This window comes from Rosa chinensis, chromosome 1, assembly GCF_002994745.2.
Source record: "Rosa chinensis cultivar Old Blush chromosome 1, RchiOBHm-V2, whole genome shotgun sequence".
NCBI classification, from domain to species: Eukaryota; Viridiplantae; Streptophyta; class Magnoliopsida; order Rosales; family Rosaceae; genus Rosa; species Rosa chinensis.
Window position 1 is genome coordinate 9,529,960 of NC_037088.1, and position 143,416 is coordinate 9,673,375.

The following is a 143,416-nucleotide window of genomic DNA, read 5'->3' on the forward strand; positions in this document are numbered from 1 at the left end:
CACTTCATGTCACTGGCCTTCATAACTGTTGTAAACATGTCATTGCTCATGTCACATAGCAGGTCACTGACATATTGAATATGTTTCTTTAAGAAAATCTTTGAAAACCTGAAGGAGGATAGAGAGGAATCAGAATCCGAGGAAGAGGAGAATAGATCAGATGAAGCAAAGACAGTTCTGGAAGGAGAGGAAAAAGGAGCTGATGATCAGAATTGTGAAAATGAAGAAGATAACCTAGAAGTTGAGGTGGCTGAACAGGAAACTGCTTCAGAAAAAAACAAGTGAGAGAAAGAGCTTCAGAAAAAGGAAGAGGAGATAAGATACATGACTTTGGAGAAAGATAATTTGAAGAAAAAACTGAACGAAAAGGAACAGGAACTAAGGAAAATCACGGAGGACATGGTGAATCTGGAGGAACGAAATGCTACACTTGTGACCGAGAATTTCTGCCTTGCATCATCGGTGAAGGAGTTAGAGATAAAATTGAAGAAATTGGAGCAAATGTTGAGCCCAAAGACTCGCACCTCAACAGCAGCTCAGCAGCATAGCTCCCCACCTCCTAACTCAACATAAGAAAAAAATGAATCAAATGGAGCTGCATCTAAGGCTGCTGAAAACACAAAAACGAAAGATCAATCGACTGTTGAGGAAGGTCAGTCCCATGGGATCTACACAGTCGAAGAATCTGCAGAAGCAGCATCTCAATCTCCACCTCACTGCACAGTGGCAGAAGAAACTAAATCGACACCTCCATCACACAAGGAGTCACAGTTCCAGAGCCCCACAGTCCACATGCTCACAGTGGCGGAAATGGAACAACAAGCTGACAAGTGTCAGATAGTGAAAAGTCCTATAGTTGAAGAAGCATTTCAACTTCGTACGTTGAGCATAGAGAAAGAGAAGAAGACACCAGAGCAGAGCAAAAAAGGAGAGTTAACAATGCACCTCACAGAGCAACATTCCGGTGAAACGGTATCATTAATGGGTCTCTACTCTTACATTGTGAGATTAAAGAATAGGAGAAGAACACAGAAAAAGGACAACATTTACTGGTGGGGAGATGTGAAAGCAAAGGAGATTGAAGAGAGATTGAAAGATGCTGAAAAGAAAGAAAAAGAAAAGGAGATGAAGGCCTCACTGCCAGATGCTGAACGTAAAAAGCTAGAACAGATGGTAGCACAACAAAAGTTGGACGATTTACCAGAGGATGTTCTGGAAGCAATAAGAGAGATGGACGCTGCAGAAAATGCACAAATCAATAAAGAGCCAAAAGAGAAACAGCTACTTGCTGAGGTCGTACACTGGGAGGAGAGCAAAGTATACAATTTTATGGACCAGGACACCAAGAGGAGAGTCCAGAAATACTGGCAAAATGCACCATCAGGGTAATACTTTAATTAAGTTAAAATTCTATTTTAAACTTATTGTCACTAGCCAAGCAACTGTTTATGTAACTATCAAAGTAACTGGCCAGGCCATCATTCATGTATATGGTGAAGTCACTGGCCATGTGAAGTCACTGGCCAAGTAACTGTCCATGTAACTGGCCAAGTAAAGTTGCTGGCCAAGTAAAGTCGCTGGCCAAGTCATTGTCCATATAAATGCAGAAGTCACTGGCTAAGTCACTGGCCAAGTAACTGTTTATGTAACTATCAAAGTAACTAGCCAGGCCATCGTTCATGTATATGGCGAAGTCACTGGCCATGTGAAGTCACTGGCCAAGTCACTGTCCATGTAACTGACAAAGTAACTGGCCAAGTAAAGTCGCTGGCCAAGTCACTGTCCATGTAAATGCGGAAGTCACTGGCCATGTGAAGTCACTGTCCATGTAACTAACAAAGTAACTGGCCAAGTCACTTTCCATGTAAATGCGGAAGTCACTGGCCAATGAGTTGGGAAAGTGAAGTCATTGGCCATGTGATTGTTAAATAACCAACATCACAAACTATGTTACTTACACTTCATTCTTTGCAGAGTATACTTCTGGGACGGAAGACAGTATGGAGCACAGGTTTCAAGACAGGATTTAAAAGACATAATCATGGATGAACCGATAGCAAGCAATTGCATCGAATGTTATGGAATTCTCTTGACTGATCAGTTGTTGGAGAAAGAATCACAAGGCTTGGATGTCCCAACTTTTATGAATCCCTTATGCTGGGTAAGTAGTGGAACGATTATCAATCTAAAATCAAAGCAAATAATTCTTAATTGATAATAACTTGTCTTCTTTTTTTCTTACAAACAACATTCTGCAGAAAATTTGACGGTGTATTATGTACATCTGTACCTCTGCGAACCACTGTTCGAAAATCTGGCAAGATCCAACTATATATTCTTCCCAATCTCACATGAATCAGGATTTCATCATACACTGCTCATTTTTGACAAGGAATTAAAGAAATGGTTCCACTCTGATTCAAAAAGACCAAAAAAATCATCAACTGGAAAATGCTTTCAAAATGTCCAAAAAATGGTATGAAACACTTTCGTCATACTAATTTCATATATTTAATTTAAGCAGAAAGCATATTATTGATTATGTTGCGATGTTGGAAATGCTGGTTGAAATGGTAGAGCTTTGGATGACTGCAGTAAAAGAACAAGCAGATGACATGGTAGAACAAAGTTACAGGATGAAATTTGATGAAAAGAACAGTTCAGAAGAACAACTGAAAATGATGGAAGTTCCATTGACTGAAACAGAGAGAGAAAGCATAAAGTGGATCAAGGATAACTACAAACGAAAAATGGCAGTGACAGAACTCAAAGACAACCCTCAGCAAGGAGAAGATTCGTAAGCACTTAGCTCTTTAAAATGTCAATATAATCATTATAAAGTTCAAAATCATTTAGTTCAATTTTTATATGATGAACAGATTGGATTGCGGACTTTTTGTAATGTACACAATGAGAAAATTTCGAAAAAAGGGACAGTTCCAAAGAAGCTCACAAAGGATGATATTTTGAAATTTAGAGCTCATATGGTAAAGTCATTTGCAGAAAGTAGGCACAGCTGGAACTCACAACATAATGAAGTGTAGAAATTTGTTTAGGGAATAGGATAGGTTATATAGTTTTTTCGAATTGATTCATCATATATATCCATTCATTTGTTCAATCAGAATTTTCATTTTTTAATATTTTCTTGCAGATATTGCTTCAGTATATAAAATTTTGTTTGATATGATCTTCTGAAATGAATTCATGTACTTAGGTACCTTTTAAAGTAAGTAAATGGCTAAGTTACAGAGAAACTGAATGTCACTGGAAATGGCGACCTAAATGTCACTGGCCAAGTCACTGTCCGTCTCAAGTAACTGGCAAAGTCACTGACAACGTAACTGCCCAAGTAACTAGCCAAGACAATAAACTAGTCAATCAATAAGTCTACAGATCTTATACCAAGACACTGAACAAGTCACCAGCCATGATTTGGCAAAATAATTGTAAAAGGTAATGTCATGAGCCAATACATAAAGCAAGTAACTGTAAAAAAATTCATGTCCTTATGTACCCTATAAAGTAACTAGCCAAGTCACTGGCAAAGTAACTGACAAAGTCACTCACTAGCAAAAGACAAGACATTACCAAACTGATCTTTTTATTTTTAATTGCAGCGTGCCACTGCACCGCGACCTGGCAAAGTAACTGACAAAGTCACTCACTAGCAAAAGACAAGACATTACCAAACTGATCTTTTTATTTTTAATTGCAGCGTGCCACTGCACCGCGACTGCAGCGTTCCGCTGCACAACAACAAACTGTAAAAAAATTCATATCCTTACATGCATTATAAAGTAACTGGCCAAGTAACTTAAAAAATAATGTCATGAGCCAATAAATAGAACAAGTAACTGTAAAAATTGAAGTCACTGCTTATGTCACTGTCTATGTTTGAAATTACCTATCCAACCCTTCAACTACAAGAAAACTGCCACTGGCAGTTATCTAACCCGAGGGCGACTATATCTCTTGGTTTATTTTACAATATCTTTTCACAATTTCAAAATTCAGAGAAACTGCTTAAAGATTTTCTCTCCGGCTAAAACAGCTGACAACGACTGATTTCCTCCACCGTCAACGGTGGGTAAGCAAGAGTGATTCACCGACTAAGCCCCAAATTCTACGGTTCTACAAATTTACCGAAAATATTTGAAAATCTGTGCTCGTCAGACAGCCGCCGGTAACTTCCTCCTATTTCTTTCATATAATTTCAATTTGAATAGCTTGCGTTTTGTTTGAATTAGAAAAAATATTTCAATTACATGTGGAGTCTCATCAGAAAATGAATTTGCATGCGAGATTTGTTTGACTTACATGTGGAATCTGATGAGAAAATGGTGAGAATTGTTTGACTTACATGTAGAATCTAATGAGAAAATGATGATTTCTGTTTCAATTACATGTGGGATTTGATGAGAAAATGAATTTCCATGTTAGTTTTGTTTGAATTACATGTGGGATGATGCCAGAAAATTTCAGCATTTTGTCATTGTTCAATGTCTTTGTCACTACCCATGTCGCTGCACTGGTCACTGGCTATGATCATGTAACTGTTCATGTCACTGTCATAAACATGTGCATAAATATGTCACTGGTTATGTAACTATCAAAATAACTATTGAATTCTAATTTTCTTAACTGTTTACAGGATTTTTTTAAAAAGTTCGAGGAATGGGCCAACTAAAAAGAAAACAAAGTGAGGAATCCGGAGAAGAACAATCTGAAGAACAAAGTCCAGAAGAAACAATTGCGGAAAAGTTAAAACTGATAAAATGGAAGAAAGTAAATGAGAGAAAAAAGCGAAAGCAAAAAACTGAAGATGAAGAAGAATCAAGTGAAGATGAGGAAGAAACAACTGAAGTTGAAGAAGAATCTAATGAAGAACATGTCCGGGGTAAGAAGACGAAGAAGGATAAAAAGAAGAAAACTGGAAACCAGAAAAGAAAAAAACTGGAAGGGACTGAAGGTGAAGAAGAATCTAATGAAGAACAAGTCCGCAGTACGAAGAAGAATAAGGATAAAAAGGAGAAAAGAAGAAACAGGGAAGAAACAGGGAAGAAACTGAAGATGAAGAATAAGAATCTGATAGAGAAGAAGTTCGTGCCAAGAAGAAGAAGAAAATGGATAAAAGGAAGACAAAAAAAGAGAGTACAAAGAAGAAGGAAGAAACTGACGAGGAAAAAGATACAAAGGATGATGAAGAGGAAAAAGTCCCAAGGAAAAGGAAAAGATATGTAAAAGAGGGTTATGTGCAGTATCGCTGCACAATGCTTGCTTTTCTGAAAACAATTGCAGAAAACAAAAATAACCTGACTGAAGGGACTTTAGAGCTGCAGCAGAAAACTCCCTTTGCAACGCTGATAGATGCATTCCATGGAGGTTCAATTAAAGAAAATGATGCAAAGAAATCAGATGATTTAATCACACTTCTGCTACAAGCATATGACAGCGACACATACCTTTTTGTGTTTGGAAACAGGAAATTCAGAATGTCAACAAGTGATATATCTATGATTTTAGAAGTGCCGGGATCCGGGTTATCAGTACCAAAGACCAAAGAAGGGGCATACAGATCTGAGTTCGTGACTAAATACTTTGACAAAAAGCAGAGGATCAACAAGGCGGCTGCAGAGGAAGCTTTGAAGAAGGCATTGGCAGAAACTCCAGAAACAGGGGAAGAAAAAACGAAACGGGACAGAAATGTTGCCGTATTAATACTCTTGAACCTTTTCATCAAACTCCTGTTCCCAAACTCTGGAGGAACAATATCTTGGGACTATATAAGAGTCTGTGAAGAGGTGGAAAGTCTGGGAAAATATAGCTGGGCAAAGGAAGTTGGCGACTTCCTTAAAAAATCAATTAAACGAAAGGGAAAAGAATCCCAAAACATGGCAGGTTGCGTGATATTGGTGATGGTAAATTCCGGTACCTTGTTAAAAATTTGTTTATGCATCATTTTGCTGTCCCATAATTAACTACGTATGCTGTTGTAAGTACAAAAACTAGATCAGTGTCATGTCATTGGTCAGGTCACTGGACAGGTAACTTGCCAGGTCACTGTTAATGTTACTGTCAAGTTTATGTCACTGACAATGTCACTGTTTATGTATTTGCATATGTCATTGGTTATGTTTGTGATATTCATATTGCTAAGCAACTGTTTGAAAAATAACTAACTAGTTTTCTATTTTTATTTTTTATTTTCCAAACAGTACTGGTTTTGCCACAAGACAGGAGTAGTGCTGCCAATCTCTGGAAGAGAAACCGAAAAACACGGAATAAGAAAGTGGCAATTAAAGACCCTAATAGAAAAAAAAGGGGATTTCAACACCATGGGGAAGTTGAAGGTATGTTAATTTGATGTAGATAAACTAGGTCACTGGTCTTGTCACTGGTCTTGTTAATGTTGTAGGGTTCCAACTGGTCAGGTCACTGAGCAAGTCATTGACTATGTCACTGCTCATGTTATTGTTATATTTTCATGTCACAGTGCATGTAACTTTCCATGTCTATGATTGTGTTGTTGTTTTATTTCTGTCACTGCCTATGTCACTGATAACTTTTGTAATTTTGTTTCAAAAAATCTTTGATAAAGTTAAAGAAGATGCAGAGGAAGAAGATTCTGAGTCTAATACAGACACAGAAAGTAAAGAAAAAAAGAATGATGGGCAAGAAGAAAATGTTGAAAATAGAACCAGTGGAAACATGGTGAAGGAGACTACATGGAATGATAAACAGAAGAAAGAACTAGAGACAAATCTTCAGAAAAAGGAAAAAGAGCTAAGAGATGTGGAAATAGAGAAAAAGGGCTTGGAAGAAAAAATAATGAAATTGAAGAAAGAACTGCAAACAAGAGAAAAGAAAGCTGACAACATTAACAATGAGAAGATGGAGACAGAGATAGGGAAGACCAATGAAGAGAAGAATGAATTACAGAGAAAGCTCGAGGGAAAGGAAGAAGAGCTAAGTGCTTTGAAAAAAGAAGTTGAGGAGAAAGAAAAGGAAATTGGCAGAATAAACGAAGAGAAGGAGGATATGTTATTGGAAAATGAGTTGTTGAAAATTGAGAAAGCCTCACTGATTAAAAGAGTGAAGCAATTGGAGGGCATAGTAATGGCACTAACTGAGAAGTATGAGTCGCCAATAGCACGTCCAGGTGATGACAACGACTCAACTCCTCCTCCCCCACCACCTAGTTTCCCTCCACCAAAATCAAAGGCCCCTCAGGACAAGCCAACTGACAACAAGCACTCCAAAAACACAAAATCTCAAGGTGGAATTCAGGGAACTCAATCACAACCTGCCGACTCTACGGCAAGCGCATCTGCGGAACCTCACTCTACCGACCGAGGACATCAGTCACCACTTGAATGCCTTGCCCAAGTAGCTGCACAAGTTCATTCACCAACCTCTCCTGATGTTAAATTGAGAATGACGGAAGATGCTTGCACACCGAATACTACTTGGGTTAATGCATTGTTTGTGTTTCCACCTCCGGGCGCGTTACAAACTCCACCTCCAAGAAAAGTCCATTTGGAAGATATGCAAGCAGAGCCACACAAGTATCAGATCATTGTATCACCAGAAGTTCAGCCTGTTTTTGACATTGAACCAATCAATTGCTTTCCTCATACGGAACAGATGACAAGAGTTGAGTTCACCATGCCAATTTTAGATGACATATCAGGGCAGGACTCAGAATCTATTGGCCTCTATTTTTATGTGGTTAGGACGAAGAGAAACGAGAGAGTACAGAAAAAACATCATATTTTCTGGTGGGACAAAGTGAAAGAGCAAAGGCAGAGGGCGAAAATGACCAGAATCAAAGCACTGAAAAAGAAAAAAGGACAGACAGTTGAACAACAGCCAGAGAAGGAAGTGATACATGATTTGACGATTCATGTGGATGACGAGGAACAAGCAGAAAAAAGCGAAATTGAAGTCATAGATTGGCAAAAGCTACAACTGTACAACCTACTTGACATCCCAAATAAAAGCAAATTAGAGAAGTACTGGAACAAGGCAGAACAAAGGTAATATTTCATGTTACAGCCCACCACCTAGTGACTTCAATTGCCATGTAGCCACTACTACACAAAAGGCTTCACACGACACCTCTCAGACGACGTAACACTGTTTTCCGTGGTGTGAATAATTTCTCATTATTGAGACGACGGTTGTAAAATTTCCGTCTTCTAATATGAATTCAACCAACGGGTGTTTTTCATGCTGGAATTATGTATTGCTTCAAAAGACGTTTATAAATGGAAGCGTGGTGTGAGGTTAAATTATTATAGAGGCGGCAAGTTTCTCACAATTTGGTATTCCTCAGCATGTAGTGGTGATACGACGGTTTGTTTAAAACCGTGGTATGAATTCATAGATTTGCAAGTGCAAAACATGTCCACCAACATTCCCTCCAACATTTCCCTCCATTCACCCCTCCAAATCCATTTCCCTCTTACCGGACAACAAGAGGCGGCAAAACTGAAAATTTTAAAGTGGCATTCAGACAACATATATGTGGAAAAACATGGTCTGATGCCTTGTACATATATGTGAATCAACATTAATGGCCGTGTCCTAGCTAGCTAGACAACTACACTAGCATATATCCATTCAGACCAAATTATTAATTAGAACACTAGAGAAAAAGTCTTACCAAAACTAATGCCTTAGCTTAGACCAGCCCACGCCTATACCCCGACACAGCATTCACTCCACAAAACCCCACAAATCGACTCACCCCGACTCTCTCTCCAACTCACTCCGACTCTCTCGCTGTCTGACTCACTCCACAGCCACCCCGACTCTCTAGTACCCAACTCTCGTGGTAGCATTCACTCTCTTTCCAAAACTCCACTGCTACTCTGACAATCTCTTTCCCAATCCCCGACTCTAAAGCCCTTGACCACGAATCCACCGCCTCCGAGATCTCTCTGGTACCCCTCCGATTCTCCCCTAGTCGAGCGAGCTGGGCGCTGGGAATAAAGTCGGCCGCCTAGGCGGCCTAGGCGGGGCTGGGCGGCTCTGGACGGTCGGAGCCTAGGCGCTTTCTCCCTTTCTGGGTTCGAAATCAAGAAGGAACGCCGCTCCTCGATCAGTCGATTCTCAGACTCTCAGTCTCTCACCGAGTCTCCGGCCAGCTCTCAAGCTCTCTAGCTCGCCGGTAAATCGAATTTCTCTGGGTTTTTGTCTTTCAATAGAATTTCTGGGTTTCAATCTCACAATTTTTTATTTTCTGGGTTCGATTTTCAGGGCTTTCTGGGTTCGATTTTAGGTTCGATTTCTGGGTTCAAGGCTTAAAGGTCGGTGATTCTTCAACCACGAAGCTTGGTGATTCACTGATTCTTCAAGCTCGATTTCTGGGAATTATGGGTTCGATTTCTGGGTTCAAGGCTTGAAGCTCGGTTCAACCTCGAAACTTGGTGATTCTTCATGCTTGATTTCTGGGTTCAAAATTCAAACTCGGTGATTGACTGATTGTTGAAGCTCGATTTCTGGGTTTTGGATTCTGCAAGCTCGGTGATTTCTGGGTTTTGTGGTGAGTCATTGTCTCAACTCTCAAAGTATCAAACTGTGATTCTGTGAATGTTATAAACTGTGAATGTTATCAAACTGTGAGTCTGAATGTTTAGTTGCTGGGTATTGTATTGAACTGTGATGAACTGATGACCGTGTTATTGATGAGTAGTCAGAGCAGATGACTCATGGTTTCTTTTTCTTTTTTAACTTTACCTTTTACTATTACACGAATGCACGATTTCCACTCAAAGGAAAATGGGGCTGAAGGTGTTGATTTCATTGCTGTATCTTTTGTCAAGTCTGCTGAAGTGATCAATCACCTTAAAAGCTATATTGCAGCACGGTCTCGGTAAAGAGTTAACTCTTAAATTCAACACTGGCACACAGCATCACTGTTCCTTTTATTTTGGCAGTTTTCATTATGTCCAAGATGGTAAATTTGTATCTCATGAGATTTCTTTCATCATGTTGGTGCAGCGATATTTCTGTTGTGGCAAAGATAGAAAGTATTGACTCTCTAAAGAACTTGGAAGAGATCATCCTTGCATCAGATGGAGCAATGGTAGCAAGAGGTGACCTAGGTGCTCAGATACCATTGGAACAGGTCCCATCAGCCCAACAAAAGATTGTTCAAGTATGTCGGCAGCTAAATAAGCCAGTCATTGTTGCTTCTCAACTACTCGAATCTATGATCGAGTATCCTACACCCACTAGAGCTGAAGTGGCTGATGTTTCTGAAGCCGTGAGGCAGCGAGCTGATGCTCTGATGCTTTCTGGTGAGTCAGCTATGGGCCAGTTCCCAGATAAGTCATTAGCTGTTCTCAGAAGTGTCAGTTTGAGGATCGAGAGGTGGTGGAGGGAAGAGAAACGTCATGAACCTATGTTACTCCCAGCTATTGGATCATCATTTTCAGACAGTATATCGGAGGAGCTTTGTATTTCTGCTGCCAAGATGGGTAAGCATTCTTTGATTGATATCTGTTATTAGCTTTGGTAAATATGTTTGTGATTCAGCTGAAGGACTTGTCCAGTTGGTTGGTACTCTTTGTTCTGTGGTATGAAGCTCGTTGAGTTGGTTGCATATATCACATAACATACATGCAGTAGATGTGCATTGAATGTCTCGATAAGAAGTCTTGTTTTCTGCTAGAATGAATTTTGCACCAGATTTTCTAATGAATTGATTTTACAACAACCTTTGTGTAGAAAGATTATGTAACAAATTCAACAAACTAACAAAACCCACACACACATGAAATAAACGTCCAACGCTCGTTTGATTATTCAGAATCATTCATATTTAGTTTATCCATTTGATAGCCCTGGTTTATTCCTGAAAATTTTCGTTTTATATAGAGGACGATGCACCAAGCCTGGTTGTCTAGAAGCTGGACTAACATTTACAAATGACATAAAGTTGGACTTTTTCCTCTTTATACATTGTGGCTCCATCTATATTGTACATTTCATTCTTTCATGTCCTCCTTTCCTCCTCTTTTAGTAATTTTATTTTGTTGTATATACTTGTTCTCTTGATGAGATTATGAGTCCACTACTGCATGTATTCACGAATTGTTTTTACTTGTGTAATTTTATAATGTATATACACTGATGTTCTCCTTTCAATCTTAGTATTACTAATCATGATATTGCATAAAGAAAATTAGTTTACTGTTATGAATAAATTCCTGTGCAATGTTGATTTGTGCCCTTCTTTTGTTTTGTTATTTTGGCTGGTATGAAGTCTTTTTGTGAAGAACACTACAAGTATGTCAATGAATACTCCAATTGGAACACTGCCAATTGTAACCTGATATGTGAAAGAGGTGCACTTTTCTTTCAGGTATCTCATCCCTAAATTTTGGTAGAGCTTTTGCAGATTTGCTCTCTTAAATTATTTTAGTTTCAGCTATTTACGTTATTCCGTAGCATCCCTTGACATGTTCTAATTTGACCATTCTTATGAAACCAACCATTTGTCTGATAAACACTGTTTTTCTTCTTACTCATCAGGAAGAGCTATAATTCACACCTTGTGTACAATGGTGAAATCTTGTTTAGAGGTAAACAAAACTCGAATTTCTTCTCATGCAAGTAATATGTGGTCTTAAAAATCTAGTTTAGACTTAGTTGGATGAGGACTACTTAGCAATACCATATATGTCCAGGATTTTTTTATCTATTTCATCTTGTTAAGTTTATTTAATTTAACTTTATTTCTACTTGAATATTGTCCAGGTTTACTTTCCTTCTCTTTTGATCTATGTTTGGTATAAATTGTACTTTGTTATTTGACAAACTATTTTCTCTCATTTGGTATAAATTGTACTTTGTTCTGCAGGGAGAAGTGGAAACCTATCTTTAAAAAGCACATTTCTGGCCAAGTTTGTCGTGGTGGTTTTGTTCTAAAAATAATGATCCAGGTTTGAAGGCTGCTTATAAATTGGACAATCATGTGGAAGATGGAGCAGTGACGAAAGCTTTTGAAGTGATAGAGAGAAATTTGTTTAGGTAGAAGTTGTACTGAGGCTAGAAGTTGGTCTTTTTTGGGTTGGCCTTAATTGCAGTTCGCCTTATTTTGTGATCCCTTATTTTGTGGATACATCGGATCCATTTAGAATGCTATGGGATTATAACAGCTTTCTATTATGATTAAATTACCATTCTTTTGGTCATTTTTGCTTCCAGAATCTGAATTTTGCCATTACAACAATAGTAGGAAAATATGTCATCTGATGAGGTTTTTAGGGTACAATCAAACAAAATTTCTACAATTCAGACGACGGTTTGTATTGATATCATGGTCTCAAATGTCATGGTACAACAGTTTGAGTTATATGTGTCGTGTGAAAGCACACATGCACTGAATTTTTAAGTCATCACACCACATTTTCCTAAAAAGCGTGGTCTGAGTAGAAGTCACACCACGCTGGAATCCTAAAACCATGGTATGAGTGGAAGTCACACCACGCTGGAATCCTAAAACAGTGGTATGAGTAGAAGTCACACCACGGCATATTTCTGTCGACAGCATGTCGGCAGATCTGCCGGTCCAGCAGACGACGAAGTCAGCTGCAAACCGTCGACCCAATGATCGGTATACGACGGTTGACGCCTCGATAGACCACGGAAATGCAAAACGTGAGACGACAGTTTTAAACCGTCGTGTGAAGCCTTTTGTGTAGTAGTGAGCTGGCCTAGTCACTGGCCAAGTCACTGTCCAGATCATTTTCAATTGCCATGTAGCTGGCCTAGTAACTGGTCAAGTCACTGGTCAAGTAACTGTCCAGATCATTTTCAATTGACATGTAGCTGGCCTAGTAACTGGTCAAGTAACTGTCCAGATCATTTTCAATTGACATGTAGCTAGCCTACTCACTGGCCAAGTCACTGGTCAAGTAACTGTCCAGATCACTTTCAATTGACATGTAGCTGGCCTAGTCACTAGCCAAGTCACTGTCCAGATCATGGCAATTGACATGTAGCTGGCCTAGTCACTGGACAAGTCACTGTCCAGATCATTTTCAATTTCCATGTAGCTGGCCAAGTCACTGTCTAGATATTTTCAATTTCCATGTAGCTGGGCAAGTCACTGTCCAGATTATTGGCAAGTGAAAAGTAACTGGCTAAGTCACTGGACTAACACCATTCTATGTTATGCAACGTATTATTCTGGGAGGGAAAAGAGGCTGGAAGCGAAATCACAAGGGCAGATGTCAAAATGTTCATAAGCGATCAATCAATAGCAAACAACTGGATTGATTGCTATGGGGAAATGTTGAAGGATGAAATGCAAAACGAAAGTTCACAAAGTTTGGGAAGATCTGCTTTTATGCATAGCATGTGTTGGGTAAGTATGACGAGCACTTTCTATAAAAATTGAATCCTTATCTCTCATTCTTTGTTTATTTATAACTCGTTCTATGTATTTCTTTCTTTCTTTTTTTAAATAGTATTCAACAATACATTTAACTGTGAGAAACCTCCATCAATACTTGTGTGAGCCGCTGTTCCAAAACATGGGAAAATGCAGCATGCTTTTCTTCCCAATTACCCATAATGAAGAATTTCACCACACGCTATTGGTCTTTGACAAGGACATACCGCAATGGCTGCATTTTGATTCAATGAAACCAAGAAGAGCAGGAACAGGGGAGTGCTTTAAAAGCATAAAAAAATTGGTAAGAAACTTCTTACTGACCATGTATCTGACCATGTAACTATCACTCACTAATCTGTTAAAAAATACAGGTTGAAATGGTCGAGCTGTGGATGAGAGTAGTAAAAGATCAAGCAGACAATATGCTGCAGCAAGGCTGCCGAATGAAATTTGACAAGAGTCAAAGCACTCACACAAAATTAAAGATGGTTGAAAGTATTTTGAGCGATAATGAGATAAGAACAATAAGGTGGATAAAGGAAAATTATGATGGTGGAAGGATCCCTTTGAACCATGCCAGAATCTGCCCCCAACAAGACGAAGGATCGTAAGTCTATATTCAAAAATTTAAAATGATAACTTTACTGTTACTAAGTTGGTCAAAATCATTAACATGAAATTTTTAATTGACAACAGATTAGATTGCGGAGCTCTTGTAATGTATTACATGGACAGAATGGCAAAAGAGGAGAAGATGCCAAACAAAGTCACCAAAGCTCAGATGATGAAATTCAAAGCTCAAATATTCAAAAAATTTGCTGAACATAAGTAGAGCTGGAACTCAGAAAATTAAGAATTTTAGATATTTGTTTGTTTACTTCAGAAATTCAGAAATTTGTTGTTTAGTTTAGACTATGACTTGTATGGATCTCAAATTTCATCACTTAGCTGTCAACCGTCCGATGTCAATCGAACGGTGACTGACCAAATAATATTTGGTCAGTAGGTGACCAGGTGATCATGACTGTATGTATGAGAGATTCCTAGAGCCAGGGTCTTTAAACTGTTAATATCAGCTCCTCTATCTTCATTACCTGCAGAATGGCTGTTTGGAGTTCCTAGGGTCAATTTCTTTAAGCAAGAAAATATGTGGCAGATACTGAGCACACATATGAGCTAGGCTTTTTGGTCCTTCGGTAGATTGAGAACAAGATTTAATAGTTTCTGTGCAAACATTAGTAGGATGAATGGTTAAGTCGTTGAGTATTTCACTATTTCCAATACTTTTTCTTCAAAGTATTGTTATTGTTGCTTTTCCTTTCCTTTCAGTTTACCATCCTATCAATTTATATTGGAAAGCTGCAAAACATATCAACTTTGAAAACCGGGCATACATCTACAAGCGTATGTGTATGCGCAAACAATCTTTACTTTTCTAATTGATTGCTATTCATACCTTCAGTTTTATGGTTTTACCTATCTCAAGGACAGAGAAGTAATTCTGGTTGAGGGGGGATTCAGACCCGAAAAAGAAGAGAACAGAGACATGATTCATACTAATGAACAAAATTTGGTGAACATGTTTGTACGGCTCTTGTTTGGAATAGGTACATATTGGTATGGCCTACCATTAATGCAAAACTACTTCAATAATATCGGCTATGCAAGTAAGATTATAGTGTCATATGGAAATAACTTGGGGAGTCCACTAATATTAGGCAAAATATCAGAACTAGAACACTCACCTTACTATAAAAGATGAAGGCAAGAGAGCTCCAGAAAGTAATCTCTGCAGAAATTCAAATGAGAGAAGAGGAGGCATTGTCCATTCATGATCTGCAACTCATTTCGAGCCATGGGATCAGAAAGTCCTTAATTGTGGTCTTTCAGAGTGGCCAGTGGTGGATCACTGGATCCCCTATATTTCTGCCAGTCCTACAATTCTTCAAGTGTGCAAGTTCTGCTACCAGTGCCACTGGTTTCCCCTCCAACTGGAATGTCAAAACCAATCAATATATCTGCATAAGGAGACATCCTACTGCTTGATTGAGTGGTTGTTTGGTTCAAGCCTTGCACTTCTTGCTCGTATATCAGACGGACTCCACACTCCTTCACCTTCAGACCCGGCCCTCTGGTTTCAAATAAGAACTCAAGCTGACTGCAACTGTTATGCCACCACTCTGTACCAAAGTATTTATCACGAGATACATAGAATAGCCACAGGTGATTTGATTCAACCTGGCAAAATTCTTCACTAAAGCGAAATGCAGGCTGTCTGCCATATACTTCCAGTTCTCTTCCATCGATCTTCAGGCAACATACAAGATGATGTGTTGCATTAAAAGTCTTGAATTCATCTATATAAAGCTCATCCACCCGATGGTGCTCACGGAGTACAAAATCAGCACACAAAGCAAATCCTAAAAACCGACTGTTATTCCAATCTGCAGGTAGACGGACACTTAATGAACACCCAACACTCTGATGGCCGAACCACTTGGGAATATTACTTCCAGGAATTACAATTTGAAAAGTTTCCCTGTTATTAGAGATTCCCTGTGCAAGAAGAGATAGATTGTTAGCTGATTAATGTCTATACGTATATGAGCAGAAACACACACACACACACACATGGAGTACCTGATACATGAATGTCTTCAGCATTTCAAATGCTATGTTATTGCATCCTTTCTTGCCATTTAGATTGAAGCAATTGATGAAATTGAAATATGATTTGTTTAGTCTATTCAAATTTGATGCATCAAACAAGTATTTCAGTGAAGTACAACCATCTGCCCTTAAATCTAGTCTACTATTTGATGGAAGGTCTGATAACTCTTGAAGTCTCTTGCAATTCTCCAAGTTAAAGTTCTCAAGCTTAGAAAGCAATCGAATGCCTGAAGGAACGCGAACAAAATGGTTTCCACTTAGATTCAAGGTCACCAAAGAGGGAAAGTAACCAAATTCTTTGGGAAATGCTCCTTCACCAAGATTGCAATTACTCAGGTTCAGATACGTTAAATTACACAAACCAGAAATAGGCAAGCGGAAACTCGATGGCCCTGCATTCACTTTTTGCACCAATCCAGAAGGCAAGAACTTATTTAAAGATCCCCAAACTACTTCATATACATGAAAGATTGAACCTCTCACAGATTTTATGAGATCATGGGAAGATGACATTTCTATTGCAGACCTACTATTCACATCATTTTCCTCAAAACAATATATCTCCCCCACATTTACCTGATGTTTGCCGAGTTTCAAGCATCCAGAAAGATCAAGATTTTTAATAGACTTCAATTTATTGATGGTGCTCGGAAGACGGACAAGATTTCTGCATTTGCTCAGATTCAATGACACAAGGCCACTCAGCCGTTCAATTGACACAGGCAGTTCCTCAATGGCAGTCTCATCAAGATAAAGCACCGACAAACATTCCATATTTCCAACAAACTCGGGAATCTTCTTAACTTTTGAGCAGTTAGAAAGAATTAATGTTTCAAGAGATTCCATTTCAATTCTACTTGGCAGACTCTTGAGATTTTTGCAGTCTTTAAGATTCAGGACAATAAGCTTTTTGAGAAATCCAAGGGATTGATGGATTCTAACCAAATTCTCACATCCTTCAAGATCTAAACTTTCAAGATTCTGAACGCCTGCGAGGTCTGGGGTCTCCACAATATTTTGAGAATGACAGAGTTTGATGAACTTCAACCTGTCAAAATTCTGCAAATAAAATCGAAACAGTGAGCCACCACACAGAGCAGACAATTTGCTTCATAGAGATAAACAAGTAGACATTTACAAATAGCCATACCTTTGTTCCCTTCCAAAGCTGTTTAATGTTGCTGTGGCACAAGTTAAGTTCAATAAGTTCATCTGCTTCAAAATTTTTTGGGAGAGATCTTAAGGGATACCCAGTCCATTCGAGGAGTCTCAAGGAATTAGAAAGACAAGTGAGGCCTTCGGGAAGGTCCACATTATGAATATGGAGAAGACTGAGTTGAGACAAATTTGAAAAGGCTTCTGGATTCCAATGAGCCACTTGTAATTTAGTCAACTCCATTACCATGCCTTGGATTGAATCTGTTCCCTGATAATGAAAAACAAGAATAATTGAAGTGCAGAACACAAAGAATACCAAGACCTAAGCAGATTATAAGTAAATTTGCCTTGTTTCTTTTCTTACACAATAATTGAAGTGCGGAACACAAATAATAATATGCTTAGCTTATTTTTTTCATCATCAAACTCTTACCATATTTTTTTTCAGCACATTGTTGATGTCTTCATGAGACCATAGTCTACTACGTTTGCCTGGCTCTTTGGGAGACTGTTCACGAACAATTTCCCAGCCCAATTCTTGTAGCAAATCATGCATCCACAGTTCATTGTTGGAGATAGTTATGAGAGATCTATCAGCAAGAACACTCAAACCAATGACAGGGTTTAGTTGGCAATAGTCTAGTATTTGTATCACACGATCATAATCCTTCCCCTTGTAAAAGCAAGCAATATGTAGGAATATTTCTTTGTCTTTTTCATCCAGTCCATCAAAACTAATCCGAAGCACCTCAATAATGCGTTTATCTGGTGTGTTCTTTAGCCTATCTATTGCACTTGCCCATTGATCAGTTCTTCTACCAAATAAAAACGAACCTAAAACCACGAGAGCCAACGGAAGCCCCTGAGCATACCCTAAAATACGGTAGCACAGATGCAAATAATCTTCTGGTGGGGGAAATTTCTTAAAAGCCTTCAAACTCAAAAGTTGAAGTGCTTCATCACAGTTTAACCCGTTAGCCTTGTATGTAGCATCAACATCATGCGCCTTTAACAACTGAATATCTGTGGTGGTTATGATAATTCTACTCCCCGGACCAAACCAGTTGCGATTTCCAGCCAATTTTTCTAATTGTATCAACTGATCCACATCATCAATAACAACAAGCACCTTCATTCTACACGACCGCCTTTCTATCATAGCAGCTCCTGTGTATTCATCCTCTATATTTTCAATTTTAGCCATCAGGATTCTGGAAAGAAGTTTTTCTTGTAGAGAAACTAGGCCATTGTTTTTGGACATTTCTCTAACATTGGAAAGAAAGCAGGTTCGGTCAAAATCCTGACACATTTGATCATGGATAGCTCGAGCAAGTGTTGTCTTACCTATGCCCCGCATGCCATGGATCCCTATAAAACGCACCCCATCAAGCTGCGGATATATGTATTTGCTTAATAAACTATCAATACGGGAACCCATTCCTATGAAGCCCTTGTCAACACTTGAAGATGTATACACGGACTTCTTTAGTATATGATTAACAATTTCCTCGATTAGTATTTGTTCATATCTGAGAAAATTTAGATGACATTAGAAACTTAGCAATGTAACATAAGCAGCAAAAACAATATTAGCAATTGGCAAGATTAAGTAAATGCAAAATGGTAATCCAGTGAGTCTCTCAAATTTACTGGATGCTCATTACTCTCCATTCGTATCCATCGCTCAATCAGAAAAAATACCAATTTAAATCATAAACAATAGTTCATTTTCAAAAGAAGAGATTATCCTGCTCTCAAAAGGATGGGATTGAATATTAAGGAGACTTACCCATAATTCTTGTTATCCCAGCCAGACAGATTGGCCACTTCAGTCAAAGCAGCTCTCCACGCATTTAGTCTATCATGATTCTTCCCATAAACTTCTTCATGTTCCCGTACTTCCACATCTACTTGGTGCTCCCATTTGATGAGCTCAAAACTTCGCCTTTGGTGCCGCACATCAGAAGGATCGACGCCCATGTAGAAAACGGGGAAGACTTGTTGGCCCCTCTCTTTCATGCATTGAATAATCTTGACGAGTTCATCCAAGCACCACATGACGAAGCAGCATACTTCTTTGAGAGAATGACAATGGCAGATCTAGACTCCTCAATTGCACCTAAAAGTTCAGGCCTAATGGATTTTCCTTTCTCAAGCTCTGCTCATAAAGGTCAGAATCCCTTTTCGAATTAGTGCAGAATACAAACGATTGGTAAAAGTATAGCGGGTATCTGCCCCGCTGAAACTTAGAAAGACATCGTATTTCCACTTTCTAGTCATCTCCTTCGGTATCGAATCAGAGGTCGCCTGTTGTTCACGGAGATACTCTCTCTTTCTAGTCAATGACCCGACTTGATCCCACTTTCCAGCTAAAAGCATACTCGGTGGAAACTGACATGGTACATTGTTGAATATAAAATTCAACTTCTATCGTGCAGATCTGTATTTGTACCGCGTTTCTCGCCTGTGGTATTGTAATGTTAATGGAGCCGTGGTTATTTATTTTTTTAGATATAAAATAATAGTTGTTTGGCTATTTTTTTAATTTATATATTTTTAAATTTATATTTTATTTAATTTAATAATTATGTTATTAAAGGGTATTATAGACACTTCATAATTTGGTGAAACCCTCTGACATCGAAAGAGGGCCTGCATTTATAGTAGTAAAGATAGATAGTATAATTTGAGATTTTCTATCATATAAAGTGACCCGCTAACCTTCTCTTGCTGTTATATATTTTTTTAATTACAAAATTCAAGTGTAGTGAGTTCATACCTCGAATTTGTTCATTTAATAAATTGCATTTATAAATCTATCATCTATACATGAAGGTAAGCAGTAAATTTTCTACTATTCTGCTATTCATAATTGAATTATCCTTATCAGATTAGATTTACTTGCTAACTGCAAAAAAAAAACTAATAAAGAATTACCAGAGGAACGAGAAAAGCTGGAAAAAAAAAAAAACTAAAACAAAAAAACAAAAGATTTTAGATCAAGACTCAGTAGAGAAACTCCAGATTACTGGAATATTATCTTCATTGTCCATAAAAGAATCTTTAAAGTTGAGAAAAATATTAGAACTATCAAAGAAACACTTGAAGAGGAAAAAAACCTCTTGATTATTTGTGCATCAGTCAGAACCATATAAGTTGGGATCAGAGCTTGCTTTAAAGCAATTGATGAAATTGAATTATGATTTCTCCAAACTGCTGAAATTACATACATCAAGTTTCAATTGAAGAACAACCATCCGGCCTTACACAGATAACTTTTCAAGTCTCCTGCAATTCTCCAACTTAATATTTTCAAGCTTCACAAGTGATCTAATGGTTGCAGGAAGACTGATAAAAAAATTTCCACTCAGATTTAATGCCACCAAAGAGAGTAAGAAGCTAATGTCATTGGGAAATGATCTTTCAACAAGATTGCAATTGCTTAGGTTCAGAGAGGTTAAATTACAGAGACCAGATGAAGGCAAGCAGCACTCTTGGCACTAATCCAGAAGGCAACCATGAGAAATTGAATCTTTCATATCTTTGTAAACGTCATTGGAGGATGGCAGTTCTGCTACAGCAGTTGTTACTTGCACCGTTTCCTCCAACCAATACTTTTGATGACATTTGTTTCATCCCTGAAAACCAGACTGGCAAAAATAAAATACTCATCGTTTCCCTCCCAACAATACTTTTGCATGTGTACACCAGCAGAACCACTGCATTTCATTTTAGTTTTACTCATTCACTCCACTCAATACTCTGTTTTGGTTTTAGTCAACAGTAAATAACAGCATACAAAGTAAACAATCTATGCTATGGATTTAAGTTTGTTAAAATATCGATTATTTGAATTTTTGAAAAGTGAGTGTCAACAGAAATGGGTTAATCTCCTTGGTCATAGTTTATGCCAGCAGGTAGGGATTTGAGGGAATATCCCTTTTGGTTGCGGCGTCGCTACCTAACCGTCGCTACCTAGAACAGTTTCCTTTTCACACCTGAATATTAATAGTGAGGGAGGGAGGGAGAGAGAGAGGGGTACCATTTCATCAAGGTGTTACATCCAATTAAGAGATTCTCTCAAACTTCTGCAAAGACAAGACCATGTTGCATGCAACTAATGACTAAATCAAAACTTGGCGCAGATTGATAAAAATAAGGAACTGGTTGCAAATCTTTAGGTAGTAGTTTCCACAAGTTGTGCCGTAATATGAACCAAGATAATACAAAAAATTTATTCTTTACTTTGAAAGAATTTGAAAATTGAGCTATGCTTATTAGATCCAAGTTTGACAACAGGCTTTTTCTTTTTCCTGTTACCTTCTTAATGGAGAGTCTAAACACTATCAATCCCATGAAAACAAAAAAGGCAGACCCTATTCTAACCAAATATGCATCCCGCGAATTTGAGTTTTTCCTCCAGCTCCATATGATCAAACATAAAACAGTACAAACTTCTAATCGCATGGCTCTGAAACAAATTTGGAACAAAATCCAAGAGTCATAACCTAGATATAAGGAAACAATCAATCTGAAATCAACAATGGAGCAGTTTAAGCTAACAGATTTCCAATGACGACCTAATATGATATGAGAGATAGAGATAAAGGAAACAAGTAACAGGCTTCCCTACATCACCTAACAGGAAAATTGCTCGTTGACGTCCAAAGCTTTACTATTGTAATACTATGACCAGTGATTGAACCATTGAAGTTAAAGGAAGTATCCTTCTACCATTTTATCCCTACTCCAATTGCATAGATTTACATAATAATATACATATAGCATCACTCAAACACTAGCTGTGATCAGATATATTTATATGCCATAAAATTCAGCCTATATGATCTCAAACCAAACAATAGAGCAGTTTAAGCTAACAGATTTCCATGACGACCTAATATGATATGAGATATATAGATGAAGAAAACGACTAACACGCTTCCCTATATCACTTAACAGGAAAATTGTTTATTGACGTCCAAAGCTTTACTATTGTAATAATAAGACCAGTGACTGAACCATTAAACTTTGAAGAAGTATCCTTCTACCGTTTCATCCCTACTCCAATTGCATAGATTTACATAATAATATACGTATAGCATAACTCAACAACTAGCTGTGATCAGATATACGTACATGCCATAAAATTCAGCCCATGTGATCTCAAACCTCCCATATGCCATAAAGTAAAAGATAGGAACAAAACTAGTTCACTTGCAAAAGAAATTGCACATAGTGGACAGTAAATAAGCACTAAATGTATATGTATATGTAAATAAGAATAGGACATCACTGAAATTTTATCCAATATCCAATTATAATTAAACCAATTACAAAACTAACCATATTTGTGTTGGAGTGTCACTCTTGTATTCTTTAATCCTCAAAGAGAACAGGTGCATAAAATGCTTGATGGTACTACTTTTGGATTCAACACGATCTTCTAAGATGGCAGAACAGTTGAGTCAGCTATGTACAAAGTAATACAAACCTAGAGAGTTCATCCAGCGTTCCCAATATGACCAAATTTTCAGGGCTTACATTATATATGACAATGAATGTAAACAGGTTTAATGTTTGCTTTTCTTTGCAAGAAGTACTTGTGTTCTATTCTAGCATTTTGTCAACAAAAGCTAGTTAGTTTTTGACAAAAACTAAAATCAGCAGAAATCAAGCAATGAACCCATACACAAAGTTAGACCTCTATATTTGATCATTTTTTTTTTTTACTAAAACAAATAAGTATATAGCTATAACCTAGTTTAGAAGTAGAGTAAACTAGACTAATTAACTTAAACAGAGTTCAAGTCTTCACAGAAATACCAATTTTGCCCTTGCGAAGAATTACGAAACTCTTCTAGTTAAATGCTTTCGGTTTTGGGCTCGTAACTTTTCTTTTATTCGTTTTTCATCGGAAACTTCTTGAGTTAATTCTCGACTTCGTCTTAGGCCCAAAACTCGATCTCGTAAAAACTCAAAATCCAAAACTTTGTTACAACTCAATTTATCGTCTTCGAAACTTCAACAAACGGTCGCCTCACTAAACTTCTGTAACCTTCTAGGCCCAAATGAGAGAACCTCGGCCCTAACTTAAATCATAAGGCCCAATGGGTGGTCTCGACACTAAAACAATCTCCAAAGTCATTTCCTCCACTTAAATCACCTTGCGGAAAAATCTTATTGGCGAGATATTACTTTCAGAAATTAAATAAAATTTTCAGGGGCTCACACCCTTTCTTTTCAAGGCGATTGACGGAGAGTGTTCTGTAATTTATCTTGGCTGTAAGAGAAGACGCAGCGAGATTTAGAGGTGAGTAAATCTCACGAGGTTCATTTATGAACAGAATTACTTTATTGTTTGGAATTATTTGTTTAATTGTCAAATCATTTTCGGAAATAAATATTTGTTTTAAATTATATGAACTTGATCGTCTACGGTTCACAAGTAAGTAAAATGAAGTTTTATTATAGAAATGATTTTTCACGGGTTTGGTATTTGTGAACTATAGTTGGTATTAGTGGCATCCCTTAATGGTATTTGTTTCATTTGATAGTTGTAAAGATTTATTGGATAGCTCTCTCTCGGTCCATTTAGAAACTACATTTCAAATCTTAAGTTACCAAATGAAGTAAAAACATAGTTTGATGTATCGAAGTAGACACGAAAGAAGAAGCTAATTTGAAACACTGGCTACATAAAAGTACATGGATTAAGCGCATGACTGTAAATGGACTAAATGCCTCTGATAAAGCTGAGCAGTAGAGTCGCTAATATTAAGTCAAATATTCTGGAGCATAATGCTCAATTTGGCTTTTAAAGATATTGAAAAAACATACTTACAGAAATGCTTGCCATAGAACTTATAACATGTACCTGTATTCCTCAACATATGCGAATGGAAGTTCCTCATCCAATGCAGGTCTCACGTCTGTACAAACCTGAACCAATTTTAGCATTAAATAATTGGTAAATGAAAAGATCCAACCAAAAAAAAAAAAAAGGTGACACAAACAAAACAAGGACAATAGAAGGCACATGCATGCTGTGATAATGCTTCAACAAGTCCACAAGTTGTTCTGTAACATACGATATACTTACAATGAAGGGTAAAAAAACACAGGTAAAGCTTTTAGAACAGAACATCTTATCTTTGATAAAAGGTATCATATATAGACTCGACAAATATAGATAAATCAATCTCAGCAAGCAGTAAACCAAACTGCTCTACAACTGAAGCTAAAGTTCACTGTCAAGGACCAATTTCAACAAAAGCTGAGGGTGGCCCATAAGTAAGTATCATGACAGAAAGAACTAATAAATGCATTGATGTTTTAATGACCATATATGTAAGGGAAAGAACTAATAAAAGCAGCTGTGCCCTTATCAGGGTTTATATCCCTTTCCTCTGAGCAAGCAAGTACGAAATCCTAGACTACCGTATGTCCTAAACTTTAAACTAAACAAACTCCTCTATTCTTCACCAACTTCTTAGTAGCATTAATAATGGAGGAAAAGTACAAGACTTGCCTGTTTGATATGGTCAACGACAGCAACATGAGCAGTCCTGGGATCAAGGTACTTAGTCCCACGGAGCTCACCGAAAGATGTAACTAGAACCTGCTCACACAAACAGCTAGCAAGATATAATCCAATGTATCTAGCACAATATATGTAGAAACTCGGAAAAAAAAAATATCACAAATTTGACAAAATAGGAGCTCAAAAATCACAGAAATCAAGCACTAAAACAAGAAGGGAGTTGTTAATAAACTTACATCTCCAATTCCACCAGGCATTTCTAGCGAAATCATGTGTGATTTGTTATACAGTGGGAAAGCCTCTGAGGCTGCTTCTTCGTACAAAATGTCGTCGTTGACTACCGCCTTCACATCTGCCACCAAAATCAAATAATGTGATTGACACGATCGATCAAAAACCAAAACTTTTTACCAAATGAACAAAATTTAGAAACTGCGATTCAGGTTAAAAGACTAAGCAGAAGTGACACGAAGCAAGCGGCGTCATTTGGGAATTGAATTCGGGATTAGAAGCGAAGGAAACTCGATACCTTCGGCGACGAATTGGATTTCACCAGGAGGAGAGTTGAGGAGGAACCACTTGGCTATATCAATCTTCTGCTTCTCGCTTAGCTCAGATTCCTCTTCGTCCGCCATTTTTGTCTCTCTAAAACGAAGTACGACTCTCTGATATTGATTTGAAGGAAGAAGAATATTCAGGGGGAGAGGAGAGGAAGGTGTTTCTCTGCTGAAACTGTCAGAATCTTGACCTTGAGTTTTAGGGGGTGGACATAGAAATGAACGGTCCGGATTTGTTTAAATGTTTGAAACGCGTGGCAGAGGAGAGTTGCCCTTTGCGGTTTTGAAGTGTGTGCACTTCAATCTGTAAAGGGCGACTTGGGAGCTGTGACTTGAAATGATTTTGATTGGTGGGGTTTAGTTTTTGTTAATGCCCATGAAACGGTGCCGTTTGGTTAATCCCCTGATTAGGGTTGGCAATGGAGTAATTAACTAGATTTACTACAAAAAGAGATTAGCAAACTCAAACTTTGTTAACTACAAACTACAACAGTTGGTCAAGTTGGTAAGAGTCTCCAAATGTGGATCACTTTGCACTTCAATTCTTGCCTTCTTGGTATGTTTATCTAATAGGACCTATAGCAATTAAAATAAGATTGATGTTTAAAATTAATTGAATGGAAATTCAATAAATACCAGATCATACTTAGCTTTAGCAAATTTCACCTGTTTCCATTGGGAAACAAATGGCAGTTTGTTTTATTATAAGCTTCCTTTTAAGCTGACAAAAAAAAAATTTCCTGACCGAAATTGTAGTTCATTTATAAATGAACACCCTAATTATAATTTACATCAGCCTCTGCTAAAGTTGGAAGTAATGTCAGGCACAATTCCATCTTGGTAGTACATTGGCTTCAAGAAATTGGTTCCATGCTTTCAACGGGCCAACCCTTCTACTACCACTTTCAGAGGTTTCAACTGCTCTACGGTTCATAAATAAGCCTCTGGCTACAAATCTCATCAGCTCGGTAGGTTCCATAAAACTACGCATCCTTGATGCAATCCAGCCATCTTTTGAGAAACCCACTCGGAACCGATCAAAAGACCTGGGCTCTTGTGTACCGGCAACAACTAGTTCCGGAGTTTCTTCCATCAGTGAACCATCATTTAGTAATTGTGTCCCTTGAGTCAATTTGTCAACCTGAACTTTCAGTTGACGTAGTCGATGACCGATTCTTGAGGATACTGCATCATATAACTTTCCTCTTGATAAATGCTTTGCTCCTTCATTATTTAGCAAATCATCAAAGTAGATTGGATCACCAATAACCACAGTCACCTACATTTTCAAAGTATACGTGAAAATAGTAAGCACGCTGAAGAAAGAAATAGTTGATATCCAGGCCTTAAGAGGTACACGACTGAATATCAAGGCCTATACCCTCATATATGGTTGCTGCAGTATCAAAAGTTTCTTCAAAACTTCAACTTCAAATCATGGTTACAAGCATTAGACTACCTACCGTCTTGCCAATCCTCGGGAAGCTGGCACCAATAGGCATGATGTCCTGCATCCCGCTATGTACAAATGCAATAACCATGGGAATATTGTCAGCATCAAGGACCAACCTGTCAAGTAAGAATATACAATAAAAATCAAACAGTGTTTTAACAAAAAGAAATTGAATCCAAGTGCAGTTGTGTTAAAGCATAAGTTACCATTCAAGAATACAGGACATCATACAAAAAGAAACTCAAATACCAAAGCTTGGGATTCAACATTCACAAAAAAAATATCTTTCAAATGGTTTGACTACATATCTTATTAATCAAAGTCACAAAAGGGGATATCTCTCACAATAGATCCTCACCTCCCAACACCTCTCTTGGGTGACCCCAGGGTTTTACCACCATCTCGAGAACGACTACCTTCTGGGAAGATGTGAAACTAGCCACCTTGATTTAATTTTGAAATCAATGTCCATACCCTGAACCAATAAAAGAATAAAGATGAGAAGATAAGCATCGTTGTCAAACCAAAGGACTATGAATACAAATGTAGAGGAACCAAAACAAACATCAACAACTCAATTCTATATAGAGTAATTAAAACTTCACCCAACTTTCTACACCAAAATTATTTAGTCAATTGAGGATTGAATATGAGACAAAATGATAGCTGTGAGCCTTTCAGTAAAGCTAATGCTACAAACGAAATATACAATGTAAAGTTCCAATATATTTTTCTCTAAAAGCACTTTCTATATGCTAGGGCCGTTGAATTTACTCTCACGTCGTGCACAGCAGCTTCGAAAACTATACAAATTCTAGGGTCTCAACTAACTTATCAATATTTTGGAAACAATGAAAGAGTACCTTTTGATAAATCTCATCACCACGAGCAACTGGCAAGACTTTGACAGATCGGAAAAATGCTGAAATTACAGGATTCGAAAAACACCTATCAGATGCACAGTGTCCACCTCAAGTTCTTAGCATCCAGAAGAACATTTGGAGGAAGCAGTGCAGCAATAACAAGCGGATCATCCATAGAAGCCACATGATTGCTAACCTGGAATGAGAATTAAGTAAAATACATTACAATTTAACAATGGGAAACTAGAAATAGTGGAGGTCCTAGAGAAGCATATGGTAGTTGAACAAAAGAGTAACCTTCATGTACATTAATTTTTGGAAATATTGAATTGGATAATAAGGTTATACCGTTATAAGAGGCATGTCTTTGGGTCTGCGTAGCAATGCGTCATGTAATTTTTCTGAACCATAGACCTGTCACACCGAGAAAAGCAAATTATTGCTGCGACAATGACATACAATCAAACATCTTGGGACATTAACAACTCCACATGATTTAATCCATTCATGAACACATGGCAAACATTGCCAATGACTGGCACAGCAACAGCTTGCACCATGCGAAGAGTGGCCGACTCTTCTTCAGCGTTGATTTCCTTGCCCACTACACCCACAGAAAAACAATCACCCTTTAATCATGGTTCTTATGCAAACACAACATTTGCATAAGACGTTGTCACATTGTACATGCTATAGAAAGCACAAACAGAACAATGAACAAGTATTACTGAAAAGATCTTCAAGCCCATAGATTTTCATTTCATCATTGTAACATTAGGAACTAACAGAATGCAAGCTAATAAGAACCCAACCGTGTCCTTAATCCAAAAATTTGAACTTTACACAGGCTTCAGATATAATTAGGCACAGCCTCTCACTCCATCTACCTGATTTTTAACACTAAGACTCCAGCAGAGAGTGGATTATATCAATGTGCAAGATTTCCTTATCAAAACTAACATTCGAATTTCCTTCACAACCTAAACTAACTTCACCGACCATGACCATATCAAATTGCAAAGTAAACACAGAAACAAATGAATCAAATTTCAATCATTACCAAAATCTCAACGAAAACAAAAACAAGTGAGAGAAGCACCGACCTCGTTTGCGATAGAAGACGGAAGCGAGTCTCTCTTGAAATCACGGAACCGCTGGAGCCACCGCTGCACGGTGGAGGCGAAGTAGCCGTCGGAGAAAATCGGGTGGTGCCTGAATCGGCGGTCCACCTCGACTCTGAATTGCTCCCTGAGCCAGCGCTGTACGGAGAGGGCGTTGCTCTTCCACAGATCTCCGCGCTCAACCCTCGCAGCAGCCATCAAAACGATTCCGTAGGATCAATACGAACAAACGGAGAGAGAGAGAGAGAGAGAGAGAGAGAGAATCAGAGAGCAAAAAATAAAGAAGGAAATGATCGAGAGAGTAGTTAAGCGCGAGTGTGGAGAGAGAGAAGAAGAAGGGTGCGCGGCAAAGCTTCTTTTGTGTGAGGGAACGATGTAGTCTTCGTGCGTAGTGAGCAAGTATATAGTGGTATGGTTTTGGTTAGTTACCTATTTTGGGTTGGCTGTTTTACTTTTACTTGCTCCCCAAAACTCCTATTTACCCTCAGAAAAGTTACTCTTTTGTTCACTCAATTTCGCAAAGAATGATTCGAACTTGAAACTTCAGCGAGTACAGCGAGTAACTATTCGAGATATAAGTCAGTTGTGTCGATTCATATGACTGATAATTCTAATTGTCTAAATTATTTTTGTGAACACTATGATCGAACATGAAATTTTCTATTCGCATTTTTTTCCTTTATATGAGACTCGCGATCACATATCGAAATCATGAATAATGATCATCAGATCCTTTGGACATGCAATACTTATCCAGACATAAAGATTAATATCATAAACATGAAAATTCTGAATCTTGGTGCTGCAATCAAAAAAGAAATATTAATAACTGCAACAATCAGAAGGCAGACTCACAGAGATTGAGATTGAGGTGGAAGAGGCAACACCATTCTTATTCTTTCACATGCTTTCTTTGCACATTGAAAATGGGTATGAAGAACAATCAAGACAACTTCTGTGCCAGTTCTTGTACACTAGATAATAAGAGCTTAAACAAAAGAGCAACACAATTTCTGCTCATACAAAAATGCCAATACCAAACATTAGCTTAGAAACCAAATGTAGTTGTCATTAACAGAGTTTCAAATCTAATGTCGTTACATTCACAACTCTCTCTGGGCTTTACTTGTCAAACTCCCATAATACGCCTCCATCCTCTGCAACAGAAAAACAGAAATACATTAGCATAAGATCTATTCCAAATGAACATATGAAAAACCAAAAAAGGATACTTCAAAAAATCTGAAAAAAATACAGGCCGTTTTACAAAAACCAGACTACATCTTAGAATGCTTACAAAAGTTCCCACTACTTTAGTGAAACAAGAGATTCATCTTTTATTAAGAAACCATCTCTCATCAAATACGAAATCAAATGCATACTTTCACATCTCCTTTAGCATTTTTGGTTAGTAAGCATTACATCAGAAATCTGATCATTTCTTTATTTCAAATCTCCTTTCAAAAACTCTTAATGGATTGGATATGCAATTTAAACCATGAAAACCCAAGATACATAATTTCCCGCGTCGAAAACAGCTTAAAGATATGCAGTGTCTAATGTTAGCATTGCATACTAACCAATAACGCTAAACGTGCAAAGGAGGAGATTATAGTTGTCTCGAACAGGTCAGAATTTGTAATCAATATACAGAAAACAATAGAGTAAATCCTACCATAAGGAAAGAAAACGAACATGGAAACCAAAAGGGCGTACCTCTAAATTTCATGTTTATCCACATCTCCACCAACATCCCTGCACCAATTCCACCAGCAATACATGCTCCAACAAATGTTAAGTTATACAGTCGGGATCTTCGAGGAAGAAAATAGCACTCTGGAATCTGCCTAATCTTCTTAGGAAGCCGCTTCTTTATTTCTGGTTTATAACCGGGATTCCTCTGCATGTCATTACCAACAGCTTTCCAACGGGTCTCTTGGCTCCTCGCTGCCCATTTCTGTAAACTAGTGCCCTTTAGGGATAGCCCAACTTTGAAGTTGCAGATGGCAAGCAATGCAAGAAACACCAGTAAAAAAGATACCCAAAATATAATACCCACTTTGATGGTAACCAAAAAGTTTCTAAACTCCATTACAATTATGAGTAATAGGAGACAATCAAATGCATCAGTGCTTAATACCACTTATCACTTATCATCAACGAATGCTACCAAAACAAAAAAACAAAACAAAACTAAGATCTGTATTGAGCACTAGTCTACACATATCGAAATTAAATTCATATCAAATCTAGTGGTTTAAAATAGATAATCAGAAAAGCTTGAAACTTGATACAATTTAACTAAAAGACCCACTAGTGTTTTCTATCTGTCAATCCTAATGTTTAAGGACTGTAGAGGATGATAAACCCTAACCCTTGGAGCATATAGCAAAATAGCCCTGAATCCCCAAATTGAGGACATGGGTAAACTGAATTGATGATCATCACTACATGTAAACTGCATAGAACTAAGTAAATGTAACTTCAACGAGTTGAAATAGTCATATCTTATAGGATTGGTGTGCTGAGAAAATTGAGGGAGAGAAAAGAGAACAGTGAATTACTAATCAACTTGATTGAAATTCGAGCCTTTCCGGCGAAGCAGTCTGTTGATTCCGATTAGAAAATGATGGAAGTCATTTGTGGCTGCCAAATTGGCCGGAACTGCAGAACTGGGAAGAAATCGGAATTGTGTTGCATATTTTCGTTTTCTTTTGTTTTTAATACTGTCATTCCCGCGCGGAAGCCCAAACCCGAACCCGACCGGAATGGTTAGCTATTTTTTTTTTTTTTTTGGATAATGAATAATTTCATTAAGTGACCTGATATGTTGGGTCAGTAGATTAGTGCCCAAATGGTTGGACGAATACTTCGATTTATCTTTTAGGGAAGTTGGCTGCGGGGTTGTTGTTTTTCAGTTTCTTTCATTCCACAAATTTGATCGCCATCACAAATCACTCCCATTAACTTTGCAGCTCAGTGCTAAGAAACTTTGGACACACCAAGTGTACTCAGCTCTACAAATTTAGCCATCTTCTTAGCAATCTGACCAGTGTAAGATAAAAAAAAAATTATCTGTAGAAAGCAGCCCCGCACGATGCTGCGGAATTTATAGTTAATTAATATAGTTATATCTAGTTGTAGTAATGCATTGTAGCGAGATTATTTTTGATGAAAAATTTAAAAGTATTACAAACTTGCAAATATATTTCTTTACATTGGTTATAAAATATTATTGTGTCATCGACAATACACACATTCAGACTGATTACAGAAAATACGGAATTTCCTGATTGTCCCAGATTTTTGTGAATCTTGGGGTTATCCGGCTTTTTTTGAAGTACTTTTGACATATAGCCTTCTTGTATGCATGTTGTGCGTGCAAAGTGTTTTTTCTAGTGTTTACATGTCTTTGATACAATTATATACTCATATATTTGGCTTGGTTAATTTTGATATAAATCTTTGCTTGATATACTCCTACTGCTGCGTGCAATTTTTTTTTTTTCCTTTCTTTTCTCGGCCGCACAATCCTACATTTCCATATTTATATTTTCATTCATTTTGTTATGATATTTTATAGTATTGACTCTCTTTTTTTTTTGGTATTATTCTTGATATCTCTATCATTGGCAATTTAAGAAGTTCAAAGTTTTGTTGGTACTTTTCATAACGAAATAAAAAAAAAGTTTGTTGTTATTTTACAGTATTAACCCTCCTTGATGGTTTTTCATGTTTCTATCATGGGCAATTTAGGAAGTTCACCTTTTTTTGGTATTTGAATAGGGTTTGAGACGGGCTAAACTATATTAGAGGGTTAATTGATCCAAAAAGAAAAAACCACACGTACTATTAATCTAGAAATAAAGTTATCTGCAAATACTGATCTATCATGATAAGATAACGTTGTTGTCTACATCATGTAAGATTTTGCATGGGTTTTAGGTTAGGGTTTACACAAATGCATTTGTTTTGGTTACTTTGTCTAAGCTGGAAGAATGTTTTCTCAGTACTGTGCATTTGAGAAAACAGTTTCTGATATTGCCACTAATATTTTCAAGGGTTTAGGATCTAGGAATCAAGACTCATAGTTTACAATTTGTGTAATTGTAATTTGTGTAATTTTGATTGCCTTCCATTTCATAGCTTTCAATTTGGTACTTCAATAACACTGAAATAGACTCAATTGTATTTTCTAATTGAATAGGCCGAATCAAAAATCTTCAAAAGCAAAGAACTTGAATGATCTCAATAGAAACACCTTTTGTAATAGAAGATAAGAGGTACAAATACCACAGTGATCAGTGCCAAAGCTTACCAACATTGCTAAGTGGGAGTCAAGAAGATTTCTATAGCATTCTAAATATCAACATAGTCCGAGCAACATATTTGGTTTGGCTTGGATTGGTTCATATTTGCTTTATATAACTTGGATTACTCTCAACATTTTCCAGAACCAACCATGAGATCATATATTTCTATGAGACTATCTAATTTCATTCAAAAAAATTATCAAGTTCAAACTCAAAACAATGCATTACAATTCCTTTCTTCTGTATTTATATCATTCTAAACAAATTACTATATGTAATATCGTCATGATTAGAATGCAAAAAATCTGAACGAAAAAGCACCTCCAAACACATGATAACTGAATTAACAACTATCTTAATTAATCTATATAACCAGCAATAATAAATACCAATGTAAATACAAAAATCCTTTATCAAAAGGCACATACCTGAATAAGAGCAAGAGACTGGGATAATGGCAAACGCTGCACAGAGGAACAGCAGCAGATAAACAATGTGTACACTTTTTTGCATACAATCTAGAAAATCCAAACAAAACAGCAATAAAATTTTAAAATTAATTATAAAGCTGCCAAACTTAAACACAAAGCTGCTCGAACCAGAAGCAAAAGCCCAAAAAAAATAAAAATAAAAATAAAAAATAAATTGACACACCAAAAATCTGGCACCTACTATGAAAGGAAAAATATGCTATTTTCAGAGTTTTACTTGTTCTTAAGAGCTAAATGAATTAGTTTTAGGTAGCGTCCTGATAATTGTGTTCTGATCAGCAAAGTTTGTTTCTGATGATATGTAAAGAATATCTTTGCTGTAAAAGAACAGAAGATTGATTAGTTCTTTGAGTTCCAACTACACAAAAAACACAACAAATCTAACTTCAGCGGGGTTGTTTGCTTGGGAAGAAAAAAAAAGCTCGAAAGGCAATTTCAAAGAAAATGTCCAGATTTACCAAATTGAAAGGGTCATGGTTATTTATTATCCAAATTGAAATGTTCTCCATAATAGAAGCAAAGGCAAATACCAATGCTCTAATGATTACATAAAATGCAGACATGAAGGCGGAAAATCATAACAAAGGGAATCAAAGGCTCGGTTCTATTATCTAAGCATTAAAGTGAATGTATAAAGTTTATGAAGTTAATAAAAACGTAACAGAATCAGGGTGTTACCAGTGGAGTTGGAGGGCAGCCACTTATAACCTGCAAGAGTGCAAGAAATACAATAAAAAAAAATGATCAGTAACCATTAGAGAGCATTGGATTCTCTAATCAGAAAAGATAACTTTAGATCTCTATCAAAAGTGGATTTTAAGTTAGTGAAGTGCATGGTATACTAATAATCTTATTTCTCGCCATGTCTGTTAATAGGAATCAATATTAACAGTAATGATTGATGAACATCTCCTTTGACTAACAACCTGCTAGAAATGCTTGACGTACATATCATTGTAAAAATCTCGTTTGAGAAGCATGGAAAGCACAATATGGACAGTCATAAGAAGCTCCCAACAGAAAAGTAGAAAGAGCAACTTAGTATGACAGAAAAAAAACTAACAAATGACAGAAGAACACGGCAAGTAAATTAATCACTTTGAACAAAGCAACCAAAGAACAGAAAATGGCAAAAACAACACTTGAGAAACAAACAAAATCACTAAAAATTTGTTGTTCATTACGATAACTTGGTAAAGTAAATTTTGAGAAATCAGAGACTGAGTTATGAGATTAATGTAGTGATATTTATCTTGTGGATTGAAGAAACCAAGAATATAAATGGCCAAACGACCGGAAACTGGCGTTTTTTTAATATAAATGGCCACTTATTTTCCGAAGCTGTTAATATTATTCTAGGTAAAAAAAAAAAAACCAGTTTTGGGCTGGAAACCAAGATAGTGGCAGCATCCATTCCTTTTATGATGTCGTTGCTAATCCAGATTCGTATGGCAAAGGCACCAGATTTTTGAGACAAATAGAACAATGGATAATGTAGTTTTACCATATCTAATGTATCTATAACGTAGTTTTGACGTAAATTCAACCATATCAATAGTATACCTGCAGCACCACGCAGGCATTTTGCCTAGCATGAAATTGAAAAACCACTACAAAAAAATTAAAAAAAATAAAATTCAAAGGCACTCAATGAAACACTTTTCTTCTCTCAAGCAAATGCATTTGTTTTGGTTACTTTGTTTAAGCTGGTAGAATGTTTTCTCAGTACTGTGCATTTGAGAAAACAGTTTCTGATATTGCCATTAATATTTTCAAGAGTTTAGTATCTAGGAATCAAGACTCATAGTTTACAATTTATTAACCGAAATGAAAAGGTAGGAAAAATTAAGAGAGGCAAAATAGCATTCTGCTGATGTACACACCCAAATTCAAAAGTAAGTGAAGGTGAAAGACTGCTCAGAGTATTACATAAAGCACACAAAGTGTTATAAACAAAGACAGATTATATAAATGAAGACCTAAAGAGCACAGAAAAATTTGTACTACAAAGATTGAAGAGGATCTTGAACATAATACTTTGCTGGAATGGGATAATCCCAAATTTTTTTTTTTACCAAAACAGTGGACTTAAACATATCTGACAACATAAGAAAGAAAAAATAGTCACCAATAAGTAAAAAGCACTACCTTGCTTCTAAGGCTCTAGAGCAAAACACAAAAGTTTCTAGATTCATAGTGAACTTTAAACTTAGAAACACACTAAACAGACCTAGACCTGGACCTGGGTTAATTATTCAGCAACAGATGCCAAAATTGATCTGTTCAGGTTATCTTGACTCTTAACAACATTACCTCTATCACAGATCATCTTGACCCACAGATCACACTATTAAAAAATTGCCATTGTATGATTTAGACACCTAAGAAACTTAACAACAATTAGATACATATCTACATCAAATCCATGATTATCAAGCTCAAAAAATCTGATCAAATCCATTGATCAACTCATATTATGCAAACCTCTTTTAAGTTTTAACATAAAACTCATATTAGATGTCTATGAAATTAAAATTTCAAAAGATAATCATCTTTTTTTTTTTTTTATCAAACAAAGACATACCTATTGAACAATCATGTTTCACATTCATACCGGACAAATAAATCTCCAAGCAAAAATTTCAATATTTCTAGTTATGCTAGACTTGAACTGGCAAAAACACTCACCCGTACTTATCTTAAAGCCCCGGTTCCACTATCAAAAGCAGTCATGCAAAACAAAATCCAATGTTTCTTTTAGTGACTCATTCACAGACTTTATTCTGACTCTATTTAGGTTGCCCAAGTCTACATCAGATATGCAACTAAATGTGCTTGGTGGTCAGCCATTCACTATGTTAGAATATATAACCATGATGGAGCAAGAAATGAAAATTACCTATACTGACAGAAAGAATTGGAAAGAAGGAGATGAGGATTCACCTCAACTGATGAATTCTGTAATCGAGTCTGGGTTGGCTCTGATGTTGATCTCAAAAGCAAATGAAGAAATCTGTAGGAAACATATATATACTGCGATTAGGTAGCTAGCTAGTATATATGGTGTGCAAATGAAGTATGAGACGGACTGAGTCTATGTTGAATTGGATTAGCAAAATTTAAACAGATTGAATAAGAAGGAACAAAAACAGAAAGTCTCTAAAAATAACATACCCATTACCAAAACAATGGAATAAAGCCCAATCGCATCCATCAAAATCAAGCACAACATCAATTTCAAAGACACCTCAAAAGAATAAACTGAGCAGTAGCAAGTTTGAGATTTTGAGCAGGAAACGGATCTCTATCTCTTTGGTTTTGCATTTCTGTGCGAGGAGAGCGAGAGAAATTTGTTGATTCGAGCGGAGACCAAGAGCGATTTGGACTGGGTTCACTGCGACTGGCGAGAGAAAGAGGCAAACAGATCGATCAGACTATTTACACCTAGGGCTGATGGCAGCTTTGTAATAAGCAAACAAACAGGGGCAAATGGGTAATAAAATAATATTAAGGAAATTGATCAAATTGGAGATGGGTATGTGACGTTGGAGACAATGACTAAGTTACGTGTTTAATTAGGAGACTTGCAAAGGCTGTTAAGCACCAAGAGGCAATCGAGGCGTTTCGGGGCATGGAGCGATTTGGATTGATTGAGCAAAGATGTTGTGGCATTGAACACTCTACTGAATGCATTGGTGAAGGAGAGAAGCGTTGAGCTTGCCCAAGAAGCTTTCTTGGAGTTTAAGGAATCTATACCTGTGAATGCTTACAGCTTTAACGTACGTTTTGAGCTAAAACTTACGGCCCGCCAAAAACCCGTTAGGCCCGGCCCGTAAAAGCCCGCAAACAAAAAATATTATATAAATAACACATAAACTCTTGTGCAGAACACCTAACTTCTCTGAATTACTGGGAACTGCTCGGATGAAATTATGAGTTGTACCCTATATGCACGGAAAGCCCCGTGTGTCTAGTTTCTGATGAATTTTAAGGTTTGTGATTCCGACTTTTCTAGAAGGAGTTATGGCAATTTAAGTGAAAGCAGTTCAGCTTGAACAAGAATCCGCAACACAGAAACTGTTGTGCAGAACACCTAACTTTGCTGAATTACTGGGAACTGCTCGGATGGAATTAAGAGCTGTACCCTATATGCAAGGAAATCCCCATGTGTCTAGTTTTTTAGGAATTTTACGGTTTGTGATTCCAACTTTTCTAGAAGGAGTTATGGTAATTTAAGTGAAGGCAGTTCAGCTTAAAAGAGAATATGCAACACAGAAACTGTTGTGCAGAACATCTAACTTCACTGTATTACTGGGAACTACTCGGATGGAATTAGGTGTTGTACCTTATATTCATGGAAAGCCCCGTGTGTCTAGTTTCTGAGGAATTTTACGGTTTGCAATTCCGACTTTTCTAGAAGGAGTTATAGCAATTTAAGTGAAGGCAGTTCTGCTTGGACGGAAATCTGCAACATCTTTTATAAGTTCATGTCTAGAACCGAACTTCGCTGAATTAATGGGAACTGCTCGGATAGAATAAGGAGTTGTACCCTCTATGCAAGGAAAGCCCCATGTGTCTAGTTTCTGAAGAATTTTACTGTTTGCGATTCCGACTTTTCTAGAATGAGTTATGGCAATTTAAGTGAAGGCAGTTCAGCTTTGACGGGAATATAGAAGGCCCAGCACATATATTTGGAAATCTTCAGTGTGCCACATCATCATTATATGTGTGTGTGTGTCTCTCTCTTTGTGTGAGTGTGAATTTGTTGTAATTTGGCTTATGGTGAAATTGGACGTTCTCATACTTCTATATAGAATATGTGTATATATATTCTACATGTCATGACAACGGTTGACCGATTCGATCGGATTTGAAAATATGGTGAAATTAGCTAAATTTTTTACCATACTTATAATTTATTATAATAATCTCATCCAACAGTCGGTTTTTCCATTTTATTTGAATTGATAGAGGTTGCCCTTTGGAGTATATGATATATAAATATAGGTTTATAAGAGTAACTAAGTTTGACCTAGTTGATCGAATTCGAAACGAGAACTAAATTGGCTGAAATTTTTACAACCACCATAAAACATTACAATCACTCCACCGAGCGGTTGGTTTCTCCAAATTCATTTTTCACTTCATGTTTGCTTTAGAATGAACCTCAACAATTTAAATGCAATGTATAAGTTATACAACTTTAGGAGGCAAATTGGTATAGACTAATGTCTTTGTAATTAAAATTGAAGTTTTTATCTTATGCTCACGCACATCCATCTATGGAATATTTACAGACATGATGTGAAAAAATAAGCATGTTTCGCGGTCATTGTGTCATCGATCAACTAAGAAAACTTGCAAGTGACGACGGTTGACCAATTCGATCGGATTCGAAAATATGGTGAAATTGGCTAAATTTTTTACCACACTCATAATTTATTGTAATAATCATATCCAACGGTTGGTTTTTCCATTTCTTTGAATTGATAGAGGTTGCTCTTTAGAGTGTATGATATATAAATATAAGTTTATAAAAGTAACTAAGTTTGACCTAGCTAGTTGATCGAATTCGAAACGAGAACCAAATTGGCTGAAATTTTTACAACCACCATAAAACATTACAATCTCTCCATCGAGCGGTTGGTTTCTCCAAATTCATTTTTCACTTCATGTTTGCTTTAGAATGAACCTCAACAATTTAAACGCAATGTATAAGTTATACAACTTTAGGAGGCAACTTTATCTTTGAATTGATAGAGGTTGTACCACACGCTTAATTTATTGTAATAATCACATCCAACGGTCGGTTTTCCCATTTTCTTTGAATTGATAGAGGTTGCTCTTTGGAATGTATGATAAATAAATATATATTTATAAAAAAAATTAGTGTCTTTAAATATTTATTATAAATAAAGCCCACAAGGCCCGTCTCAAAAAAGCCCGCAAGGCCCGCTTTATATGGACAGGCTTGAATCCTTCGATTTACAATAAAGCCCGGCCCGGCCCGTTGACGAGGCCTAGACTAAGGTGTTTAATTAGGAGACTTGCAAAGGCTGGTAAGCACCAAGAGGCAATCGAGGCGTTTCGGGGCATGGAGCTATTCAGATTGATCGAGCAAAGATGTTGTGGCATTGAACACTCTACTGAATGCATTGGTGAAGGAGAGAAGCGTTGAGCTTGCCCAAGAAGCTTTCTTGGAGTTTAAGGAATCTACCTGTGAATGCTCACAGCTTTAATGTACGTTTTGATACATGGGTGGTGTAAGAATAGGAAGTTAGACATTGCTAGGAACACAATGGAGGAGATGGAGAGACACAAGTCTCACCCCGATGTTTTCTCGTATACTTGTTTGGTTAAGGCCTATTGTAGTGACAAAGGATTTTCGCAAAGTTGATGAAGTTCTTAGTGAAATGAAGGGCAAGGCTTGCGAGCCGAATGCTATGACATACACTATCGTAATGCATGCTTTGGGGAAGGCGAGGGAGATAACCAAGGCTTTGGAGGTTTAAGAGTTTATGAAAGGGAATGGTGTTGTTCCTGATGTTTCGTTTTACAGCTCTTTGATTTACATTCTTGGTAAACCTTATACCTACAGGCTGCAGTTGCTGAAGAAAATAAAGGAGGATTCGTGCAAGCCGGATGTTCAGACATACGCCCTGTTGTTGAAGATGTGCTGCAGAAAGAAGAGGATGAAGGTGCTCTACTTTTTGTTAGACCACATGTTTAAGAATGACATTAATTAGTATCGACGCTGGAACCTATACGCTCTTGGTACGTGGGATGTGCAAGAATGGTAAACTCGAAAACACTTGCTCCTTCTTTGAGGAGATGGCATTGAAGGGTTTTGTTCCCAAGGACAGTACATACAAGATGTTGCTAGAGGAATTGCAGGGGAAGAATATGGAGAAAGAGAAGAAACATATTGAGAAGTTGATGTTGCGGGCAAGAGAGCAAGGAAACGTATAATCAACCCTTCCTGAACATCTGGTGTTGAACATGGGTACCTAATAATAGTTAAATTCATGTCCTTTCTGTAACAGTTGTATCTTTGGAATGAAATCAAATTTTGATTGAGAGGCCATGGCATCTCATTTTGATCAAATATCAAAGACACTCCATTCCCGAAGAATTCCCAAGACAGTACTCTTAACAGGAATATAGTGCCATATACAGCTATCCACTATGCCATAAAGGCCTTCAGACGACAGAATTGTTCTGTCGTCTGAACGAACCAAAATATGTCGTCTAGTACGGTGTTGTGTCTTGGGGGTATCAGACGACATAAAAAAATAAAAGTCGTATATTGTCTGATGAGTTTTGCATTTTGGGAACATTGTGATCTGTCATACAACAACAATTAAATGTTGTGCTAATTGACTTTAAACGACAATTATCTGTGGTCTTAAAGCGCATCAGATGACAATTAAGTTTCGTTCTAGGATAGGTTTATATGACATTTAAGTGTTGTGTGAAAGGTTTTGAAATTATACGTATGTGATGTTGGGAAATGGTTTAGACAATAGATATCATATTCTTTATGTTATGTCAGTCTCTTTACAACGACAATTTACTGTCATTTGAGGTTATTTAAGACGACAAATATTTGTGGTCTGAATATAAAAATGACCACTTGTTTGGACCCAAAATGAGCATTTTGGCCTGACAAGACACGTCTTGGAGAAATTGAGCCAATGTCAGTGGCTCAAGCTATATATTGTCGACAAGTTCGAAATATATATTTAGAGGCTAAATAAAGCCTACTATGGAAGCATGGAAGCATGGAAACATGAAAAGTCAACTTTAGCACATTTTCCTACTTCGGCTAGGAGAAACCGAGCTAAACAAGGAAGGAGGGGCGGCAGACTAACCAAATGAAATTGAAATGAGCTAAAACTGTCCAGATCAAATCTAGACATCCCAAGGATCATTTCTTATGAAGAGTGCCAGAGATATTTTTGAGTGGAAGGCCTTCAAACAATCAGCCCAATCTTTTGCAGAAGCAAAACTGGAAAACTGGACCTGTAAGAGGTCCAGCAGCGTTTCCGGCCCAACCACTATATGAAAAATTCTGAAATTTTACCAGGGTGATCCACACTCACAATGGAATATTTGTTATGAAGAGGTCACGGTCAAAATAGGAATTCTTGATGGAGATAAAATTCAAGGAATAAAGGAGCCGAAAGTGCTTCCTTATCTTCAAAATTCATCATTCCTTATCTCCAATTATGTCTCCTTATCTCCTTATCTCCGAAATTCATCATTCTTTATCTTCAATTATGCTTCCTTATCTCCAAAATTCATCATTTCTATCTCCAATTAATGCTCCACTATAATTTGTTTAACACTTTGGCATGGTAGCCTATAAATAGAGGTTACAATGAAACACAAAACACAACACAATTCACAACAACAATCTCTAAGATTATCAAAGTCTCTCTAGAGCAAACCTCTCTAAGAGCAGCTCTTCTCCTTCTCTTTCTCTTACCGGTGATCACACTCCTAGTCCTAGTCTTCTCAGAAGCCGACTTTCAGTGCCACCAAACCCTCTGTCAACGTACTTCGGTCCTAGTCTCCTCGGGAGCCGATTGTAGTACCACGACCACAACGGTTACGGAACCAGCCAAGCAAGGGTAACGCCCTCGCAAACCAGCCAAGCTAAAGTCACGCTTTAGAAAGTACTTCTCTCTACTTCCAGGTGATTTCGCTCTGCTTAACCTACAACGTTGAGTATCGACTTGGTGACACAAGACAAAGTCCTCCAGCACGAGGCACAAAGAATCATGCGACGAGATTGGTGCTCTCCTCGTCTACAATCGCTCAAAAGAAGTCAGGTCAAGGGACACCCCCAACGACCGCACCGGAACGGTGCTGGCACGCCCGCGCAGAAAAGAGACTGTTGACCAGCTGCAGCAAAATTGGAGTCAAACACCACTAATAGTACGTGTTTTATATTGTCTGTGATCAAGTCCAACCACACTTATTTGTTGTTATTATATGCTTTAGCCAACAATTCCATCTAACTTATTGTTTTGCCATTTAGACTACAATTTTCTGTCGTCCCAAAGCCAAAAAGACAATAGACTTCTAATTGGTTTTTGTGTTGCTTTTGTGCAGCTGCAACCACACATTAGTGTGCTTTTGTTGTAGCTTGCAATTTGAGATAACACATATTAGTAGTACAATTGGTATGCATGCATTTTGGAAATTAAAATTGCCCATTCATGAAACCATAAAATCCACCTCCAAAATCATTCATTGCAATTTCCATTAATCCACCATTGTCTCATGTACACAAACCTAATCATGAGCATCAGTTCAAAATGACCCATATATACTAATCTGGAAGTCCAAATGCTTAATGAAGGAAGAACTTCTACTAGACACAAGTCAATAAAGGAACTAGCTAGCTGTACTGCTGTACCAGTTTCTTAAATATACTTAAAGGAACTAGCTAGCTATACTCCGATATCTTCTAAAGATGGTTCTCTTTCCAACTGCGTCCGTGTTGCTTGCAAAACATCTTGAAGAATTTGAAAGCCCTGAGTTAGTCATCTGGAGAGCTCATGAGAAGAAACAAAAAATTCAGCATCCACCAAATTTAGGATTCAGGAATGCTAAGTTCTAATAATAATGAGAAAGAAATTATAAAAAATAAAAAAAAAGTCCACTGAGCATGTAGAATCCTAATAACAGTTTAATAAACACTAAGCAAAATAATGTCTACCAGAAAACAGAGAGATATACACAACAACTTGTATTATCTTACTGTGAATTACCTTTCTATGTTACGAATTGGTTCAACAATGCTCCAAGGCTCCGCAGTTCCACAGGTAACACTTGGTAGTAAAGAGGCGAATGCAAAATAATTCCGAGGAGATACGACATGAACATCATATGAGAAATTTTTCAGATTCCTTGAGAAAGTTGTTCCAGCCCACATTCTTTCTTTCCACACCAGGTGTACTACTGATCAGGTGGGAGTCTTGAGTTCGCTCGAGCATAAGCCACATAGCCGCCACCACTGCAACTCAAAGCAATGGACATAAGCCAAAAGATAATCATGTCATGTATCACACATGAATTATGTTCAAATTAAAAAGCACAAAATGAGGGGTTTGCACTTTGCAGAAACTCTAGAATCTGAGCAACTCAATATCTCACATAGATTTTTAGCCTATGAATTTTAATTCCTGTCATTTAAAATTACACATTAAATGTTCCATGAGCAACCGAGCCTGAAATAAATCCGATGGAATAAAAGCTTAAGATTGGAATCATATATTCGTTCATTTCAATTAAGAACTAATTGATGCAAACCATGATGAAGCTAAATCTGCATTACTGGACAATATCTATTAGTAAAATGGAGAAGTACGTTGTCTGATCTACCAAAGTAAGTTTATGATTTGGAAATTCCTAATAATCTGAACCTTTCACATTCAAAAAGTTGTATTTCTGCATACTAATTATCAGTTATTTCTACCTTCCTTTCAACAGATTTCAAATTTTCCTTCATTCTAAAACCATATCTTTTCTTTTGAAGATACCATTGTAAAAAGATGCAGAGAAATGAATTCAAGGGAAACACAGATAGGCGGACCATGTACCGGTTATTAATGAGAACAAACAATTCAGCAGAACAATGAGTATTTCTCAATCAATTTAAGATACAAAAAAGCTGATAGCACACCTATGACGGCTGTGCATTTTGAGATGCCAACAACTTGTCACCCTTTGCTGCATTACACAAAATAACAAATTAGAACACTGAAAGCAAATCAGTCCCATGAATATATAACCAGCAAGCTACAGCTCAAACTCCTAAACATTAAGGTGGTGTTCGGTAAAGTTTTCAAGTCATCTTTTTCATTTTATAAAATGAAAATGGCTTGAAAATGTGTTCGTTGGTCTATTTTTAAAAATGCAGAAAATAAAAATTGAAAATGATTTTTTATTTTACTCGTAAAACAGGAAAACGACAAATAGACGTTTTCACCTTTTCATTCTCATATTTCTGAAAACACGGAGATATATTTTCCAAAACAAAGAGAATAAGAAAAAAAAGAACGTGCTTTCTTTCATATTCTCCCGTCGCTCTCTTCTTCTCAGGTCTCTCTCTAGTCGTCATCTTCTCTCTTTGCTCTCTTCTTCCATCACCTACTGGTTTTGATTACTTGCGATTTTTTTTTTATATACATATAGAGAATGACTCGAACTAGAGGAGCTAACGCTATCATCGTCTTGCTACGGTATGTATTTCTTAAGTAATCATCGAAGCTCTTATAAAAATCTCTATAAGTTTTGTATTCAAATCTGTTTGCTTTCTAGAAAAAAATTATGACAGTATATGTTTTAGGGTTTGTGTTTTAGGGTTTATGTTTTAGGGTTTAAGTTTTGGAATACCTACATATGTTTTAGGGTTCAAGGTTTGTGTTTTAGGGTTTATGTTTTAGGGTTTAAGTTTTGGAATACCTACATATATTTTAGGGTTCAAGGTTTATCGATTGACAATGTTCATCTCCATTCAATTTGTACATCTCATGTTCCAATCCCTATACAAAGCACTGAAGAAGCCTACAAAGTTCATCAAAACTGATCTCGGAGAATTTCAGGTAATTGCATGAGATGGATGCATAAGCACGGGATTGGAACATGTGTTGCAATCCCCGAGTCAGTCTGAGGCAGTCCTAGTCAACCCTACGTTTTTTGGAGTCCAATTTTGGACAGTATCTTTTGGTTTTTAGATTTTATTTTACAAAGATATTTTCCAACTGATAAAAATCGTGCTTTTGAAGTCCTAGGTGATTTAGAATTTGTTTATTTTAATTGGATATCTTTTATTAAAAGATCTTTCCTAGTAGGCCGGAGTCCAATTAGGGTTAAGTTTTAATTGTTGAGAATTTATTTTCTCCTTAATATATTCATAAAAGCAGCATTGATTGAGTAGGGATTTTGATGCAAGAATTATTGTGTATCTTGCTTGCTTAGAAAGAGTTCCATAGGAGTCCATGAAACACTTGTTACATGTCTAAGTGTTTCATTGTTCATTCATATACATGCATTGATTCTCTCGAGATCAGTAGAGAAGATTAGTGGTGCAAGTGGAGCGATATTTGCATATCGTTCAAGTGAAGAAGAAGGTCAAGATTCAAGACAAGCACCTCTCTAGTGAGTCTAGAGATTGTAGCCGCGTAGAGAGTTGTATGTGTTTGTAAATGTACGTACATAAGCATTTGCAAGCATAATTAGCTATAAATGAGCTACGCTCATGCTACCGCCAGCGGTACCAACTACCACCAAACGTGTGACCCACGGAAACACCGCCAAGCAGGCTACCGCCTAAGCCCCGGCTCATCCCCAGATCACCGCTGACGCGCCGCCACGCGCCGCACCAAGACAGCACCAGAAGCTCCACAAACTGGGAACTGAAGAATATCAGTCCCACATCGAAAACAAGGAAGAGGCCAGCCTCTTCCTCACCTATAAAAGGTCCACTCCTCTCTCCTCATTAATTACGCATTCACTATCTGTCTATCGTTATTCTGTCAACACAGATACATTGACTGACTTAGGCATCGGAGAAGAGAAGACCGCCCAACCCGGTCTCCCTCTGACGCCGCTTTGTATCTTATTTGACAGGTAGCGGAAAGTCATTACAAGTGACCGGTCCGCCCATCGTGACAGGACCCGCCCCGGATTTCACCCTGAAATCCGAAGAGGCCCTGCGGGGCCCACCTTAGAAGAAATTCTACCAAAAATTTGACAGAACTTCCCCAAAAAAATGGACAACCCAAAACCTGTAGAAAAACAATTACACTTCTAAATCATCCATCCTTATTCTCCTGGAGCCACCCTGCTCCCTATATCACAACATCTCTCATATCACCAAACAATTCTGAAACTTAAGAATATTAATCTCATAGGTTATCAGAGCAATCTAATATACAGGCGAACAAGAGAATAGAAAGCAAGATAAATGACCGATGCTTTTATAATGCGGAAGCTATGACAGCTATGCCTCAACCCCAAGTACGCTCGACCTCAAGCTAAACTGGCCTGCAAACTGGGCATTTAAAACCGAAGGGCCCAGGGGAAAACATTTAAAATCCGTTAGAGTGAGTGGACGAAAAATAAGTAATTCAAATGAATAAGTAAAACTTAATGCTTTCCCAAGTTATTCTCTAAAATCTCGCATGCAGTAACAATCTTGAAAACACTCTTAATCATCCTCTTTACTGAAATCTCAATCACGTAACAAGAACATCTTGAAATCTCTTAAAATCTCATCCTCAATCCTTATAAAAACATCTTTTTCATGAGGCTCGTTCGATGACTAGAAAGGACTGCTGTCTAGTCATCTCATGCCATCTAGGAGGGACTGCCACCCAGATGACGCATCGGAAGGGACTGCCAACCGGAATAGGAGGCGGTGGATAGATGGGACTGCCAACTAGCCACATGTAGTAGACGGGACTGCCGACTAACCACAGGTAGTAGACGGGACTGCCGACTAACTACCTCATGTCATCTGGAAAGGACTGCCAACCAGGTGACGCATCGGATGGGACTGCCAACCGGGCTGTAGTCTGGAAGGGACTGCCAACCAGACTATTACCTAGAAGGGACTGCCAACTAGGTAAGATATGCATGCGCCAAAACTGGCCTCCCTAATAAACTGAATAGCCTCCTCAAGAACTGAACATAACCTCTTTCAATCACTTGCTTTCGGAAAGAAACTCGATATTACCTCAATAAATCAATAATAATCCGAAAGTATAACTCAGTAATAACTCACTAACTCAATCCTCGATATCTCAATAAATCCTCGAAAGCATAATCACATACTCTATAATTCAATAATTGCTTTCGAAAAGAAAGTTCCATCTAACCCAAGTCTGATAAGTGCGGAATTCAAAACCCAATAAATCTCGATAAATCAATCATGCTCAAATATTTGCTAAATCCCTCGCACTCGTATATCTTCATAAAAACTGATATTCGAAAACAATAATTCTCATAATATTTTTCCGAATCAGTCACTTCCCGAAAATCATTTCCCAACTCAATAACTCATGAATGACTATCTCAAAAATCTACTAAAAGCCCTCGGGAAGGAATTTCAATACTAATCTCGTAATCCATAAATGAATCTCGATAAACTAAATCTCAAATATTCAAAACATAATTAAATCTCAATTGGAAGAAAATAATAATAATACTGCATGCGGAATTAATTTAAAAACAAATGTCCACTCACAGTACTATTGGCAACCACGCAAACGAGTTCCTTCATCTAACCGTAGCTCGCGACATTGCCCTGTACACAATTATATTTCCGTAAACGGCAATCCGATAAAATAATTACGAACTTAAACGAAATCCGAAAATCCCTATCTCCAATACTTCTCAAATTCAACCCAAATCTCTTCCACAATTCTAATTCCTCAATTTACATATTCCATAATGAAAACGAGGGAAATCCGACGGCCGGATTTCCCATAATTCCACCACAAAACTCCAAACTTCGAAAATTCACAAACAATTCCAAACTCCTCCAAAATTCACCAAACTTCATATATAAGCTCTATGATAATTATAGAATTTAACTAGCTAAAAATTGAAATTTATAAACTACCCTAGCCGCCGCTACCGCCGCCCACAGTGGCGGCGCCGCCGCCACCATCTCCGATGGCCACCAAAATTTGGCAGTAGCACCTTCTCAACACACTGATTCAACTTCTCAACTACAACATTCCCAAATAACAATTAAAAATGGCCGAAATCGATTCAATGAACAAAAACCCAGAAATCCTCAAGAACCCTAGAATTTCAATTCGTTGATTCGGCATCTACACAACAAATCGTGATACAAGGCCATAGGGGAAATGATCAGTGATGAAAACCGAACCTTCGACGGCGAGATGGGGACCGGAGGTGGTCGGAATCGCCGGAAATCGGCAAAAGCTTCAAACTGCAGCCGGAGGAGTTTTTCCTTCGATCCGTGGTTTTCCGGCCAAATCGTGGAAAACCAAGGTTGCTAGGGTGCTCGGAGGGAGGAGGCGCTCCTCTGGTGACCGGTGGCACGCCGGTTGGTGGCCGGAATCGCCGGAAATCGGAGGGAGAGGGAAAATGGTCGAACCAGAGAAGAGAGAGGTCGGGGGAGAGGAGAGAGAAAGAGCTGGGGTGGGTTTCCGGAAATGGAAACCTACCCGGGGTAAATTTCTATTTTAATCAAAAATTACCATGAACAGTAACTTCACATTTTTGGCCATAACTCTCGCATACGAAGTCCGATTTTTACGTACCACATATGCACGCGCTCGGTTTAACGTCCTCTACAACCTTCATGAAGGAAAATTTCTCAAATTTTGACCCAAACAAAAAGTCAACTTTTAGGGCCCCCTAAAAGCATTGAAACGACAGTAAAAGTGAAAGTAAAAGTTGTTTACTGTCCAAATGACTAGTAAACCGGTGAATCCGGGTTCGGGACGTCACACATCGGACCCGCGTTAATCAAGGATCAAGCCACCACTGAATTCTTATACATTAACATTGGTGCCGTCTGTGGGAACCCTTGAACAAAAGGTCATCCCACCACATCTACCATGACTAACGGTAGCGAGGAAGTCGCCGACGAGCAAGTGGGCCAAACTACCATCCCCCAACCCACCAATCCAGCGGTTGACTCAAACCCGGCGGTTGACGCCAACCGAGCGGTCAATCGAGCATTATTCACCACTCCTGCCAACCCTGAGCACTCGGGGCGCCTCAGCAAGTGGGCCATCGAGCTCAGTGAGTTCGACATTGAATACAGGCCACGGACTGCCATAAAAGGCCAGGTTGTGGCTGACTTCATCGCTGAACTCACAGAGAGTCAGGACGGGCCCATCTCTTAGACAGCAGCGGACACCACGGAAAGTACAACCGCTGAGGAGCCCGCATCTCAGCAACAATCACAATGGAATCTGCATGTGGACGGATCCGCTTGCGCTAAGGCCTCCGGTGCCGGCATCATTCTGACAGGGCCAGCGGGACTAAACGTGGAGTACGCACTGAAGTTTAACTTCGCAGCCTCAAACAATATGGCGGAATATGAGGTGCTCATCGCAAGCCTACTTCTGGCCATCGATTCAGGCGCTGACAGCATCAACATATTCAGCGACTCCCAGCTAGTTGTAAACCAAGTCAACGACAGCTTCCAGACCAAGGACAAACAGCTTTCAGCATATTTAGGGTATGTCAAAATCATCCTTCGAAAATTCAAATTCCACAACATCACACAGATCCCAGGAAGGAAAACGCCAAGGCTGACTCCCTGGCAAGACTAGCAACCGCTCAACCACACTAAAGTCCAACGGACACAAGGGTGGAATGCCTTGACAAACCAAGCATCACCAAGACCTTGGCAGAGATATTCAATATTGAGGTTAATCCTAGCTGGATAGACGAGATAATTGAATACAAACGCAACGGTACACTGCTAGACGACAAAGTGGCGGCAAGACAACTAAAACGGAGGGCAACCCGCTACAACATACAGAATGGCAAGCTCTACCGCCAGGGGTTCACTCATCCCAACCTCCGGTGTCTCACCCCAGAGGATGGAAAGGTCGTCTTACAGATGATACATGCGGGAGAGTGCGGCAATCACTCAGGCGCCAGATCTTTGGCTAATCGCACCATGCGGTAGGGATACTTCTGGCCCACGCTCGCCGACGACGCTAGAGAAATCTCCAGATCTTGCCACAAGTGCCAACAGTACGCGGATCTCCCTCATGCCCCAGCGGAACCGCTCTCTATCATCATCGGCCCATGGATTCACTCCACATGGGGCCTAGACCTGGTCGGCAAATTACCAACCGCCAAGGGCCAATTCAAATACATCATTGTGGCCATTGATTACAATAGCAAATGGATAGAGGCAGAACCGCTGACAGCAATCACTACCGCCAAGGTAATCCGCTTCCTGTGGAAAACATCTACTGCCGCAACGGCGTCCCCCATACCATCATCACAGACAACGGAACACAGTTCAACAATAAAGAGATCATATCTTTCACCGCCAACCTGGGCACTAAGATGAGCTTTGCATCTGTGGCCCACCCTCAGACCAACGGCCAGGTTGAGGCGGCAAACAAGATAATCAAGAAGATCCTCAAAAAGAAACTCGACGACGCCAAGGGCTTATAGGTGGAGCGATTACCAGAAGTTCTGTGGGCAATCAGGACAACCCCAACATCCGCTAATGGCGAAACGCCATTCTGCATGATGTTCGGAACTGAGGCCGTCCTACCCATAGAAGTCACCCAGCCTACCGCCAGGGTCGAAGGCTACTGCCCCAAGACCAACGGCGAAGGCATCAACCTCAACAAAGATCTCCTCGAGGAAAAGCGCCACAAAGCCCATTTGCAAAACTTGCAAAACAAGTAGCGGGTATCGCGTTTCTATAACGCCAGAGTCAAAGCCCGGAACCTCCAACGAGGGGACTGGGTAATGAAAGAAGTCATTCCACCGCCAAAAGCTCTCCGCCCAACTTGGGAAGGACCATACAAAATAGTGGAAGTCGTCAGCCCCGACACATTCTACTTAATGGACAAGGATGGCGTCACCACGACCCACCCTTAGAACACCGACCACATTCGGTATTATTACAAATAGTCATACCGCTACCCAAGAGCATCTTGACTTAGCTAAATTTTTATTCAATATTTAGCTAAGGGAAGCTACCCAACGGGTACTCTCCCTCTTTTGTAAAAGCTGATCACTCAGCTATCAATGAAACGAGGAATTATTCAAACCATTGTTCTCCATAAGCACAAGTTAACTGGCAACGCCAATAACAGTCAGCGGACAACGTCCGCTACATCGTGCACTTGGAACAATTTTAATCCCTTTAATGTTTCATTGATTAACAAAAGCACAAGTCAAGAAACTCTAGCGGTATATCAACGTGCAAAGAACACAATAATCAGAAACAAATGGCAACACTTCATATATCTAGGGTCGGGACTCCCCGCCCAAAAGGTAAAGACGAGTTACAAATAAACGCTACTGCCATTACAAAAAAAAAAAAACAAGAATATCTTCACGGATTGTTAACAGCGGGTGGAACGTCTTCACCGTCAACCGGCGGCTGCTGCACAGCTAGGCGGCTCGTCTGATCAGACCCAGGAGCAGTGGGGCTTGGCGTAAACAGAGTACCATCCGCCCGCGTATGCGCCGCCATGAAGTTTACCCGAGAGACCTCAGACAGAGTGGGTTGTGGAGTTCGCTGAGATCCGACCGCCAAACCATGGTCACTTTCGCCACCGCCAGAGCGCGCACCCTCAGCCTGGTCAACAACGGTCCCGCCTGCCGGCACGGACGGCTGACTCGCCGAACTGGCAGGTTGGGACTCTTTGACCCAGTCAATGGCGCCCTTCTTGTTCAGCAATTCCAAGTTGGCAGCGGCACCAGACTTCGCCGCCTCGGTCAGCTCTCGCTTATACGCAGAGGACCGCTTAAACGACTCCACAGCAACGGCCTCCGGGCTAATCCTCTCACTCCCCAGGCGGGCAACTTCCTCCTCCAATTTCTTCAACTCTGTGGATTTGGCGGCAGAATCCCGTTGAAGGATCTTAACCTTCTTAGCCTTCGCCATCAGCTGATCCTTCGTTAGGGCTGCCTCCCGCTCCAACTGGCAAACTTGATCGTTCCGCTCAAGATCCTGCTCAATGGCGACGGTCAGCTTGCCACAAGCATCCAGGGCGTCGCACTCAGCCCTAGTCAGGTGCCGCTCGGTCTCTACCAGCTTGTCCCGCACCTCCGTCAACTCTCTCTGAAGACCTTCAATCTCCTCCTTCAGTTTTCGCTCAACCCGGGGCTGATGGGATGTCGCCAGGAACAACTCATGCAGACCAACGGACAGGTGCCCAAATGCCGAACTAAACGGCGATTGCTGGACTACCGTCGGGCGAACAGTCCCATCCAGTCCGCCAAACCCGAGCCGCTCGCACAGATGGAAGAGGAACTCCCGCTCTAGCTCACTTAGGAACTCCGCATAAGCGGCAAAAGAATCCAACCCAGCTCTGGGCCCCTCCCCGGCGGCGGCGGCAGTAACCAACGGCTCAGTCTGCCTGGCCTTCTTCTGCTTCTGCTGGCGCGCCCCGACCGACAACGCGTCGTCCACCTCCTCACGCTCATCGGCATCATTCTGACGCCTCTTACGAAGGAAAAGGCCCGGAGCGGCACCCTCAATAGCAGGCCTCTGCGAGCCTTCGGGCTCTAACCCCGCGATGGTGACGGGACCTTTCCCTGGCACCACCTTCTCCCGCTGCAACCCGCGACGGGTAGGGGGCACTCGCTCCCTCACCTCCTCTGCCGCGACTTGTGCCCGGCTCCCACCAGCGGCCCCACGACCCGCACCAACCTCCGCCTGCACCACGGGCGAACCAGAGGCGGCGAGATGTGAGTGATGCGGCATCGGCATCACCACCACGGTCTCAGACTGGCTCAGCGCCAGAGTCTCGGGATCGACAACCGTGTGCTAAGCTGCCAGCCCAGCGGCATACATACCCTCCATGAAGTCCCACAGGTCCGCATGATCCATTGCGTTAGCAAACGCTTCACGGCTTGCCTTGTTCCCCGGCGGTGAGTCTGAACAAGCGCAACGCTAGTCAGCACAGTGCCAAAACAAAGTCAAAGTGCAAATCGGCGGGAGATACTTACCAACAGCGCACGTCAAATGCAGATCCACCAATAGTTCCCAATTGGTGAGCAAACGGAGGTCAACAAGGTTACGGTTCCGCCAGCAACCTTTAATTCTCGCCAAACGACTCTGCTCATCGCGCGTCAGGTTAAAGCGCAGGCCAGCTGCACAAGAAAAGAGGCAACAGTTAAAAAATAGGCACTGCATACAAATCCGCCCACTTAGGGCAGCGAAAACTAGCAACAACCTCGGATTGGCTGAAACTCCGACTTAATCCTATGCGTCGGCACCCCTGCGTTTAACCCTGCATCATACTCCCACCCCGACGTCGCAACGCAGTAAGTTGATCGCCATCGGCCCATCGAGTCCTTCAAGTTTTCGATCAACTTAAACGCACCCTGGCGGCGAGTGAGGTTCACCTGTCCGCGACACCCCTGACGTCTCACTTACACCAGCTCGTAGAAGTGCAAAACCTCCGCCACAGTCGGACCCTCGCAACCGGACAACTGCCACAACGAGTTGAGCACCATCAACAAACCCCACATATTGGGGCAAACTTGCCCAAGCGTGATGTCAAACTGGCAGATCAAGATATGAAGGTTAGGCAGCAGCTGAAACGTGACACCCTGGCGGAACATGGCCTCATGAACAACGGCATGGCCAGCCTCCAGGAACGACACTCTCTCGGTTGAGGTGGGTGGCCGCATCTTCACCACGCCAGGAAGGCGATATACCCGCTTAATCCTGGCAATGCTGGCTGCACTCATCGGGCCTCCCGCCTCGTCCACCGGAGTGCCATCCCGTAACACCCAGGCGAATTCTACCTCCTCTCCGCCTACCGCTTCCTCCAAGCGGAACCGTTGGCCGCACTATGGCTAGCTAGCCTCTCTTCGCACTGAGCCCGAGCGGCATCCTCCCCCCGTGCCGACGAACTCTCCGGATGCTCGGCACGTGCCATGGCTTCTTCCCAAGGTATTGTTTGCAACGGCTCGATTTCTAGAGGTGCCCACAGTGGGACTCCTGCACGGGTAGACGGACGCAACGAGTCAATAAAAAACCTATCGAAACCGCTGAGCGACTCGTCAGACCCGAAATCCTCACTGCTCGAAATCAACACAACGCTAGCCATCGCAAACCCTAAAACCCAAGGTCAGTCAGTGCTAAACAGATCTAAACTATTCCTACGTCACTTTTTAGGCAAGAACACCAAGAACAACCAGTCCCAGAAACCCAGAAAATACTAAAACAAGAACATGACATATGCTCAATCACAACCCAGATTCAGCCATCCAACAAATCCATAACATGCAAAACTCAGCCAAAATACCCCAAACCCACCCCTATACCCTCCTAAACCCTCAATCACGCACAACCATAAGCAGAAGCTATCCTAAACGCCAGATATCAAAAATTTACAGAGAGAAAAACAAACAGAAGCAAGCAAGGCCAAGATCACCAACCTGATGTACACGAAACTCTGCCCGCTTGTGAATATCTCTTCTCTCCAACAAATCTGCCTCCCAACAAGCAGCGATCTCCCTCGATTTACAAAACAAAGTCCTCGAACCCTCAGAGAGCAACAACTTGAAGACAAAGACGCAGGCTTTGAAATACAGAAGATGTCAAAACCACTGTGGTTTCCCTCTCTTTTATGTCTACCGTCCGCTGAAAACGACACCAAATGTGCACCATACACGTGTCCCACGATCTCACCCACTATCCGGATTAACCGAAGCGTCGCCTCGGGTACAAAAATGATAATTACTCGCATTAATGGCGAAGAGACGAGCATGCAAAACAGGCGTATGCAGACACGCCAACCCAATACCGGACCAACATGTGTAAGCAGCTATCAGACAAATCGTCTGAGCAAAGTAACCGTAAAAAAAGGGCAGGCATACCAACCGTCAAGTAAGGCAGTCTCCGCTAAGCGCAACTCCGCTAGCGGAACTTCTCCCGCTCATCGTGCAAGTGAGACAGTCTCCGCTAAGCGCAACTCCGCTAGCGGAACTTCTCCCGCTCATCTTGCAAGTGAGACAGTCTCCGCTAAGCGCAACTCCGCTAGCGGAACTTCTCCCGCTCATCGTGCAAGTGAGACAGTCTCCGCTAAGCGCAACTCCGCTAGCGGAACTTCTCCCTCTCATCTTGCAAGTGAGGCAGTCTCCGCTAAGCGCAACTCCGCTAGCGGAACTTCTCCCGCTCATCTTGCAAGTGAGGCAGTCTCCGCTAAGCGCACCTCCGCTAGCGAAACTTCTCTCGCTCATCGTGCAAGTGAGACAGTCTCCGCTAAGCGCAACTTCTCCCGCTCATCTTGCAAGTGAGGCAGTCTCCGCTAAGCGCAACTCCGCTAGCGGAACTTCTCCCGCTCATCTTGCAAGTGAGGCAGTCTCCGCTAAGCGCAACTCCTCTCGCGGAACTTCTCCCGCTCATCTTGCAAGTGAGGCAGTCTCCGCTAAGTGCAACTCTGCTCGCGGAACTTCTCCCGCTCATCTTACAAGTGAGGTTGTCTCCGCTAAGCACAACTCCGCTAGCGGAACTTCTCCCACCCATCGTGCAAGTGAGACAGTCTCCGCTAAGCTGCAACGCCGCTAGAGGAACTTCTCCATTCCATCAGGTGAGTCTCCGCTCAACGCAACTTCGCTACCAGAACTTCTCCCCTACATCAAACCGCCAAGCGGAAAGGCAACGCCTCATAATAACAATGACCGCTACGCGGCATTGCAGTCAAGCTTTTCTCCTCCGGGAAAAAGTAAAGGGACAGGTTAACACAGCCCACGGCAGCCATTGATCCGGCGGTTAACCCCTAACGCTTGGGTATCAAAGATTGGGCTCGCGACCCAACACCCTCTGCTCCGCGCAGCTCCCCTCAACAAACAATATGCCGACCAAACGGAGGTCTATCTTAGCCGGGGAGTGGGGGACTCCCTGGGGGGCCTAGCAGGGGCCCACCCGAAAGGGTATAAAGCGTTTGCTAAGTAAATCCATGGTTGACAACGCACTGACGCTAATTATGCTTTTGCAAGTCTAGCCAAAGTAACGCTTTAAACCGCTAGGCAACTCCCCAACCAAGATTGCCCTCCTTGACTGGGGACTTGGGGGACTTGTACTTACATGTACTTACATAAGCATTTGCAAGCATAATTAGCTATAAATGAGCTACGCTCATGCTACCGCCAGCGGTATCAACTACCACCAAAGGTGTGACCCACGGAAACACCACCAAGCAGGCTACCGCCTAAGCCTCGGCTCATCCCCAGATCACCGCTGACGCGCCGCCACGCGCCGCACCAAGACAGCACCAGAAGCTCCACAAACTGGGAACTGAAGCATATCAGTCCCACATCGAAAACAAGGCCTCTTCCTCACCTATAAAAGGTCCACTCCTCTCTCCTCATTAATTACGCATTCACTATCTGTCTATCGTTATTCTGTCAACACAGATACATTGACTGACTTAGGCATTGGAGAAGAGAAGACCGCCCAACGTGGTCTCCCTCTGACGCCACTTTGTATCTTATTTGACAGGTAGCGGAAAGTCATTACAAGTGAGCGGTCCGCCCATCGAACCCGCATTAATCAAGGATCAAGCCACCGCTGAATTCTTATACATTAATAGTAAAGAATCATATTCTTCATCAATAAGTTGATTGATTTTATTTGGGTTCTCAAGAGTAAGAGCCCCGCAGTATTTTTAATCTCAAAATTGGGGTTTTCACTGTGTAACCAAAATTGTGCTTTCTGTGTGAATTTTTTTTATTTCTGCCCAGTAAGGATTGCAACGTGTCTATCAATCCTCGAAACCCAGAAAAACTTTTCATCCAAGTATTTTCACTTGGCATCAGAGCGGGTTCTAAAGCTTTTTAGTAGATCCGAGGACAGGATGGAACGTGAATTTGACAAAGCTGCTGGTTCGATAAATTGTCCCCTATGTTTTGATGGTGAAGATTACTCGCAATGGAAGATCATGATGAGGTTCAAGCCCAAGAAAAAGGTAAAAAATGTTGATTTCTCTTTTGTTAAAATGAAAGAGGTATATGATTGTGGTTCTGTGGATTTGGCTTTACTAACCAAAGAATTTAAAAAATTTCTTTAAAATAACAGGATTAAATACTTGTTACTCCTCAAACTTTTGCCTGAAAAACAGTTTAGTCCCTCGCCTTTCAAATTAAACTGGATAGTCCTTATTCTCTCTAATTCTCACACAACATGTCCAAAACAGGTCTAAAATGACTACTCTACCCCCAATATCATTTTTTTATTTTTTCTCTCTCTTCTTTAAATTTTTCTCTCTTTTTTTTTTCTCTTTTTTTTTTTTTTTTTTTTTCTGGCTAGTTCTCTCTCTCTCTCTCTCTCTCTCTCTCTCTCTCTCTCTCTCTCTCTCTCTCTCTCTCTCTCTCTCTCTCTCCCTCTCCAAGCTCGTATCCGACCTCAAGTTTATCCACTCGATCCACCGCACTCGCTACCACTCTGCAGCGCTTGGTGGGCCCCCTCCACCCCTCATGGAAGCTCCGCCGCCACAATTCCATCTCCACCTCCGTCGTCGTCCCCACTAAGCTCAGCCACCTCTCCTCCTCCTCATCCTCCACCACTCCCACCAATAAGCCACCTCACTATCATCATCCAACATATTACGAATGATAAGAAACACCCAGATCAGATCGAGCAATAACAACACATTGAAACTACCAGATTACAAACAATTGATAAAACTAGCCGGAAAAGTTGAAGAACTAACCGAAAGGCAATCTCGTAATGTTAGAAGACACTGTCGGTTAACCCTGCTTCCGATCATCGCTTTCTTTCTCCGGATTCAGCTGCCAAAACGTACTGATCAAGATCGAGAGGGAAGGAGAGGAGCGAAACGAATATGTTGAAGACCTGACTCGACCCGCCGAATTCGATCTAGCAATTCACGAGGTCCCCGCTCTTGAGATCAATATCTGCAGCGCCAAGATCGCCGACCTGTGACGAAACCATGGAGTTGAGATCCAGGCCCACGTGGTTGCTATTAATGTCCTTGAACTCCAAGTCCATGAGCGTGTCGAACTCCACCGCCACGAAGCTCGACCCGGAACCCGAACCAGGGTCCTCCACGCTCTGGAGCCCCAAGAACCTGTCGGCTTCTCTGAAAACCTCATCATCCAGCGAGATGATAAAAGCCAGCCCGCCGCCGATCGAGGAGGGGTTCAAATTGCTGACGGAAAACGTGAAGAATGTGGAGAAGCTAGCCGGAAACGGAGTGGAGGGTTGCTTGAAGCGGACGGGCTTCGAGTACAGCACTCTGCCGGCGCCAGAGTTGGGGACGGCAAGGTCGCGAGTGAGACACACCCTGCCATTGTTCAAGTGGGCGTCGCCGAGGAGCTTGAGGCTGCTGGGGGTGAGGAGGACAAGATCGATCTGTGGAGAAGGAGAGAGAGAAAAGCAGAAAAAATAAATAAAAAAAGAGAGAGAAAAAAATAAAAAAAGGATCTTGGGGGTAGAATAGTCATTTTAGACCTGTTTTGGACCTGTTGTGTGAGAATTATAGAGAATAAGGACTATCCAGTTTAATTTGAAAGGCGAGGGACTAAACTGTTTTTCAGGCAAAAGTTTGAGGAGTAACAAGTATTTAATCCAAAATAAAAACTCCTTTGGTAGTACTTCGAAAATATATCTGAATAAAAAAGGGGGCAATCATCTGAAAAATGTTTTGACAAAAACACCAAAGTCAATAATTTTGATCAAGAGAAAAGTGTTGTTGAAAAACCTAAATGTTATGAATGTGGTGGTATTGGTCATATCTATTCTGATTGTGGAAACAAAAAATATAGCTCACCAATTGACAGAACTCTTAAGTCAACTTGGAGCGACAGTGAGGAAGATTCTCAAACTAAAAATGAAGAAGAGAGCATTGCATTCACCTCCTCACTTCATCATGAGGCATGTGATGATTCCAACAATGAAGGTGAGATTTTTGATGTATCTGATGATGACACTAATGATAAGTGCAGGGAATTGTATAAAGCTTCAAGAGTGATGCTCAAAAGAAATCTCAAGTTGGAGAACGAGATTGAGCAAGTCAGAAAAGCAAAGGAAAAGGCCGAGTTAAATCTTGAATCATGCAAAGAAAAATGGGAAGGTGAACACATTGCTTATACTGAAAAAAATGATGTTTTGCAGGATAAGATGAATTCCCAAACTTGGGAGGTGGAGCGTACTGAGTTGATTGACATGATTAAAACCCTTCAGGTTGAAGTTAAAGCTCAATCAAATTTGAATGTCTCACTGACCTCTGAAATTGAGAATTTGCAGGTTAAGCTTAAAGAGTCTCAAGAAAAGTTCAACAAATTCTCAATAGGGTCAGATTTGGTTTCTAAAATGATTGGAATTGGAAAACCACACACCAACAAGAAAGGGTTGGGGTATGAAGGTGCAAAAACAGAAGGTGTAAAAATCGTTCGTTCTAACTTTGTGAAATGTGTGAGCTCAAGTGTGCACTCAAGCTCATCAAATGACCAAGAAATTCATCCCCAACTCTTCCTCAAAAGCCAAAATTTGATTCAGCACCTCCACCTCATCAAAGGAGAACTTAGGTAGGTTCTGACATTCACACCTCTGTGAGTCAGCCAAGGTACGATAAACTCTCCAAATTTTTTGTTCCCATGTGTCATCATTGTGGTAAAATAGGGCACATTCGTCCTAGATGTAATATGCTCCGCAAGGAATCCAAAAAAATAAGGAAACAAAAGGAACCCAGCTCTACAGCCTCTTTGCAAGCTAAGCTGAAAAAGCATCTGAAGTTGATGAACAGGATTGCAGAGCGTATTGCAATCCCAAAAGAGCATAATTTGAAGCAAAAGCAAATCTGGATTAAAAAAGGTTCTAATAATTGTTTCTCTACTCATATGGATAATCTTGATAATATGCTTGAGCTTGCTTTTGTTCCTACTGAACATAAATTAAGTGATTCGTTTACTAAACCCTTAAACACAGCTTGATTTGAATAACTTAGAAGCACCATTGGTGGATGCTCTAAGTATTGATACTCTCAGTTCGCTTGATCCATTTTGCATGAATTCATAGTGTATGATATCATATTAGTATAGGTGCATTGCTCTTTTTATTTTTGCATTTTTGTTTTCAAATTTCTAGAGAATCAGGATTGCATGTGAGATATCCCAGCGTGTCTGACAGATCAAATTGAACTTAGATTGACAAGTGCTCTAATACTTTCCTTAAATATGATTGTGATGAGTCGAATAACATGTTTTGAATGAGTTCTTGCATCACTCTGTAATCTTGAGCATGAACAACATATTCTTTATCACTTTGTATTCTCACATGCACACATACTCTTTTGTGGTGGTACGTATCTTCTTAGTTAATTTGATTTTAGTTCACACATACTAAGTGAGTGAATACTGTTATTGCTCCCTGTTAAAAAAGTACAAATATTTGGAGCAATGCCAGGCTATTCCCAAAGTAAACAGGCCTTGGTTGTGGTGGTTGTGGTGAACGATATGAGGTTTGGGAAGAAAAGGGAATGGTTTGGTCACCCAGGTGGATTGTGAAACTATTGACTCGAGTTGATATGTCCTTTGGGATGTCCTTGTTACATCTAGTACCCTAAAGTCAACTGACTTGGGAGTTGTTGGCATAAAACTTGTTACATGAGTCTTAGATTTCTTGAAAGAAAAAAAATGTGAAAAGCTTCATAGTGTGTGAAAGGCAAAAAGAAAAAATATTATGCGCACACGGTCTCATAAGGGGAGATTTGAGTTGATTGTGATTATCTTTTTCACTTCTTATGTGTGTTCTACTTTCTCTGATTATGAGATTCTTACAAACCCCACTTTGAGCTATGTTCACTTACACAACAAAGGTACAGAATACTCGATCATCTTCTTGCTTACTTTGTTGTTGTCAAAATCTCTTCACTCATGTGACCTTAACTTATTACTTTCATGTTTGAGGATTGGTGCTAACACTCTTGTCTAACAGCTATGCTTTTGTCTCTGTCATTTGTACAAGGATACAAACCCAGTCATTGTGTGTTTGCATTTCATTCTTACATCTTTCATAACAAGATCACACTTAGGGGGAGTATTGATACTTGGACTATATCCAACTGATTGATTCTACATAGCTTCCGCTACACAAATTGCCTTTGTCATTCCTAGACAAAAAGGGGGAGATATTGATGAATTTGATCAACTTGTGTTTTGCTTGTTTAAATATTTTGATATCACTACAAAAATATCGTTTTTTTGCGACGTTAAGAACCCGTCGTAAAAGAGGCAAAAAGCGTCGTAAAAGGTTATTTGCGACTGACTTGCGACGGGGAAAGAAACATCGTTAAAAAATGCGTCGCAAATAATCGAGCACTTTTTGCGACATTTTACTCGCGTCGCTATTAATTATTTGCGACGGAATTGCGACGGTTGACTTTGCGTCGGTAAAAATTCCGTCGAATTTACTTTTTTTTTGCAACACCTTTTTGCTACGCGATAGTCCGTCGCAAAATATATATGCGACATGTTTTTGCCACGCTACGGTGCATCGCAAAAGATATTTGCGACGCTCTTTTGCTATGCGAAGGTCTGTCGCAAAAGATATTTGCGACTCTTTTTTGCCACGCGAAGGTCTGTTGCAAAAAAAGATATTTGCGACGCCATATAAATGTCGTTAAAAATTTAATTTTTTTGCTACGTCTTTTTGTGACGAATGTTTTCATGTTGCAATTAGTTTTGGCGATACTTATTACCGACAAATGTAAATGTCGTAAATAGTCTTTGCGACACTGGTTATTATAATTTTCCCGTCGCAAGAAGTCTGTGTCTAATTTTTTACAAATGATTTATAATAAATTCATTTTGAGAATTTTAATTGATTTTTTATAACCAAAATAAACTTTAAGATTCATCGCAGTTGAAATGATACAAAAGAGTAATCTATATAATAATTGTATAACAAATGCCTTGAGTCATGCAAACTAAAATGTCGCTGCAAATACAGTAGTAGTCAAAATACTAAACAAAATGATCTAGTTTAGAGTAGCATGCTAATTGTAAAATTTATTAACATCTTGTACTTCCAGCATCAACTCCTAGATATTTCTCCAACCTGGAAAAAAGAGAAGAAAACCCATTGGTCAATATACTTAGCCAAATAATAAAATTATTTTTGTTATAATGATGAATTCGTTTATTTCCAACCTTATAGTTTATCATGAAAGTCAACAGAGATGAAAGCTATAAGTAAAAATAAATAAATAACAAAAGATATACCCTAGGTATCTTGAAGAAGATAAACAAAAACAAAAAATAATAAAAACATACCTGTTCACTTGTACTTCCACTTGGGTTTACTTGGATACCAACATGAGCCATCAAAAGATTGAGACGATTCGATACATCATCGTACTTTAATTTCATGTCTCCCAATTGAGATTCATGGCTCAATTTAAGATCATCTAGCTTTGTCTGATAGTTCTTTTCCATTTCCTCGTATTTTCTTTCCATTTCCTCAATTGTCCTTTTCTCATTAGTCTCATAAGCTTTGGAATTACCAAACACTTGAGATGGAGTTACACTTGTTCCATACATGCGAACACGTCCATGTGCATCTTCTCCCATCACTTTAGTGAATACCTCTTCACGAAAAGTATCATCTTGTTCATCTTCTGGCCTCTCCTCCAAATATTCATTGAATTGACTCAACAAAATATAATTTCATTAAAAAATATAATCACTAAGACCAAAGCTTAATTATAAACATCAGGAAACATAACCAACATAACAAACAAGCCAAAATCCTTCACACAAAAAATGTCGATAATAACTGTTATTCTACCCATCATACCAAGTAGCTTAAAACCAAAGAATTAGAGAACAGAAACCAAAAAAAAAAAAAATTGATAAAGAATTGAAGGTGGTCAAGGACTAAACCAATTAAACAACATACAATTAAAACACAGTGCATAGACGTCTAATATCATTCATTATATAAATACAATTATGCAAATTAAATATATTTTTCTTACAATAACAGCAGTAGCCTCATCATCATGAATTTCAATTGGTTGACCATCATCATCCTTTGTTTTCATTGCTCTTGTTTTGACAAACATGCTGACACGATCTGTTTTCTCTCCATTCTCCATCATCTATAGCCAATAAAAAAGGAAGCAACAACATTGCTTAGTCTGATAATAGAAAATGTGATGATAAACATATTCTCATATACATTACCATATACAAAAGAAATTAGACATATTCAAGTATTCTTAATTATGGCATTCATTCTATATTGTACTTTTATTGGGATACTAGACATACCTCTTTTCGTAGTCTAGCAAAAGATTTTCGACCGGTCCTATGAGGGACACCTCCTCCTTGTGCACGGTTAGATTTATTTGTCTCACACATTTCCTACAAAAATACTCATACACCAATACTTAACTCTTTTGTATTGTTTGATCTAAAGTAAATAATTTCAGTTAATCAATTTATTTTTATTTGCGGAAGACCCCAATACTTTACTAATATCTTCCATTGCTCTCCAACAACCTGACTAGGAATGAATGTTAATCGCTGCTCATCCGTTTCATATTTATCATACCATTGTGTCTTGACTCGGCACTTCCAGTCCCTCCATCTACTACCAACAACCTTTAAGCAATGTTGTTTATACTCATCCGGAACATCCGTATTATCCTAACAAAAAATTTATGTATTAATCAAGAATCAAAACAAAATATAAAGATTAGTTTAAAACAGGTAGTAGAAATTTCTTTGTACCTTGACATCTTTCCAAATGGCATCCAAAATATCTTCTGGCATGGCATTCCATGAAGTATATGTTAGAGGAACCTTCTCTCCATCTCGCGCCAAAATTCCAAGTTGTGAACTAAATCCCTTCCCATTTTCAATAATAAGCATCCAGTTAGCATCAAACTCAATATGAATTAGTTTTCCAGTTCCCCACTCAGGCATACCACAAGCAGCACCTCTACCTTTCTTAGCTCTTTGAGTAATTTGACCTGATCCATAGTTATAGTAAACAAAAGACACTTTACTAGTTATACCTACACCACATAATCAAAATCTATTTGAGCTATCTACTGTATGTTCAAACCCTCTCCTAGTTTCCTTAAGTAATTAATCAACTATTTTGTTCTTTTGTTGGAAAATGGCAGAAAGAACTAGCAGGCGTGCACACTACATTAATTAAGCTTCAAGCTATGTTACAAGCTGATACAAGTTTGGTGTGACATATTTTCTAGCTAATTCTAATGTAAAGAAAAAGAAAAACACATCAAAAATAAAACTTTTTAAAGTTGAACCAACCTGAATCATGTAATTGAGTTGTAACAGGCTCCTCCTGACTAGTTTCAGACACATGATGCTGCGATGTCTCTGATTGAGCAGCTGTAGGTGTCTCCAATTGAACTTCTTGTTGATTTCCAGTAGTATTAGATCTAGGCCGTTTATACTGACCAGAAGCAGACGTACGTTTAGTTGATCGTGATTGCGACTGACCCTTTCTTGGTCTCACAGGAGAAGGTGGAATCAACTCCTCCATAGACATACATTTTGTTCTCTTAGGTGCCATAAATCTGCAATGAAACCTTATACCACAACAATAGAAATACATTCTAATGAATCAAATTAATCCATCAACAAATGAATTGATGTAAAAAAATAAAAATATATAAACAAATGAGAATGAAAAATAATTGTTCATAATTAATAATTGATGAGTTGTCATGAATAGTTGACTTCAAATTACTTAAAAACTTTCTCCAAATAAAAACTATTGTTATCATATCATAAAAAAATTAAGACTGAAATAATGGTTCATAATAGAAAATCAGAATTTGGTCAATCAAATTCTTCCATTTCAGCAATAGGGTCTTTCTCATTTGTATCCACCTCTGTTCCATCCACTCCTTCCCTCACCCAATTAACTTCCGCATCATTCTGATATATAGTTTCATCCAATTGTTGACGAGCATACAATTCAACTTGAGGCACTACTGTTGGACGGCGGGAAGAATCCTTCAAGTACATATCAAACAAATCTCTAACCGTCATGTGAAGAACCACATGCCAATCGGGATCTGATGGGTCTTGCACATAACAAACTTGCCTTGCCTGTTCTGCGAAAATAAAAGGCTCATCCCCTATTACATTATCTTTGTATAACAAGTGCTTAAAATTCACCAGTGTGAATTTAAACTCATCATCTTTTCAGCATATTCGATTATTGACCCAATCACCCTTAAATAAGACAAATTTTAACTTATTGGTATAGCGGATTTGAATCACGTCAGTTAATACACCATAGAACCTCTCCTCAACTGGTCCGTCTCCTGTAGTAGCATCCATCATAATACCAGAATTTTGAGTGGTTTTTTTTTTATCTCGACTTTTCGTACGAAACCGAAAGCCATTGATAAAATATCCCTTAAACCTCCTACCATGTTTATGAAGACCATTAGCCAAAGAATTTATTTCATCAGAAAATACCCTATTATGAATTCGTCGTTCCGTCTGAACCTATAAAGAACATTGATATAGTAATTTAAGTAAAAGCAGAATCCAATCAGTTAAACTTGTATAATAGACATGGAAAATTAATAAAGTAACCATCTATACTTACATATTCTTTAAACCATTTGCTAAATGTTTCAATGTGAAGTTTCTGGATATATTGATTGTTTCTATTAGGCCATTGATCCGCAAGTATTTGAAGATGTTGGCTGAATAGAAGGACATGTTAGAATTGATTCAAAAACACTAAATACTCTATGTAAAATCAAGAATGACTTACTTTCGAAAGGGAAGCACTGAATCTGTATTCATTAGAACATAATTATGTGCTTGTGCCCTAGAAACATCATCAAGGCTTATTTTAACTCCTTTACCCATAGGACGACCAAAATCAGTACCACCATCATAATTTCGATCAGGCCTATTAGACTTTGTTTCCACTTCATCCAAGTATCTCGAGCAAAATGTCATGCATTCTTCCATCAAGTACCCTTTAGCAATAGATGCCTCGGGATGTGCACGATTACGAACATATTCTTTTAATGTAAATAAAAACCTAAAAAAGTATCCGTATCATATACCGACAAGCTATAGTTAATATTATATAGGCTTAAAATATACAAAGATTGAAGCAATGTATTTACATACCTCTCAATTGGATACATCCACCGAAATTGTACAGGACCCGCAAGCATGCTTCTTCAGCTAAATGGATAGGCAAGTGTTCCATAATATCAAAGAATGACATTGGAAAGATCTTCTCAAGATGGCAAAGTGTAAGAACAATTCTTTCTTGAATATCTTTCAAGTCAGATGGTTTGTTTACTTTTGAGCATAGTTGCCTAAAGAAATTAGCCAACTCAATCAATGCTTCAACAACATTCTTAGGGAGTGCTCTTCGTGCAACTATTGGAAGTAATTGCTGCATCAATATATGGTTATCATGACTCTTGAGACCTGAGATAGTACGTTCTTTTAACCGAACAATGAATGACAGTTTTGTAAACTTTTCACAACCGGGATATAAGGGACATTCTGCATCTTTGAGCAATTTAATAAATTTCGCAGATTCCTCATTTGGTCCCTCAACATTTTCACTTTCTACCGGAAAATCATCACCTAGACCAGGATTTGCAGTGGGAATCCCAATCGCCTCATTAATCATGCCCAACATATCATCAATGAGGACCGAATCAGAGTTAACCCCACTACATTGGCATGCAGTTGTAGGTCTGAAAGGTTCACCATGTTTATCCCATATTCTATATGTTTCCCAAAATCCGTCTACCAATATATCCTCTCTTGCTTCCTCCCTAGACTTAAAATAGCGATTGCGACATAGCTTACAAGGACACTTTATCCTTGTTGGATCAACGCTGTTGGCGAATGCAAACTCCAAAAAACTATCAACTCCATCTTCATATTTATGCCAGTCCGTTTCTCGTATATCAATCCAACTCTTATCCATGTTTATTCTCCTACTTGTTATCCAACAAAAAATATATATATATATATATATATATTAAGTGTATGTATAAATATATATATATATATATATGTAGATTTAAAAAACTATCTATCAAACTGGGCATATAAGTTAATTTGATCTCTTGTAATCAATAAGGCCGACTAATACTCATTAATAATTTATGTAACATGCTTTATACACACACACACATAGAGATATAGGCATTGTAATTTACTGCACACAACCCTAAGAAAATTCTTACTGTAGGAACTAAATTTAGTAAATTATGTTTACATTGCATTGTTAGGAGTACAAAAACTTCAATTTTGTGCAGAGATTTTTTTTAACATATTTATTAATCATTTAACCATAGAAAAACAGAGCAAACCAAACAAAAGCATGGAAAAACAAAGCAGACAAAAAAAAAAAGCATGGAAAAACAGAGGATTTCGTACATGAAATAGAAAAGATACTTACGCTTTTCTCCCAAGAGAATGCTACACCTTCCTTGTTAGTCTTGCAAATGTTCCAAGTGCAATACGTATCCTAGACATGTAATTATATTAGAATATGCAAAGTAAAATACACAAACAATTACAATGTCTAGCATGAAAATAAAATGCAGCAAAATGAAGAAACAACAAGCATATGGAACAACTAAACTACTGACTATTTTTTTTTTTTCCAAGAATTGCTCTGTGGTTCAATTTTAATGTTATTGTCAATGGACTTTAGATCCCATATCAGTTTATTATAAGCAAGCAATGGTCAAGTTCCTGATAACCTGTTCCTAAACTAAACTACTGACTTATTTGGAAGTGTTATATGGTAGTACCACTAGGCCAATAACCTCAACATACAACACTTTTTGCACAACGAAAAAAAAAATGTTGTGTGATGAGGGAAAGTGAATCATACAACACGTTTAAAAAACTTGCGTTGTATAAGGTTGTTAAAATTCTGAAGTTTTTAACTAGAAGGTCTTTACACAACACTTACAAGAATAATTTGTTGTGTGAATGAAAAAACAAATAGCGGCAGATTTGCCTCCTAACTTGACTCAAATTTGTCTCAAAATTGGTTCCACATAGTACAACAGAATAGTTATATATGTTGTATGAGAGTTGCATGCAAAATATCATACAACAGTTTTTTACTCTGTGTTGTATGATCAAGAGGGAAAAGTTTGGATGTGCGTGCTTATATTCCCAAAATAGCACTCATTCCCCCCAAAACCTACAAATTTTGATTGAAATATCAAATATATCTGGTGGTGTTGATGATCCCACAACTAAATGACTTATTTGTGTTGTATGAATGAATAATGCCCTGCCCTAGCGCCAAAACTGAAACTTTGATTTCAATCATTTCACATAAGCGGGAACATTTAGAAGGTTGTGCTTTCATTCCATCACTTGTAAAAAAAAACAGAAAAGAAAAGAAAGCAGGGGTCATTGAACTCTCACGTTCTATTCTCTCTCTCTCTCTCTCTCTCTCTCTCTCTCTCTCTCTCTCTCTCTCTCTCTCTCTCTCTCTCTCTCTCTCTCTCTCTCTCTCTCCAGATCGCTCCTCTCCTTGTCTCACTCTGAGTCTTCTCTCACTCTCTTCTTCATCCAACTCTCTTCTTTACCCAGAAATCATAGTCTTCCTCTCTCTTTCATTCTGAAATCCCAAATAGGGAAACCCCAATCTCAGATTCCCCAAAATCAACCAAATCTCTATTGGTCGAACCCTCAATCTGAAACCCAAATTTCATTGACCTAACTCTTGTCTCCACAATTAGAGGATATACACCGACAAATAAGATGAAGTTTATGGAAATCCTACTTCGGCTGCTCTAGCTCCTTCCTAGGTTCACGCACATCAATTTCAATTCCTCATGGTATTGCAAGGCTGGGCATCTTGCTGAGTTTTATGAGTATTGCAAGGGCTTGAATCTTGCTAGAACTTTTCAGTTTCCAAGATGGTGGATCTCAGCCCCAGGTCTGAAATGTCCGGCAAGTATGCGGAGCGTGTCGGCGTCGGAGCTCCGGTGTATCTCTTTGTCGTCCTTTAATACCTGGCTGCTGTGGTGAGTTTTGATTTTTCTTAATTTTCTTAAATACTTCCTCAATTGGAGTGTTGTTTGTGGATTCAGTGTGAGAAATTTGGGTTTTGGAAATTTGGGGATCTAGAATCTAGGGATTTTGTCTCTGTGTTGAATGAATGGATTTTCAAATTGCGAATTTGGGTTTCAAATTGATTTGGATATTTATCACTAAGATTTGAAATTTGAGGGGGTCTCAAGGTTTTGTTTTGCATTTCAGGGGTCTTTACTGATTGAGCTTATTCAGCAGATGCAAGTACAAGGTGTGCAGGTAGGGTTTATTTGATGACTCTCTTGTTGGTCCTTTTCTTGCTGCTGTTTGAGATTCGTTAAAGAGAGGTAAAAAAGATGACTTTGCCCTTTGAATTATTGAGGTAGAATGATATTGTTCATGTTGCTGAGATGATCAAGTGGAATATGTGAAATCTAACTTGGTTTAGTTTACATTTGAATTGTTATCTGAGGTGCATACTGAAAGTTCTGCTCAGAAAGCAATATGAAGTTACATTTGAACTCAGAAAGCAAGACTGTAATTGCAAGACTGTATTACTCTGAGTTTTACTCTTCTGAGTATCTCACTAACATAAACATGAGTCTTGCTTTCTGAGTTTTATCTTCGGTGCATACTGTAAGATTCTTGATTGTGATAGGCGACCTACTGTGGCGGATGATAGTGATGCCACAAAGATGGGTTCAAGGAAGATTTTTGTTAAACAATATCTTGTGAAGTGGAAGGGACTATCATATCTACATTGCACATGGTAACTTGTTAATGGTTTCAGCTTATCTCTATGTATATGGGTTAAATCTGTTCGCTGGATCTCTTATACTATCTTTAAGAACAGTGGCTGGCTTACAAAAAAATCCTCTCACTTTGAAAACCAACCCTAATGCAAACTGGTTGTCTTTCAAGCTACTCTGGCAAATTGTGTATCCATTTTGGATAGTAGGCTAGTTTTATGTGACAATAGTCAGTTTGAGAATTTCCATTTACCTGCCAATTTATTTTCTGTCAGGATTCTTGAGAAAGAATTTTTCAAAGCATTCAAGACATACCCGCGTCTAAAGCAGAAGGTTAACAATTTCAATCGTCAAAGGTCTTCCATTAATAACACAGAGGAGGAATTTGTTGCCATTCGACCCGAATGGACAACTGTTGACCGGATCCTTGCTTGCAGGTTCCGTTTCTATCTTCTTTTGTCTATTGAACACCAATATCATTTGACCATGAAAATGTTTGTATGCTTCAGTTCATTCGAAATTCAAATCAATATGGGAGGTTAATGGGAAGACCTTAGTGCTGTATGGGAAGTCTAGAATGTTTGTAATGCTTATTGGATTCTGCAGGGGCGATGATGAGAAGCAATATCATGTAAAGTGGCAAGAACTTCCTTACGATGAATGCTATTGGGAAGTGGAGGCTAATATCTCTACATTTCAGCCAGAAATAGAGAAATTCCATAGAATCCAGTCTAGATCTCACAAATTGTCTGGTAAGTAGAAGAGCAGTCTTAAAGATGCTCTCGAATCAAAAAAGAAGCAGAAAGAGTTTCAACAGTTTGAACACAGTCCTGAATTTCTTTCTGGAGGTACCATTTCTATCTTTTATGAACTTTGAATCTGGCTTGCCTCACTCTTCCTCAATGATTTGTTTTGACTACGGATGCCTGAGTGCTTTTTGGTGTAAATAAAGGTACACTGCATCCCTATCAGCTTGAAGGTTTGAACTTTTTACGCTTCTCCTGGTCCAAACGAACTCCTGTGATACTTGCAGACGAGATGGGACTTGGTCAGTGTATTTATCACTTTAACCTATGGTATAATTTTCTTTCTTGATAGCTGAATTTTACCAGCGGCTTGAGATTTATTTGGTTGCAGGCAAAACTATACAGAGTATAGCTTTTTTAGCATCTCTGTATGAAGAGAAAGTCTATCCACATCTAGTGGTGGCTCCACTTTCAACGTTACGAAATTGGGAACGGGAATTCGCAACATGGGCACCTCAAATGAATGTTGTGTGGTTTTTATGTAGGTGAGGAGAGGAGCAGACAAAGCGGAGATTTACAGTCTTGCTTTCTCTTCCACTGCCCAATGGCTAGCTGTCTCAAGTGACAAGGGTACTGTCCGTGTTTTCAGCGTAAAGGTTGACTCAGGATCTTTGGGGAATGATGGATCATCCAGTACATCAGAAATTAGTGGTTCTAATTCATCAGGCATTTCATCTCTATCTTACATCAAAGATAATATATTTTGGTATCTTGCACTTGAAGTTCTGATTTCTCAAGTATAGTGATAGTAAAACACTTGAGTTTGTCATAATAACTTGGGGCCATATGTTTTCTAGATCTAGAGACTTAATAAACATTATAAGGTTGACTTCTTGTTTAGTATTACAATCAAGTGAATCAACAGATGCCAGGATTTGAGTTAAAAGAAATTATTGAATTCTTTTATGGTTTGAAGCCTTTTTCAAATAGTTTTGGATTTCAAGTCTGGTCTTTCAACCTCACTGTCGGCTTATATTTTACAGTTGTCCTTCTAAGGTATTTTAGTTCATAATGGTCAGTGGCCAAATTTCGCTTGCAGGAAGGTGTACGGTACATTGTTGCTTTTGGCCACCAGAAGAACACAGTTATCATTGTTGGCATGGACGGGAGGTAACCAAATTTGTCATTTCTCTTATTACTTGTCGGGTATATGGGGTTGAAGGTTGACTATTTTACTGCTTACCATACAACATATTTAATATCCTGCAATTCCTTCCCATTACTCAATAATACAGTATGTATGGCAATCTGCCTCCCTCTTATCTGAGTCTATTGATTTTTGCCCTGGCTACAGCTAAAATGTTTGTTCCTCATTTTAGTTTGATCCATTTATCTGCAGTCATTGGTACTTGTTTTGCAAATTGAAAATATTCAACAACATTAGTTTGACTCTGAGCTATCATCTGAAACTCTGTATCATGTGTGATCATCATCATCGATTTTGTTTCATTGTATATAATTTGATTTGTTGGTGTAATGTGCATTTTGAATATCGAGCTAGATGTCTAACGAAACTATTGGAAGACTGTAATTGCATAACCCTCAGTATCTGAGTGAGATTCTCTACAAACAAAAATTAATTAAAACTTGTTTATGGTCATGAAAGTTGAAAACTTTGATACTAAACTATGTGAACTCTTGTTTATGTTACTTCCCCATTTCATTGAGAGCTTAGCCTAGGATTGTGGGTAAAGTCCCTAATGTTTGATACTATAGACGATGTGGTAAGTAAACTGTAAATAGTTTTGGATATTAGTTTATGCCTTCTTTCATTGCTTGGATTATATATAATTGAAATGGTGAATAACTGAATCAATGTATTGTGTAGGTTGGAGCTGCGTTTTCCATGGTTTACATATTTGGAGCTCCGGTCATGTTTGTTGGGTGTGGGCAGTGCTACACACACCTCAAAAAGTTGAATGTAAAATCAATTGTGAAGACTCCTTTGGTTAGAATGCTTTTGTTCTTTTAATGTTGGTTTGGATGATTGGGAAATGCTCCCTTTTTACATTTGAAGTTTATAGTATGAGTTCGATTAATCATTTGATGTTTGCAATCAGTTTTGTTTCCAATTGATCAATGTTCATTAGGTAAAAATGAGCATTAATAATGCACGAAATTCAGGAAATGAAAACGATCATACAACAGATTTTAATAAATGGCAATCCAACGTTGTCTCAATACACACAATTTGGGTATCTACAGAATGCATTTTTACATATCACACAATGGTTTTACAAAAATTATGTCTTCTCATTTACAATCACACAACTGTAAAAACTGAACTACGTTGTCCAAAACTAAGTCACACAACGACCATACTCTACAACTGAAGTGTGAGTAGAAATCAGACGACAGTGAAATTCAAAAAAATGTTGTCTGACTAAGCTTTCCAACAACAGTTTGGAAACAAGTTCTGTTGTATGAAGCATGCACCTGCCATGCGCACGGCAGCTGTGCCTGGCATCTGCCGAGGGAAGGCATAACGCTGATAACAAAAAAATGTTGTGTGTTTGTAAGTCATACAACGGTGCAGAACCGTTGTGCCATTTTTCATCACACAACGCGTTGATACACAACGGACATTGTCCATATCCCACAACGAAAAATGTCTGTTGTCTGTTTCGTTTTTTGGCCTAGTGATACTCAAGCTTTGCTTGATTAAGAATAAGGAAGCATCTAAGCCAAACAAGACAAAGAACAATTTGAAAGAAATGGAAAAAAAGAAAAGAAAAAGAGATCAGATAAAGAATGTCTATGTTATGTTTATATACATGTATATTTTTTGACCACCAAAGCAGAGCAGCATATCAAATTAAAAAACAACAAACAATGTTGTCATATCATTAGAAAAAAAAAAAGGAACTATAGGCACGGCACCTCTTCAATATTAAGAATACCTATCCAAGACCAATCCCAGGAATAATTAGCGATGATAATAGTGTATCAAAGTTGTAACTTTTCTTCTTGACCTAAAAGACCAAAAAAAAAAAAAAAAGCTAGATGAATTCAACTGTGAGATACCAGATGATGACCATTATATAAGAAAACTAGCTTCAATTGTTCTTCATATATACAACATAGATCAGCTAGATTAATGCAACAACTCATCAATGGTTATTAACAAAACAACTATACAAGAAGACAGAACATAGCAAAAACAAAAAAAACAAAAACTAAAAAAAAAAAACAAAAAAGAAGAAAATGACAAACATAACTACTAGCAAAAACATGTCAAGTCTCTACCCTCTCAAGTCTTCAGATACATAGCAGCATAAGGTGAAGAATGCTGCAGCAGCAAAAAAAGAGAAAACCAAAATAGCAGCGAAAGATGAAAAAAGCAGCAGTAGCACTCAAATAATTGATCAGGCCACCCAAATACAGAAGCAACCCAGCAAAGAATAGCTTGGCAGCAAACCAAAGAGGAAAGAACAGCCAGAAAAAAATAACAATGACATGACATAAACACAGCCACTTAACACGAATATGAATTTCCCTATAGTTGGTTATGTTGCTTTGGTACCAAAGGAATATAGTACATGAGTGATTGATGTCAGAGGGCATGAAGGCTTTCCCATAACACAAGCATATCTATGGTAGTTCTGCCATTTTTTTTTTCCTACAGAATTTTTAGTTATCAAAACAAAATCTTTAAGGATGCAAAGAGAGAATGAGCGAAGAAAAGCAAATCGCTGTCGGAGAACAACGGAAACAAGATGCAAGTTCACTGTCAAGATGGACCCAGAAACTTACAAGTATATGTGTAAATCTGAAATCATAACATATGAGGAAAAATCAATGACTCTGCAACTTGCAATGTACTAAAATTGAGGCAGTTCAATGATCATTAAGTGTTGGATGCATCCAGAAACTTAAGACTAACTTTCTCGCATTCAATTTCAGAAGCACAAAATGGGTTCACACATACCAAGTCACTACAAATTGCAATTGCAAATTTACAGCAAACACAAAATTGAATGTAAGATGAATCACAACCTTCCCCTTTCATAGACGACTCACTAACTAAACCCTCATCAATTCACAATAGAGGAATCACAAAAAGAAGATTCACCTAGTTCATAGAAAACAAAAAAAGCGATATATTGAATGACATTACCTGACTGAGACGAACAGAAATCACCAATTTAGGGCAGTGATAGAGAGACCTGAAACAAAAGGGGGAAATTAGGGTATAACGAGCAATAATCCTACAATCAATTTAAACCTTCATAAATGCAATAACAAACCTTGCTTGATTCTGTAGTCGTGATAGAAACTGAGGCCGGATTGCTAAGAACCAGCTTTGAGTGAGAGAGCGAGAGAGAGAGAGAGAGAGAGAGAGAGAGAGAGAGAGAGAGAGAGAGAGAGTCTTGCCGTCTAGCTAGAGGAGACGGGTTAGGAACTGATTTAGAGAGTCTTGCGCGCCGTCTAGCTATAGGAGACGGGATGGGAACTGATTTAGATCGATGTTCAGTTTTTTATTTTTATTTTTTTTATTGCTGATACGACGTGTTTTGAGTTCTGTCGCAAAACCTCCTTATTTTCTACCTATTTACGACAGTGTGTGCGACGGCATTTAATGGGGGACTCAAATATATTGGCACCAACTTTGGGCGCTTAATTCCGCCTAAAATTAAAGACTTTTGCGAGGGCTGCGTCTCGCGTCGCAAATAAGCCTTTTTCTTGTAGTGTATTGATCTTGAAATTGTGTTGACATTCCTATGCCTTATCTTTAACTTGCTTTCTACAAGATGTGTTGATAAGTGTTTCAGGAAAGACATATTGCTGATGGAATGTGATCATCTTGTGTTTTGCTTGTTTAAATATGTTGATATTGATCTTGAAATTGTATTGACACTCCTATGCCTTATCTTTAACTTGCTTTCTACAAGGTGTGTTGATAAGTGTTTCAAGAAAGACATATTGCTGATGGAATGTGATGATCTTCAAGTACTTGTTGAGGGGAGTGTGCCTAAAATAGGATGTTTTGTATATGAATGCCAAAGGGGGAGATTGTAGGTATAAGGTTTATACTTGATGTGTTGGCATCCCTATACAAAGCACACGAAGAAGCCTACAAAGTTCATCAAAACTGATCTCGGAGAATTTCAGGTAATTGCATCTCATGCATAAGCACGCCGAGTCAGTCCTAGTCAACCCTAAGTTTTTGGGAGTCCAATTTTGGAAAGTATCTTTTGGTTTTTAGATTTTATTTTACAAAGATATTTTCCAACTGATAAAAATCGTGCTTTTGAAGTCCTAGGTGATTTAGGATTTGTTTATTTTAATTGGATATCTTTTATTAAATTAAAGATCTTTCCTAGTAGGAGTCCAATTAAGGTTAAGTTTTAATTGTTGAGAATTTATTTTCTCCTTAATATATTCAGAAAAGCAGCGTTGATTGTGTAGGGATTTTGATGCAATAATTATTGTGTGTCTTGCTTGCTTAGAAAGAGTTCCATAGGAGTCCATGAAACACTTGTTCCGTGTCTAAGTGTTTCATTGTTCATTCATATACATGCATTGATTCTCTCGAGATCAGTAGAGAAGATTGGTGGTGCAAGTGGAGCGATATTTGCATATCGTTCAAGTGAAGAAGAAGGTCAAGATTCAAGACAAGTACCTCTCTAGTGAGTCTAGAGATTGTAGCCGCGTAGAGAGCTGTATGTGTTTGTAAAGAACCATATCCTTCATTAATAAGTTGATTGATTTTATTTGGGTTCTCAAGAGTAAGAGCCCCGCAGTGTTTTTGATCTCAAAATTGAGATTTTCACTGCGTAACCAAAATTGTGCTTTATGTGTGAATTTTTTTTTATTTCTGCCCAGTAAGGATTGCAATGTATCTATCAATCCTCGAAACCCAGAAAAACGTTTCATCTAAGTATTTTCACAGCCTCTTCCTGGGAATCCTTGCAAGCACAAGAAATCAGGGTGTTATAGGTCATAGCGTCCGGTTTTACAACCTGCTTTGTCATGTCCTCAACCACGTACTTCTTGAACATCCTTAAGCCTGCCGGCTTTACCAAGAATGTAAATCAAAGAGCTGTAAAACGAAACATCAGGAACAACACCATTCCCTTTCATAAACTCATAAACCTCCAAAGCCTTGGTTATCTCCCTCGCCTTCCCCAAAGCATGCATTACGATAGTGTATGTCACAGCATTCGGCTCGCAAGCCTTGCCCTTCATTTCACTAAGAACTTCATCAACTTTGCGAAAATCCTTTGTCACTACAATAGGCCTCAACCAAACAAGTATACGAGAAAACATCGGGGTGAGACCTGTGTCTCTCCATCTCCTCCATTGTGTTCCTAGCAATGTCTAACTTCCTATTCTTACACCACCCATGTATCAAAACGTACGTTAAAGCTGTGAGCATTCACAGGTATAGATTCCTTAAACTCCAAGAAAGCTTCTTGGGCAAGCTCAACGCTTCTCTCCTTCACCAATGCATTCAGTAGAGTGTTCAATGCCACAACATCTTTGCTCAATCAATCCAAATCGCTCCATGCCCCGAAACGCCTCGATTGCCTCTTGGTGCTTAACAGCCTTTGCAAGTCTCCTAATTAAACACGTAACTTAGTCATTGTCTCCAACGTCACATACCCGTCTCCAATTTGATCAATTTCCTTAATATTATTTTATTACCCATTTGCCCCTGTTTGTTTGCTTATTACAAAGCTGCCATCAGCCCTAGGTGTAAATAGTCTGATCGATCTGTTTGCCTCTTTCTCTCGCCAGTCGCAGTGAACCCAGTCCAAATCGCTCTTGGTCTCCGCTCGAATCAACAAATTTCTCTCGCTCTCCTCGCACAGAAATGCAAAACCAAAGAGATAGAGATCCGTTTCCTGCTCAAAATCTCAAACTTGCTACTGCTCAGTTTATTCTTTTGAGGTGTCTTTGAAATTGATGTTGTGCTTGATTTTGATGGATGCGATTGGGCTTTATTCCATTGTTTTGGTAATGGGTATGTTATTTTTAGAGACTTTCTGTTTTTGTTCCTTCTTATTCAATCTGTTTAAATTTTGCTAATCCAATTCAACATAGACTCAGTCCGTCTCATACTTCATTTGCACACCATATATACTAGCTAGCTACCTAATCGCAGTATATATATGTTTCCTACAGATTTCTTCATTTGCTTTTGAGATCAACATCAGAGCCAACCCAGACTCGATTACAGAATTCATCAGTTGAGGTGAATCCTCATCTCCTTCTTTCCAATTCTTTCTGTCAGTATAGGTAATTTTCATTTCTTGCTCCATCATGGTTATATATTCTAACATAGTGAATGGCTGACCACCAAGCACATTTAGTTGCATATCTGATGTAGACTTGGGCAACCTAAATAGAGTCAGAATAAAGTCTGTGAATGAGTCACTAAAAGAAACATTGGATTTTGTTTTGCATGACTGCTTTTGATAGTGGAACCGGGGCTTTAAGATAAGTACGGGTGAGTGTTTTTGCCAGTTCAAGTCTAGCATAACTAGAAATATTGAAATTTTTGCTTGGAGATTTATTTGTCCGGTATGAATGTGAAACATGATTGTTCAATAGGTATGTCTTTGTTTGATAAAAAAAAAAAAAAGATGATTATCTTTTGAAATTTTAATTTCATAGACATCTAATATGAGTTTTATGTTAAAACTTAAAAGAGGTTTGCATAATATGAGTTGATCAATGGATTTGATCAGATTTTTTGAGCTTGATAATCATGGATTTGATGTAGATATGTATTTAATTGTTGTTAAGTTTCTTAGGTGTCTAAATCATACAATGGCAATTTTTTAATAGTGTGATCTGTGGGTCAAGATGATCTGTGATAGAGGTAATGTTGTTAAGAGTCAAGATAACCTGAACAGATCAATTTTGGCATCTGTTGCTGAATAATTAACCCAGGTCCAGGTCTGTTTAGTGTGTTTCTAAGTTTAAAGTTCACTATGAATCTAGAAACTTTTGTGTTTTGCTCTAGAGCCTTAGAAGCAAGGTAGTGCTTTTTACTTATTGGTGACTATTTTTTCTTTCTTATGTTGTCAGATATGTTTAAGTCCACTGTTTTGGTAAAAAAAATATTTGGGATTATCCCATTCCAGCAAAGTATTATGTTCAAGATCCTCTTCAATCTTTGTAGTACAATTTTTTCTGTGCTCTTTAGGTCTTCATTTATATAATCTTTCTTTGTTTATAACACTTTGTGTGCTTTATGTAATACTCTGAGCAGTCTTTCACGTTCACTTACTTTTGAATTTGGGTGTGTACATCAGCAGAATGCTATTTTGCCTCTCTTAATTTTTCCTACCTTTTCATTTCGGTTAATAAATTGTAAACTATGAGTCTTGATTCCTAGATCCTAAACTCTTGAAAATATTAATGGCAATATCAGAAACTGTTTTCTCAAATGCACAGTATTGAGAAAACATTCTACCGGCTTAGACAAAGTAACCAAAACAAATGCATTTGCTTGAGAGAAGAAAAGTGTTTCATTGAGTGCCTTTGAATTTTATTTTATTTTATTTTTTTGTAGTGGTTTTTCAATTTCATGCTAGGCAAAATGCCCGCGTGGTGCTGCGGGTATACTATTGATATGGTTGAATTTACATCAAAACTACGTTATAGGTACATTAGATATAGTAAAACTACATTATCCATTGTTCTATTTGTCTAAAAAATCTGGTGCCTTTGCCATACGAATCTGGATTAGCAGCGACATCATAAAAGGAATGGATGCTGCCACTATCTTGGTTTCCAGCCCAAAACTGGTTTTTTTTTTCTACCTAGAATAATATTAACAGCTTCGGAAAATAAGTGGCCATTTATATTAAAAAGACGCCAGTTTCCGGTCGTTTGGCCATTTGTATTCTTGGTTTCTTAAATCCACAAGATCAAATATCACTACATTAATCTCATAACTCAGTCTCTGATTTCTCAAAATTTGCTTTACCAAGTTATCGTAATGAACAACAAATTTTTAGTGATTTTGTTTGTTTCTTAAGTGTTGTTTTTGCCATTTTCTGTTGTTTGGTTGCTTTGTTCAAAGTGATTAATTTACTTGCCGTGTTCTTCTGTCATTTGTTAGTTTTTTTTTGTCATACTAAGTTGCTCTTTCTACTTTTCTGTTGGGAGCTTCTTATGACAGTCCATATTGTGCTTTCCATGCTTCTCAAACGAGATTTTTACAATGATATGTACGTCAAGCATTTCTAGCAGCTTGTTAGTCAAAGGAGATGTTCATCAATCATTACTGTTAATATTGATTCCTATTAACAGACATGGCGAGAAATAAGATTATTAGTATACCATGCACTTCACTAACTTAAAATCCACTTTTGATAGAGATCTAAAGTTATCTTTTCTGATTAGAGAATCCAATGCTCTCTAATGGTTACTGATCATTTTTTTATATTGTATTTCTTGCACTCTTGCAGGTTATAAGTGGCTGCCCTCCAACTCCACCGGTAACACCCTGCTTCTTTTACGTTTTTATTAACTTCATAAACTTTATACATTCACTTTAATGCTTAGATAATAGAACCAAGCCTTTGATTCCCTTCGTTATGATTTTCCGCCCTTTATGTCTGCATTTTATGTAATCATTAGAGAGCATTGGTTTTTGCCTTTGCTTCTATTATGGAAAACATTTCAATTTGGTAAATCTGGACATTTTTCTGGATATTTTCTTTGAAATAGCCTTTCGAGCTTTTTTTTTCTTACCATGCAAACAACCCCGCTGAAGTTAGATTTGTTGTGTAGTTGGAACTCAAAGAACTAATCAATTTTCTGTTCTTTTACAGCAAAGATATTCTTTACTTATCATCAGAAACAAACTTTGCTGATCAGAACACAATCATCAGGACGCTACCCAAAACTAATTCATTTAGCTCTTCAGAATAAGTAAAACTCTGAAAATAGCATATTTTTCTTTTCATACTAGGTGCCAGATTTTTGGTGTGTCAATTTATTTTTTATTTTTATTTTTTGGGCTTTTGCTTCTGGTTCGAGCAGCGTTGTGTTTACGTTTGGCAGCTTTATAATTAATTTTAAAATTTTATTGCTGTTTTGTTTGGATTTTCTAGATTGTATGCAAAAAAGTGTACACATTGTTTATCTGCTGCTGTTCCTCTGTGCATCGTTTGCCATTATCCCAGTCTCTTGCTCTTATTAAGGTATGTGCCTTTTGATATAGGATTTCTGTATTTACATTGGTATTTATTATTGCTGGTTATATAGATTAATTAAGATAGTTGTTAGTTCAGTTATCATGTGTTTGGAGGTGCTCTTTGGTTCATATTTTTTGCATTCTAATCATGACGATATTACATATAGTAATTTGTTTAGAATGATATAAATACAGAAGAAAGGAATTGTAATGCATTGTTTTGAGTTTGAACTTGATAATTTTTTTGAATGAAATTAGATAGTCTCATAGAAATATATGATCTCATGGTTGGTTCTGGAAAATGTTAAGAGTAATCCAAGTTATATAAAGCAAATATGAACCAATCCAAGCCAAACCAAATCTGTTGCTCGGACTATGTTGATATTTAGAATGCTATAGAAATCTTCTAGACTCCCACTTAGCAATGTTGGTAACCTTTGGCACTGATCACTGTGGTATTTGTACCTCTTCTCTTCTATTACAAAAGGTGTTTCTATTGAGATCATTCAAGTTCTTTGCTTTTGAAGATTTTTGATTCGGCCTATTCAATTAGAAAATACAATTGAGTCTATTTCAGTGTTATTGAAGTACCAAATTGAAAGCTGTGAAATGGAAGGCAACCAAAATTACACAAATTGTAAACTATGAGTCTTGATTCCTAGATCCTAAACCCTTGAAAATATTAATGGCAATATCAGAAACTATGATTCTCTCCCTCTCTCTCTCCGTTTGTTCATATTGATCCTACGGCGTCGTTTTGATGGCTGCTGCGAGGGTTGAGCACGGAGATCTGTGGAAGAGCAACGCCCTCTCCGTACAGCGCCGGATCAGGGAGCGGTTCAGAGTCGAGGTGGACTGCCGATTCAGGCACCACCCGATTTTCGCCGACGGCTACTTCGCCTCTACCGTGCAGCGGTGGCTCCAGCGGTTCCGTGATTTCAAGAGGGACTCGCTTCAGTCCTCCACCGTCTTCTATCGCCAACGAGGTCGGTGCTTCTCTCACTTGTTTTTGTTTTCGTTGAGATTTTGGTAGTGATTGAAATTTGATTCATTTGTTTCTGTGTTTACTTTGCAATTTGATATGATCATGGTCGGTGAAGTTAGTTTAGGTTGTGAAGGAATTCGAATGTTAGTTTTGATTAGGAAATCTTGCACATTAATATAATCCACTCTCTGCTAGAGTCGTAGTGTTAAAAATCAGGTAGATGGAGTGAGAGGCCGCGCCTAATTATATCTGAAGCTTGTGTAATGTTTAAATTTTTGGATTAAGGACATGGTTGGGTTCTTATTAGCTTGCATTCTGTTAGTTCCTAGGACACGGTCGGGTTCTTATTAGCTTGCATTCTGTTAGTTCCTAATGTTACAATGATGAAATGAAAATCTATGGGCTTGAAGATCTTTTCAATAATACTTGTTCATTGTTCTGTTTGTGTTTTCTATAGCATGTACAATGTGACAACATGTTATGCAAATGTTCTGTTTGCATAAGAACCATGATTAAAGGGTGATTGTTTTTCGGTGGGTGTAGTGGGCAAGGAAATCAACGCTGAAGAAGAGTCGGCCATTCTTCGCATGGTGCAAGCTGTTGCTGTGCCGGTCATTGGCAATGTTTGCCATGTGTTCATGAATGGATTAAATCGTGTTCAGGTGTGTGAAATTGTGTGGAGTTGTTCATGTCCCAAGATGTTTGATTGTATGTCATTGTCGCAGCAATAATTTGCTTTTCTGGGTGTGACAGGTCTATGGTTTAGAAAAATTTCATGACGCGTTGCTACGCAGACCCAAAGACAGGCCTCTTATAACGGTATAACCTCATTATCCAATTTAATATTTCCAAAACTTAATGTGCATGAAGGTTACTCTTTTGTTCAACTACCATATGCTTCTCCAAGACCTCCACTATTTATAGTTTCCTATTGTTAAATTGTAATGTATTTTACTTAATTCACATTCCAGGTTAGCAATCATGTGGCTTCTATGGATGATCCGCTTGTTATTGCTGCGCTGCTTCCTCCAAATGTTCTTCTGGATGCTAAGAACTTGAGGTGGACACTCTGTGCATCTGATAGGTGTTTTTCGAATCCTGTAACTTCAGCATTTTTCCGATCTGTCAAAGTCTTGCCAGTTGCTCGTGGTGATGGGATTTATCAAAAGGTACTCTTTCATTGTTTCTAAAATATTGATAAGTTAGTTGAGACCCTAGAATTTGTATAGTTTTCGAAGCTGCTGTGCACGACGTGAGAGTAAATCCAACGGCCCTAGCATATAGAAAGTGCTTTTAGAGAAAAATATATTTGAACTTTACATTGTATATTTCGTTTGTCACAGCTATCATTTTGTCTCATATTCAATCCTCAGTTGACTAAATAATTTTGGTGTAGAAAGTTGGGTGAAGTTTTAATTACTCTATATAGAATTGAGTTGTTGACGTTTGTTTTGGTTCCTCTACATTTGTATTAATAGTCCTTTAGTTTGACAACGATGCTTATCTTCTCATCTTTATTCTTTTATTGGTTCAGGGTATGGACATTGCTATTTCAAAATTAAATCAAGGTGGCTGGGTTCACATCTTCCCAGAAGGTAGTCGTTCTCGAGATGGTGGTAAAACCCTGGGGTCACCCAAGAGAGGTGTTGGGAGGTGAGGATCTATTGTGAGAGATATCCCTTTTGTGACTTTGATTAATAAGATATGTAGTCAAATCATTTGAAAGATATTTTTTTTGTGAATGTTGGCTCCCAAGCTTTGGTATTTGAGTTTCTTTTAGCAAGATGTCTTGTATTCTTGAATGGTAACTTATGCTTTAACACAACTGCACTTGGATTCAATTTCTTTTTGTTAAAACACTGTTTGATTTTTATTGCATATTACTTGATAGGTTGGTCCTTGATGCTGACAATATTCCCATGGTTATTCCATTTGTACATAGCGGGATGCAGGACATCATGCCTATTGGTGCCAGTTTCCCGAGGATTGGCAAGAGGGTAGGTAGTTTAATGCTTGTAACAATGATTTGAAGTTGAAGTTTTGGAGAAACTTTTGATACTGCAGCAACCATATATGAGGGTTTAGGCCTTGATATTCAGTCGTGTACCTCTTAAGGCCTGGATATCAACTATTTGTTTCTTCAGCGTGCTTACTATTTTCACATATACTTTAAAAATGTAGGTGACGGTGGTTATTGGTGATCCAATCTACTTTGATGATTTGCTAAATAATGAAGGAGCAAAGCATTTATCAAGAGGAAAGTTATATGATGCAGTATCCTCAAGAATCGGTCATCGATTACGTCAACTGAAAGTTCAGGTTGACAAATTGACTAAAGGGACACAATTACTAAATGATGGTTCACTGATAGAAGAAACTCCAGAACTAGTTGTTGCCGGTACACAAGAGCCCAGGTCTTTTGATCGGTTCCGAGTGGGTTTCTCAAAAGATGGCTGGATTGCATCAAGGATGCGTAGTTTTATGGAACCTACTGAGCTGATGGGATTTGCAGCCAGAGGCTTATTTGTGAACCGTAGAGCAGTTGAAACCTCTGAAAGTGGTAGTAGAAGGGTTGGCCCGTTGAAAGCATGGAACCAATTTCTTGAAGCCAATGTACTACCAAGATGGAACTGTGCCTGACTTTACTTCCAACTTTAGCAGAGGCTGATGTAAATTATAATTAGGGTGTTCATTTATAAATGAACTACAATTTTGGTCAGGAATTTTTTTTTTTTTGTCAGCTTAATAGGAAGGTTATAATAAAACAAACTGCCTTTTGTTTCCCAATGTAAACAGGTGAAATTTACTAAAGCTAAATATGATCCGGTATTTATTGAATTTCCATTCAATTAATTTTAAACATCAATCTTATTTTAATGAGTTAATTACTGTTTACTCCCTATACTTATAGGGTCTCATTGTTTCAGTCTCCGACCTTCGAATTTCACATAAAAAGTCCCTGAACTCTCAATTTCCTCCCAATTCGTCCCTGCCGTCAAGCTCTGTCCAAATTATCTGTTAATTTGCTGACGTGGCATCCATTTTATGCCAAAATATCTATTTTACCCTCACTTAACATTTTTTTTTTTTACTAAAAAAAAAATCTCTTTTTATTTTTTTTCTCTTTACATCCTCTTCTAACAGTGCCCCAATCTAGTATCGGAGCTGCCCTCCATTATCAGTAAACCTAGATTTCATTTCTCTTCTTCCTCACCTACTTAAAACCCCCGATTTCATCTCTCTAGACATGACGGCGACTCTGTGTCTCAAGGCCACTCTCTCTTCCATTCTCTCGCTCTCTCTCACCTCCCAAACACCACCACCACCACCACCACCACCTCTCTTTCCCCAAAACCTGCATCCCCACATTCGCCACCATCATCATGTCATCATTCCCCGTTGTCGAGCACATCGTCCTCTTCAAGGTCAAAGACAACACCAATCCCTCCAAGGTCAACGGCCTCACCTCCCTCGGTCTCACCCCACCTCTCCGCCGGTCCCCTCCTCTGCACCTGATCCACCCTCTTCACCTTCAGTCACCGAGTCAACGCCGCAGCGATCTCCGAGTCGCTGCGGATCTCCATGCATGATCTGGTTTTGTTCCTCTACATCGCCGTTGCGGATGTTTGGCCCTCGACCTCAGCTTTCGACTGTATATTTGTCGGCTTTGTCGCCGTTGCAGGTGATGATTTGTGCCGGAATTGATTTTTTTTGCTTTGGGCTGGTAGATTGTGCAGTGTTGCTGTGCTTAATTGGACCGTTGAATTTGGGAAGATAGGTTTGAGGCAAATTGAATTGCATTTGGCAAATTGAAGATAGGTCAGCGCCACCGTCTCCTCCGCCTTCTTCTCTTCCCTCGAGCGCTTCTCCTGCATAAACGTCGCCACCACGGACGCTGACGAGGACAACGATGACGACGAGGCCGCCCACCGCCCTCTTGCTCTCAGCAATCTCACCCGCTCCGATCAACAGCACCACCACGCAAACGCAAACGACGGCGCTCAATTCCCCGTTTGATTGGGTTAGATCTCGGTTTTTTTTTTTTTTTTTTTTTTTTTTTGTAACTGGATTTGCCAAAAAAAGGGTTCTGGTTGTGAATTTTGTGGTGCGTGAATGTGGAATTTTATATGAATTGTTGAATTATCAAGTTTAACTGATTCTTGATTCGTTGAGATTATGATCTGTTTGGTTTAATCAATAATTGAACTGAGTAGTGACTCTGTGATTAGGTTAGATTTATGATATTATCTATGATCCCAATGGTGTTGATTGGAGTTGATCAGTGGTTTGTTTGTTGTTATGGTAATTTTCGGATGATTCTGGTCATGGGTATGCACATTCTCGGTCTAGCGAGAAAGATGCGGGAGGATGAGAGCTTTCGGATAATAGACTGAGATAAACAGAGGAGAGGAGAGATGTGGAAGAAGAAGAGGTAAAAAAAAAAACAAACAAAAAAGAGAGAGAGAAAAAAATTAATTAAAAAAAAAAGAGTAAGTGAGGGTATAATAGACTTTTAGCATGAAAATGACCGCCACGTCAGCGAGATAACGGAGTCTTGGACAGGGACGAATTTGGAGGAAATTGAGAGTTCGGGGACTTTTTAGGTGAAATTCGAAGTTCAGAGACTGAAACGGTGAAACCCTATAAGTATAGGGAGTAAGCAGTATTTAATCCTATTTTAATTGCTATAGGTCCTATTAGATAAACATACCAAGAAGGCAAGAATTGAAGTGCAAAGTGATCCACATTGAGCTTGTCACATATTATTTAGGTATTTCCAAACTAGTAAGGAATTTCACATTTGGAGACTCTTACCAACTTGACCACCTGTTGTAGTTTGTAGTTAACAAAGTTTCAGTTTGCTAATCTCTTTTTGTAGTAAATCTAGTTAATTACTCCATTGCTAACCCTAATCAGGGGATCAACCAAACGGCACCATTTCATGGGCATTAACAAAAACTAAACCCCACCAATCAAAATCATTTCAAGTCACAGCTCCCAAGTCGCCCTTTACAGATTGAAGTGCACACACTTCAAAATCGCAAAGGGTAACTCATCTTTGCGACGCGTTTCAAACATTTAAACAAATCCGAACCGTTCATTTCTATTCCACCCCCTAAAACTCAAGGTCAAGATTCTGACAGTTCCAGCAGAGAAACACCTTCCTCTCCCCTCCCCCTAAATATTCTTCTTCCTTCAAATCAATATCAGAGAGTCGTACTTCGTTTTAGAGAGACAAAAATGGCGGACGAAGAGGAATCTGAGCTAAGCGAGAAGCAGAAGATTGATATAGCCAAGTGGTTCCTCCTCAACTCTCCTCCTGGTGAAATCCAATTCGTCGCCGAACGTATCGAGTTTCCTTCGCTTCTAATCCCGAATTCAATTCCCAAACGACGCCGCTTGCTTCGTGTCACTTCTGCTTAGTCTTTTTACTTGAATCGCAGTTTCTAATTTTGTTCATTTGGTAAAAAGTTTTGGTTTTTGATCGATCGTGCAAATCACATTATTTGATTTTGGTGGCAGATGTGAAGGCGGTAGTCAACGACGACGTTTTGTACGAAGAAGCAGCTTCAGAGGCTTTCCCACTGTATAACAAATCACACATGATTTCGCTAGAAATGCCTGGTGGAATTGGAGATGTAAGTTTATTAACAACTCCCTTCTTGTTTTAGTGCTTGATTTCTGTGATTTTTGAGCTCCTATTTTGTCAAATTTGTGATTTTTTTTTTTCCGAGTTTCTACATATATTGTGCTAGATACATTGGATTATATCTTGCTAGCTGTTTGTGTGAGCAGGTTCTAGTTACATCTTTCGGTGAGCTCCGTGGGACTGAGTACCTTGATCCCAAGACTGCTCATGTTGCTGTCGTTGACCATATCAAACAGGCAAGTCTTGTACTTTTCCTCCAGTATTAATGCTACTAAGAAGTTGGTGAAGAATAGAGGAGTTTGTTTAGTTTAAGGTTTAGGATATACGGTAGTCTAGGATTTCGTACTTGCTTGCTCAGAGGAAAGGGATATAAACCCTGATAAGGGCACAGCTGCTTTTATTAGTTCTTTCCCTTACATATAGGGTCATTAAAACATCAATGCGTTTATTAGTTCTTTCTGTCATGATACTTACTTACGGGCCACCCACAACATTTGTTGAAATTGGTCCTTGACAGTGAACTTTAGCTTCAGTTGTAGAGCAGTTTGGTTTACTGCTTGCTGAGATTGATTTATCTATATTTGTCGAGTCTATATATGATACCTTTTATCAAAGATAAGATGTTCTGTTCTAAAAGCTTTACCTGTGTTTTTTTACCCTCCATTGTAAGTATATCGTATGTTACAGAACAACTTGTGGACTTGTTGAAGCATTGTCACATCATGCATGTGCCTTCTATTGCCCTTGTTTTGTTTGTGTCACCTTTTTTTTTTTTTTTGGTTGGATCTTTTCATTTACCAATTATTTAATGCTAAAATTGGTTCAGGTCTATTCAAAAAAAAATTGGTTCAGGTTTGTACAGACGTGAGACCTGCATTGGATGAGGAACTTCCATCCGCATATGTTGAGGTATACAGGTACATGTTATAAGTTCTATGGCAAGCATTTTTGTAAGTATGTTTTTTCAATATCTTTAAAAACCAAATTGAGCATTATGCTCCAGAATATTTGACTTAATATTAGTGACTCTACTGCTCAGCATTATCAGAGGCATTTACAGTCATGCGCTTAATCCATGTACTTTTATGTAGCCAGTGTTTCAAATTAGCTTCTTCTTTCGTGTCTACTTCGATACATCAAACTATGTTTTTACTTCATTTGGTAACTTAAGATTTGAAATGTAGTTTCTAAATGGACCGAGAGAGAGCTATCTAATAATCTTTTTCTCATCAATTTAACTTTTAAGAGTGCTCTTTTAATAACCATACAAGAATAAACAACTATTGGTGGATTTTATGTAACATACAATGGACAATACTTGTCTTTATTTCATTTGTGGGTGCATGCTGGCTCATGTATTGTAGAAAATGATATTTCAATGTATTGATGTTTACAAATGTACACATATATAGCAGTGAGATACTGCTGTTACAATGCAACCATTAAACTCTATTTACAGCTATAATCAAAACTGATATGCAATTACAGCAGAATCAACACAGCCTATGTATTCAATGGAGGAGAATCATATGGCTGAAGTTTAGGAGAAGATTTAGTTTCGCTAACATCCCCCCTCAAACTTGGCTGTTCTGGACGAACAAGTTTGCCGGAAAAGAGAAGATGACGAGACTTGTGAAGCGGTTTGGTGAGTAAATCAGCAGGCTGATCAATGGAAGGAATGAAGCAGACATGGTGACTGCCAAGAGCAACCTTTTCACGAACATAATGATAGTCCAGCTCAATGTGTTTGGTGCGAGCATGAAACACAAGATTAGACGCCATATAGGTAGCACTTAGATTATCACAATGCAAGAAGATGGGGAACTGAATGTTAGCACGGATTTCATACAGCAGATAGCCCAACCAAGTAGTCTCTGCGCAGGCATGAGCAAGAGAACGATATTCCGACTCGGCACTCGATCGAGCAACAGTAGGCTGCTTCTTGGAGCACCAAGAGATCAAATTGGAGCCAAGATACACAAGATAACCGGATGTGGAACGACGGGAGTCAGGGCAGCCTGCCTAATCCACATCAGAATAGGCAGAAATATGAACCGGTTGCTTCTGAGGTGCAAAAAATAATCCATGACCCAAGGTGCCTTTGACCTAGCGGAGGATGCGTTTCACGGAAACCAGATGAGGATCACGAGGCTGACTCATAAACTGGGAAACCGAGTTGACCGCAAAAGCGATATCCGGACGGGTAATCGTGAGATATTGTAAGGCACCCACAAGTGCACGAAACTCGGTGGGATTGGCAAGTAAAGCACCATGAGTGGTAGTGAGGTTATGTGTGGCAGACATAGGGATACTGACTGGCTTACTGAGCAAAAAATCATGCTTAGAAAGAAGATCATAAGCATATTTCACTTGATTAAGATGCAGTCCATGGGAGACGGTATGAACCTGCAAACCAAGAAAGTAGTGCAGTGGCCCCAAGTCTTTAATATCAAAACAGCGACCAAGGGCATCAATGAAGCTCTGGAGAAGACCATCATTGCTGCCTGTAACCACAATATCGTCAACATATAGCAAGAAATGAATAGTGTCTTGACTGTGGTGAAAGATGAACAAAGAGGAATCTGCCAAACTTTGGAAAAACCCAACGGACAACAAAAAAGAGCTCATTCTCTGGAACCATGCTCGAGGAGCCTATTTAAGGCCATAAAGTGCCTTGTGGAGCTTACAAACATGAGTTGGCCTAGTTTGATCAATAAAACCAGGAGTCGTGTGACCATGGGGTGGTGTGGAGGAGGTGGGTTGATTGTGCCGTCAGTTCGAATTTTGGTTTGGTGAGTACCATCCCGGAGTCGTGTGACCGTGGGGTGGTGTGGAGGAGGTGGGCTCACAACAGGCACTGGAGGAGGTGGGCTCGCAGTAGGCGCTGGAGGAGTTGGGCTCGCATTAGGCGCCGGAGGTGGTGGGCTCGGTTCAGGCGCCGGAGAAGAGGCCGCAGATGGCGACGGAACCGGAGATAGAGGGTCAGCTACAGATGCGGCTGTTGATGGTAATGGAACCCGAGCTGGAGGGTCAGCTGCTGACGGCGACAGAACTGTCGCTGAAGGGTAGGCTACAGACGGCGACGGAACTGTCGCTGGAGGGTAGGCTGCAGTCGGCGACGGAACTGGTGTAGGGATGAGAGAAGGCCCCTCGTTGACTGCGATGGGCTGGGAATGAGCGACGGGGGCGGGTCGGGGACGACGGTGATAGGTGATGATGGGGCAGGCGATGGAGGGACTGATGGAGGCGTGGTTGGGTCTGATGATGTTGATGCCGAGATAGAATCCTGAAGGGAGGGATTGGGCTGAAAGCTTGGGCTACCAGGCAATTGGGCTTCTGGAGCAACAGGCAGGCTTGGGCTAGACAAAGAAGTGAGCTCCAATGTGCTTGAGGCCTGAGTAGGCTGGTCCTGTAAACTTTTATAAGGAAAATGTGATTCGTTAAATATGACGTGCCTAGAGATATAGACACGACCAGTGCGGGGATCAAGACAATGGTAACCTCTATGGTGAGGGCTGTAACCTAGAGAAACACACTCAAGACTACGACTAGAGAGTTTATTAGAGACATAAGGACCGAGATAAGGGAAACAAGAACATCCAAAGACTCGAAGAGAGGAATAAGAAGGTGGACTCCCATAAAGACGAGTATGTGGTGTAGCCCAGTTAAGAACAGGGGTAGGAAGAATATTAATGAGGTAAACGGATGTTAACATGGCTTCATCAACCCAAAGATGATGTGGAGCTCCTGAAGTAAGGAGGGTGCGAGCCATGGTGGCAATGTGGCGGTGTTTACGCTCGGCAAGACCATTTTGTTGTGGTGTGTGAGGACAAGAAAATCTCTGTTGAATGCCCAAGGATTGACAATAGTGAGAAAATGCATGATTGACAAATTCAGTCCCATTGTCACTTTGGAGAAATTGAGGCGATTGTTGAAAAATATTGCGTATCATAGAAACGAAGGTTTGAAAATGGGTGAGAACCTCATTTTTGCGACGCATTGGATAAATCCAAGTGTACCGAGAAAATTCATCGGTAAAAAGGACATAATATTTGAATCCGCTAACGGAAAGGGTAGAAGAGGACCAAACATCACTATGAAGAATTTGAAAAGGAAAAGTTGCGCATTCTTGATTAGGGAAAAAATCAGGAATGGTCATTGAGTTTTGACATATTCGACACTTAACTCACTGTATTTTCAAAAATATCACTTAACTCACTCAATTTTGAAACCGTCTGTCACATAACTCACTACCGTCTACTTAGTCATTAAATAATTGATCACGTGCAATATATTGAGGGATAATTTCGTCTAAACAAGCTATTCCCGCCATTTTGCTGAATCCCTCCAAATTTCATGTAAAATGAATAATCTTCCCTCCAAATTTTTTTCCTCCTTCCCTCCAATCTTTCTTTCTTTTCCCCTCAAACTATAGTTTCTCACATGTTTCCCCTAAAATCATAAAAATCAAAACAAACTCAATCTATAGGCCCTGACCTGTTTATCCTTGAATCATAAAAGTGAAAACAAAATCAAATTGCAGCTGCACTATTAAAATGAACATGCATTGAACTTGGCAATTTCAGTCTAATTTTTGAAGCTGTATCAAAATGACATTCAGTACATGCTAACAGTCTGGGTTACAAAATCATAATTCTAGCTGCATTGTTGGTAAGACCAGCTTCAACTGACAAAAAAACTACAAGACAAGTCCAAAATAGAAGTTAAGTTCACAGCTTCCAAATTTTCTTGTTGGAACCCTCCTTTGGTCCTTGTTGGGCTCTTGCTTTAGTGCTTGTTCCTGTCACAGGTTTAGGCTTAGGCTTGTGTGCTATTGACTTGGTCTTGAATGACATCCCTGTCTTAGGACATACAAATGTATTGGACGTATGAGATGATCCGATAACAGTGGGCTGCGAAGAAGACTGAGGTAGAGGTGGTGATGAGATCATCGATTGAGATGAAGCACTTGCAACAATTGAGGGTGCTGGTACCTGCACATACCATACCACCATTATTAAGTAGAAATTAGCAACATTAATTATCTGAGATAAAACTTTGGATATTGAACATCATACATAAGTTGATTGATTTACTAACATTTGCAGTTTGCTGCACTGATCCAGAATGCATATCACTTTCAACTTGCACATCACTTTGAACATTTTCAGCTTGCTCCACATGGACACTCTGATCATCAGTTTCTTATGGTTGAACCTAAATTGTTTGATGCCCCAATTGACATTAATAAGATGTCTTATTACAAATAAAATATAAATTGCAGCCTCTACCATCAACGTTAACATAAAAGTCTTACCCCAGCTTGGGAATCATTGCCTTGTTGCTGTCTCCTTGAACAAGTCCTCTTATTATGGCCATCTTTTTTACAAACTGAACAAGTAATGGACTGATGGTAACTTCTTGACAACTTTGTTGTTCCAGGAGGTGGTGGTTGCTCACCTAATTTTATGTGTACAAATGAAAACATAATTTAATTAAAATAAATTCCTAAAATTAAATATAAGCTGACTAAAACACTTGGAAAATAAAGCACTAGAATTAGATGCATTACTTGGTTCCTTGTTTCTTGATAGCTTAGGCCTTCCAGGTCCTCTAGTGTACCTTGGAGGTAAAATGGGCCTCTCAAAACCTCCCATTCATCAACACCAGGGATTGGGTTTATTGCAGGTTCATATGCAAGCATGTAGTTCTTTAGTGAAAAAGACTCATCCACAAAGTCATCTGGTCTGTAACCCTTGGAGAATATTGCAGCGATTGCATGTGGACATGGAAGTCCACTGAGTTCCCACCTCCTGCAGGTACATGACCTTGCTTGGAGATCAACATCATGCAAACTATTAAGGGGCCGTGACCACTTACCCAATTTCAGCATGAACATTGTCCACTTACTCCACTAAGAGTTTTTTAACCCCCTTTACCCAATCTAACCTATAGTGACAGTTTTGCCCCCTATTAAACTCTTTCCTCTCAGACTCTCTCTCTCTCTCTCTCTCTCTCTCTCTCTCTCTCTCTCTCTCTCTCTCTCTCTCTCTCTCTCTCTCTCTCTCTCTCTCTCTCACACACTCTTCTGGGTTCCCAAATAACTGCACTTAAATCCCCTCAAACTAAACTCCGATCAGAAATGGAGTCGGACGTGAGCATCGAAACCAGCTCTATGATCCGCGTGGAGGTCCTCCCCATCGGCCACGTCCCCCCGGTCGATCCACTCTCCGCCATCAGCTCCATCTACACCGAGCACCAGAAGTCGCCCTTCGCTCACCAGCCCTGGGACTCCGGCAGCCTCAACTTCTAGTTCGTCCTCGGCGGCGCCCCTCCCAGCCCCTGGGAGGACTTCCAGTCCAACCGCAAAACCCTCGCCATCATCGGAATCTGCCACTGCCCTTCCTCCCCAGATCTCGACTCCGTCATGGATCAATTCGATTCCACCTGTAGAGCCTACCCTGTCGCCCTCATCGAACTCTGCTGTGCCTTCTGCCCCGCCGATTCTCAGGTGTGCTGGTTTGGAGGAGCAAACCAAGAGTTGAATCGGTGGACGACCGGAAATTTTCGATCTGCAGACATGGAGAGAGAGAGAGAGATCAGTTTCTGGTTTTTTTTTTTTTGCTACCCAATACATTTCCTGGCTACTGGGGGGCAGTAGACACATTATTGGCCCCCAGTAGACTTTGATACGAGGGACAGGGATCACTATAGTGTGGTATTTTGATAAATTATCTGTGAATCCTACAAAAAGGTGCATTTTTGGTGGTCTATTGGGAGGCAGTAGAGACATTGGACTTTGTATTGGGGGGCAATAATATGATTATTGGGAGCCAATAATTTGAGTATAATTTGATCAATTGTACCTGTAGTGTATTCATTTTGATTTTGGGAGTTCATACAATTCACTGGACGGCAATAACATGATTATTGAAGGCAATAATATAATTTTTGGGAGGCAATAATATGATTTTTGGGGGGCAATAATATGATTACTGGGGGGCAATAATATGGTTATTGGGTATTAGTAGGGACCAGTCGCCGGATTCCGGTCACTGGAGTCCGAAGCCGGCCACTAGTCACCGGAGTCAGCGGCTGCCACTGGTCACCGGAGCTTAGCAAGGTGGAGGATGACTTCTCTCTCTAAGTGAGAAAGAAGGAGAGGGCAAAAAAGTCCCAAAAATAAATAAAAAGAATTAAAAAAGAATTAATTGGGTAAAGGGGAAATAATCCCTTAGAGTGTTTTGGGTAAATGGGGTTTTTAAACTCTTCGTTGTGCAAGTGGGCAATTGTTAAGCTAAAAATGGGTAAATGGTCATTTCCCCAACTATTAACTCCTGATTGGCAAACCACTCCTTTTCCTTGAACTTGAAACCTCAAATGCGAAGACTCTAGTGGGGTGTACTCATGGCTTCTATCTGCATTTTTTTTCAGATTTTTTTCAATTCTAGGTCCAACTTTACTCTTCCATCTAGGACCTGCACACCTCCGATTTGCATGTCTTATCATTGAGTTTATTCTCATATCCTCCAACAATCCCAAAATTGGCATCTTCCTAGCTGGGAGAATCTTAGAGTTATAGCTCTCACAATGGTTGTTAAGTAGAATATCGCACTTGGGCTCAACCTTGAAGTGTGATCTGCTCCAATGCTCAGCGGGCTTGTCTTTCAAGAAATTCCAGGCTTTTGTGCTCTTAGAATGAATGGAATCAAGATTTTTAATCCAATGGTTCTTTGTGGTTGATCTTGCAGCTGCCCAAAACAAGTCCTTAAGCTCCTGACCAACATTTCCATCTCCTTTAAAGTTATTATATAAATGCCTCGCACAATGTCTATGACTAGCATTAGGGAACAACTCCTTCACAGCCTCCAATATCCCTTTTTGTTTGTCACTCATGAACACATAGGAGCAGTCATTTACGAGGCACAAATCATCTTTGAGAAACTTGAAGAACCATGTCCATGCTTCCCTTGTTTCTTTCTCAACGACAGCCCATGCTATAGGGTACATGCCATTGTTCCCGTCTATGCCAACAGCTGTCAATAATTGCCCTTTGTGCATGGTCTTCAAATGGCATCCATCAACACCAATTATTGGTCTGCAGCCTTCTGTCCATCCCTTCTTCATAGCACCAAAGCATATGTATATTCTTTTGAACCTTCTAACATTTTCACCCTCTCACTACACCAATTTTTCAATCAGACGACAGTTTTTCACTGTCGTCTGATTATAGAGTTTGCTGTTGTCTATCTCAATGTTGTCTGATACATAATCAGACAATACCAAAAAACTGTCGTCTGATAAAGTTTACTACAACAGCGACTACTATATTGTCTGTTGTCTGAATACCACGAAGAACAACAGCAATAATACCAAAAAACTGTCGTCTGATAAAGTTTACTACAACAGCGATTACTATATTGTCTGTTGTCTGAATACCACGAAGAACAACAGCAATTGGCAACTTAACTCTTGTGCAAAGTAATTTCAGTTGACAGACCCTAGAAGAATATGGACGTGTAATGAAAATTTAGAGAACATTGATTTGTAAAAAAACTGTTGTCTGAAGGAAGCTTGTACATCTGCAAAGTAATTGAATACTATTGACTGACTTTGAACAAGACAAGAGCAAAACTATTAAAGTCATTGTGTATCATTGCTTCATACTATTGCATCCTAAAATAAACTGTTGTCTGAGATTTTCTTGAACTACAGCTTTCTTGCTTCATGGATCCTTAAAGTCTCTTTTCAACCATATGGCCTCCCAAGATGTTGTACTAGTTGATCAATTCATACAATTGTAGCTTTTCAATTCTCTGTGGTCTTCGTTTTCATCAGACAACAGAACATATTATTATTTTTTTGTGTTATATCTTGTTAGACAACTGAATATGTTTAATAACTATTGTAGATAGATGATTCAGACAACAGATTTTTCTTTCTTTTTTCATCATGTTCATTTGTTAGACAATGGTTTGCTGTTGGTTTTGAATTGTCTGAGATATAAGAGAAGACATACATTCTGTACAATTGAACACATCCTTGATTCCAAAAGCCATTTCATTCATCAGCAATATTCATCCCAACATTTACATAAGAATTAACATTGCCTAAGTGGCTATAACTGCATAAAGCCGGAAAACATAAACGCGTCCACATTGCATTAACCATGCCTATAACTAAAGCAAAAACTAAAACTAGCTAGCAGGAGGCTCATCAAAATACCAAAACAAAAATGCCTTCAACTGTGCATTAACCATGCCTATAACTAAAGCAAAAACTAAAACCAGCTAGCAGGAGGCAGGTGATCAAAATACCAAAATAAGAGCCCTGCCTTGAACAACCATCACAGCTATGCAATATGATACTTCATCACAAACTTAGCCCACTCTGACCTCACAACATCAACATCCTTTTGGGTGTAGAACAATTCGGATCGTCGCTGCCACTGAAACAAAAGGCATAGTTAATGCGCAGGAATTATTGCTAGGACTTTGTAAAATCCTTGCATTAGTATACTTTTACCAATTATTGCCCTATCCAAATGATATCTGACTTTGTTAAATTGTAGGCAGAAAATGGCAAAAGAAACCAATTCATACTATGATATCTGACTTTGTTAAATTGCAGGCACCAAAACAAAGTCATATTATTTTGTCACTCCTTATACTAACAAAATCAAAAGAAGATTGAATATTTGGTCCTCTACTATGTCGATCTCAGATTATAGGAAGTCCCTAGGAAGTCCCAATCTATTACATACTGAAAAGCTAAAAACAGAGGTAGGAGATCAACAATACGGACCAAAAGAAAAAACACCAACCTTGCACACCTATTTCACAACAGATAAATCAGTTGCAGCAATAATAGTAGTAGCAGGTGAAACCTGCATACAAAATCAATCACAGTTTAACATTAAAAACACAGATGTGATATATCAATTCTCAGTTTTCTCTTGTGCAAATTGAGAAAGAAATGAAAAAATGCATGTATGTAAATATAATCGAAACCTTGGTCCCAGCATCCCCTAGCAATAATATCAAACTGAGAAATTCATTGCAACAGAAGTTAAAAAATTATTGCTAATACTCCCAATGAACTTTAGACTGTCGAGCATTGAAATCATTACTCATGTATACTTTGTTTTCTTCATCTGTTCTTAACATTGAATTATCAGTTAAATCATTACTCATGTATGCTTTGTTTTATCAGAGAAGTTAAACTGCTTAGAATACAATGCAGTGTTCCAATCACCCTAATACATCATCTCCATATATATGAGTACCATATTTGTATACCAAAGTGAGTTAGTTATGAGGTTTCAAACTATACTATAACGTTGATGGAAACTTGAACAGATTTAATTACCTTTATTCTCTTCAAGCTTTCATTTGTGGCCCTCTGATTCACACAGTTCCTGCACAGAGGATGAATAAAAGAAATCAATATTCAAGCATCTCCACTCAAATGTATTAGCTTAATTCAGCAACCCACAAATTCATCAGACTGCAAATTAGATAAAGCTAGATATCTATATAGGTACGTAGTAGGCTAGTAGGCTAGAATATTACACCTCACTATGATAAACATGAAAACAGAGAAACAAGCACGTAACAAGCACATATACAAAGAGCTAATCTAAAGAATAACAAATAACATCTTTAGACAAAGAGCTTTATCAAACAAGATTGACATGATATTTCAAGAAGTAAAAATGTGGTAGCGAAGTTGCTTTCTGCTACATTGACAATGAGTTGCCTGGCAAACTTACAAATAAATAACAGGAGTAGATCTCGGCCGGCTTAGAGTTCTGAGTTTCAAAACATATGTATAAGCATTAGAAGAAGCATGAATAATTAGAATAATGCAATACAGGAACAAACACTTGGTCCACCTCTCCACCAATTACATTACACTCGTGATATTAGACTTACATATCGATGTGAATAGCATTCTTCTAGACCCATGGTTGTTGTTTTCTCTACAAACCTGCTTAAATGTTAACAAGAAATCCAGATAAGAATGTTAATATTCAGTCTATTTTAACATACTAAAATTCAAGGACTGACAAAGGTGTGAAAGCCTTTCAAACAGATTGTTTCGTAACAAGGTTGCTGCAAATTTGAGAAAATTTCATAAGACTGGTAGCAAGAAAGAAAAATACACCAACAACTACTCTTTCAGTGATTTCATGCAAAACTCTCCAGATTTGAAGTAGACATGTAAAGCTACTATTTTACAAAATTTCAGGTCATTTGCAGTTCAAATGAGTGGTCAAACAAGAATCCAAAGTAGCAGAAAATACTGATTTCTGCAGAAATCCTGAAACAATGCAGTAATTTCAAAATGGCATAAGTATTTCATTTTAACTACGTTTTTCATGAAACCAAGGTCAAAATGATCATTGAAGAGTCTATTTTAAGCTATCAAAAACCGAGAGTAAAACAAGAAGTATAGGGTTTTCGAAAATCATGGAATAGCCCACTGGTTCAGCTTGGGTGCTGTCTTTGAGGCATAACTTCAAACACATGGTGCGCAGTAATTGAACTTGATCCTTCCCAGTCCTAATCATCCTAATGGAGTCACTGGACAAAATTACCTTAAAATATGGTATACCCAAAACCAAAAATACTCAAAATCAAAACCTCTACAACCTGAAAATTGTCTGAACCTGGAACCCATCGAAATCCTTATTAGAATCACAGTTCAAAAATACCAAACGAGATATCAAATAGACCCAATCACATAGGGATTTTCAATGTGAAGAAAATGTGAGAAATTTTCAATCAAATAGACCCAATCACAGAAAATACTCAATAGGAATAAAACCCAAGAGATATTTCAGATTTAACCTGTGAAATTTTGACAGAGAGCTCGTCAGCCTCTTCTTTTTCTGCTTGATGCAAGAGAACAGTGACTTGACATGGGGATCGGCCTCGCCGTAACATCTTCAGGAAGCAAGAGACGATGGATTGAGACCGCGGAGCTCTTGATTTTCTCGAGGTTGGTGAACTAGAAACTGAGAGAGAGAGAGAGAGAGAGAGAGAGAGAGAGAGAGAGAGAGAGAGAGAGAGAGAGAGAGAGAGAGAGAGAGAGAGAGAGAGAGAGAGAGAGAGTAGGGTTTGGAAGGACAAGGAAGCGAGAGAGAAGGAGAAGAGAGAAAAGTGTTGGTCGGAGGCGGGGAAGGATGAAGAGGAGAGTTGGGAGAAAATGAGTTGTTCTCGGTTAGGGTTTGGGGAGTAAATGCAAGTGTGGGAAAATATATCCGAGTGTGGGAATTAAAATTTTTGTTCCCACCTTCAACTGTTTTAATTTGATAGAAAATTACATAGTAGCACCTGACCAAAGATATAAACACAGAAAACCCACCTTCAATTTGTTTTATACAAATAAGGACACAAGCCCAGGCCCAAAACCAAATGAAGCAGGCCTGGCTTCGAATTTTGATAGAAAATGACTAAAATGCTCAATTTTTATTACAATTTACACTCATGCCACTGCCATAATCCTCACCAACCAAAACCTGAAATCCCAAAATGCAAAACGCAAAACGCCCAAACCCAAATCAGAAAACCTAAACGCATTGTAAAATCTCCGTAGTAGCAGCACTCAGCTTGAAATATCAGCCATGTCCATGACTCTCAAAGCTTCGCGGCTGTAAATATAGCCGTCGCCGCCTCCGTCTTGAAGGACGCGTGCCACGGTCGCGAGACAGGTAGCAGAGGCTGTGGTGAGGCTGAGGACGAGGTTGGCTGTGAAAAAGCTGAAGGAGGAGGAGGTGCTGCCGGAGCCGGAGCCGGAGAAGGAGAAGGAGAAGGAGAAGGAGAAGGACCGCGTGATTGTGATTTCGGAGAAGGAAGACTCTGATTCGGAGGGTGAAAGGGAGGAAGAAGAAGAAGAGAACAAAGCTATGATGGCTGACGATAGTGGTGGCTTGAGTGCTAACAAGGCTGCTGGGCAAGAAGAAGAGGGCAGTACGGCGCCGTTTCCTGAAAAGGTATCCGAAAATTTGCGCCTTTATTTCAGTTGGGTCGATGCTGGTTCTGATGAATTGTGTTCCTTATTTGTTTAATTCTTATATTGATGCATGAAGCATTTATTTTGTTTAATTTATGGATTTTCTGTATTATTTATCTATGGATACAGGTTTTGATTGCAATAGTTACTTATAGAATGCTTTGGGTTACTGGAAGTGATGATCAATTTATCATAATAAAGCGAAAGAGATTGTCTTTCGGGCTTCTGATGATTACTTAACTGATTTATGCACTAGGTGCTGGAAACCCGCAGATATTTGGTGATGTGATGGGAATGCTTAACCATGTTTCCATGTATATTGATTATCTAGACATCTTCTATTGCAGTTTTGGAACTTACCCCATTTTGGGTTATGGCTTTTTGTTGTTCTGGCTTCTGGTTTTGTTATATCAATGTTCTTATCTTGCTATGTGTGAAGTACATATTATTGTTATGTGCTACTGTGTGCAGTTTATTATTGTTATGTGCTACTGTGTTCAATTGAAGTTTATTTGTGCAGTTTATTATTGTTATGTGCTACTGTGTGCAGTTTATTTGTGTTATGTGCTACTGTGTGCAGTTTCTTGTATTTGTGAAGTTTATTTGAAGGTTTTGGTATTTTGTTAATCAAAGGTTCTGTAGTTTACTTTGATATGCATGAGGAGCAGATTCATGAATTTAGTATCACTAAGTTTCTCCGGTTTCTGCAGATTTCTTTTGGTCTACTTCACTTTGGACCTTTACCTTATTTTGATATAGTTTGATTGGTAACAATGTGATACTGCATTATTTTCTAATTTTTTGAATTATCATTTTCTTTTGGTTAAGGATGCTGCGGATGGTATTGGAGATGACTTTAGCTTTGACACTAGATTGGGGGGGGGGGGGGGGGGGGGCAGGATAATGAAACAAACTTTGTCGATCAGGATCGGGTAGTAGGATTGGAAGAGTGCAGTAGCAGGATTGTGATGACAAGTGCAGTAGCAGAACACGAGTACAAGTGCAGTGGCAGAACTGGACAAGTATGAGTGCAGCGAGTACAGTATCAGGATTGAACGAGTGCAGTAGCAGGATTAGGCGATGATGAGTGTAGTAGCAGAACACGAGTACAAGTGCAGTAGCAGAACTGGACGAGTATGAGTGCAGCGAGTGCAGTAGCAGGATTAGGCAATGATGAGTGCAGTAGCAGAACATGAGTAGCAGAACTGGACACGAGTACAAGTGCAGTAGCAGAACTTGACGAGTATGAGTGCAGTAGCAGGATTGGACGAGTGCAATAGTAGGATTAGGCGATGAGATGAGAGTAGTAAGAGAGTGAGGTCTGAGATTCTTTCTCTTAGCAACGTGTAAAAGAAAGATATATATATATATATATATATATTTTTTTTTTTTTTCTTTTGAGAAGTAATATAAATAGATTATTCTCATAAAAAAAAGTAACATAAAGAGATTATTCTCAGAAAAAAAAAAAAAAAGTAATATAAAGGGATTAAAAGTCAAAAGGAGTAGTTAAGGGGAAAAAAAAGTAACATAAACGGATTATTCTCAAAAAAAAATAATAATAATATAAAGGGAGTAGAAGTCAAAAGGAGTAGTTAAGGGTAAAAAAGTAAATTAACTCATGACATGTGGCAAGTGGAGAGCAGAATAGCAGATTGTCCTTATTTGTAAGATTCAATCCTTATAATGGGATTACAAGTCAAAATAAGTAGTTAAGGGTAAAAGAGTAAATTAATTCATGACATGTGGCAAGTGGAGAGCATATTGTCCTTAAGTGTAAACTTTTGTCCTTAAATGTTCAAAACTAAATGTTGTGGAGTTTTTTGTGTTTTGAAATCCTATTAAGGGGGTATATGTAGTTTGCTATTAATTTTAAGTTCACCGCTCCGGTTTTTGTGATTCCCGCAAAAATTTTAACAAAAGTTTTTTAGGGAAGGGGGGGGGGGGAATCTAGGCCTCATCATATAGCCCTTGGGCCCGGCCCTTCCATTAGGGTAGGGTATGGGTCACACAAATAAAGCCCGGCCCGATTGAGCCCTTAAGGGCTAGGCCCGGCCCGGCCCTTAAAGCCCGGCCCTAAAATTTATTTTTTATTTTTGTTATTTTCTATTACATGTGTTATATGTATAAAACTATGGAAGTGTAGAAATTATTTCAATCTGCCATATTAGGAAATGAGTCTTTTAAATTGAGCCATATTTTGAGAAGAAAAAAATAATTTTTTTAAAAGAATTAACCGTTAATTCGGCAAAAACGCCGCCGTTTTAATATAATCTTATGGGTATTTTTAACTAAAAATAATCAATTGGTCGAGTTGAAACCTTTTTACCAATGTAATGTTAACTTCTTAATGAGCAAAATGGGGGACGAAATGTAATTTTTTAAAATGCACCGCTGTATGTTATTTGCATATGAATATATGTTAGTGGTAGAAATTTCAGCAATTTCCGCCTTCGTTTGGACCTCGATCTACCTGGTCAACTCAATACCCTAAATAGAACATAAAACAAATATGCTCTTAACCGGTCCTTGGCAATTCACATTTTTTCGAAATTTCAGCTCCCACACTCTCAAGGGTAGGGGGTCTACTTATGGATGTCAAAATTCCGCAACGTTTGTCCGCGCATGGTGCCGCTCCCCTTAGGGAAGTTTGCTTGTGCAAAGCGTTGACCGCTCCGTTAGGTGCCTTATTCACGGCGGATCGGCCTAATTTCTTTACACAATACCTATCACTATTGTATAAACATATAAGAATTTTCCGATTGATCGATTTTCATTTCAAAATTTTTGGATCGCACATAATCCGCCCTATGTCTTGTAATGTAGTATAACTAGTTTATTAGGCTTGTTACCCTCCATGAGCAAAATGGGGGACGAAATGGAATTTTTTAAAATTCACCGCTGGATGTTATTTGCATATGAATATATGTTAGTGGTAGAAATTTCAGCAATTTCCGCCTTCGTTTGGACCTCGATCTACCCGGTCAACTCAATACCCTAAATAGAACATAAAACAAATATGCTCTTAACCGGTCCTTGGCAATTCACTTTTTTCAATATTTCAGCTCCCACACTCTCATGGGTAGGGGGTCTACTTATGGATGTAAAAATTCCGCAACGTTTGTCCGCGCATGGTGCCGCTCCCCTTAGGGAAGTTTGCTTGTGCAAAGCGTTGACCGCTTCGTTAGGTGCCTTATTCACGGCGGATCGGCCTAATTTCTTTACACAATACCTATCACTATTGTATAAACATATAAGAATTTTCCGATTGATCGATTTTCATTTCAAAATTTTTGGATCGCACATAATCCGCCCTATGTCTTGTAATGTAGTATAACTAGTTTATTAGGCTTGTTACCCTCCATGAGCAAAATGGGGGACGAAATGGAATTTTTTAAAATTCACCGCTGGATGTTATTTGCATATGAATATATGTTAGTGGTAGAAATTTAGCAATTTCCGCCTTCGTTTGGACCTCGATCTACCCGGTCAACTTTAATACCCTAAATAGAACATAAAACAAATATGCTCTTAACCGGTCCTTGGCAATTCACTTTTTTTCGAAATTTCAGCTCCCACACTCTAATGGGTAGGGGGTCTACTTATGGATGTAAAAATTCCGCAACGTTTGTCCGCGCATGGTGCCGCTCCCCTTAGGGAAGTTTGCTTGTGCAAAGCGTTGACCGCTCCGTTAGGTGCCTTATTCACGGCGGATCGGCCTAATTTCTTTACACAATACCTATCACTATTGTATAAACATATAAGAATTTTCCGATTGATCGATTTTCATTTCAAAATTTTTGGATCGCACATAATCCGCCCTATGTCTTGTAATGTAGTATAACTAGTTTATTAGGCTTGTTACCCTCCATGAGCAAAATGGGGGACGAAATGGAATTTTTTAAAATTCACCGCTGGATGTTATTTGCATATGAATATATGTTAGTGGTAGAAATTTCAGCAATTTCTGCCTTCGTTTGGACCTCTATCTACCCGGTCAACTCAATACCCTAAATAGAACATAAAACAAATATGCTCTTAACCGGTCCTTGGCAATTCAATTTTTTCAATATTTCAGCTCCCACACTCTCATGGGTAGGGGGTCTACTTATGGATGTAAAAATTCCGCAACGTTTGTCCGCGCATGGTGCCGCTCCCCTTAGGGAAGTTTGCTTGTGCAAAGCGTTGACCGCTCCGTTAGGTGCCTTATTCACGGCGGATCGGCCTAATTTCTTTACACAATACCTATCACTATTGTATAAACATATAAGAATTTTCCGATTGATCGATTTTCATTTCAAAATTTTTGGATCGCACATAATCCGCCCTATGTCTTGTAATGTAGTATAACTAGTTTATTAGGCTTGTTAGCCTCCATGAGCAAAATGGGAGACGAAATGGAATTTTTTAAAATTCACCGCTGGATGTTATTTGCATATGAATATATGTTAGTAGTAGAAATTTCAGCAATTTCCGCCTTCGTTTGGACCTCAATCTACCCGGTCAACTCAATACCCTAAATAGAACATAAAACAAATATGCTCTTAACCGGTCCTTGGCAATTCACTTTTTTCAATATTTCAGCTCCCACACTCTCATGGGTAGGGGGTCTACTTATGGATGTAAAAATTCCGCAACGTTTGTCCGCGCATGGTGCCGTTCCCCTTAGGGAAGTTTGCTTGTGCAAAGCGTTGACCGCTCCGTTAGGTGCCTTATTCACGGCGGATCGGCCTAATTTCTTTACACAATACCTATCACTATTGTATAAACATATAAGAATTTTCCGATTGATCGATTTTCATTTCAAAATTTTTGGATCGCACATAATCCGCCCTATGTCTTGTAATGTAGTATAACTAGTTTATTAGGCTTGTTACCCTCCATGAGCAAAATGGGGGACGAAATGGAATTTTTTAAAATGCACCGCTGGATGTTATTTGCATATGAATATATGTTAGTGGTAGAAATTTCAGCAATTTCCGCCTTCGTTTGGACCTCGATCTACCCGGTCAACTCAATACCCTAAATAGAACATAAAACAAATATGCTCTTAATTGAATATAACCACCTTAACTAATATTAATAAATGTTATAAGTTACAAGTGTGTGTGTGTATTAAATATGTTCAATAAAAAACAATGAGTCTTTTATTACCAATATATACCATTAAGCCATATTTTGAGAAGAAAAAAATAATGTTTTTTTTTTGTTAAACAAAATAAGGCCCTTTTTTGGCCCATTTCGGCCCTATTTGAGGGCCGGCCCTTTCGGCCCTAACCGATCGGGCTTTTCGGGCGGGTAAGGGCTAGCATATTTAAGCCCTGGCCCGACCCTACCCGGCCCTAAATTTTGTTGACTTTGACTAGGCCCGGCCGGCCCGACCCTAAGCCCTAAAATTTAGGGTAGGGCCGGCCCTAGCCCGGCCCATGATGACCCCTAGGGGAATCTAACTTTAGACAACAGCATTTAGGGTGCATTGTCTGAAGATAATGTGACAACAGATGAATAAAAACAGTTGTGTGAAACCAAATCAGACAATATCTTTTAGCAAGTATTGACTTAAAAGTTATTGCACAACAGACAATGAATAACAGTTGTGTGATTGAACAATCAGACAACATCAAAAATCAACCATTGTCTGAATAAACCTTGGACAACATTGAAATAATAACTGTTGTCTGAATTGACCATTCAGACAACATCAAAAATCAACCATTGTCTGAATAAACCTTGGACAACATTGAAATAATAACTGTTGTCTGAATTGATCCATTCAGACAACATCAAAAATCAACCCTTGTCTGAATAAACCTTGGACAACATTGAAATAGTAACTGTTGTCTGAATTGATCCATTCAGACAACATCTATTATATCAACCATTGTCTGAAAAGTAATTGCACAAGAGCCAAGTAATGTCTGTCGTTGGATTCGAAAATTCAGACGACATATTTTTTTTGCTGTTGTCTGATTATTTCAGACGACAGTTAAAATGTTTGCTGTCGTCTGATATGTGTTGTCTGATTGAAAAATTGGTGTAGTGTCTACATCTTCTTCAATCCACACTGAAGTGTTAGGGTTTGTCTTCTTTAGAACTGCTGCATAGGACTCCAATAGATTGTATTGATCCTCAACTGTACCTTCTGCAATCCTTGCTGCCCTTTTTTTTCGCCCTATAACACATTTGGTAACCGGGTGTCATACCATAATCTCTTTGCACAGCAGCTTGTATGCCCTCCCTTGACCAATTCTTATCAACCATGAAAGAATCGATGTAACCTTTAGCAATAAATGGAGCATTGCAATGATAATTCTTTCCGGTCAACTCACTGCATTTGTGCTCCATGTTTATTGTCTTTATGTAGAATGTAGGTGAAACTTTGCCTTTAACAGAAGCCCAAATCCTAAATGGACAGCCTTCACTTGTTATGCACACCACCTCCACCCTTTTCCTATCATTGGTTTTAAATGTGAGCAATTTTTTTGTCTTCACTGAGAACACCCTAACAGCATCCTTGAACACATCTAAATTTGGAAATGACATGCCAAGCTCAAATTGAGGATTCTTCATGTCTTCTTTTTGGAACTCTCTCCATTTAGACCACCTTTTCTTCTTTTTCCTTTGCCCACTTTGAATTCTTTCTTCTTCATCCTCAGTTGCTGTTGAATCAGTTCCACTATCAAACTTCTCAGAATCTTCACCTTCTCCATCCGAAATGTCACTCGCAAATCCCATTTCATTGAACTCGTGACTAGCATCAGGGTCACCATCGACATTGGCCTTAAACAGAAACTCATCATCATTATCATCAAGGTCGTAGTCACTATCTACTATATCTTCAAAATTAGGATCATCACTATCAGATGTTTCAGGTTCTTCTTGAATGCCTTCTGCTTCAGCAAAACTTTTTTCCCCCATAAATCTGGTTTCATATGGTATGGATTTCTTCTTCATCTTGCATGCTTTTTGCTTCATTCTAGGTCTCTTTCTATTTTCACCCACTAGATTATCACCTGCAATTGTCTCACTAGCCTTGACATTTATAAACTGGTTTGTCAAGTGAGTAACCACATCCTTCTTATTCTTTGGCCTACCTCCCTTGTTTCTCTTTCCACTTGCCTTACTTGAAACCTTTGCCCCATGTAAAGTTGTCACAGCAAGATCACCATCAATCACTTCTTCCAGGTCTTCTACCACATTGCCAATATACTTTTGGTGATCAACTTCTTTAGGAGAACCCCCACCCTCATCCTCTAACTCAGCTTCCTTTTTTTTTCTTACACCTCCCCCAACAATGTAAATCTGCAATATCCGATTACTTGGCATAAACTTCACCATATCTAACACATCTTTGTCTTCACATATTGGTAACCAACCTTCTCCTTGAATACTTCCAGGTAACAGAAACCAATACATAATTGGGGGTTCTCTATAACCCAAGTCTTCAGCATAGATATTCAAATCTGGCCAGGAAATCTTATCAGGATCTAATCTATCAACATACACTACCTCACCTCCCTTGTACTGCTTACTACCACTACCCAACCTATAGAACCTGCCACCATTATGAATCTCCATTGAGAACCAATCCGGATCTGCAAAGAAATAACAAAATATTTGTTAAGATACACGGTCTCAAAGAAATAGAGACTAACCAGATTACTATTTGTTAAGCAAAACTACCCAAGATGGTAGACGGAAAGAAAACGAAAAAAAAACAAAACTAAAGAAATCAATAACGAATTTCATAAGAAGACGATATCTTCTCCTTCCTTCCCTTTTTCATTCTTCCACCGACTCCTTTCGAACCCTTTGTCCTCTTGTTTCTTTGACTCTTAAGCCATAAAGCAATCAGATAAGTCTGCTTTTCCAACAAAGATAGAGACAGAGAAAAGAATAAAGTAAAGACAATCCATTCTCTGTTTTTACTGGTGCAGCAACAGTAATCACAAAAGAACCTCACAGAGGTGTTGACGACCTCGCCTAGAGAGGAACCCCTAACCCCAATCCCAAATTCCATCCTCTTAAAACACTAACCCCGATCCCAATTTCAATAAAATACTATTTAAAACCCTAACTCCGGATGATTCACTTACCATGCCTTGTTGGTGGCTCCCCATCCAGTCTGAAATATCTCCACATTTTCGGCACATCTGACATCGCTGCTCGATCAAAGTTTTCAGATTGTCTTCTCTTCCTCTCACTCCTACTCTCGTCTATCTCTAGTTCTTCCCCTTTTTGTTTGTGATTTCAATAACAGAAAGTCGGGGTTTAACTCAAACTCAACTAAATGATATTTGCACCTTCAATTGGACGAAAATGACCCTTCCAGTTCAAATATTTAACGACATAATAAACGTCGTTAGACGGTAGTGAGTTATGTGACAGACGGTTTCAAAATTGAGTGAGTTAAGTGATATTGTTGAAAATACAGTGAGTTAAGTGTCGAATATGTCATAACTCAGTGACAATTCCTGATTTTTTCCCTCTTGATTATATTGAAAAGGCAATTGATGAGATTTGCTAAGTGCACAATCTCTGCAAAAAGAGCGAAAAGATAACTTAGAACCAATGCTAGACCCTAAACGAGCTAAGACATTTGAAGAGGGGTGACCCAAATGGTTGTGCCAGATGGCGGAGTGAGTGGAGGCAAGTGCATAGGGAGTAGTGGACACGCTGGATAGATTGAGAGGATAGAGACCATCTTTACAAGGGCCTTGAAACAAGAGACGACCAGTGAGTAAACAATAAATTTGATAGAAATCAGGAGCAAAGAGGAAAAACACACAATTATCTTTAGTGAACCGTGCAACCGACAATAGATTTTTACGAATGGAAGGAATGCGGAAGACATCAGATAAAGAATTGAGAGGAGCCTAAGGACAAAGGAAGAGTACCGGTATGAGAAATGGGCATTGAATCCCCATTACCCATATACACGTTGTGTGGACCACCATAAGGTTGAGAATTGTTGAGAGGCATAGCAGTCATGTGGTGAGTGGCACCCGTATCAGGATACCAATTGGGATCAGCAACAAAATGAGCTCCAGCAAAGGGTGTAGCTGTGGATATGCCAGGAAATCGATGAGGACAGTGGTGCAGCGAATGAAGACTTGTGTGGCAATGGGGACACCAATTGGGAGGTGAAGAACGCACAGCCCAAGCAGGAGGATTGAAAGGCCCAAAGGGCTGAGCTAGCTGCTGTTGCGCAACGGTGGAAGTCGACAGAGAGACAGAAACTGACGACCACCATAGGAGGAGTGTGGTGAAGGAGTGGAGTTGGTGGCAGCCATGGAAGAGGAGGGTGGGGGGGGGGGGGGGGGGGGAAAGACAAGGACAGATAACAGATGAAAGAGGATCAATAGGGGGAGAACCTAAACGACTGATACCATGTAGAAAATGATATTTCAATGTATTGATGTTTACAAATGTACACATATATAGCAGTGAGATACTGCTGTTACAATGCAACCATTAAACTCTATTTACAGCTATAATCAAAACTGATATGCAATTATAGCATAACCAAAACAGCCTATGTATTCAATGGAGGAGAATCATATGGCTGAAGTTTAGGAGAAGATTTAGTTTCGCTAACATGTATGTTTCTGTGTATTTGGGTAGGGTTGTGTAATTCCTTACTCTTTTGTTTCAGGTGTGCTTTGGATGGAGAAATACTTAGATATGTGGGTGAAGCTTATCCAAAAGGAGTTTGCTCAGTGTATTGTGGGAATGGTAAAGATGCAGAGGGCCCAGGATCTGACTTTGAGCTCGTGGTAGTGATTTCAGTTGCTAGACATAGCCCACAAAATTTCTGGTGTGTGAAACTAGTTTAACCATCCAACCACAAATGCTTTATTTCTCTTTAACATTAGATTTCATTATGCACGTAGTCTGCACCAACACCAGTTATTGCAAATTTAAACTGTGTCCTGTTGTTATACCAGGTACTTTCTTAGTTACAAATATAAGGAAGATAATGTGGATTTCCTTTTTTTTTTAAATAATTAGAAATGGTAGTTGGCGTTCAGTGTGGAGCATTGAGTTCAAAGATGAAGTACAAATGCTGGAATTAAAAGGCAAACTGCAGGTATTATTTGTTTTGTACTTGGTGCATGATGGATGTGCAACCTGGTTCATGTATCTCTTTGCAAATATATATTATGATATGCTTGATTCCTAGCATAAAGGCCTAACCAAGAGTAAACTGTTACTTTTCCATGTTCACATCTTCTCGTTCTTTCAGGTGGGTGCCCACTATTTTGAGAAGGGGAATGTGCAGTTAGATGCAAAACATGAATGCAAAGATTCAACAATTTTTCAGGTGGACTTTAAATTGACTATTGCCACTTTATCTTGCTATAGCTTGGGAAGATGTACCATCCAAGGTCTATGAAACTTAATGCATTAGGTATCATATCACTTTCTACATCAATTCTAATCAAGGCTTGCAAGGGAATAAACCTTTATGAGTGGTAGGCAGTACTTACTAAATGAACTTTATGCTATAAACATGCCGGTTGGTGTTGCTAAGTTAGTAAATGGTAAAGAGTTTATATTGGTTGGCTGGGTCATCTGGTCTGGTCCCTACTAGGATGATTGTAATAAGTTGCTAGTACTTATCAGTAGACTGCAAATCTTCTTAATTAAGTTGACATAACTCTTGGAGATGATGTTCTTAACCTCCTAAGCAATTTAAAGTCTGAAAAGAGTACAATTCATCTGACCTTATTATACAATTTCTTAATTATTGGATATGAGGATCTTTGATCTTATTCAGTTCCCATTTCATGCTTTTTACAAATTATTGACAGAACATTTCCTGTGGCTGCTTTTCTTTATTATTTTTTTTTTCTTATAACTTAAGCATGTGACTCTCACGCATTGATGCCTTCTTCTCCCACCCTCATTGCAGTCCTCTGAAGATTCTGCAATTACCATAGGCAACATTATAAGGCAACATGAGGCAGAATACTTGGCATCTCTTGAGGTTTGTTGATTTCTCAAGTTAATATATGGTGTTGTTTTACATTTTGAGATTTTTACCAACAGATTTACTCCTGCAGGCATCCTATTCAAACTTGCCCGATACCACTTTTAAGGTACCATTCAAACTTCCCCTTCCCCGATCAATGTTTCTTTATGAGTTCCTTACCTGAAAATCCTTCCATTATTCAATATTAAATATCTAATTAGATTCATGTCAGTAACAGAACCTTCGAAACTTAATGAATGAATGTTCTGCAGGATCTTCGTAGAAAGCTTCCAGTTACTCGCACCCTATTTCCATGGCAGAATACTTTACAGTTTAGCTTGACAAGAGATATCACAAAAGAACTTGGCATTGGAAAGTGAATTCACCCTTTCAACTGGAAGGTGTTCGACTCAGAGAACAAATTTTCTCCCATGTAGACCCATTTCATGAGTATGCCGGTCATGCATAGAGGGTTTGCCTATTTATCATTCCCTTTCTCTCGAGTGATGTCCTCTGCCATTGGAGCTTCTCCCTCAGTTTTGTGCATTGTAATATAATTGATATCTATGTTTGTGTATAGTACGTACAGGGTTGTGGCTGATTTCCTAAACGTGGAAGATGTTGGGGAGTTTGTAAACTATATGTATTCTAATGAATGGCTTGATCCGTGCATTTTCTTTCAAGAGATTTGAATTGAAAACATCGTCCTTAAGTTGCCTTGGCCAACTTAAAATCTATTTTTAGTTTTTTGTTTGTGTTTGTCACTCTGGGATGATGCAAATTAGCCAAATCATACGTTGATATGCTCCAGGAGGCATTTTCTCCTAACCTTTGTTCTTACTAGGGAGGCGGGTGTCTCTCTTTGTAGAGAAAGATATCTTGGCTGAATGAATCAATTGTATTCAATCATGTAACATATATACAAAGCACCTACTGTACATCTCGTGGTTCTCCAACAAGTTAGGAGACCAGTAAGGAAAGACAACTATCACAATTATAATTGGAATCAACAAAACTGTACAGACTATCCTATCAAATCAAATCAAACTTGCATATCAAGACAATCCCAATTCAATACTGCAAGATTTACTTTCCAACACTCCCCCTCAAGTTGGAGAGTGTATATCAATAACTCCCAACTTGCACATGAGCTGTTTGAACTTTTCTTTTCCCAAAGCTTTTGTAAACACATCTGCTAATTGTTGTGAAGAAATCACAAATCGTGTAACAACTTCACCTTTAACAATTTTGTCCCGAATAAAATGACAATCCATTTCAATATGCCTAGTTATCTCATGGAACACAGGATTCTTAGCAATGTGCAATGCAGCCTGATTATCACAATGTAAAACAGCAGGACTTGGAACAGGCAAATGTAAATCAGTCAATAAATAGCGTAGCCAAGTAAGCTCACAGCAAGTACCTGCCATTGCTCTGTATTCAGCTTCTGCACTTGATAATTAAAGACACAGTCTTTTGCCTTTTGGTCCTCCATGAAATTAAAGAATCTCCTAGGAACACACAATAACTAGTAGTAGAGCGGCGGGTGATAGGACAACCCGCCCAATCAGAGTCACAAAACGCCTTCAGGTTTAAAGGGTTATTGGCATGGAGGAGTAAACCTTGACCAGGAGATGACTTCAAGTAACGAACAACTCGAAGGGCAGCAGTCATATGTTGCAAGCGAGGTTCATGCATAAACCTGCTAAGAATATGTACTGAGTATGTGATGTCGGGTCTAGTAATGGTCAAGTAAATCAGCCGACCAACTAGGCGCCGATATGAGGCAGGATCTTTGAGTAATTCTCCTTTGTCTGAAAGCTTGGATTCTTCCATGGGAAACTCAACTGGCTTAGCACCCAAGTAGCCGCTATCTTTGATAATTTCCAAGGCATATTTGCGTTGAGATATATATGTAAATGCCTTTCTTGGAACAAGCTACCTCAATGCCAAGGAAGAATTTCACCCAGGTCCTTGATGCGAAAACGAGTATGGAGGAACTGTTTCAGATCATTAATAGACTCCATATTGTTTCCTGTTATCAGAATGTCATCCACATAGATTAACAATACAGTGAGAGATGTTCCACGCTTACGGACAAACAAAGAATAGTCAGCTTTGGACTGAGATAAACCAGCAGCAAGAATGGCCTCTGTGAACTTAGAAAACCATTGACGAGAGGCCTGTTTCAGTCCATATAATGACTTGTGAAGGCGACACACTAGAGTCTCCCCCTGTCGCCGAAGACCAGGAGGAGGAGACATGTAAATTTCCTCTAATAAATCACCATTCAAAAAAGCATTATTGACATCCAATTGATGTAAGGACCAATTGAGACTAGCAGCAACAGCAAGAATGCAACGAACAATGATCATTTTGGCAGTAGGAGAAAAAGTATCGTGATAGTCGATACCTGCGGTCTGAGTAAAACCCCGAGCAACAAGACGAGCTTTATAGCGCTCGACATAACCGTCAGCCTTGCGCTTGATCCGATACACCCATTTACAACTGATTGGGCGTTTTCCAGGAGGCAGAGGAACGAGACTCCATGTCTGATTATCAACAAGAGTTTGAAGCTCAGAATTCATAGCTTCCTACCATTTGGGATCAACTGATGCAACCTCATAAGAAGTCGGCTCCTCATCCCGACTAATATTAGCAATATAACTGAGGTGAGCAGGAGAATATCGATCATAGGAAATGTAGTGACAGAGTGGATATCGTGTACCTGGTGGGAAACTAGACAAGGCCGAGGACAATTGGTGCGGAGGCAGAATCACCTGCGAGCAAACGTAGTCCTTGAGGCGAACGTTGGCTTCTCGAGGGCGGAGAGAACGACAAAGCGGCTCAGCAGGAACAATGGGAAGAGGATCAAGTTGTATTGTCTCAACTGAATCGACAGGTTGTTTGAGTAAATTGGCGGAAGAAGTGGGCTTAGGAGAGGGAGATGAAGGAGTGGAGACCGAAGAAAAACCGTGCGACGCAGGAGGAGGAGGAGAGGACGGCGCGATCGCCGGCGCGGGAACTGAAGAACGTCGAACATAGGTGCGGATAGTGGAGGGCGGCGGCAGATTGGGTGGTGGAGAGGGCGGTGGATTGGGTGGTGGAAAGAGCGGTGGGTTGGGTGGTGGAGAGGGGGTCGAAGGATGCGACGGTGAAGAAGAGGATGGCGTGGTCGTTGAATCAGGGAAAGGAGGAGGACCCGTGTTGGGTAAAGAAGAAGAACTGAAGAATGGGTCAGAGACCAAAGGGAGAGGAATGGGCTGGGTCGTTGGGTTTGGTTCGGTTGGGCTTGTGTTTGATAAATGGTGGAATTTGTCCTCAAGAAAAATGACATCTCTATTAGTGAAGATTTTTCGGGTCTCAATATCGTAGAGTTTGTAAGCCTTTTGTCCCATGGGATAACCCAGAAAAATGCATTTGGTAGCACGAGGAGAAAATTTTGAAGATGGATTGGGAATGGTCGCGAAAGCAATACACCCAAAGACTCGCATCCGAGAATAATCAGGGAGTTGATTATGAAGAATTTCAAAAGGGGTTTTCCGGTGAAGCAGCAAAGTGGGAAGACGATTGATGATATACACGGTAGTGAGGACACATTCTCCCCAAAAATTAATGGGTAGATGTGACTGAAAACGAAGGGCACGAGTGGTTTCAAGAATATGTCGATGTTTCCGCTCGACGACACCATTTTGCTGCGGGGTATAGACACAAGAATGTTGAAAAAGAACACCTTCTTCAAGAAAGAAATTTTGTAAGGAAAGAAATTCAGCCCCATTATCTGAACGAAGTTGTTGAACTTTTGTGTTGAATTGAGTGGTGACATAATTAAAAAACCGACGAAGTAAAGGTTGTGTTTCACTTTTGTGTCGCATTAAGAAAATCCATGTAAATCGGGAAAAATCATCCACAATAGTCAAGAAATAATGAGCACCAGAAAGAGAAGGGATTTTATGACGTCTCCAAATATCACAATGAATAAGGGAAAAACACTTCGAAGTTGAAATTGAACTGGAAGGAAAAGGTTGGCGAGTTTGTTTCGCCAATGGACAAACGTCATATTTATGATTACAATCAAAATTAAAATTGAGAGAATTATTAGCTAAAAATTGGAGACGGGTGGAGGAAAGGTGACCCAAACGACGATGCCAAAGATCAGAGGATATGATGAGATTGCAAGCGAAGTGAGATGAAGGAGAAGTTGAAGCCAACGCCACAAGATAGTAGAGATTACCACGTCGCTTACCCACACCAATCATCGTCCTCGTAGCCAAGTCCTATAAAATACACCAAGATGGGAAAAACGTCACTGAACAAGATAAATCATCGGTAGTCTTGCCAACAGACATAAGATCAACTCTAAAACTTGGCACACAGAGAACATCATGTAATTGAAAAGAATCATTAAATCGAATTGATCCAGTCATAGAAATTCTAGCCGTGTCTCCACTAGGTAAAGAAACTGGTGCCAAAGAAGGATGCTTAATATTTATCAATGATGTAGGAGAAGAAGTAATATGATGGGTTGCTCTGCTGTCGAGTATCCAACGATTTGGAGCAACATGTGACAAACCTGTAGCATATTCAGATGCAGAAGCAGCATTGGCTTGAGGATTTGTGGTGTAGGAGTAAAGGCAGAGATTACTTCAGTGTACTGATCCTCAGTGAGATTAGGAAGCATGCCTTGGAGTTCCTTGAATGTTGGGGTAGCATCAACATGATTAGCAGAGGGACTTCCTTGACGTTGTCTTGCAGGATTAGCTTCCTTAGGTCCTTTGTAAAGACGATGACCAGGAGGGTACCCATGCTTTTTATGGCAAGTTGCTTCAGTATGATAATCCTTGTTGCAATAAGTGCAATGCTTGATTGGGGCACGAGGACAAAAATTGCTACCTTGGGTATTACCTTGATTCCCTTGCATCTGAGTTTGTGATTTAAAGTTGCTGCGCACTGCCATCGCTGCGGTGTGAGATGGGGTAATAAGAGAGGAACCAAGTTCCCGTTGTTTTTCTTCTTGGACAAGGGAAGCATAAGCTTGTCTCACCGAAGGCAAAGGATTCATCAACAAAATCTGTCCACGAGTAGCAGCATAAGACTCATTTAAACCCATAAGAAATTGCATCAACTTACTGAGATCATTTTGCGCTCCACAGGTGCAAGTGACAGTACTGTACGAAGCAAGCTCGTCCCATAAGCCTTTCAGCTTTGTGTAGTATGCTGCAATGGATGATTGACCTTGTTCAATACGATAAATGTCTCTTTGAACCTGAAATATGAGAGGGGCGTTACCCAACGCGAATCTCTCTCGCAAGTCTTCCCAAACATCATGTGGTGTGGTGCAGCAAAGCACTGAATCGGCAAGCTCAGGTTCAAGAGAGTTGAGAATCCATGAAAGCACCATGTCATTGCACCTCTGCCAAAGTGCATGTTCATCAGGTTTCCTTTCTGCAGAAGGTTCTTTGATGGTTCCGTTGATGAAGCCGGTTTTGTTCTTGGCACTCAGGGATATCCTCATAGCGCGACACCATGAGTTATAATTGTCACCTGACAATTTCTTGGAGACAAGCAGAAGACCAGGATGGTCTGAATGATGAAGAAAAAGCGGATTGGCAGTGTCATCAGAGGAAGCATTGGTGGTGCCAATTCCACTATTAGGAGTCTCAGAGAAATATTCGTCACCAATTGCCATTAGAAAAAATGTGAGGCTGCTACTTAATAGCAGAAAGGGCTGCTTGTATTTGGCAGAAACATTGAAAAGGAGAGGCTGTTAGTGACGGCAAAGAGAAGAAGAAGAAGAAGAAGAGCCATGAATTATTCCTGCTCTGATACCATGTAGAGAAAGATATCTTGGCTGCATGAATCAATTGTATTCAATCATGTAACATATATACAAAGCACCTACTGTACATCTCGTGGTTCTCCAACAAGTTAGGAGACCAGTAAGGAAAGACCGAAAGACAACTATCACAATTACTATTGGAATCAACAAAACTGTACAGACTATCCTATCAAATCAAATCAAACTTGCATATCAAGACAATCCCAATTCAATACTGCAAGATTTACTTTCCAACACTCTTCTATGGACTCGATAAGGCTTTGGAAATTTTCCTTTTGTTGAAGTGTATCCTCTCTCTCTGATGATAAAACCGAGATTGGGTGCTGGCTGACCAGAATTCTTCATAATTTTTGTCTGTTCTCTTTGTTGATGAGAAATACCTAAGATTCTATTGTTTTTTCATAACATATATATGTTCTCAAACGTGTGATGCTCCGTAGCATGATAGAAGTTCTCAAAAGTCAAAACATTACACAGCTGTAAATTTTTAATTTTTGGTCTTTTCCTGCATTTCAAGGCACGTGGTTAGTTGGTGTTGGCACGCAGCAATGCAGTCTTTCATAACCATTTGAAAGTAGACTGCGACCGTGAAACTATCTTCTTCTTGCAACTTGTAAGTTACAGACAAGCATACCTGTAGTCTTAGCTCATCCTCGTATCATTCATCAACTGCACTTTACCTTATTGTTTCATACAAGAAGATGTCCGAAATCAGAGCCGACCCGGCTCACCAGCATCATCTCATCGTATCAGAACCCGATATTTCCGAACAGAAGCCTTCAAAACCGAAGCGTGTAGCTTCCCTCGACATCTTCCGAGGCCTCACTGTCTCTATACTCAACTTGTTCCCTTTCTTCTTTTTATGTTCATCATGATTTTCACTAACTAAAGCGAATATAAAACTCGCTTTTCGAGAAAATACTCTGTTGTTTAGTTCTGTGGTTTTCGTTTCACAGCATAATTTTGATGTGTGGAATTGTATTGTAGTTGATGATTTTGGTTGATGATGCCGGTGGAGAGTGGCCTATGATTGGGCACCATGGAATGGTTGCAATCTTGCTGACTTTATAATGCCATTTTTCCTCTTCATCGTGGGAATGTCTATTGCACACTCTTAGGTGGTGTTTGTTACGTGGGACTATTATCCCCCACCTTATTTCCTATAATAGTCTAGGACTCTTCTAACCTGGGATATGCTATGTTAATACCTGACCCATGTTTGGTACTCCTTAGGACTAAAGAGCAGAATAGTCAAAATAGTCTTATCCCATGTTTGTTTGTGTATTGGACTAAAAGTTGGTAATTTGTAGAGACATGAACGATTTTATGAGTTTGTGAGAAGAAAAGAAAATTGGAATGAGAAAGCTAAAGACAAATCCAGAAATTGTATCCCTTACGTGACCAGTTACAGTTACTTGGTCAGTGACATGGTCAGTTACTTGACCAGTGACATGGTCAGTTACTTGACCAGTTACAGATACTTGGTCAGTGACATGGTCAGTGACTTGGTCAGTGACATGGTCAGTGACTTGGTCAGTGACATGGTCAGTTACTTGGTCAGTGACATGGTCAGTTACGTGACCAGTTACAGTTACTTGGTCAGTGACATGGTCAGTGACATGGTCAGTTACATGGTCAGTTACGTGACCAGTTACATGACCAGTTACAGTTACTTGACCCAGAATTGATCAACATCCAAAATCAATGAAAACAAACAACCAAATAAGAAGATAAAAACACAGACGTTGTTAAAAGAAAGAAAAAACCCAGAATTGATCAACATTCAAAATCAATGAAAACAACCAACCAAAGAAGAAGATAAAAACACAGACATTGTTAAAAGAAAGAAAAAAAACCCAATCTTGAAATTGATCAATTCTTAGCAAATCAAGCTACCCAGACACCAATTGTTACAACCCATAAACAATTGTTAATAGAAAATCAATCCATAGTCTTTAATTTAACAAATCACAGTAGATACATGAGAAGAAGAAGCTAGACGGGGTTGAAGGGAAGAGGGAATCAGAATCAAAGCAAAAGGAGCATGACATAGAAAAGAAATTGAACATAGAAGTTCAAGGAGGATGATGCGCGATCGAGAGTGGAGAGACGAGGCTGAAGCGCGAAAGAGAAGGAGAGACGAGGTTGAAGCGCGCGAAAGGGAAGGAGAGACTAATGCGTTGTTGAAGCCCGTGCTTCCATAGTCCGATGAGATTTGGGGGTTCTATGTAAGAAGGTCGGGAGCTGATGCGGGGACTCTCTAATCTCATTTAATTGAGTCCTCATGTGTGCCAAACGTGGGATGAGTCTTATTTTCTTACATAAGTTACTCCAATCCAGTCCAGTCCCATGTAACAAACATAGCCTTAAGGTTTGATTTTCACCTATCACTTGTGTCTATTGCACAACATCCTAGCTACTATGCTAATTCAATGCATATCTGTCTTCTACGAAAGAATGTTTTCGCTTTTAAGATTCAACCTATTGTTCATATGTATTTTTTAAAAGTTGAACTCATCTGCCAGATTCAGGATTTCCTGTCTCTGTATTGTTTCTAATTTATACAGATGAGGAAAATCTAATATTGTTTGACCTTAATATTATATAGATTTCCTGTCTCTGTATTGTTTCTAATTTTTCCATGGATATGTACATAAGTAAGACTTATATGACAAAGATATAGCTACCAATCTACTAATGTGCTGCATAGCGGTCTAGATGAGTGCTTTCTATGATGTTTGTAATCTTCTCTTTAGTAAGTTCAATTTTTAAACACGTAAACAAACATGGGATTTCTATATATTTTCACTTGTAATATAGAATTGACAGCTTTTAGGATTTGATATAATGTGATTCCAAATGTTTGTAATTTCGGGCCCAACTCATTACGTTGACCATGGAGTTCACATACAACTGTTATTACGCACTTATCTGGCATCTTTTTGGTTTCCTCATCATTGAATACGGTCAATTTTCAGTTCTCCTCATACATGGTATTCAAAAGCTCGAAGTAAGCCTCGCAAAGGTTACCTTGCACATGGGTCCCACAAATAGTGGTAAAACGCACAATGCTTTAAAGCGACTCGAATCAAGTCCATCTGGTAGGTTGTGAGTTCTAAGCTTGTAGTGGTTTTTATTATTCGATTTGCTTATGTATCTGATCTGTATAGGATCCTTTTCTGCAGGTTCAATTCTATGATAGACTTTCACCTCTTGTTCCAATGAAGGTTCCTCTTGGTTCCTTTTCTAATATAAGGACAGGCGATAGCATTGTTACGTTTTCACGGCGTGAAATATACAGACTGAAGGTAGTGATTACCACTTTTCTTTTGTTTTTTACGTCATGGAGATATAGGTGTGTGTGAGGTTTTATGTAAATCTAAGACTTATTTTTAATATTTATGTTTCTGTTGTAGAGAAACTGAAATTGAGAGGAATTTGCTGTGTATTCTCATTGATAATAGGGGCCTCTTTATATAGAGGATTACAATGCATAGAATCTCAATCATACAAGGAAAGTAATCGTACATTGAATAGGAATCTAGACCCTTCTAATTTAACCCTATTACCACTAGGTCAAGTATAACCTAGAGTTTGGGCCAAACACAAATAGAGATATCCTTAAACACTCCCCCTTGTGTTGCCCAAACGCGGTGCTTCTCTCGTTGCCTCGTTAAAAACCTTGCCGAGTAACAAAAACCCAGTGGGACAAAAATAACCTCGGTCGAAGGGGAAAAAGAGCACAACACACCCTTCACATTTCGAGACCATACATGTAGACATCTCCCCCTGATGTCTGCATCTCCCCCTGATGACTACGGTCATGGGAGTTCGGATAACTTCCGTAAACGATGCTACCAACATGTTTCTCGAAAGTGGAATTTTGGCAATGACTTAGTGAGCAAGTCTGCCACACTGTCCTCAGATCGAACCTAGTTCATTTTGATCTTGAGGAGAGTCTGTTGTTGCTGATTAAGCTTGGTGTTGTCGCTTTGATGTAGCCTTGCTTCATTTGTTCAAAACAAGCTGCATTATCCTAAATGCTCGTAGGCTCATCTATGGTAGACTTCAAACCACAATTATTCGAACATGCGTAATTATGGATCCAATCCATATACATTCACGAATCTCTTCGTGAAGAGCAATAGTCTCTGCATGGTCCGAAGATATAGCGACTAGGGTCTATTCTGTAGACCTCCAAGATATCGCAGTCTTTACCCATGGTGAACACTTAACCAGTTTGGGAATGACCTTTGTGTGGGTCAGAGAGATACCCAGCATCAGCAAAACATTCCAAAACGCTAACTTCGTTTTGGGATGGGGAGAGGGGACGCAAGCCGGTGTTGGCGGCGTTCCTGGTGTGTGATGGGTCCGAATCCATCATCTCTCTGTAGGGATAAAGCATGCCCATATCAATCGTACATCTCAAGTCCGAAAGATACCTTTTACACCAATCCAATGGCATCGCGTTGGCGCACAGCTATACCTTAGCTAACAAGTTCACAACATATGAGATGTCCAGTCTTGTGCATTGGGATAAGTACAATAATGCGCCAATTGTACTAAGTAAGGCACTTCTGCCTCTAGCACATCTTCATCATCATCCTTTCGACGAAGAAGATCCTTTTCAGGATCAAGACTACGGACGATCATGGGGGTGCTTGAAGGTTTGACCTTGTCAAAATGCCTAAGCATCTATCAACACAATGCTCAAGTTCCAAACTGAGACATAATCGTGTTCTCCCATAATCCTTCATCTCAAAATCGGATATCAAGTGTTCAGCGGTTTCCCTTAACTCTTTAAGGGCTTCTAATGAAGATCATGTCCAACATGAACAGTGATAGAATCCGAAACTTGTTATAGAAACGCGTGGGCATATCCCTTCCTAATCAAGTAGTCACTTTAGTGAGCGTTTCAATCTTATAGTAAACGCGCTCCGTGGTCTAGAGCCTCTTGACTTGGGTAAATGAAGTTCACCATGAACCTTCATGTATATTCCGTATCTAGATCCCCATAGAGATACGTAGTGACCACATTTGTAAGCTGCATGATCAGTTATTTGGAAACTACCAAACTGACAAGGTAGTGGAGTGTAGTGACATCCATTACGAGAGAGTATGTCTCATCGTAGTCGATTCCTGGGCGTTTTGTGAGAAGCCTTGCGCCATAAGGCGAGATTGCCATCTCTTTTTCTCATCACGGTTTCTAACGAAGACCCATTAGTCAATAAGTTTTATGTTAGGAGGTGTTGGCATCACTAGCTCAAAAACCTTCCTCTTCGTTAGAGAATCCATCTTAACCTGGATCGCATCTTTCCATTTAGGCCAAATTTCTCTACGTTGACATTCATTCATCAACGGAGCGTGGTTCGATATCATCAGACTCAACAAACTCATGCGCAACAAAATGCGCAACTACATCATCAATTATGATGGAGTTTCTATCCCACATCTCATGTACACTAGTGTAAGTTTCATAGAGCTCTATATTCTCAGGAATAGGTTCTGACGTTGAGGCGTCCCCCAACGATAACCATAACCCGGAAGATACTCATGAGACGGATTTTGAGTGTCGATGATCAAAGAATTGGAGTGTGCCAAAGTATCCTTCGAACCCACGGGCCTCTCACGCATCCTAGCTGAGGCCATGACCTGTAATGCCAAAGTGCCACTCTCTATGGCGTTGGCGCCATACCTACCTCCGTGTAGGGTGGCACTACGTCCTCTCGTAGGGACGTCCTTCCTTGCAGGTATGTTTGCAGCATATTTGTGTGATCTCGTCACTTTAATAAGGATCAAGATGAGACATAGTGGGGACAGACCACGACAATTCCGGTCGTTCCTGTTGAACATCTGTGTTCTTATCTCCCCCTAACGATGGGAAGACTGTCTCATCAAAGTGACATCCGCAAATCTAGCGGTAAGGAGATCGCCTGGCAAGTGCATTAAATGGCGGACGATTGTTGGAGTCTCAAATCCAACTGAGTTGCCCATTCGTCTGTAAGGACCTATCATAGTGCGTTGTGGCGGCGCAATGGGCACATAAATGGCTCACTCAAATGTGCATAAGTACAAAATACTTGTACCCAGTCACTAGCTGTAACGCAGAGGTACATTGAGTGGCGGTAGGTCGTAGAAGAATTAGCATAGCTGTATGCGATATTGCATCACCTCAAGCGGATATAAGGAGAGTGGTGCGCATTACCAATGTCCGGACTATCATCGTAGTCGTTTCCGAGAGACCAATTGGGTGTGTTTATGGGAATATAATGTCCAACATTAGTCCCAATGCAATAACCATCGAAAGTCTTCGATGTAAACTCTCTAGCATCGTCAAGTCCAATTGACGGAATTAGGATGATCCGGGGAGTGAGCCCGTTGTCATATGACATGTGCTAGGAGTGTAGCATAAGTAGCATTTATAGGTGGACAATGGCACAACACGTGACCAGCGTGTTTGCGTGTCAACCAACATCATGAGATATTTAAGCATCCGCAAGTTGGTTGAATCAGTCCACAGAATCCCCATGGATTCGATGTAAGAACAGAATGAGTATTTTCATATCCTTTGTATAGGACGGTCTTAGTCCTAATTTTCCGAAGGAACAGGCTTTGCAAAATGAGCGAGGGGCCTGAGAAGCAACCAATAAGGATTTTGGTTGGGCCTGAGCGTCTGTAGCGCTATTAGAAGCAAAATGTATGACTACATCTCCCATCATGGCGTTGGAGCCTTGGAAATTAGCATGTATGGCATCATGGCCACTAGGAGGAACAACCATGGCATTATGCTCATGGTTGGCGCCTTTTATGGCGTCATCAGATTCTTGCTTCGTTTTGCTCAAAAGGATGGATGTCCGTGTGAAGTCTTTAGTAGACGGATCATCATATCATGACCAGGATGACCTATCCTGTCGTGACAAAGTCAATATGTGTCTAAATCCAAGAGATCTTCTCTCATAACTTTATTGGATTTAATAGCTCGAATAGTGACATAGAGTCCACTAGAGAGACACATAAACGTCTCTAAGATGCGCCTTTTGTTCGCAATCGTTAGAGGTATTGCAAAGGAACTCATCTCCGTTCTCTACATGCGTTTTCGCATGGAATCCGTTGGCTATTCATAGGGCAATTTGCCCTAAGAGCATAGAGAGTTTCTGTGACAGTAATCAAGGTGCCATTCCATGTCCTCGAATTAATATTGATGGCCCAGCCATCGTAGTCACAAAGTAACATGCTCATGAATCAAAATGGAGTCATAATGAAAAGAACTCAAAATTTTATTCATAAGCCAACGGAGTACATCATTGTCTCTTAATCATTAGGAGAATCTAATCCAAATGCTAGCTAATGCAAAACAATGGTAGTCGTCTAACTCCTTTCGGTAATTCCAATGTAAATGTGACCAGGTGAGTAGAGAGATGTCGGTGGAGCAAAGCTCGCTTAAGTACCACTTATCTCAAAACCTTCCTAGACATCACACTTACATTGAGTACGCCTACTTTGAAGAAAGACTAATATCATTGGCATTTACTACAAAAATATATGGCAATTGCCTATTACATCTCTTGGAAAATAAAAAGACTTAATCAAAATCGCCAGTTTCTGGGTCTTGATCATTGTAGTCTTCCACCCTTAGATCGAGATCGCCATCTTGATCTTCTTGTTCCATGTAATTTGCCTCCCTTGCTTCGCGATACGTCTTGTATGCGTTTGCAACATTCTGGGGTGCTTTACATGCTTTGGCCCAATGTTCAGTTGATCCACATTGAAAACAAACATCATTATGGTCAGGCTCCCTTGATCGAGGCGCCATTGGGGCGCGATTTGGACGACCAATGCTCTTTGTGGCGTTACCACCATGGTCGGAGGCTCCACCTCTCTCTCTCTTCACACGTTGACCTCCACGGTTCCGTGCACGCCTCTCTTGGCGATTTCCTTCCTCTTTAGGGCGAACATATGGACCAGAACGTCCAGAATTGTCCCTACTCTTAGGGTTTCGCTCCTTGCGTCCTCCCTTGGGGGCGCGACTATAGTTAGACTCCGGAATAGACTTAGTTCCCACGGGTCTAGCATTATAGTTCTTCACAAGAATATTGTCGTGCTTTTCAGCTACGTTCATGGCGCCAATGAGCTCATGAAACCTTGTGATACGTCCTGCATTTACATCAATCTGATAATTCTTTGAAATCATCAGTGCAGAGACGGGGAAGGTAGAGAGAGTCTTCTCGATTAACATCGTATTAGTTATGGCTTGGCCACAAAACTCCATCAGAGACTTGATACGAAGAGCTTCCGAGTTATAATCAAGCACAGACTTGAAATCACAAAAGCGGAGGCTATGCCATCGCACTTCTAAATCAGGAAGCAGGGAGTCACGAAAGTTGCCAAATCGCTGCTCAAGTTCTACCCATAGCTTTCTTGGGTCTTCCTCATTGAGGTATTCATTTTGGAGCGCGTCATTCATGTGCCTTGTCATGAGAATTATGGCTTTAGCTTGTTTTGCTTCAAAAGCAGTAGCTTGCTCAATCGAGAGCACGTTCTGACTAGGCTCTTGGATGGCTCCCAGAAGTCCATCAGCCTTAAGATGTTGGCGCACATCTCGGACCCACCTATGGTATCCTGCGCCAGTTGTCTCTAGTGGAACGAAGTTCAACTTGTTCAGGTTACTCATCCTGAAAAACAACACAAGATTAGGGTTAGTTTCGGAGCGAAAAAGGCTACCACGAAAAACTATTAAATTTCTGAGCGTAGTCGCTTCCAAGAAATTAGGAATTTTCTGAGCGTAGTCGCTTCCAAGAAAATCCAATTCCAAGAGGGGTTTTGGATTAGATCGAAACAACGATGTATGTGGTCGATCGTTTTCTTCTCAACAAACTCTAAGTTTGGAGGACTCTACAAGCTCCAAGCTTGGAGTGAGCACGAACCCCCACAGTTCGGCTATTGGTCTCCCCTATGAAGAAGAAAGGGGGGTAGAAGAAGGGATGTTGGAAGTCCCCGAGAAAAGAAGAAGAAATTGAAAAACGGGAACTTTTAGAAAAGTTTACCTTAAAAAGTTGCCGGAAATCTTGACCGAAAAGTTGGCCGGAAAAAGTCGCAAGAAAAGTGGCTGGAAGTTGCCGGAAAAAGGTTGACCGGAGGGTTGACTGACGTTGACCAGGGTGCTGACGTGGCGGTCAGTTACTGACGTGGCAGTCGTGGCAAGCTGACTGGGTGCTGACTGGGCGCTTGTGTGTCAGTGAGCTTAGAGGTTGGGCTTCAGGCCTTCAGTGCTTTTGGGCCGAGGTCAGCTGCATGCTTTGCTTCTGGGCCTAGGGCTGCTGACTGGGCTTGTGGTTGACTGCTGGGCTTGGTTGACTGAGGTAGGCAGCGGTTCGGTGGTGCAGTCTCTTCAGGCGGCCGGTTCGGGTGGTTCTAGGCCGGTTCCGGTTCCCGGAATCTGGGAACGATATGCAGCTTGGGTCAAAAGGTGGCCTTGAGGGGTGGACGAGAAGTTGGCAAACCAGGCTGGAGATCTTCGGATTCTTCTAGGGAGGCCGGTTTGGACACTTCCGGTGGCCGGTTCAGGTTGATTCCGGCCGGTTCTGGGGGCGGGGCCGCCGGTTCTGGATTCCTGGAGTTGAGATCTTCAAAGTGGGCGGTGGTGGTTTCTGGGATTTGAAGGCTATGAATTTAGGGTTTCAGGGTTAGGGCTTCGTGCTGATAACGTGTTGTAGAGAAACTGAAATTGAGAGGAATTTGCTGTGTATTCTCATTGATAATAGGGGCCTCTTTATATAGAGGATTACAATGCATAGAATCTCAATCATACAAGGAAAGTAATCGTACATTGAATAGGAATCTAGACCCTTCTAATTTAACCCTATTACCACTAGGTCAAGTAACCTAGAGTTTAGGCTAAACACAAATAGAGATATCCTTAAACAGTTTCCTGATTATCTCTTTTTTCCCTTAATTTTCTCATTATTATTGTTTCTCGAAGCAGGAGATTATCTGTATACAATATCAACATTTAACTATTTAATTATGCTTTCATGTAGAACAATAACCATAAATAACCATGTGATCAAAGGGTTGGAATCTTGGTTAAATAGGGCTTAATCTCTTAGTTAACTAGTTTAGTTTTCTGTGTCCCATAAATAGAGCAGTTTCTAGAATTTCAGCTATAAGACCTTTAGCTGGAGTTAAATAAGAAAAAGGATAAGTTATAATATCCATGTTTGTGCAAAGCTGGGTTAACCTATATATTTAGTAAGAGCTGTTTGAGGATAAATTTGTAATTCATTTCTGTTAAAAAGTTCTTATTAATATGAGATGCATGGCTTTTGTAAGATGGTTGAATGGGAATAATCGATCGTAAGATTCTTAATAATGATCATGGGTTTTAGGATACAAATGAGGTACATTTGGAATAAGGCTCAGAAGAGAGCCACTGCAATGAAAGTTGGGATCATGGTCATTGGTGAAGAAATTGCCATTCTGTTCTGTCAACATTTAGTGATATCAATAAAATTGTGTCCATGTTGTATTATTATTATCTTTTTTTTCTTTTATAGCTTTTCATTTTGATGCTCGTTTTTTTTATTACAGATCTTTTTCTTTCGTAACTCATTATGTTGACTGTGTTATTTCTGAACTAACCTGTCTAAGTCTGTATACTCTACTGTATTGCTAGAAACAAATTGAAAGTGATGGAAAGCATCTCTGTTCTGTTGTGTATGGTTCACTTCCACCAGAGACCCGAACAAGACAGGTATGAGTTCCTTGTTGCATCCTTAAGTTTCTTATTTCCTTGCTTCAAATAGGCATCCTTAAGGAGTTTTATTTAGTGATATGCTTCTTGCTACACTGTTTTAAATGAAAAGAACTGCCAGCTCAGAATTCAACTTTTGGATGTTTATGCTGTTAATTATTGATTTGGATGTTTATGCTGTTAATTATTGATTTGTAGTTTCAACCCCCTTTGAGCACCATACGTGGTTCCTGAGGATTGGTTGAGTTGATATACACCTTTCGTATTGCAAGCAACGATGTTCAATGATGCAAGCAGTGAGTTGGATGTTCTAGTAGCAAGTGATGCCATCGGGATGGGTATTAATCTGAACATTTCACGAATCATATTTTCAACAATGACAAAATTTGATGGTATTGAGAACCGGGAACTCTCTGTACCGGAGATCAAACAAATTGCAGGTTCTTTTTATTTTGGTCACTAATATTGTAGGTACTTTAAGCTTCTCAACTATGGAGTTGCATTTGAATAAATATTTTCAGTATCTGTCACTGTATAGTTAACAAGAAATCATATGGAGCTTAAAGAATGGTTTGCTTTATGCTTATGAGATGCATGCATCATTCATAAACCTGTATATAATAACCCTGAAGCTTCAACACATGCTTGCTTTTAAACATGTCATTATGACCTTGAGTCCTTGAAAAAACACTTTTCAAGCAAATGTGTCCTTACTTGGTACTTCATAAATCTTATCTGCCATAGAAAAAGGATACCTAAATATGAAGTTGTAAAGTTATATAGGTTGCATGGTTATGTATGCTTTTGATGCATCTGTTGTGTGTGTGTGTGTGTGTGTGTATATATATATATATATATATATTCTTGTCTGTTATGAAGACAACCATCCACTAGCTTATTGTATATTCATAACCTTTATTTCCTTAGGTTGAAATACTATGTTCTGTATTTATCGATAGACTTACTAGTTTTTATTTTAGGAAGAGCTGGCAGGTATGGATCAAGGTTTCCAGTTGGTGAAGTGACTTGTTTAAATGCAGCTGATCTGCCTCTTCTTCATTCATCACTAAAATCCCCATCTCCGACTCTTGAGGTGATTATGCTGTAATGCAAAAGGCAATTGAAATTTTCACAGAACATTCATTAGATTTTTACTTTTTAGATGCATCCACTTCTAGATCTTGGTTTCTCATTCAGCATCACTAAGTTTTGCTTGTCTTCTAACTCGGTGCACTCCTATAATGCAGAGGGCTGGATTATTTCCTACCTTTGATCTTATGTATATGTATTCACGTTCCCACCCAAATAGAGGCCTCTACCAGATACTGGTAGGTTTTAATTGATTTATTCTATACATCCTGCATGGCTGCATCTATTCCCGTTTGTTCACTTTTGTATCATTGACGTTGTTTGGCTCCAAAACCAGCTGGTGTGCAAACAGTCTCTTTTGAGCGAGTGATTGCGCAGGCGTGCCAGCACCGCGGGGTGCAGTCGTTGGGGTAGTCCCGTGACCTGACTTCTTCTTCAAGCGCTGTGGACGAGGAGAGCACCAACCTCGTCACCGGGTTCTTTTCTTGCCTTTCGGAAAAGGACTTCTTTGCCTTACGCGGGTAAGGGCTTTGGTTATGGTCTCTTTGCGTTCACCGAATCGATACTTAGTGTTGTAGACTAAGCAGAGCAATCACTGGGAAGTTGAGAGAAGCACGGGTTTGCTAAAGCGTGACTTTAGCTTCGCTGGGTTGCGAGGGCGTTACCCTTGCTTTGCTGGAAGTAACAGTGGCAGTTGTGCTCGCAGTCGGTTCCTGGGGAGACTGGGACTGGAAGTACGGTCGCCGGGTTGATCTGGTGAGGCTGACAGTCGGCTCGCGAGGAGACTAGGACTGGCGGGCGGTCACCGGGTTTCAACAAGGTTGAGGGTTTGCTCCGGGGAGGCTTTGTAATCGCTGGGATTGATTGCTTAGAGAGAGAGGTCCTTGATTTCGCCGCTTAACCCTGTATTTATACCCTAGGGCTTTCGATCGCTCCTTGCCCTAGAAGGATTCTTAATTGAAGTTTCCTGTTTAGTCTCTACTATTCGATTTCAATAAGATTTCATCTCCTTACGAAACACGGGATGAGCGGAACTACAAACCAAACCCATGTAGCCTTATTTTTGGGCCGCAGGTATCGGCCCACTGGTCCAGACCCACTAAAGGATTCTGCCAAAATTACTTTTGGGCTCAAACATTGCCCCCCAGACCCCGAAATCAGGCCCGTTAGAATGTAACTGATTGAAGGGGACTTTTAGAAAGACGTGTCGGTCGCTGGAAACGATGCCATTAATGAAGGTCGCGTCCTTTCGTTTGTGAAACGCCTTCTGTCGTATCGTTTCCCTCACAAAATCCTCTATTTAAAATCACAGCCGCAACCCTGTCACATCAGAAACCCATTCAGTCTCCTAAACCCAGAAAAACCCATTTCTGCTCGCATCTTCCCTGTAAACGATCCAGAAATGGCTCCCCCTAAGAAAATCATCATCGATCAGGAAGAAGAATTAAACGAAACGGCTGCTCGGACTTGGGGCACCGGCATTGGCGCTCACATTCATCTAGAAACCACTATTCACCGACCCCTACTCCTTCGTCTCTCCGACCAACACACTGGGTTGGGCCCAGCACCATAAGGCGTTATCCCGGACGATGCCATTGCTCTTTACGGTCTTCCTGTTCGCAGACCCATTCCAGTCCTCCGAAGGACTCTTGGAGACTTTAGCGGTTGGGGTGCCCAAAACCACCGAGCCAAGATAGGGAATTGGCCATCCTCCATTAGTGCACAGGAGCTTTCTTGGTACCGTGAGACGCGGGCGCGGGATCTAGGTCGCTGGAATGCTGCAGGTATCACCCACGCTATTGATTTATGTTTCCATCTTCCTCGCGGTGGTAATCGCTCGCCAATCGCTGCTTTCCTCTGTTTCTGGAATACCGCCACCAACACATTTGACTTTAGATTTGGTCAAATGAGCATCACTCTGTTGGATATCCTTGCCATCACTGGCCTACCCATCGATGGCGAGCCCTATGTGCATGGATAATTTGACCCTGTTGACTTTACTTTGACCATGGCCCAGCAAGGTCGCAGTGCTCATAGTGGTTCATACCCGAGATGGTTGGCATATTACAGCCGAGAACACAATGCGACCGGAGGAATCGCTTTCCTTGAGTATTGGCTTTGTAAATTCATATTCTGTACTTCCTCCTGTAAGCCCACTGGCACTTGGACCTATTTAGCGACAGCCCTCTACAACGGCCGCAACGTCGGGCTCGGACAACCGGTGTTAGGAGCCCTCTATCGCATGCTGTACCAAGCGACGATGCATCCCTTTGAGACCAACATTTCTGGTCCTTTCTGGATTTTGGATTTCTGGATCCAGACATACTTTCAATTCTTCCGCCGTGAAGATATCTCGCTACTTCCACCGGCCGATCAACTGTTAGGTCGATGGTTTTGCCGCGAGGACAAGTACTCATCTCCCCCTTACTCCGAATGCTTTTCTTATCTGTATTTGCTAGACGATATGCCGTACTGTGATTTAATTCTGGGAAGAAGGTTCCCCTCTGTACTCCAATATGGCTTCCTTCCTGGCGATCCTCTCTATTCCAACCGCGCTCGCCTGGCGTTTCGCCGCGCAGTCTCCTGTTCAGACATCCGGATTGCCGCTGAGGAACTTAGCTATGAGCTCTATGCTCCCAATCATTTTGCCCGCCAATTCGGCCTTGTCCAATTAGTACCAGTCCCTCTGTACGATGCCTGGAACTATAACACTTCCTGGCGAAGATTCGGGCCCCCTTCCGGATCCCCGCCGGCACAGAGCATGCTCGTGCTAGTTGATCTCCCTGACTGGGCCCAGACCCTCAACGCTGTATACGGAACCGAAGAAGGATATGAGATTTGGTGGAAAGAAGTTTCCGTCAATTGCTGGACCCAACCAGATGATGAACTCTTCGCTACCCTCTTTGGCGAGCTCAGGAATCCATATCCTACCGATATTGAAACGCTCGCTCGTTTCTCTGAAGACACTAACAGGCCCCGGCCCCTTCAAGTGGTCCGTCCTGCGCGGGCCCCTCGTCCGGCCCAGGCTGGTATTGTAATTCGTGAACCCCTTTCAGAAGTAAGTACTGTAACCTTAACCTCTGCAAATTCCTTCATTGTTTCCCCTTTTACTCATACTTATTTGTACTAGGGGAGTGTGCCGCGTCCTGGCCGCCGCACCACCAGTGCTTCCCCGGCCACCGAACAATCTGAAAAACAGAAGGCAGTGCTCGCTGAATCTGCAGCCGAACATTCTCCTTCTTCTTCTGATGACGACGATCCTCAAACCGTAAGAACCCTCTATCTTCCGGATCATACTTTGTGAGTTAAATTCTAACCTCCTTCTTTTAACAGGTCGCGGTCGCTATAGCTCGCAAGCGCAGTTGCTCGGGCACTCATGCTGACCCCTGGGAAAGAGATGAACCACTGGCTGACCGATTGGTAAGAAGCAAGGAGCTCATGTGAGAAATTAATCTATATTTCTGTCTATACTTCATAACCTTTTCCTTCACAGGTTCGTCGCAGACTATCTGAGCATGCTGGAGAAGGCTCTTCAGCTGCTAGTCAGAGAACAATCAACTCACGAGTGCCGACACCCGCAGTCCCTGAAAATCTTCCACCTCCTGCCAGCGCCGCTGGTGACTCAGCCTCTATTCCTGTGCAGATTATAGAGGATAGTTCACCTGAACCGGAAGAAAATGCACCCCTTCCGGATGCAACATCCGAGGAACCGATCGCCGCACAACCGTCAGCGCCTGTATCGCCCAGTCCCGCTCTTGGTGAGGCAGTTCAAGAGCCCGCACCGATAGGCATCTCAGACGAAGCTCCTATCGCAGAGGTACTCTAAGTCTAAAATTAATGCCTCAGTTCTTGTTCATCTTTGTATATTTGACAATCCTTCTCCATTACAGAGTAACACTCCTGCTGAGGAAACCGCTGTTGCTGACCCTGCCGGGCTTGCTGATGAGGGCATGGCGGCTCAAGAACCTGCTCCCCAGGTTCTAGAAGTAGGAGCTGATATGAATGCAGCACCGGAGCCAGTCGCGGCCCTCGTCGTCGAGCCTCAGGAAGTCCCTGTTGCTGCTGATGTTATTGCCAACGTCCCTCCTCCCGAGCCTCCTAATAGGCTGGAAAGGCTCGTTCTTGCACTCGAAGTGGCTCCCCCAGGAGTCACAGATGAAGCGAGGGACAGCTTGCAGCGACTTCTTGGTCCTGACATTTTGTTGCCGGGCGCACCTGCCAGAGCTCAAGAGTATCTGATGGTGCTTCGCCGCGAACGCACTATCACTTAAGCTGAATTCGTTGAGACATATGAGCTTATACAAAACCTCCCGACGCAGATTAATGAGAGGACGACTGCGATTGCGCAAGCCAGGCAGGTCCAGGCCCATTATAGCGGCCTCGCACAACAAGCAGAGGCATCTCGCGACTCCTTAGGTGATCGAGCGATTCGTGTTAGGGACCTACGGATCTCGCAGACCCACCTTTGGACCCACATTCAGGACCTCCAAATCCAACTAATCGAAGCCGAAGCCCAGTTGGTGGCGGTGACGGCCCAACTTGAGCAAGAGGAACCTCAGATAGAGCAACCCTTAGCCGCCCTCGAAGCGATGTCTCAGGACTTGGCTCAAGCACTCGAAGCGGTTCGACAAGCGGAGCGAGCTGCTGCTGACGCTAGCTTTCGCCTAGATGAACACTTGCTTCGCTTGACCCATGCGGGCCGTAAACTTTAGGCCTCTTACCTCAGGCCCATTTTATTTTGTAATTTAATATACTTAACATTTAGCCCGCTTTGCTCGGCCCAAATATCATTTATAGTCTGTCAATTAATGAAAAGCAAAACCGCTGATAAGATAACCCTATTTTGGGCGGTTACTTCCTTGGAGACTGTCCTGCTTCCCACGCGTTTTTAATATCTTCCATTTCCGAGATCATAGCATTTAACCGCATTGATTCCCTCATTGATGGCGTTGAAAAAAGCCTCAACAGCTTATCGCACGGTATGGGATTGGCCCTATAAATACCGGTATCCAAAGAAGAGCGATACCCAAACCACTATGTCTCTTCCAAAGATAACCTCGCAAGACTTGTTGCTTTTCCTCCAATTTCTGAAATCTTCCCCCCATGATTCCATCTTTAGCCACAAACCCTTAGGCTTCATGGCTTAATCTCAAGACCTGGGTAGGCCTTATGGCCTAATCTCAGGTCCAGTGGCATGTCTTCGGTTTCTGAAAATCTGGATGAACTTGCCAGTCTCAGTTAAACTAAAGAACATGCCGCGCTCCGAACGCGGCAGAACGACATTCTGAGGAGTCCAACTTTTCAGACTGCCCGCGAGGAGCGAGTGGAGGAAGGGAGGAAGGCCTCCTCGAGGTTTACCGTCCTGCCTCCGCGGTCTACCTCTGGGGCCTGGGTACGCACTTTCTGATTTACCCCAGGAGGTAGATGTGGTTGTGAGTCACGCCTGCTCCGGACCCTAACTCCTGCCCGGAGGAACGGCTCAAGGAAAGGGTATGAAGGATCTCTTCTTTCCCTCTTCCTCCGGTACTGATGACAGCGGCGGCGACTGAGGAGGAGGATCTGAGTGTAGAGAGGAAGAATGCTCTGAGGTGGTAGCGCCCAGATCCAAAACCCCGCAACCACAGCCAGTCACTTTTAAACTTTTGTGCTTCTGTCCGAGCCACTTTTGTAATTGCATGTGAAACTGTATTGCTCTATTCTGTTGTATGCTTCTGGCCGCAAAGCCACTTCATGAGTAAGATTGTTGCTTTAGCCAGGACTCTGCGAAACTTTGCAAAAATTTGTTAGTCTAAAACAAAGCCTCTTGTATAGGCTCTCATAATTTGTTAGTCTAAAACAAAGCCTCTTGTATAGGCTCTCATATCTATCCTTCACACACTTTGTCAAGATAGTGAATAAAACAAAGAAGTGACTGAGGTAACTGGATTATGAGTATAAACAAAGCCTCTTGTATAGGCTGTTACAAAATAGATTAAATTTGTTACAGAACAAAACAGAGCCTCGAACAGGCCCAACTAGATATGGAGTTGCCCCCCAATGTTCAGCGGGGAGCAAATATCAAAACAATAGGCCACAAAGAAAAGGCCGAATTAACATAGAGAAATGAAGCGAGCCGATGAAGATTAAGGTGGCCCCCCAGCCTGGGCAGGAACAGGATCAGGAGGATCTTCGAACTCCCAAACACTTGGATAATATTTCTTCAGGTAGCGGCCGTTAATAGGGTTGCGATGGACGTCGCCATCAACGTCTTTGAGGTGAAAAGCGCCTCGTTCCAATATCTGGTGGATAACAAAGGGTCCCTCCCATCGCGGCGTCCATTTACCGCGACCGGTGAACTTTTCACCCAAGGGTAAAATGGCCTTCCAAACAAGGTCTCCTGCTTTGTAACTACGACCACGCGTCCTCTTGTCATAGGCGCGGGCTATACGTTGTTTTTCCATCACCAAATTGTCCAAAGCGGCCAAGCGCTGCTCGCTTAAATCTTCGTGCTCCTGCCACATTGCTTGAACATAATCCTCGCCAATCAAATGATGCTGTTCTTGCACCCGTAGAGAATGAACATTAATTTCTAATGGTAAGACAGCGTCGTGGCCGAACATAAGTGCATACGGCGTCGTGGCGGTAGGGTTGCGTTTAGAAGTGCGATAGGCCCAAAGTGTTTCATACAAAGTGTCATGCCATTGTCGAGGGTTCTCCACCAACATCTTCTTTAGTAAGGTGATGATTGTTTTGTTGCTAGCCTCCGCCTGACCATTAGATTGAGCATAATACGGAGTACTATGTATGAATTGAATGCCAAAATCATTGACCAACTCCTCAACGGGGCCTCCCATGAACGCTGCCCCCCTGTCCGAAACCAGCACCTCAGGGATACCAAACCTGCAAAGAATGTTACGGAAAATAAACTGGCGAATGGTAGCGCCTGAGGCCCCATTCAAAGGCTCTGCTTCAACCCATTTAGTGAAGTAGTCAGTGGCGACGATGATAAACTTGTGCTGCATGGAAGAATGAGGATGGATCATCCCAATCAAGTCCAGTGCCCAGCCTCGCGTAGGCCAAGGCTTAATAATAGGTTGCATAGGAATGTTAGGAACATGCTGGACTGGACCGTGTGCCTGACAGTCCTCGCATCCTTTGGCAAATGCGATACAATCCTTCAAAATGCTGGGCCAATAATAGCCATGACGTCGCAGGAGCCAGCGCATCTTAGGTCCAGCTTGATGGGATCCACATATCCCCGTGTACACCTTGCGCATTAATCTCTTAGCCTCGCGACCATAGACACACCGGAAATCGACTCCATCCTCCCCCCGTCGGCGCAACTCATCGCCTCGAAGGAAGTAATTCAATGCGAGGAAACGCATCCTCCTGTCAGCGCTGGGACCTGGGTGTTTGAGGTACTCAACCAAAGGAATCCGCCAATCAACATCAATAGGTTCTAGTACCGCGATGACGGGATCGTCTGGTGGATCAGGGCGAGCAAACCACGAAGGCAGTGTGCGACGTTCAACTTTCAAAATGCGCTCACGCACTCCATACTTCAATGTGATGCCAGTAGCCAACTGAGCGAGTTCATTAGCTGCGAAGTTGCGCTCGCGTGGTATATATTCCATATCAACATCGGTAAATTGATCCAGAAGCTCGATGGCGCGGTTCAGATAAGGTATGAGCAACCAACTCGCACATCGATATTTTTCCTGGATCTGGTTAATAACGAGCTGAGAATTGCCGCGGATTTGAACGTCTCTTATGCCCATTTCCAGTAAGACTTCGAGTCCAATGATAAGAGCTTCATACTCAGCCTGATTATTAGTACATTGGAATGTTAGCTAGAATGAATAAGAGAAGTGGTCACCAGCCGGGTTTTCCAAAACAATCCCCGCGCCAGCCAGCGTGTCCGTTCGCGAACCATCAAAGAATAATACCCAGGGCTGTAGAGAGATTGTGGCTTGATACCAAACCGCGTACTCAGGGATGCACGCTTTATCTAGTCGAGTCGTAGTGGTGCAGGCAATCTCTAACTCCTTCAGTGTGGTACTTCTAACGTAGGATGATGTGCGAGAAAGTCTGCGATGGCCTGCCCTTTGACAGCTTTCTGGGGTACATACTGGAGCGAAAACTCTGAAAGCGCCAATACCCATTTGCCAATGCGGCCTCTCAAGATAGGCCTGGACAACATGTATTTGACCAAATCGGTCTGAGCGATGATGCACGTGGTAAAGGATAGCATGTAGTGTCGCAACTTGCACGCTGAAAAGTACAGGGTTAGGCACAGCTTCTCCATAGGGGTGTACCTCGTCTCGCAGTCTGTCAGTGTGCGACTGAGATAAAATATAGCATGCTCGACACCTCCTTCATCGTCCTGAGCGAGCAGGCTGCCAATGGAAGCCTCGGCTGCTGAAATGTACAGTTTTAATGGGATCCCGGTTCTAGGTGGAACCAAGACTGGTGGGTTTGCCAAATAGGCCTTGATACTGTCGAAAGCCTCTTGGTGTTTGGGTTCCCACACAAACTCGTTCTGCCCTTGTAATCTCAGCAAAGGTGAGAACGGTTGGATTTTTCCTGCAGAGTTAGAGATGAAACGCCTTAGAAAATTAATCTTACCCAACAGACGTTGTAATTCCTTCTTCGTCCGCGGGGGAGATGCATTAATGACTGCGCTTGCCTTGTCCTCAGGGACTTCAATTCCTCGTTGATGGACTATAAACCCCAGAAAGTCTCCTGCCTGAACCCCAAACACATACTTGGCCGGGTTCATCTTGAGTCTATGTCTGCGCATGCGCTCAAATACTTTCCTGAGATCCACGATGTGATCCCCTCTCTTCTGGGACTTGACGACTACGTCATCAATGTATACCTCTAAAACCTTTCCCAGTATGTCGTGGAAGATCAAATTCATGGCTCTCTGATATGTTGCGCCGGCATTCTTCAGGCCAAACGGCATGACCACATACTCGAAGACTCCTGTGAAGCCAGGGCAGCGGAAAGCAGTCTTGTGTCTGTCCTCTTCAGCGACCGGAATCTGATGATATCCTGCAGTACCGTCCATGAAGGACAACAACTCATGGCCTGCCACCGTATCTACCAACATATCCGCGACCGGCATGGGGTAAACGTCTTTAGGTGTAGCGAGATTCAAGTCTCTATAATCAACGCAGACTCTCATCTTACCATTCTTTTTCCGGACAGGCACTATATTAGATAGCCACTGATTATACTTGGCAACCCTGATAATACCTGATTTGTGCATTTTCTCTACCTCTTCCTTTACAAGAATCTGGGTCTCCGAATTCATTCGTCGAGGTTCCTGCTTAACGGGCCTCTTGTCAGAAAGAGTTGGTAGTTGATGACAAACCAAATCTGGCGACAAGCCGGGCATGTCCTCATACTTCTCCACGAAGCAATCCTTGAATTCTTGCAGTAAGTCTATGAGCCTCTGCTTCTCGCTAGGCTCTAGGTAAGCGCTGATAGATACCTCCATAGGCTCGTCCACTGTGCCCAGGTTAACCTTCTCGATGGGGTCTTTAACTTTGGGAGGTGTGTCGTCCAACGCCGCCGGGGCGAGTTGAACATTAACTTCATCTTCATCCTCCGGGTCAGAAAGTTCTTCATTCACAACCTCTAAGGTCGCGATGCGATCATAAGCCTCTTTTTCCACCATGTATGATGACAATCGTTCATGTATCGAGCGGAAGGCCTCAATTCCCTCTTCCAAGAGGTCGTAATCCATTAATCTGTTAAAGGTTTGGGCACAGCATGGCCAGGCCTTTCCAAGCCTTCTTTGGCGAGCGTGAGCCCCCACTGTGCCAGTTCAGAGGCCGTCACCCCTGTGGGGCGGCCTTTATTATCGATGCCACTAACCTGCAATGGAGTGATAGGCTCCAAATAGTATCTGGAATCTACATAATTTGCGGAGACAGGGAATGGACGGGGATCTGCCTGGACCACCTCTGCCGTGTCTGTTTCCCTATTCCACATAACCAGCTCTTGATGAAGCGTCGAGGGCACGCAGTAACTCTAGTGGATCCAGTCTCTGCCCAAAATGGCACTGTAAGCCGCATAACAATCCGTCACAAAGAATGCATAAACCCCCTCTGCTGGTCCGACCTTTATGTGCAGGAACAATAACCCTAAGGTTTTTGTTACAGTGCCCGCGAAGTTTTTGAGTGCGAGAGACGTGGACTGGATTTTCTCCCGTTTGATTCCCAGTAAGTGCATGGTCCTGGTGGTGACGACATTGACAGCCGCTCCGGTGTCGATCATGATTTTGCTGACTTTAATACCGCCGATGTCTGCCATAATGTATAGCGGTCGCATGTGCTGGACCATGGCTGGCGTTGGCTTGGAGAAGTTCATAAATGACCCCTTGTTTGGAACCTCTTCAGGTTCCGGCGAGGCGCTATCCTCTACAGGTGTTGCGGCTGCTGAGGTGACCTGCAATGGTTGCACACCCTCTCATTCTGTCCCCACGCAATCCTGAGCAGCGACTGGCAATGCATATTTTGCGGGGAGTACATAAACCATGTTGCAAGAAACGTCAGCAGTTTCAGTCCCTTCCATGTCGTCATCCAAATCTATCTTGGGTTCTTCCAGCGGGATATCAGTTTGGAGCTGCCGAGCTAAGCAATCTACTAACGACCCTTCCGTGAGGCCTTTTACCTGGCAATGTTCAAGCCCTTGTGGCTCGAGTTCTTGCTCCACTACCACCGGCTTAGGGTTCTCTGGTTCCCCGTGCTCCTCTGAGGCAGAGATGACCACACTCTGGATTTTCTTAGGTCGCCATTGCAAAGTGTTACTAACTCTGTCCTTGCCCCCCAGTCTGTCAAAGACCGAAGCCTTGACCACTGATGCTTCTTGGGAGAGCTTGCGCCTAACATGCGGACGTCGAGTTGGCGAGTTTTCCATCCGGGTAAGAGGTGGTGAATGCTCTCTAGTAATCCTGCAAAACACACTGGGCTTTGAAGCCCCCGTTAGCGAATCTGTTTGTTTGTTAAAACCACGGGGAGGTCTCAATGATTTGGCGGCCAGCGCTTCCATTTCTTTCTGGTATTGTTCAGGCGACTTGACCAGTTGGGACGGTTTGATCAGGCCTTGGTCTAAGGCCTCTAGAGCGCGCTTGGCTTCACCGAACCTGTGCTGTAGCTTCCTCTTCCGAGACGGGCTAATCTCCACTGCCCTGCCCTTTTCCCTGGTGTACCATCTACCCTCTTTAATAGGATTAGCTGACGCAGGCGGTATGTAGGGCTTAGTCAGAATATCGTTGCAGCCGCCTCTGGTCTTTTCCTGTTTTGGCTCGCTGGCGGCTGCTTTTAATTTCAGGAATAGATTGGAGTCTCTGGGGGATGATGGCGATGATATGCTCTCCCGTTCTCTTGGGCTGGTAGGCTGATAGTTCCGCGACGATGGGGCCCACTTGACTGGAGGTAGGGAACCAAAGTGAAAAGTCTGCTCGACTTCTTCGTGCGGTATTTGGATACCACACTCCTCTTTACATCGCGAGCACAGAATCACAGGTGAAGCCTGGTTGGTCTCCGCAATTCTACCCTGAACTGACACTTCATCAGCGGTGGACCTATGACCCTCTTTGCTCGTCGCCAAATCCAGCGTTGGTTTCTGTTGCTGCTTTTTGTTCCAGTCCACATTGACCATATTGATCCCGGTGTCGAGGAAGGGGTCCACATCAACTAGTGCTGTTGCGGTGACCGGGGATTCCACCTGCAAGCTGCCGTTATTAAGCCAAACTTGAATCTGGTCTTTGAGCTTCACACAGTCCGCGATGTTGTGGTTCCACAGATTATGGAACTTGCAGTATTTCTTTCCCTTCAACTGTTCTGGCCGTGGAAAAGGCCCAAAATCGGTTTTCACCATCTTCGCAGCAATCATCTCGTCGAGGATCTCATGAGCTTTGTTGGCATCATAGGTATATGCCGCGAACTCCGGTTTGGTGAAGGCCATTGACTTGAGCTTAACAGGTTCCTTAGAAATCTTCAGCTGCTTCAAGGACGGGTTTTTCTTCCCGGTCAGTTCATAGGCTGCTATATCATTATCCTTATCCTCTTCGTCGTCTTGGACCACTTCTCCAGTGTTGTGATGGTAATAAGGGTCGTAAGTGGTCGGCTGGTAGCTCAGGGCCGCTACAGTACGGTGTTTACCGGGCACATACGTCCCTTTGGAAGCATTTTTCCTTGCATCTGTTTCTCTGAGAAGATGCTCAAAACTGCCCACCTCCGTGATGAGTTCCCCCATAGACTGAATCATGCTGCCATGCTGCTTCTTTCTTTGTCGGGGCTCCAATCCTTTGACCGCCAACTTGACCAGCTCCTTTTCGGGCAGGATGACATTTAGTTTGGCTTTCTGGAGATAATTGACTGAAGATAATTGACTGCCGATTCTGTAGGCTGTTGGGCCATCTGAGTGAGAGAAGCCAGGTCTACTTCCGGCTCAATATTTCCAAATGTCGCGCGGAAAAGTAGCTCCATTGCCGGCCAATCCGCCACTGTCCCTGGTCTGAGTTTAGAAAACCATCTGAAGGCAGCGCCGGACAACGAAGTGCCAAAGATCCTGCACTTGAGGACATCATCATTCTGATATTGGCCACATTGCACCTTAAATTGGGCCAAGTGTGTTGCCGCATCTTCCGTGTCCTCCCCTGAAAAAGTAGAAAAGATGATATTCTTATAACCTCGAGGGAAAGGCGCGAACATGATGTGTGGGGGAAAAGGCCCCTCATAAACCCCATCCGGCTGGGCTCTAGGGTTTGCCAATCTGATCATCTCCTCTACCTCATCACGTCTCACATACTCTGGGCCTGGAAGCAGAGGAGGAATCACCGCAGCTCGGTGAGCAGTTTGTCCAGGGGTTGCCTGGTTCACCACTGTTGATCCTTCCCCGACACGCACAATGCGAGTAGTAGCTTGTTGCTGGAGAGTTACTGCAGGGGTAACCTCTTCCTTCGACAGAGCGGTTATTTTGATCGGGGCGCCAGTCTGGTCGAGCGCATAATAACTTCCCGGCAATTCTTGGTATATCACTTCTGCTCCGTCGCTGTCGTACTGGACGAAAGTCACAGGCTCTGACACAGTTCCTGCACCCTTCGAGACTTGGTGCTTCTTGGTGGCCTGTCCGCTTGATGAAGCAGTCTTTTCTTTGCTGCCATTAATAACCAAGGCTTGTTCCTTGTTCTTTGATGGAGTAGCAGCCACAGTAGCTGAGGAAGAAACAAGATTTTGGTTAGCCTTCTCGCGCTGATTTGGTGGCACGTACTTGCCTGAACCGGATGGCTGGCCAAGAGAGCCGAGGATAGCATTAGGATCCCCTAAGGCCTTGTTCACCACCTCTTTAGCATGGTTCAATTCGGCCCTCTGCATGGCCACTTCAGTTGCCAAGTTGGCCCCATCCTTGCGAAGATCTGCTATGTTCGACGCGGTTTGCTTGGAATGGTCTGCTATTGCATTCAAAACTGTCTTATGACGCTCATTCTGTTCGGCAGCGATGGTTATAGCTTGCGCCTTCAAGGCACTTTCTGTTTGTGTAACCTGCTGCCTGGTATTCTCCACGTATAGAGTCATACGTTGCTCAATTTCACGAAGGAGCCTCTCTGATTTTGCAGTTTCTCTGGCCAAATCAGCGTCTATCTTCTTGCGCTGGTTGTCGGCATTCTCCATAAGGATCGCGAGTGTCTCCTCAAAGGTTGCTCCTTCCGGGATAGGCTTCGAAACAAAAGCCTCATCTTCACCACCTTCCACTACAGTGTTGACAGTGGCATGGTTAACAGGCTCGTTGGCCTGATTAACATTGACGCTCTGACCTTCAGTCGCGGTCGAGCGATTCTCACCTTGTGAAGTTGACATACCGGTTGATTGGGTCTGAAGAGAGAATCGTTGCGTCACTTGTTCTTCAGAGAGACCACGACAGTCCGCACGAGAATGCGATCTGTAGCTGGAGGTCTTATGCTTTGAGCAGTTAGCGTAGCCCTTTTGGTAAGGGTTATCGCTAGACTTCCCAATGGTTGGCGTTCAAAAAGAAACACTAGTTTAGGTCCCACTGGGCGT

The 143,416-nt window shown here is 40.3% G+C and overlaps 7 protein-coding genes, 2 long non-coding RNA genes and 2 pseudogenes across 30 annotated transcripts; 4 read left to right on the forward strand and 7 right to left on the reverse strand.

Annotated features, from left to right (window-relative positions):
• Window positions 1–2,096: 2,096 nt before the first annotated feature.
• On the reverse strand, window positions 2,097–19,709 carry LOC112181647 (disease resistance protein RPV1). Of its 5 annotated transcripts, none has more exons than XR_005804469.1 (6): window positions 19,029–19,709; window positions 17,673–18,768; window positions 17,232–17,507; window positions 16,052–17,140; window positions 15,157–15,967; window positions 2,097–2,414 (listed from the first exon to the last, which is right to left on the reverse strand). XR_005804469.1 is itself a non-coding variant. In XM_024320021.2 (5 exons), the coding sequence occupies exons 1-5, from the start codon at window positions 19,295–19,297 to the stop codon at window positions 15,347–15,349; spliced, it is 3,351 nt and encodes a 1,116-aa protein (XP_024175789.1). In that variant the 5' UTR covers window positions 19,298–19,709; the 3' UTR covers window positions 14,810–15,346. The 5 variants fall into 5 exon arrangements, 1 of the variants encoding a protein (XP_024175789.1); XR_005804467.1 differs by lacking the exon at window positions 2,097–2,414 and adding an exon at window positions 3,617–3,764; XR_005804468.1 differs by lacking the exon at window positions 2,097–2,414 and adding an exon at window positions 3,960–4,568.
• LOC112200131 (pyruvate kinase isozyme A, chloroplastic) lies at window positions 9,762–10,534 on the forward strand. The gene is made up of 2 exons (XM_024341147.2): window positions 9,762–9,880; window positions 10,009–10,534. Exons 1-2 carry the CDS (start codon window positions 9,762–9,764, stop codon window positions 10,517–10,519), a joined length of 630 nt encoding a protein of 209 aa, XP_024196915.1. The 3' UTR covers window positions 10,520–10,534.
• Window positions 19,710–20,408: 699 nt separating the features above from the next.
• On the reverse strand, window positions 20,409–25,568 carry LOC112188190 (F-actin-capping protein subunit alpha). 7 transcript variants are annotated; one of them, XR_002931349.2, is made up of 6 exons: window positions 25,312–25,558; window positions 25,019–25,134; window positions 24,771–24,860; window positions 24,117–24,181; window positions 22,586–22,682; window positions 20,409–20,877 (listed from the first exon to the last, which is right to left on the reverse strand). XR_002931349.2 is itself a non-coding variant. In XM_040512866.1 (5 exons), exons 1-5 carry the CDS (start codon window positions 25,415–25,417, stop codon window positions 20,826–20,828), a joined length of 510 nt encoding a protein of 169 aa, XP_040368800.1. In that variant the 5' UTR covers window positions 25,418–25,568; the 3' UTR covers window positions 20,409–20,825. The 7 variants fall into 7 exon arrangements, 3 of the variants coding, with proteins under 3 accessions (XP_040368800.1, XP_024183030.1, XP_024183039.1); XR_002931344.2 differs by having other exon boundaries at window positions 22,586–22,685; XR_002931345.2 differs by lacking the exon at window positions 20,409–20,877 and adding an exon at window positions 21,416–21,710.
• A 396-nt stretch (window positions 25,569–25,964) lies between these two features.
• Window positions 25,965–29,608, reverse strand: LOC112179929 (annotated as a pseudogene).
• Window positions 29,609–29,642: 34 nt separating this feature from the next.
• Window positions 29,643–37,213, reverse strand: LOC112172760. The gene is made up of 8 exons (XM_040518852.1): window positions 37,165–37,213; window positions 36,755–36,827; window positions 36,524–36,593; window positions 36,269–36,296; window positions 34,259–34,288; window positions 33,518–33,553; window positions 30,493–30,765; window positions 29,643–29,933 (listed from the first exon to the last, which is right to left on the reverse strand). Exons 1-8 carry the CDS (start codon window positions 37,211–37,213, stop codon window positions 29,899–29,901), a joined length of 594 nt encoding a protein of 197 aa, XP_040374786.1. The 3' UTR covers window positions 29,643–29,898.
• A 24,978-nt stretch (window positions 37,214–62,191) lies between these two features.
• Window positions 62,192–75,265, reverse strand: LOC112175850. 7 transcript variants are annotated; one of them, XM_040512522.1, is made up of 12 exons: window positions 75,152–75,265; window positions 75,022–75,070; window positions 67,749–67,817; window positions 66,452–66,725; window positions 65,913–66,359; window positions 64,598–64,878; window positions 64,049–64,290; window positions 63,763–63,964; window positions 63,587–63,681; window positions 63,292–63,414; window positions 62,588–62,965; window positions 62,192–62,372 (listed from the first exon to the last, which is right to left on the reverse strand). In XM_040512522.1, the coding sequence occupies exons 5-12, from the start codon at window positions 66,026–66,028 to the stop codon at window positions 62,349–62,351; spliced, it is 1,461 nt and encodes a 486-aa protein (XP_040368456.1). In that variant the 5' UTR covers window positions 66,029–66,359; window positions 66,452–66,725; window positions 67,749–67,817; window positions 75,022–75,070; window positions 75,152–75,265; the 3' UTR covers window positions 62,192–62,348. The 7 variants fall into 7 exon arrangements, with proteins under 7 accessions (XP_040368456.1, XP_040368458.1, XP_040368457.1 ...); XM_040512524.1 differs by lacking the exon at window positions 65,913–66,359 and having other exon boundaries at window positions 75,152–75,264; XM_040512523.1 differs by lacking the exons at window positions 75,022–75,070; window positions 75,152–75,265 and adding an exon at window positions 73,805–73,878.
• LOC112187952 lies at window positions 70,060–70,931 on the forward strand. Its single transcript, XR_002931278.2, has 3 exons — window positions 70,060–70,118; window positions 70,374–70,535; window positions 70,705–70,931. It is a non-coding gene; the product is annotated as an uncharacterized LOC112187952 (long non-coding RNA).
• Window positions 75,266–77,603: 2,338 nt separating the features above from the next.
• LOC112182411 (tafazzin) lies at window positions 77,604–84,883 on the forward strand. Of its 6 annotated transcripts, none has more exons than XM_024320907.2 (12): window positions 77,607–77,871; window positions 78,033–78,146; window positions 80,330–80,359; window positions 80,696–80,795; window positions 80,978–81,067; window positions 81,759–82,046; window positions 82,589–82,707; window positions 82,799–82,864; window positions 83,017–83,214; window positions 83,580–83,698; window positions 83,937–84,042; window positions 84,227–84,883. In XM_024320907.2, the coding sequence occupies exons 6-12, from the start codon at window positions 81,821–81,823 to the stop codon at window positions 84,683–84,685; spliced, it is 1,293 nt and encodes a 430-aa protein (XP_024176675.1). In that variant the 5' UTR covers window positions 77,607–77,871; window positions 78,033–78,146; window positions 80,330–80,359; window positions 80,696–80,795; window positions 80,978–81,067; window positions 81,759–81,820; the 3' UTR covers window positions 84,686–84,883. The 6 variants fall into 6 exon arrangements, with proteins under 6 accessions (XP_040375093.1, XP_024176675.1, XP_040375091.1 ...); XM_040519157.1 differs by lacking the exon at window positions 80,696–80,795 and adding an exon at window positions 78,330–78,357 and having other exon boundaries at window positions 78,033–78,102; XM_024320909.2 differs by having other exon boundaries at window positions 78,033–78,102.
• Window positions 84,884–87,105: 2,222 nt separating this feature from the next.
• LOC112201434 lies at window positions 87,106–112,397 on the forward strand (annotated as a pseudogene).
• Window positions 96,987–98,840, reverse strand: LOC112201453. Its single transcript, XR_002936759.2, has 5 exons — window positions 98,630–98,840; window positions 98,467–98,505; window positions 98,064–98,112; window positions 97,519–97,581; window positions 96,987–97,143 (listed from the first exon to the last, which is right to left on the reverse strand). It is a non-coding gene; the product is annotated as an uncharacterized LOC112201453 (long non-coding RNA).
• Window positions 112,398–134,666: 22,269 nt separating the features above from the next.
• LOC112200165 lies at window positions 134,667–139,095 on the reverse strand. Its single transcript, XM_024341186.1, has 5 exons — window positions 138,537–139,095; window positions 137,554–138,398; window positions 136,481–137,167; window positions 135,869–136,360; window positions 134,667–134,948 (listed from the first exon to the last, which is right to left on the reverse strand). Exons 1-5 carry the CDS (start codon window positions 139,093–139,095, stop codon window positions 134,667–134,669), a joined length of 2,865 nt encoding a protein of 954 aa, XP_024196954.1.
• Window positions 139,096–143,416: the final 4,321 nt, after the last annotated feature.

Excerpts from the sequence above, each read along its gene's own strand:
- LOC112200131 (XM_024341147.2), top strand. The coding sequence starts at position 9,762 with ATGCACGATTTCCACTCAAAGGAAAATGGGGCTGAAGGTGTTGATTTC. Across the intron at positions 9,881-10,008 it reads TATATTGCAGCACGGTCTCG|CGATATTTCTGTTGTGGCAA; the intron begins GTAAAGAGTTAA and ends ATGTTGGTGCAG.
- LOC112181647 (XM_024320021.2), bottom strand. The coding sequence starts at position 19,297 with ATGTGGTGCTTGGATGAACTCGTCAAGATTATTCAATGCATGAAAGAG. Across the intron at positions 17,508-17,672 it reads ATGTGCTGAAAAAAAATATG|GGAACAGATTCAATCCAAGG; the intron begins GTAAGAGTTTGA and ends TTTCATTATCAG. Across the intron at positions 17,141-17,231 it reads AGCTTTGGAAGGGAACAAAG|AATTTTGACAGGTTGAAGTT; the intron begins GTATGGCTATTT and ends TTTTATTTGCAG.
- LOC112188190 (XM_040512866.1), bottom strand. The coding sequence starts at position 25,417 with ATGGCGGACGAAGAGGAATCTGAGCTAAGCGAGAAGCAGAAGATTGAT. Across the intron at positions 24,861-25,018 it reads TGCCTGGTGGAATTGGAGAT|GTTCTAGTTACATCTTTCGG; the intron begins GTAAGTTTATTA and ends TTGTGTGAGCAG. Across the intron at positions 20,959-24,116 it reads GCATATGTTGAGGAATACAG|TGGTTCTGCTGGTGTACACA; the intron begins GTACATGTTATA and ends AATGAAATGCAG.
- LOC112172760 (XM_040518852.1), bottom strand. The coding sequence starts at position 37,213 with ATGCCCCGAAACGCCTCGATTGCCTCTTGGTGCTTAACAGCCTTTGCA. Across the intron at positions 30,766-33,517 it reads AGTCTCTTGCTCTTATTCAG|TTGGGCTATCCCTAAAGGGC; the intron begins GTATGTGCCTTT and ends GCAACTTCAAAG. Across the intron at positions 29,934-30,492 it reads GATAAACATGAAATTTAGAG|AGGATGGAGGCGTATTATGG; the intron begins GTACGCCCTTTT and ends TTTCTGTTGCAG.
- LOC112175850 (XM_040512522.1), bottom strand. The coding sequence starts at position 66,028 with ATGTCCTTCTATTCAGCCAACATCTTCAAATACTTGCGGATCAATGGC. Across the intron at positions 64,291-64,597 it reads AACTCAATTACATGATTCAG|GTCAAATTACTCAAAGAGCT; the intron begins GTTGGTTCAACT and ends ACTATGGATCAG. Across the intron at positions 63,415-63,586 it reads TTGCTAGACTACGAAAAGAG|ATGATGGAGAATGGAGAGAA; the intron begins GTATGTCTAGTA and ends TATTGGCTATAG.
- LOC112182411 (XM_024320907.2), top strand. The coding sequence starts at position 81,821 with ATGGCTGCTGCGAGGGTTGAGCACGGAGATCTGTGGAAGAGCAACGCC. Across the intron at positions 82,865-83,016 it reads AAGACAGGCCTCTTATAACG|GTTAGCAATCATGTGGCTTC; the intron begins GTATAACCTCAT and ends TTCACATTCCAG. Across the intron at positions 83,215-83,579 it reads GTGATGGGATTTATCAAAAG|GGTATGGACATTGCTATTTC; the intron begins GTACTCTTTCAT and ends TTATTGGTTCAG.
- LOC112200165 (XM_024341186.1), bottom strand. The coding sequence starts at position 139,095 with ATGGATTACGACCTCTTGGAAGAGGGAATTGAGGCCTTCCGCTCGATA. Across the intron at positions 137,168-137,553 it reads TCATCGCTCAGACCGATTTG|GCTGAGTATGAAGCTCTTAT; the intron begins GTCAAATACATG and ends ACTAATAATCAG. Across the intron at positions 136,361-136,480 it reads AAGGATGCGAGGACTGTCAG|CACAAGTTTATCATCGTCGC; the intron begins GCACACGGTCCA and ends TCTTCCATGCAG.